At 46.5% G+C, this 144,179-nt stretch overlaps 2 protein-coding genes across 2 annotated transcripts; one reads left to right on the top strand and one right to left on the bottom strand.

Moving 5' to 3' along the window:
- Nucleotides 1-28,282: 28,282 nt before the first annotated feature.
- LOC144733355 (phospholipid phosphatase-related protein type 5-like) lies at nt 28,283-77,889 on the bottom strand. Its single transcript, XM_078615216.1, has 8 exons — nt 77,764-77,889; nt 75,290-75,389; nt 52,822-53,010; nt 45,352-45,484; nt 43,677-44,035; nt 43,138-43,314; nt 37,985-38,119; nt 28,283-31,148 (listed from the first exon to the last, which is right to left on the bottom strand). The coding sequence occupies exons 2-8, from the start codon at nt 75,353-75,355 to the stop codon at nt 31,116-31,118; spliced, it is 1,092 nt and encodes a 363-aa protein (XP_078471342.1). The 5' UTR covers nt 75,356-75,389; nt 77,764-77,889; the 3' UTR covers nt 28,283-31,115.
- A 22,625-nt stretch (nt 77,890-100,514) lies between these two features.
- Nucleotides 100,515-118,365, top strand: LOC144733413 (phospholipid phosphatase-related protein type 4-like). Its single transcript, XM_078615323.1, has 7 exons — nt 100,515-100,604; nt 103,502-103,687; nt 105,104-105,233; nt 110,585-110,783; nt 112,932-112,989; nt 115,263-115,436; nt 116,533-118,365. The coding sequence occupies exons 1-7, from the start codon at nt 100,515-100,517 to the stop codon at nt 118,363-118,365; spliced, it is 2,670 nt and encodes an 889-aa protein (XP_078471449.1).
- Nucleotides 118,366-144,179: the final 25,814 nt, after the last annotated feature.

Raw genomic sequence — 144,179 nt, forward strand, 5'->3', positions numbered from 1 at the left:
CCAGCACACGCCAAGCCCCGCTAGGGCTGGTACTACACCAGCCTACGGCAGGGGCGGTTTCTTCATTAGGGCGATTGGGCGACGCACCACCAATGTCATTCAACCACAGAGTCACGCTAGCCGTCACTGTGCCTCTGGATATAGTCCAATCAGCGTCATGTCACGTTCTGTGGAGTACCGCCTCTTTTTGGGCGATTTCACTCCGGCTGAGAATCGCCCAGAGTGTTCCCATAGACTTACATTCAAAGATGTTTTTTTTCGAACGGGGGGCGCTGCAATGCATTCTCTATGGCTTCCGGGAGGGCATGCACTAACGTGCTTACGTCATCATACGTAAGCACGTTTCAGTCAACAATTTTATTTGTCGCCACCTAGTGGAATCTTTAATAAAAGAAACTTGAGTGGATTGTATTAATAGTGAGTATAGAAACAAACAAGATGTATTGTAAGAGTCACTTTATTTTTCATTAATATTAAAGAAGTGAAGTTGCCTTTACATGCTTAAGCTGTTAATTTATTCTTTGCATGGGTGGACCTTATCCTTATCAATCATCCAGACATTTGCCCCCCCTGAGAGATTTTGCAGGAGCCGCCACTGGCCTACGGGGTGTACGCGATGATGGCGCATCGCGTGCCGTGGCCCTCTCAGGCCGGCATCATACAGTGACATCTCCGGTGTCACATCCCCGATGTCACTACATATGTATACGCTAGATAGCATACGTATATATGTATAGTACCGTACATGTATCAAATCAAGATAGATAACCCATCGACGTTAAATAGCACTGCAACGTTATTTTCTTCCTGCTGTTCAAGCAAGTCTGGTGGCTATATTCGGCACCCGGGTATCATTAGAGTGTTAAAAGAGACATAATGAGTGCATCGAGATTGGTGTAAGACGTGTCGAGGCTTTGATGTTGAAACCTTGCCGACTCAATAGTTTTTCCTCGGCTTGGTGGGGTATCTATTAACGGATCGCCCGTATATAGGTCAGAAATTTGCAGTCATTAATAATCGTGGGGTTAATGCAGTTTATAGGGCATCTGGGCTTTCGATTGTGAACGAGAGTTGAAATTCCACAAAGGGTTTGACTTGGCCCACCACCGGCCCTTTAGGGATTTAAAACAACAAAACATTATATATGTACGTTTCTTTTTACATCTTATTCATTTTCGAGTGTGCTTATTGGAGTCGTGTCAAAAAATGTAATATGTATTGAAATGTAGAACGCAAACGTTGATCATGCCATGTTAGAGAACGGCCCATGGAAGGAGATATCACAGAATTATGTTCCGAGTGTCCTGCTGTAGAAGCGTTCTTTTAAAAAGCTGCAAAATATATATTGTTTATGTCAATCTCAGCATGGAGTGCATTTCAAAAAATGTATTTAATAACGAAGATATACCAACGTGCCTGAAAAATAAACTGTCCAATCGGTGCTTATTATGGCACTAATAGCAAACAGTGACGTCAACAAAGCAGACGTGTACAGAATACTGCAATCCTGGAGAAATGAATGCATATTTCACACTGAAAGAACACGTAGATCATAGTCTTAAAAGAAAGCCAGTGGGTTTCAGCAGATCACATCACCAGATGGGACGATTGGCCGATGGGTGGAAGGCTAAGATGATAAGACACCCCAGAGGAGGACCACGATGGAGATGGGGTGATGTGATCAGCTTGTGTGCGATGTTAACTCCCTCGCCTGGTGTACAAGGGGGTCAAGGGTTCGATCCCAACCCTGACGCCTATATATTTGGAGTTTGCATGTTCTCCCCGTGGTCGCGTGGATTTTTCTGGTTGATCACACCACTGGCAGTTTGAAGGACCTCCACTAACAGGGAGCTTTGGATAGCTCCTCTGAAGGATAGTTTGTCAACTTTGCCACATTGGCCACACAAAACCTGCCGATCAACTGGCGCTATGGCGAACCCATCTGTAATTCTGGGTGTAAAGAGGCGACTGGAATTTAAGAAACTTGTCCTGATGTTTTACCCGCCACACCGAAGAAAACGAATTGAGAGCGACCTCTGCATTGCAAGTCAAGTGCGTGAACCTTTACACCACTGCCACTATTACCGTCAACGTATACGTAGCAAAACAAATATATAATTCTTCCATACGCTATTCAATGCATGTATCATACGTGTAAGTATGGATTTTTATTCATGGATACATAACTACATGCCTAACTATATGCACGTGGATAGCCTGGCACCTACCATGACAATGTTGACTGTCCATCACCGGTTCAGAACTGCCAATGGAGCCCCAATTGCGACCCCGATGCACGGAGACACTTTTTGAACTTGGCAAAAATGCTCATTTTAACCACGATAATAATAGTAATATGTAACACATAATAATAACAATTGCACCGTTACATTTACATAATTGTGGAAAATTAAAAGTGATGGTCAGCCGAGAGGGGGGGGCGGGGTGTCACGTTCACTCCTCTCCGAGCAGGCGTGCTGCCAATCTGAACGGCCCAGGGGGGGGGGGGGGGGGCACAGCAGTTGACTCACCGCACGTTGAAGCCGGCGCACAGAGGTTCAGCTTCCCAGCCACGCCGACTGTTGGATTGCGCCTATTGTCTGTGCCGGACCGAGAACCCACCTTCAGAAATCCATGGCGAGCGATTATGTTGCAGCATCGAGCACATGTACATTTTTGCTGTTGTTCGCAGTACCAAAGTCGCGCAAAAAACATGTTTATTTGTAACCTACCATTCATCACGGGGGGGGGGGGGGTGACACGTGAAGATCGGTGGCCCATTTGTCAACGGTAAACAAATGCTTAATATTCCCAAGAGATAGCTTCCAGTTTGTTACCTCAAGCTTTGGCTTATTTAAATTGGGCAAATAAAACGTCAAGAACGCACCGGTTCACCATGCCCTCTGCAGGCGCCGAGCCAATCGGAAGGTACGTTTCACGGTGTTATTTCTTTGGAGGTGGAGCTCTCAAATGGAGGAGATGCGTCCATGCTACAACGACATCATTCGATTAGGTTTAAGCAGCGCTTAATTCCATCCAGGTCTGTTCCTCTAAGTGACGTAGAAAATATCGGATGCCCTTCCACCAGTATGGCATTAGCGTGCAGTTGCAGGGCTGCACCATTACAATTGAGAGTATCCATTTGTTTTATTGTATGGTTGAATACTGGAAGGAAATACTCCGAGTGAGATTTAACACGCAGGATTTTGCGAACAATATTATCCACAAGAGAGGTTTTTTTGGTTGTTAAATCGCACACATATAAATGCATTGTTAAACGCGCCACCACCCGACACAGCCAATTAGTGAGGTTTGTCATATAAACTAGTACACCCACAACATTTACAATTTTGAGTGAGAGTTCAAGTCTTCCGTCTGGCACACTTGAGCACCGTTATGTCTTGTTATACAGTCTAAAAGTAACATGAGGAAAATAATAGCTGAGATAGGACAAAACCGTTGCAGTATTCACGTGCGGAAGAGTCACGAGCATTAGCCTTCTCACCGGCGAATTTGCGCACCAACATCTGCTTTCTCCTAATTACTGGCTACACAATATTCACTAATATTTAATCGTGAAGTACGTAACTCATTATGTTTTCCCGAGGTGGAATGTGGGTAGTAAAACAGACAATGCTCCGTCTAAAACAATAATAACTATAATAATTAAATGCCATTTTAGAGTCCACCACACTCTGGGCCTTCTGGTTCAAGGCTTTAACTAAATTACAAAGCCACCCTGTATTGTGCCAGATCTCAAAAGCCAAGTAAAGACTGAGTATGGATAGCGCTTGGATAGGCGACTACCGATTGCACATTCAGGCGTTCTAGGCATTGTGGGCACCAAAGGGCAGTGTGGCGAAATAGCTTCCCCCCCCCACCCTCCACCTTAAATAACCCATTACCAGCCTGGTGAAGTATGGTCAAATAACCCTCATGACGCGAAAGTGTGTTGAGGAGTCCTCATCCATCAGTGGTTCGGCAAATGAGTTCTACATACATCCATAATGTTTGAACAGCAAACTCTGGACCAGTTTTGCGTTTGATTATCGCCAGAAGAGACAGGCCTGCGAATTAATAAAATTACACATTTGAACAGTCAAAACTGGTACAGGCGTCGCTTAAATAAACGCACTGCCCCAGAAGCATTGCGTGGAATGTTACACACGTGTGTATGTATTACATGAAATACATAATGTGGTTTCTGCTGTATGGCAGTGGCCATTTCATCATCATGAAATCCTTGAAAGATTTTGTTGCGAAAATTACCGCAGTATTTACCATCCGTCTCCCCCTAGGCTACCAGTCACAAGTCCCTAATATTGACTGAAAGTTACGGTATACCTTTGCGAAAAGAAAGAAAAAAAATCGTTGCCATGTCCATTATTTTTCTATCGACTCTTAAAGTTGCAAATAGCTGATGGTATATATTGAATCAGGGTGGAAGGGGTGGTGCAGTGTGGTTAAAGCCATGCACTTTTAACCCAGTGACTCTACTGGACATCTGTGAAAGAGATTTATAGGTCATCGGATTCCTCCAGTATACATACATATTCACATTCTGAACCTTCGCTGACCAACGTATGGACATTTAGGCGTGCACAACACCCCACATATGATACAGAGAGTGATGATGGGAGGGGGGGGGGGTACTCATCGAGCAGTGGAGTGAGAAATCCCATAGCCAGTGAATTAATATTTACTGTGTTAGTCACGGCGATTTAAATGACTGCAGGGCGCCAGAGTGGCGGGATGTCCACTGTTTCGCCTGGTATACAGGAGGTCGTGGGGTCGATCCCGTCCCTGACGCTTGCATATTTGGCGTTTGCGTGTCTTTCTCCTCGTGGTTGCTTTGATTTTTCTGCGGCTCTTCTGTTGTTTTTCCCCTCCACGTTTAGAAAACGTGCGTTCAGAGTATTTGGCTCCTGTTACCAATGTCCACGTGATAAGCCACTTCCTTGAGCTATCATTGGTGATGGCCTGGTGGCTTCTGAAAAGGAGCATTATAGCTCAGTGAGCCATACCTGGTGAGGGGCCGTCCATAAATGACGTCACGCACCTAGTGGGGGGGGGGGGGGTCAGACATTTGTGACGATGTGTGACGAGGGGGGGTGGGGTTTGAGAAATGTGACATCACATCAAAATGCGCAACTTTAAATAAATATAGACAACACGTTCTACTTAATTAAATAGACTTTTGATAAATGATTTATCCTACAACATCAGAGTGCAGCGGTACATTAAATACGCACTACAATGACAATAGTTTAAAGCGATTTGAAGCATGTTTTATTTTTGGGGGGGGGGGGGGGGGCAGAGCTTTGTGACGTCATATTTGAGGGGGGGTCTGACTTTTTGTGACGCCGTGTGACGGGGGGGTCCAAAATCGTCCAAAATCGCGTGACGTCATTTATGGACGGCCCCTTTAAAAAAGTGTAGTTTTACTTCTCCATCTTGGATTTCTGGCCACCACATCATGGAAGTAAAGGCTAAATACCCTCTAGAGCAGCTCTCCAGAGCTCCTTCCAGTGGGGGGACCTTCTTCCAGCAATGGCGTGAGCAAACAGGGCTCCACTTTTCATTGACTTTTGTAAACAACACACAGCTACATCAATTCCGTACTTGTTTAATAAAAAAACACACCAGATTTTGGCTTTCATCTCAGCTGCTGACTGTTGTCATTAAATCCATTATTATGGTAATCATTGGACGATATAACATGTACGAGTCTAGCCCATCTGCTTCCTCCATGGAAAACCGAAAGTGAGCTTAAGTAATGACAGAAAATTCAATAAAAAAGCATAAATTAATCAGTTTTGTCGACGCCACAAAAACCACCACCTTCTCCGAATATAGAACATTCCCTCCCGCACTGACCAGTCTCCGCTCCGATTGAGCAATAACAAGTAGCGCATGCATTGTTGCCAGCAGGATTACATAACAGGATTACGGGAGATGGCACCGGTCGTAAGGCTTCATTTATCCAGCAGTTCATTAACAATGGCTCATAATGATGATGATTCATGTTAATGATAATCCAAAGTGTGCAAAGTCTTAGGTGAGTACCGTTCAACAAAGTTGTCGATCCTCATGTATTCCTGAATCGGAATCACGGTTCCATTCTTAGCATCGAATAAGACATCGTCGCGGGCATTGTGGCATTGGCGGATCGGTGGAGCCGTGGGGAAGACCGCGGCTGCACAGGAACGCGTGGCCACTGCGCCCGGCACGATTCTAACGAGATGAACGGTAGAACACAGAGAGAAAAAAAAGGTGGGGTTGCACAGGTGGAAAGGACTTTGGGAAAATGTCGTGGTGACCGTGCCTGTGGGTCCAGGGCTCCGTGCCATTGCGTTGAAAAATCTATCGCTGGAAGCAGACAACCGTGTGGTAGAGTACGGCACCGCATAGTGGCGCCGTTAAGCCGACCGTCCCATCTGCTCGGGGATTATTAGAGGCTCCGCTCTTTGCGGGGGGTTGTTTACTGTGCGATAGCGTGGCGGGGAGAAAAAGAAAACAATCTCGCCAATATGCTGTCTCCAAATTAGCTTGAAAAAGGTGTGGGGGCGGTTGGGGTGGGGGGGTTGGGGGGCGGGGGCCACCCCTTGAAATTAACAGCATGCCACACAGCAGTGGGCATTTGATGGCACACACACACAGTGGTCAGCGTCTCACGCGAACACAGTGTGGCATGCGTCTTATTTGGTGGCTCAAAGCCTGGATGTGGCAATTAATCATTGCTATGGTGGGCACCGCACTTGTCCCCCTACTCGTCATCTCATAATTAGCAAACGGTGGAGCCGAATTCGTTTTCTTTTTAGCCAGTATTGTTGTTTCGTTCATTCTGCATCCTTTCACTTTTATATATATAAGATACCAATGCAGGCAGACGCATAATAATAAATAAAATAAAAATCAATTTGTGAACACAGTACGGGCAAGGTGACGAGCCAGATTCATTCTTAAAATCATTGCAAGATTTTTAAAATAAAAGGTGATAAACCCCCAGCACCGATATTCGCGAGAACCTGACGTCACCTCTGGCGGCGATCAGGGGGATTTGAACCCCAGACAATGACCAACGTTTTATTTACGTCCGTAAAAATATTTCACCATGAAACACTACCTTGAGATGGAACATCTCATTTGCAAGGGTTGTCCACCAGGGTGCCATTTGGCTCGCACACACACAGCAAAAAAACACGTATACGAGCATTTTTTTAAATCTATAGCTATGCTTGGTCATTGCTGCTACACAGCAATCGTGAGCTCCCTAAGGAAGCCTATAGCAAGCCATGTAGGCACTGTGTAGAATGCTTTAATATTGAAACGGCCAAGCGCTCACTCGCTCTTGCTCACTCAATACTCGTGCACCCTCTGCTGGAAATTCCGATGCGAGTGAAGTCAGTGGCACGCTCTTCGTGTTAACCGCACTAACAAGTAAGGGGGGCCCAACTCTCCTATTCGATGGGGAGTCCAGTCGAACTGGGGGTGGGAGGGAGGGCACTAGAACAGTGATGCAATGTTTGTTGAACTTTTTTCGCACCGTACCCGTGCTAATCGGGAGGTGCGGCGGTTCTAAAGGAAATTCGTTTGTCAATCTACATCAGTTGTTTTTAACCTGGGGTGCACGCTGTACCCCCTAGGGGTGCGAGATGCCCTTTCTGGGGGTGCGAGACATGGAAAGATTTTTGTAAGAAAGTAAATAATCGAAAAACAAATGAAGCACGGGAACGTGAGTACAACTACTTTATTTCATCAAACCCAATGTGTTTATTAACATTGTAAAAAAATAAAATTACGATTGAGAACCAAAGGGGTGAAGAACCACAGGTCTAAATTTCGATTTAAAGCTTTCGTGACTGCAGGGATTCATATTCTTGGTTCTTTCGGTAAAGTCACGTGACTGTACCGAAAGAACCAAGAATATGAACCACTGGTCGAGTTGATCTGAAAGTGCACATCCTCCAAGTGGATTCCTAATATCGGAAGGGAGAGCGTTCCAGACGGCCGCAGAAGCGCATTCGAAAGCGCCGGATGCAGTGAAGCCGTCTTTGGGGGGGAGCAAACGGAACATTTGGTGGCACAGGGAGGGACAATTCCCAGTACGACGAATGTGCACAGCCAAAACAATACATCACGGTGCACATTTTGCCGAGGAGGACTTCAGTTTTGGCAGGAAGAGAAACATTTGGCTGGAGAAAAGTAAAACCATTCCTTGGTAATGCATCAACATATTTATTCGTCGGCTGACGTCAGTGGACAGACAAAGGTGACGTCAGTGGATAGACAAGGGTGACGTCAGTAGAAATACAAGGATGACGTCATTGGATAGACAATGGTGAGGTCAGTAGAAATTCAAGGGTGACGTCAGTGGATAGACAAGGGTGACGTCAGTAGAAATGCAAGGGTGACGTCATTGGATAGACAATGGTGACGTCAGTGGATAAACAAGTGTGCCGTCAGTGCATAAACAATGGTGACGTCAGTGGTTAACCAAAGATGACGTCAGTGGGTAGACAATGGTGACGACAGTGGATAGACCGACTATGGTGACGTCAGTGGATACACAATGGTGACGTCAGTGGATAGACAATGGTGACGTCAGTGCATAGACAATGGTGACATCAATGATTAACCACAGTTGACGTCAGTAAGTAGACAATGGTAACGACAGTCGATCGACAATGATGACGTAAGTTGATAGACAAAGGTGACGTCAGTGGATAGTCAAGGGTGACGTCAGTAGATAGACAAGGGTGACGTCAGTGCATAAACAATGGTGCCGTCTATGGATAAACAAGACTGACGTCAGTGCATAAACAATGGTGACGTCAATGGATAGACAATGGTGACGTCAATGGATAGACAATGGTGACGTCAGTGCATAGACAATTGTGACGTCAGTGGTTAACCAAAGATGACGTCAGTGGGTAGACAATGGTGACGACAGTGGATAGACAATGGTGACGTCAGTGGATAAACAATGGTGACGTTAGGGGATAGACAATGGTGACGTCAGTGGATAAACAATGGTGACGTCAGGGGATAGACAATGGTGACGTCAGGGGATAGACAATGGTGACGTCAATGAATAAACAATGGTGACAACAGTGGATAGACAATGGTGACGTCAATGGATAAACAATGGTGACGTCCGGGGATAGACAATGGTGACGTCAATTGATAGACAATGGTGACGTCAATGGATAGACAATGATGACGTTAGTGCATAGACAATGGTGACGTCAGTGATTAACCAAAGTTGACGTCAGTAAGTAGACAATGGTGATGTCAGTGGATAGATAATGGTGACGTCAGTGGATAGACAATGGTGACGTCAGGGGATAGACCATGGGGACGTCAATGGATAGACAATGGTGACGTCGGTGGACAGACAATGGTGACGTCAGTGGATAAACAATGGTGACGTCAGGGGATAGACAATGGTGACATCAATGGATAGACAATGGTGACGTCAGGGGATAGACAATGGTGACGTCAGTGATTAACAAAAGTTGACGTCAGTAAGTAGACAATGGTGACGTTAGTGGATAGACAATGGTGACATCAATGGATAGACAATGGTGACGTCGGTGGATAGACAATGGTGACGTCAGTGGATAGACAATGGCTGATAATACGATGATTGATGAGCAAAGTCACGAATTTGAGCACGGTTTGAAAGTTGAAACAATGCCTCACACACCAGTGTAGCGGAGACCGAGCGGTTTGCCCAGACCAGGGGTCTGCAACCTTTAAGACATAAAGAGCCACTTGGACCCGTTTCCGAAGGAAAAATAAACTGGGAGCCGCAAAACCATTGCAACATTTAAAACAAATATAACACTGCATATATTGTTTCTTTCCTTATTGCTATATACAGGATCGTGCAGTCAGCTGTCAATCTGAATAAAAAAAGGACTTTTTCACTTAACAATGTAAAATATATTTTTGCAAATTAATAGCTAAATTACCTGGTTAATGGGATTTTTGCTCCTGAACCTCAGTGCACAGTGTCTGCACATCAGGGCTGTAAGACGTCACCTTCATTTTCACACAGGCTTGCAAGCTGTCATCTGTGAGGCGTGATCGATGTTTGTTTTTAATATAGTTCATGTTGGAGAAAACCTGCTCACATACATATGTGGAGCCGAAGATCGACAGGACTCCAAATGCATACTTTTTCATGTTTATATAAGTGTTGGGGATGGCATTCCATGTTTCGAATACAAGTTTGTCCTGTTTGGGAAGGTTTTCAATATCACTCCATTTATGATTCTGAGCCAGAATGGCCTTCTGACGGGCAACATCCTCAAGAGTAGCGGTCAAGCATTTGAACTTGGACACCCATATATCTTTGTCGGCTATATCGGCCAGTTCCATCTCAAGATCAGGTTGACTTACACCTGCAAATGCAGTCATATTCAATAGGGATGGATCGATCGCCAGGGGAGTGACAGGGAAGGATAATGTCGTTTTTTCCTCTCTGAACTCACAGAATCGTTTCCCAAACGAACTTTGCATTGTGGTGATTGCAGACTTGAAATATTCCAAATTTATCGTATCATGACTTTGTTTGAACTCTCTCAAAGAGGGAAAGTGAGACAGTGTACCTCTCTGTAAATCTTTGACAAACACTGTCAACTTGCGCTCGAATGCCAAAACCTCCTCCAGCATGTGCAGGGATGTGCCTCCTTTCCCCTGAAGGGTTGTATTTAGCGTGTTTAGATGTGCTGTCATGTCTACCATAAAATGTAATTTTCCAGCCACTCTGGCTGTTCCAGCTCAGCAAAGGTGAGCTCTTTGCTGCCCAGGAAGGTTTTTACTTCTTCCAAACATGTGACAAAGCAACGGCAACGTTATTGCCTGTCACCGGGCGGGCAGTGTGGAGCGGAGCGGCGACCTGTCAGCAGCGGCAACGCCAGAGCAGGTGTCACAGTGCGCCTCCTCCCCTCGCTAGCATCCGCCCCGGAGCCGCGGTCAAGGTTCAAAAGAGCCGCATGCGGCTCCGGAGCCGCAGGTTGCCGACCCCTGGCCCAGACCGTCTTCTGGGAGGCTGTATGGATTTCTTGGCTGTTGGTAAAAAAAAATACCCGTGACGGAACTCACTGCTCAATTAACCCGGAGCCACGGCACGTCCCTGGTTATGGTAAGGTCACAAGGCACAATCTCAGTCAATGATATCATACATCGCCATTGCAGTAATTTAATATATATACCTAAAATGTAACTTTAGTATCATTGCATTGAAAAATTCGGTACTGTATAGAGCTCATGGCCAGACGTCCTCTAGTGATACAAAATAGCCACTAGAGGGCTTGAGCCTTACAGAATGTACGAGGAGTGGTGCAACATATTCGAGACGCTGCCATGGCACCGTCATCATCAGTTTGAATCAGAACAGAATCTGATCCGATTTCTTTTGTAAAAAAAAAAATAACATTTGAATGTTGTATTTGAACGATTACACCGACCACGGGTTGGAAAGTGATCCAATTAAGATAAGTCCAAGCATTGCGTGACTAGATAATGCATTTTAGTAACATTCCATCGATTAATATGGCTTTCTTTACAGTATGATATACAACAAGTGTATTTTACAAACACATTACATACAAGGATAACACATCTTACATTGAAGGATATAAAATACAACTTATAACATACATCGAACCAGCCAGGTCGCTCAGCAGTGGAGCTAGCGACTCACAATCGAAAGGTTGCAGAGTCAGGTCCCGCTTGGGAGTTGACTCAGCACATCATCCCACCAGGGTCGATAAACAAATGAGTAACGGCTTTGCGTGATAGTCCGTGGAATTTACACCTTTGGCGCAAGGCTCTAAAATGAAATGAGCGTCGACTCGATGCTCTTTTGGATCAAAGTATCACCTACTTTGAGATGCAGTTGTAATGTTGATGCTATTTAAATCCAACTCGCACGACTGCAGTTTTTGTACGGCATTGCACAACCTTTAAAATACAATTCCGTTCACCAAAACCACCGTTGAACTTTGCGGAGAAAATCGTGGTGTTTGAGTGGCTGGGAATTGGAGCCAGACCTGAAACAACATGGCCAGATCCCATGAGATCCAAACCCATGCACCTCTCTCGTATAATACCCATCTTCATCATCATAATAAGCTATTTAGTCGTGCGTGGTAACTGGGGACAGCATTTACGACCACGTGTGAAACGAGCCTGTGCATAGGACGGTTACAGCAGGCCCGGAATTCGTGTGGCGGTCAACCGCAAATCCGATATGCGTTTAAGGCAAGTACGAAGGGTGAGGTGTGATGGTCAGACACTTTAGGGAGGGGAGGAGAGGGTTCCAACTCCAGTTTAATACAGAGCTCAAACAAAGGAATCGCCACAACCCAGGATGGCAGTTGTACCGGCACAATTGCCAATTGTGACCCAGTCCCGTGCTCGCCGACACACCGCTCCGCACACAAAAAGACAAAGATCCCCCGTGCAGCCTTAACAGATTCTTGGGGCAAGTGCTGTTAGCGAGTAGCACCTATTAAGGCCAGAACAGCACACAGGGCGTGGGTGGGCAGCAACCACGCCCGGCCACCTTTGTCTCCTCAGGGGCAATGTTTACACGCCACACGCTCATTTGAGGCTGAGTCAAACTAGGGGAGGTCCAGGACCAGTTCAAATAATTGTCACTGGTGTTGACCGTGAGGGGGAATCGAACTCGGGTCTACCGAGTTCATAGCGCACAGCGCAGCGCGCTACCCGCTACACTACCGCTCCCACAGGGGGAATGTGCATCTTTTAATCCGGTAACCGCTCGCCACGCTGTGAACACGGCAGCATGCAGAATGCGTTTATACGTGAAGGTCAAGATCAGGCCCTGGTGGGGTGGGAAGGTCAGATGCTCCACAACATTTCTCAGAAACATGCAGGGACGTATTGTGTGGCGACCAAAAAATAGGGAGCAATGTGATTGCGCGTTGAAATGTAAATGAAAACTTTGATTGGAAAAACCATAGCCCTAGGATTAACTTTATCCCTGCACCTACAAACCAATTATCAGGTCATACTTTATAGCAGTGGTTCTTCTTCTTAACTTGGGGTGCACCCCCTGGGGTGCGAGACGTGGACAGATTTTTTAAATCCTTTATATTAAGTTCACTTGCTTGCTTGCTTAGGACCCTGCAAATCTTTCGGTCGTTTTTTAACCCACTTCCCGTGATCCAATCGAGCTGACATTTTCCACACAGACTCGTTGTGCGTGACAATTAATGTTCGTGAAAATTTTTTTTCCAAAATTTTACACTTTTTAGGACAAAAATATTATATTTAATTACCAATTGCTTAATGCTGCCATGCAATCATCTGACCCATAGGTAGCAGCCATCTCAAGCCAGAGGACGAGAGGACTCTAGCCGCCACGCATATAAAGGATTTATAGTGAAAAACTTTGTTTTTACGGGTTATACTTGTTTAGAAGTTAAATCATCGAAACATAAATTAAGCACAGGCACGTAAGTACAACTACTTTGTTTCATCAAACCTGTACATTTATTAAAATTGTCAAGTTTTTTTACGATTGAGAACCAAATTTCGATTTAAAGCACTTTTTTCAAATTTTCTTGTTGTGGTGTTCACACCCGATGATGATTGCTTGTGTTGCAATCGAAACGTCGTGAAAATTGTATAGTAAAATTTTTATTCTTTTATTATTTCCCTTCTACGTGACTTTACCGAAAGAACCAAGAATATGATTGAGAACCAGCAAAGGTTAAGAGCCACTGCTCTAGAGTGAGTTCAAGATTTGACTCACAGCTGGTTCTTGCCAAAGCGTCCGTTGTCCCAAAGCTGCTGGTTTCATGTTGCGTTCCTCTGCACGTGAACACCTTCCATGGTGCACGATCTCTCTGTTCCTAGTTTAACACGTTTGGCTTTCGCGACCAATATTATCCATAATAAAGTGTTTTTTTATTAGATCGCGTAAATGTGTCGTTAACCCCACTACCACCCGACACAGCCAACGTGCCAATTAGTTACGGCTTCATCACACCGGTCTGTTGGAGAGTGAACCCGCAACGCTTACAATTTGAGACGTTTCGCGGGTAACGACACCAACCAGCTTCTCTGTTCTTAGCCGGGTGTGAGCCCCCCCCCCCCATCCTCTGCTGACTTGCTGCTGGCTCATCGGTCTCATCATTCGGTGTGGAGAGAGAGGGGGGGTGTCACCTATTTCCACCTGTGGGTTTCACTTACCCCCACCTGGCTTCAACAGTCCTGATCGACACCTCCTGACAATAGGTGGCTCTGATCATTGTGTCCGTGGTCGTCTTGCCCTGGACCAGTTCCAGCACCCCTTTGGTCAAACACGTGCATGAGGTTTAGGCCTGTATTGAGGAAGTGTTCATGAACACCCCGTGACAAGGACAATTGTTGACCCCCCCCCTCACCCCCAAAGCGAGCCAGATCCACATGAGATCCGGACAAATATACACACTTCTTTATAACCATATATATGCAGTATATGAATGCATTTCGGATGCCAGGACTGATAATAAATAATTAAGATGTTGTTTTAATACACAGATCTGTTGTAACCCGAGTTTATGAAATTGTCCCTTCCTGTGCCTCCGATTAGGACGGTTGGCTACGTACGGTGCGAACAAAGTTCAACATCCATACAGCCACAGAGACACACAGACCCCTCGGACCCATAGAGACCCCACAGATTAGCACGGTTGGTTACGTACAGTGCAAAAAAAGTTCAACATAGATACAACCACAGAGACCCACAAACACGCAGAGCCATAGATACCCATAGAGACCCACAGACACTCACAGATCAGCACGGCTGAATACGTATGGTGCGAAAGAAGTTCAACATGCATACAAGCACACAGATCCACAGAAACCCACAGACACCCAGACCCAACGTGGTTCACCAATCCTGCGGAACCCCTCCTGTGGTCCAGACAATGGTGATGATGTCAAGTAGGGCAGTCTGCACATAGATGCCACCCTCCCTCAGCATTTCGCTTGGGAAATCGTCTCTGCCCGGCGCGTTTCCTGATCTCAGACTTCGGATCGCCCCTCGCACTACCTCCACACATGGTACCTCAGCCAACCATTCAGAAGGCTTGCTACTTCTGCCAACATTTTAGGAACCACAGCCCTAGCAGGGTCGTCTCCACCTTGCCCCATGATGTTCTCTGGGCTGTGGGAATTGCCCTCAACCCAAGACCTTACAAAAATGCTCTGCAAACCTGCATACCTCTTCCTGGGGGTCGGAGGTCGAATTACCATTCTTTCCCTTAAGGATGGTGATAGGTGAGGCGTTGCAAGTGATTTTTTTGATGGAATTTAATAGTGATTTGTGACTGCGGGCTTCTGAGGCAGATTCCATATCCTCAGCAACCCGTGCCCACCACTCATTCTTGCAGCGCCGCACGGCTCTCTGAATATCCGAGCGAAGGCCGCGGTAAGCCTCCTCATTCTCCGATGTTGGATGTTGTAGACGACGGGAGTGGGCCTTTCCTTTTATTTCAACCAGCCGGAAGACGTCCTCCTTCAGCCAGGGTCTTTGAGGAAGTCTGGACTGCATACTCAATCCAGCTGTTGCAGCTTCATGAGCCACAGTCCTGAACCTCACCCATTTCCCCTCAGCATCAGAAGGAGGGGGGGACGATGCTAACCCCAGCTGCATGGGATAATGAAATTCCTGCTTGCAACTATTCTCAGCTAGCTGAGACCAGGCCAGTGTGAGTTTGAATGGGGTCCTAGATGAACACCCACTTGCGGAGTGGAAGAATGGCAGGCGCATCTTACAGATAACAAGTCGATGGTCAGTGGGCAGATCAGCTCCACGGTAGATCCTGGTGTCAAGAATATGGGCCCGCATCCGCTGGTCCGTAATTATATAGTCCAGCAGCTCTTCTTGCTTGGACCCGCTGTACATCCATGATATTGTGTGGATGCGGTGATGCCAGAACAGCGTGTTCGTAATTGTAAGTTCATGGGCTGCAGAGAAATCTAGCAGTTTTCTTCCGTTATTATTGAGCTGATCTGGCCCATTCCTTCCGATCCCACCAACCTAGGCAGCATACATACAACCACAGTGACCCAGACCCATAGAGACCCACAGAGATCCACAGATTAGCACAATTGGCTATGTACGGTGCATAAAAAGTTCAGCATAAGTACAGAAATTCTGACAGGACAGCAGCCAGCAGATCATCTTACCTGCCACAACGCCCTTTGCATCATTTGGATTTAAATGGTGACATTATATTTGCATGGGGGAAACGCTTGGCCAGATTACCATTCCAAATAAATGCAGTGCAATCCGGTGTGTATATTACAATGCAAAACACTAAAACCGTATAATTGCTGTAGGCAACATGGCAAGTGTTAATATTGTGTTATATTTACCACAATCACATGCCTCATAAAGCAGTCTGTGATTTTGTACGAGGAGTGTACAATTCCGGAGCATTCGTTTCAAATAGCTCAGGCCGTGTTGTAACCTTTACTTGGGAAAATTCTGACCTTTGAAAAAAATACATAAACATAAATAACACTGTGGGGAAATTATGGTTTAACTCAGTGGTTCTTTTTGAACTGGGGTGCTCGCACTCCCTGTGGGTGCGAGATGCTCTTTCTGGGAGTGCGAGACATAGCTAGAATTCTTTAGAAGGTAAATCATCGAAAGCACAAATTGAGCACGGGCACGTAAGTACAAATTCTTTGTTTCATCAAACCCTGTGTGTTTATTAACATTATATATTTTACGATTAAGAACCAAAGGGGTGCAGGCTGCAGTAAAGGTTGAGAACCTCTGGTTTAACTCAATGTCTATTCAACTGGCCAATACGTAACGGTTCAACCACCCTGCCCATGGCCACTTGGTCCATCAGTGGCACATTCACGGCCTTGTTGCCGAGGTGCGAAGTTTGAACGTGGCAGGCCTCCCTGATTAACCCGTCCGGTATATTAACAATAACATGTCGCCGTCTGCTTCACAGTGGGCGTTAAAGAATCCCGTAATGTCATTCAAAATGAGCAGGCCATTGCCTCCTCGTGTCACGGTGCAAATTTGACAAATTTTACAAAATGAAATCACAAATTTACACAATTGGGATTATGCACAGCAACAATCGCTGCCGCTTGCGAAATTAATGAAGGCAACGTTTGATAAAGATGGCAAGTGCCGAGCTTCACACCCTCACGAATAGGGGGGGGGGGGGCACGGTGGCCAAATGTTAACGACCTCACCTGGTATACAGGGGGTAGTGGGTTCGATCCCGACCCTGACGTTTGTTGTATATTTCGAGTTTGCATGTCTCTCCCCTTGGTCACATGGATTTATCTCCGGTCCTTTGGTTTTTCCCTCTACGTTTAGAATCAACATCATGCGTTTCGAGTATCTGGCTCCTGCTATACATTTCCACGTGATAAGCCACTTTGTTGAGTGATCATTTGTGTCCTGGTCACTTCTGAAATAGAGCTATTTTCCTGGTAAAATAAAAAATAGTTTAACACGTAGGCTTTCGCGACCAATATTATTAAAAATAGAGGGGTGGATTTTGGGTTAGCTCGCATAAATATTAATACGTCATTAAACCCGCCCAACACAGACAATTACTAAAGTGTGCCACGTTAATAGAGCATGTCAATTAGTTGCGAGTGCAACACACCGGTGTGTTGGAGAGTAAACCCACAACATTTACAATTCGATGTATGGCGTTCATAAATTTCCACGCGATAGGCCACTTCATTGAGCTATCATTTGTGATGGCCAGGTAGCTTCTGAAAAATAACTTTATAGCTCAGTGGGCCTTATCAAGTAAAATAAAATAAAAATTCAGCTTGTCAGTTTTCTCCCAAGATATTGTAGATTCCTCCCACACGAAGCAAAATACTTGGTTAAGCGTTCAAATAAAGGATCCTCCTGAAATAGTTTCGAGACCCGGCGAAGGTTTACTGGTTATATACAATTGTAAATGTAAAAGGTGCAGCCTTGCAATTTCTTGCTTACGTTACTGCTGGTGGAAGGGCCTCGAGAGACGTTTTTAAGATGTGAGAACTCCTTCCCCCGCACCTCCGATTACCACGGTTGGCTACGTACGGTGCGAAAGAACTTCAACATATTCACACATCATGGGACCTTTTTTTGCCAGTATAAAAATATGGAAAATATTAATATATTTTACCCCTTCTGGCAATAAAACAGTCGTTAAGATGTTCAAAACCAAATAGATACGTTTTGCAAGGAATCAAGTCAGCATTAAGCACACGTACTTGTGGTGAATATGCAAACAAACATGCTGTGATAATGTGAATTGTCCTTGAAACTGATTGGCCTACACACTACACACACTTGACCCCATCATATGAAATCTGCCGATCAACTGTGGTGTAGCCATTTGTACTGCTGGGTGGACAGAAGCGGTGGGGGGTGATTTGAGAAACTTTCCCAATGTTTCAACCGAGAGATCAAATCGGCATCTTCTCAATTGCAAGCCCTGAGTTGCTGACCATTACACCTCTGCGGTGTCTTCGTGAATAGTTAAGGCCACATTTGTTTGGCATGAAAGACCCTGCCGAAAAAGTATTTGAGACTCAGCATGGATTCAATGGTGAAACAAAAGGCCATCATTAAAATAAAATAAATCACTTTTGTTCTTTTACGTCTTACATCACAGAAGTAGAAAAAATCTAATATTCCGACGACAGCAAATTCATTGGGTTCACGTACAAGTGGCCAAACAATCGACGTGATTGAATTAAACAAATGTATGCCTTCACGCAGGTATTGGGCACATCATCACACTCGGTGGCACAATCCAAGATGGCAGACCGAATTTTAATGTGAAGCGTACAATACAGAGTACATACACCGATCACCGCACACACACACACACACAAGTATAGTAGGGTTGTGCGGTAAACAGCTCCCTCTTTGTCCTCAAGTGTTCACACGCGGTTTTGTCTGTTCAGCTGCAGTAATCGGCAGCAGCAGATGCCTCAGAGGAGGGCACAAGTCGCCACCTCGAGCTGATCATGGCTGACGAAATCACTTCTGTTGGCACAGGGGTCTCGGCAAAACCCAAAAAGGACCATTTTTCCCCCTCGAATTCCGTAAAAAAAAGCTCAATATTTCAAGAGCCGCAATGCATGCGGTGAATACGAGACCGGTGGTCCTTACCACAGGTCTTGCCGACCCCCTGTGTTAGCACCAAGTCAAAGAAAGACATTTTACCCCACGTTGGGCGCGAACCTGCCACTTACCCTACAAACCGTTCTCGTGTGGGATTATCAGAGGGGCAGAAATTACAAAAAAAAGTCGTTCACGCGCCGCCCATGTACAAAAAAAAGTCACGACAACATGTTCAGCAACACGTAATGTGGACAAAAAAAGTTTAACTTAGTACTTATACTCAGAAGCAAACAGGGCAAACAATCATATATCATTGGCACTGACACACAGTGGTGGTGCAAGGCATAAACAAACTGAGTGACAGCGTTACAGCTCAAAGCAGGTCATGGGAAAGCCAAACTCATGAACGCGGAACGCAATTTATATATCGCCTCTAATTCAGATGCAGTACTCGAAAACAAACCCAAAAAATGCACGTAACCTAAAACTGTTAATTGATCTCTCATCTCCATCTCATTACACATCTTTGTCTCTTTTGCTTGCATCGCTCTCATCTCACTGCATCTCTATAACTTTTCTGTCATTTCACTAACGAGTGGGGGGGCGACCAATTCATGAGAACGGTTTCATGGGTTAGATCGCGTTAATAACAGGTCCCTGTGGGGTGGGCTGGTAGGAACGAATAACCAAAGAATATAAACATAATGTATTATTACACTTGTTTAGCCAGGAAAGCCTCACTGAGTCTAAAGGTTTTTGTAGGGTCCTGCCAAGTGTTTGCAGTAGGGGGCGATGTTGCTACACATAATCGGACGATACGAAGGGAGAGTTTGAGGCCTAGTTCTAGGCTTTAGGCCTAACTGTAGGCTTTAGGCCGCTGTGAGTTAATTTTTAATAAAAATGTTTTAATTATTAATGTAAAAGCTTTAAATTTAAATGTTCTATTTAAAAACATCAGGGAATGTAACATTGTTAAACATTAACTCCCTTTCACGCACGCGGGGGCACGATACGAAGGGAGAGTTTGAGGCCTAGTTCAAGGCTTTAGGCCTAGCTGTAGGCTTTAGGCCGCTGTGAGTTAATTTTTAAAGTAAATGTTTTAATTAAAAACAATATCAGGGAATGAGTTAATTTTTAAATGTGTCGCTAACCCACCACCACCCGACACAGCCAATTCGTCGGGTTAGTGGTGGTTTAACGGCACATTTATTTTTACGCGATCTAACTGATAAGACCTTCATTATAAATATTGGTCGCGAAAGTCTACGAGGTGTTAAACAGCTCTACAAATGTCTCTTTAGAGACACACCCCCCCCACGTGCCAGCTCCACCACTGCTTAAATTGTGCCCCTCTGTACAAAGATAAAGATCCCCCGTATAGCTTGTAACAGACTGTTGGGGCAAGTGCCGTTAGCGAACACCTATGAAGGCCGGCACGGCACACGAGGGTCTGGATGGCCAACACCACGCCCGGCCGCCTTTGTCTCCCTCGTGGCGATGTTTACTCATTTGAGGCTGAGTCGACCTAAAGGAGGCCCAGGATCGGTTCGGATAATCCTCACTGGTGTTGGCCGTTAGCGGGAATCGAACCCGGGTGGCCGGATTCGTAGTGCAGCGCGCTAGCCACGACACTACCGCCCCTCTGTACAACAACACACACGTGTTCGTCTGAACATTTCACGCGCCTTTTGCGTGACCATTGGCCCATATCCAAAACACCAACACCTTTTAAAAATGTTTGGTCGGGGCGTTTCAACTGAGCCCATCATTCCTGTCCGCGGCTGGTAAATGAGTTGCCACTTTAGGGGAAATTCTAGATTTGAAGCTTTCGTGACTGCAATGATTCATATTGTCAGGTTTTTTCGGTAAAGTCACGTAGGTAAAACATTAAAAGTAATGAAAGTAAAATAAAACAAAACAAAAATAAAAATAAAATTCACGACGTTTCGGAGGCAACACAAGTCTCCGTCATCAGGTGGGACCGTCACAGCCAGATTAGCTGCATCAAGTGAAGCAATGATTCAAAATGTAATCCCTTATAAGCAAGTTGAAGGGGGGGAGGAGAGGGGGGGGGAGTTCATCAGAATGTGGTAGCCAATGAATGGAACGTATCGGGAGGGAGGGGGGTGGGAGGGGGAGGGAGCCAACAAAACATTTGGCGACGGCTTGGACGCGGCTGCTGCGCACGCCAACACAATGGGCAGAAAGGGGGGAGGGGAGGTCTGATACACATGATAGAACAAAGGAACGAAAATGCCCATGTTTATACCAATGCAGGCTGAAAAATGAAGAGAGTACTGTTAAAAATAACTGGGGATGTTAACACTCGGTGAAGTAAATTAAAATAGTGCCTGTCAGATAAGATGGTCCAAAAAGTGTAATTAAGTCTTTTTTGCGTGGTTAATAACATCTTTCCAGTGATTACTGAGTTTGTACCCATCATCACGGTTGAAATTATGTCTGTGTTTGTATATTTGTATGGAGGCTTGACGGATCCTTGGGACATTCTGTCTACAGGAAAGCCACCCACACAGATTCCTACCTGAAACCGGATTCCCACCACCACCCATCTCAAAAGAATTATCTCATCAAAACGCTATACCACAGAGCCCATGGCATTTCTGACCAACACCACCTGACTGATGAATTAAGACATGTACATCGGGCCCTCAGGATGAACGGATACTCTGACCGTACTATCCGCCAAGCTGTCTCTCCCACCACACAGAAACAACCACATGAAACTCCGACCAAAACTATCACGTTACCATACATAGCAGGCGTGACCAAAAAGATCTCCAAAATTCTAAACAAACATAAGATCCAAGTCCGATTCAGCACAGTGCATAAAATCCGTGATCTGATTCCATCTGTGAAGGATGTCGTTCCTGACTTACAGTATCCTGGAGTCTACAAATTGAGTTGCATTTGTGGTGATTGCTACATTGGAGAAACAAAACGTCATGTTGCTGATCGTGTCCGCGAGCACAAGTCAGATCTGAAACACGGCAGAACTGATTCTTCGGCCGTTGCCGATCATTGCTACAACTCGGCGGGCTCTCATGATATTGTCTTTTCCGAGACCAAGGTTCTCTGCAAGCCTCCTGGCTACCATCAAAGGTTTGTACACGAAGCCATACAAATATACAAACACAGACATAATTTCAACCGTGATGATGGGTACAAACTCAGTAATCACTGGAAAGATGTTATTAACCACGCAAAAAAGACTTAATTACACTTTTTGGACCATCTTATCTGACAGGCACTATTTTAATTTACTTCACCGAGTGTTAACATCCCCAGTTATTTTTAACAGTACTCTCTTCATTTTTCAGCCTGCATTGGTATAAACATGGGCATTTTCGTTCCTTTGTTCTATCATGTGTATCAGACCTCCCCTCCCCCCTTTCTGCCCATTGTGTTGGCGTGCGCAGCAGCCGCGTCCAAGCCGTCGCCAAATGTTTTGTTGGCTCCCTCCCCCTCCCACCCCCCTCCCTCCCGATACGTTCCATTCATTGGCTACCACATTCTGATGAACTCCCCCCCCCTCTCCTCCCCCCCTTCAACTTGCTTATAAGGGATTACATTTTGAATCATTGCTTCACTTGATGCAGCTAATCTGGCTGTGACGGTCCCACCTGATGACGGAGACTTGTGTTGCCTCCGAAACGTCGTGAATTTTATTTTTTATTTTTGTTTTGTTTTATTTTACTTTCATTACTTTTAATGTTTTACCTACGTGACTTTACCGAAAAAACCTGACAATACTTTAGGGGAAGTGCACGTTGGGTGGTCTATGAATAGGGTAGCTCCAGCCGTTGGAATGGAGAATTGGACACTCCTGGCTGCAGGGCCACCAAGTGGGATGATCACCACTCAACAAACCATCTGTGCGGACGATACATTGTATATGCGTTTTAATTAATGGCACATTGTGAAAGGTATCGTGGAGGTTTTAATTCCCATAAAAAAATCTAAACTCCAGATGTGTATTGATTGTTGAATTTAGCGTATACGGGGTTGCCCTGTTTCGTTCTGGTAAGTTACCGTAATTCTCCAGATGTCTAAGACGTTGCAGAGAGTAAGACGCCGCCTGAAACCTGTACCCAATGTTAATAACGTCATACAAATTTGGTCACACACCTACAGGATCATAAGACCCCCCCCCCCCGGACCCCACAACCTCCCTCTCCCCCCAACATCTGAATAAAACAGAGGGGGAATGTGCATCTCTTTGATCCCGAGAATCCGGTAACCGCTCGTCACGCTGTGCAGAACACGGCAACATGCAGGATGCGTTTACACGTGAAGGTCAAGATCAGACCCTGTGGTGGGGTGGGAAGGTCAGATGCTCTACAACATTTCTCAGGAACATGCAGTGACGTATCGTGCAGCAGCCACCTAAAAAAAGGACCAATGGTATTGCGCGTTGAAATGTGAATTCAAACTTGACTGGGATTTGTTTTTTTCAAAATCCATGGTCATCAATCAGGGACTGCTGCCACAAACGTGGGGCATTTATATAAGCATTGTTTAACTATGAGGTTTTTTTTTACCCTAGGAAAGAGGCTAGCAATTGGTCCGTAATCTTTAAAGACGTACAAATAAAATAACCATGGGTTCTGGGCTTTATGAGACGTACAATGCTTAACATTTACACCATTTAACGCCAATTTGTTTGAGTGTTCAACAGCAGAGGAGCTGTATATAGGCACACCGTATATAAGCACAGTTCTGATATAAGCAACACGTGGTTAGATCAGTAAACTGATCGGGGGCGAGGAGGGGGGAGGCGGAGGGCAACTTCTGATATCAGCCACAGGTCGCCTTGCTCACAGTCAGTGTGCTCATATCCAGCTGCTGCTGTATTCCATTTTCCAAATATTTACGAGCATACATTCTTCAGTTGGCACAGCACTTTATAAATCTTAAAATATAAAACGACAACCACAGCCGGTTGAAATTAACCAAGTAAAATGCATAAATACTTATGTGTTTATAACACATTCCTGCGGAGGGAGCTGGCAGGAACGTTGGGTTGCTCGGTAAATGGCCAGGGTCAACGGCGGCGTGGTGTATTCCGCAAATATGCCCGACTGTGAGGGCGGGCACAAGCCGGCGTGAGTAGGTTAAACGTTGACTTTTATAAGGGCACCACGGGGTGACCAGCCCCTCCCCACCCAGCCCCACCCCTTCCCACCCAGCCCCTCCCCACCCTCCCCACCCAGCCCCTCCACACCCTCCCCTCCCCACCCAGCCCACCCTCCCCACCCAGCCCCTTCCTCCCCTCCCCACCCAGCCCCTCCCTCCCCACCCAGCCCCTCCCTGCACGACGGACGGACACAATAATCCCCTGTGGGCTGGTGGAACCAGGAGGTTCCTACCAGTAATATACGTTATTGGTTTGTAAGCGGAAAACATATTTTGTCTGCACTGCTAAGGCGAATGCCCCTTGTTGTCACACTTCTGGAAGGCCAATCGGTGGGCAGACAAAACTATTTTCTATTTTCTGAAGTTGAGATACGGAGTTGATCATTATTATTATTATATCGCAGGTTCGCGAGAGACGGCAGCAGAGCAGCTTGGGGAACGGCAAGCGGTAGATTGACCAAGGCTGATATTCCCACAATGCTTTTCCATCTTTGCACGCGTTGAACATTTTTTTTCAAAGGTTCGGGTGATAACTTTCATACAAAGAGTTTGTGTTTTTTTTAATTCCAAAAGTAATGTTAACATCACAGTGATTGTGCATGATAAACAAGCAATAGGTACAAACATTTGTTTTGTGTGGATCAGATACACACGGATAATAGTGAACTTTAAAACAGCTAGGAAAATTACTAATTAAAATAATGTAAAAAAACAAACGGTCCCTAATGTCAAATTTTACATTTACTCGTTGGGTCTTTCGGTAATGTCACGTAGATAGAAAAATAATAATAAAAAATCACGACGTTTCGATCGCAACACAAGCAATCGTCTTCAGGTGAGAGATTGCTTGTGTTGCGATCGAAACGTCGTGATTTTATTATTATTTTTATATCTACGTGACTTTACCGAAATACCCAAAGAGTATGAATTCCTGCAGTCACGAAAGTTTTAAGTCTAAATTTTATATTCTTAAGAATAACTTGAAATGAAAATGAAATAATACATTTAATTTATAATTTTTAGCAGTTCATCCTATTTTTTTATTTTTTTCACAACTCTTTAGAAGATAACCCATCGATAATGAAACCACTAAGTTTAGTACGAAAACAACGTTCACTCGTTATTAAGTAAAATGATTGATAAGCCAACAAAAATGTTCACAGTTACAAATTAGGCATAATATTCACTGACTTGTTTTCTGTATTATGGTAATTCCGGAAATACCAGGGCACAAGAAATATTTTGTAACGACTGTCATATTAACTGCATTTACATCCACTGTAAAGTCTAAACGTCAATCTGAATTTGTAAACCAACTTCCAGAAATGCATTTAAGCAGTTTAGCATAAGGCTTTGTATCAGCATGGACATTAAAAAACTTCTCATATCAAAACACATTTTATCTCAAGGTGAAAACATTTACAATCCATATTTTTTTTTAATTAGGGGGATTCAACTGTGTTGGTTGCAGGAAAACAATTCACAGATTAGGAGGTTGTCACGTTTAATATTGGGCTCGTGTATAATTATTAAGTCACCTTCTATGTCACCAGAAATGAATAATCACACGTTGCTGTAACTCAGACAGCAGGTGCTGGAGGAGTTTAACAAGTAAAACAATTAATGGTTCGCTCAGTCTGTTAAAACGTAAAGGCGCAGTCCTTCACTTGCTTGCCATCTCCATTGCAGGCAGAAGCATCTCCACTCGAGGGCGCTCGAGAGGGTAAATTCGGCCTACTCTTTCACGCTGGCCAAACATCTTCAGAAGCGGAGGCAGTACTGCACACGTTACCCCACCACGCATGATCAACCAATCAACTGAGTCTGGTATACCCATCGATGGTTCTTGGTGAACAGTGGGGGAGGGGGGTGCATTCCCGTTTCCCATTTCGATGACGTACGTTTACGTCATCATCTTTCGCGTACGTCATCGGAATGGACTCGGAGGTAAAAGACCACGCGGGAGAACGTGTGGCACAGTTCTGGCACCAGCTATGGTAGAGTGCGGTCATGTTGCTACAGTTCTCTGCGGCGCTACGCCTTTCTAGACAAATGAATGCTAACCCCTTTCGCGTCCCGAGATTCAGCGGTGAATGGGACAACCCACCCTGTAACTTGCAGATTTCTCGGAACGGGAAAGGGTTAAGATGAAATACGTGCACCATTTTTGCGATGACCTCTAAATTGCATGTCCGATGCGCTGACCATTACATCGCTGTGGCAGCATCGAGTAGAGCTCTGTGATGTACACCGGTTCATTACGGTTGCGCATCGGAGACAAAATCAATTAAGCGGCTTCAAAAGTTACCCATTCTCTTACAACACATTTTCTCATCTCCTTCATCAGCCACGTCGACATTTCTTGGAGAAGGTTGCTGACGGCAGGGCTACACGTACTGTGAACCGACAAACTCTTAGGTTTTTTCGGTAAAGTCACGTAGGTAAAAAAATAATAATAAAATAATAATACATGAAAATAACTCAATTAAATCACGACGTTTCGGAGGCAACACAAGTCTCCGTCTTCAGGTGGGACCGTCACAGCGTGAGTTATTTTCATTTATTATTATTTTATTATTCTTTTTTAGCTACGTGACTGTACCGAAATAACCTAAGAGTATGAATCCTTGCAGTCACGAAAGCTTCAAATCTGTGAACCGACAGTTCAACAGTGCAGACTTAAGAGACCGCGCATTTTATGCTGCGCTAGACATCCATTTATGTCCCAAAGGCAAGGCCTTTCTGAACTTCTTCCCTCAACCACCCACGACGGTGCGTCACATAAAGTTTACCAATTCATCTCATCCAAATATATCTCTAAACCAGCTCAAGCCTCCGGTAAATCACGTGACCCCTGTGTGGCCACACCGACTCTGAACCCTTCCCCCTCTCTCCGTCGCTGGTCCCCTGTGGAAACAGACGCCGCTCCTCATGCAGCCCCCTTCCTCCCAATCCTCATCTTTCCCTGATGCATTTGCGGCCCCGTTTCACTCTTCCCTTTCCATCCTTTTCCTCCCTCGTCGCTCATTCATTCGCTTCTCTCTTTGCATTTTTTTCCCCCAATACATTAACATCCCTCGGCTCGACTCACCTTTCCCGTGGCTTTGCCGTAGGTGAATAGTTTACAATGCAAATGGATGCATGTTCTTGGTTCTTTCGGTAAAGTCACGTAGAAGGGAAATAATCAAATAATAAAAATAAAACAAAATTCTCACGATGTTTCGATTGCAACACAAGCAATCATCATCAGGTGTGAAAACCACAACAAGAAATGTTTTTGAAAAATGGCATTTTTTAAATAATAAAATTTAAAAAAAATTCAAATTTACTTGGTGTGGTTTCCACACCTGATGGTGATTGCTTGTGTTGCAATCGAAACGTGGTGAGAATTTTTGTTTAATTTTTATTATTTTATTATTTCCCTTCTACGTGACTTTACCGAAAGAACCAAGAATATGAATCCCTGCAGTCACGAAAGCTTTAAATCGAAATGCAAATGGAATTTCTAAACATTGCCAGTGCCTGATAATTGGGTGAGCATGTCCTTTATGACACAGAGACCCAATTACAACGTAGACCCCTTTGTTTGTGCAAGTAATGAGCGCACTTGTGATATGTTCCCGATTTTATGAATCCAAAAAAAAATTGGGATTACACGTCTCGTTTTGTACTCATCAGAACATTTGACGTCGCAAGGCATAGGCGTCATTTCTGCCGGAAAGTCCATCGCTACGGAAATTCCTACGACACGCAATGTAATGTTTCAAATTGTTAAACGATTGAAATATACAAGTGTTTGCATCAAAGTATAGTTCCACCAATGTATGTTAAACACTCCATGATGAATGTTTAAAAACATTAGAATTCTCACATTTAATGCATATAAAAAGTTAAGTTATAAATTGAATACATTTAAATTGGGCCTAAAATTTTAATGTCAAAAAAGGAATACAAGACTCATCCCGAGCATGCATGCAGAAGAGACAAAGACCGTGGTTGGTTCAAATAAAAATCGAGATTTACTGTTAGTGTGTCTACCTATTCGTCTCACTTTACACCAGGATGCTCTGACAAACACGCGAATTGCCTCTCTGTCACATGGAACATGTTTACCAATCGCAGCGCACGTGGAGTGTGCAACAACTCAATTTGTGTTTGAATGGGGATACATCAGTCAAACTTGGGAAAACACAGCGGTGGGTTGGTGAGAGTGTAAATAAGAAAATCCGTTTTCCAAGTGTAAACATAAAACATTTCTAAAATGTGCATTTAAATTCAACGTTCTCATGATAACGATTTTCATTTGCTAAACATTACAACATACCTTTTAGTTTATTTTAACCCATGTAAAATCAGGACATTTTCCCCAATAACTGTGTTTCTAATTGTGCGTTAAAATGGCTAAATTGTTTGAAAGTTAATGTTGTGCTAATGCTATAGATGAATTTCCGTATTTAACAAAAAAGATACAAAACAGATCCAGACAAAGTACAAAAAACAGCTACATCGTATGTACAGGGGAGTGGGGGGGGTGTTTGGAATAATCAGTTTTTGTAGACAATTGACTGAAAACACAGGGTAATAATGTCATGTACAGGAATGCTGTGTTTTTATTCGTATGGTGGCGAATTGGCGTTTGATCTTGAATTACTGGCCCGAGCAAATTGGCATAAGCGGTCAGTGTTTAAAAGCAATGAGTAATTCAATGAATTATTAAATATGTACGCAATAGCTTTTTTTGCAAACTTTGTGCGTAATGCAGGTTTCCCTCACTTTTAAGCAGGTTAGATTATCGTGATTTCACGTAGCTAACCAATTTATACTCGAATTCACTCCTACACGCCTATGCCATCGGACCTGGGACAACACTCTTTGTGTGTGTGTGCCGTGCCCGCCACTCGGGAGACAGCCGTCTTGTGCTGTCTCGTTCTGTGTGTGCACTTTTTTTAAATGCATCTACTGCGACCGTACAAAGCACGGGGAAACCTGCACATCAAGTTTGAAACCTCGATGGTGGCCAGTGGTTCATCGTTAAATTTAGAATTCCCCTACCCCCCCCCCCCCGACAGAAAAGAAAATATACCGCTTCAACGATTTCCTCATCGGTTGCGCAAATATCACATTTAATTTGCGAGAAGGTTAAGGTTAATCGCTCGGCGCCAGCACTCCCGCTGCTGATGATAATTCAAGATCAAGTACAAATGTCGTTGGAAATGTGTAAATGGCACAAACTCAAAACAAACCTGGTTGTAAGGATGGCAGTTGCGTTCGTGAGGCTTTAAATGAATGTCATTGAACTAAAACACCAAAAAAAGGGTTTCATTTTACTCTCCGACAGAAATTGTCCTGTAAAATTTGGCATTTTCACGGCACAGTTAACCCTTTCCGGGAGGGCCTTGTGGCACAGTTTGACGCCATCTATCATAGAGTGCAGTCGTGTCGCTACAGTTCTCTGCGTTGAGTACAATGTCTCTCTGAATAAAATGAATCTCGAAGCGCTGAACCGCTTGCGCGCTCCCGGGATCCACCCTGCAACTTGCAGACAGCTCGGAACGGAAAAGGGTTAAGTGTTTTATCCGTGAGAAGATGACACTTAAACTAGGTGAAAAGAAAATACACCTCAATATTCGTACCTCGTGGCAGGATTCCAGAATTTTGTAGTCGGGCTGCTGCACTACATTTGTGTACGGTAAGATACAGAAAGACATAAATGTTCACGATATGATGATTCCCGCGACATCAGTTTCCCCTAACTTTGTGACTGTATTTATTATTGTTATGGGGGTTTTTTTGTGCTTTCCTATACTTACGGTATGATTAAAGATTAACTTGGAAAGTTATTCAATCGCAGGTTCACTCTACACCAACAGGTGATACGTCTTTCTCAGCGGTACACTCTATAACGCTTATATCACACACACGCTGTCAGTTATACAGGAAGGAAATAGTTAATGAGACAGACTTAAAAAAATTGTCACATCCTATAACCGCTATGAAGTAAAATACTCCAAGACGATGTTTCGAAAACACTCATTAAATGGGTAAAATGTATTTATTTGGAACATTAATTATTGTTTGTTATTTCACAAATATTTCGTGAGGAAATAAAATATATAAAGCAACAACAAAAAATGGCCAACTGTAATCACTATGTGATAATATTTTGCACAACAGACGCTATGGTTATCACGATTCCTAGATCGTACGATATATCCTGGTATAGCCATATCGTGTAAACGTTACCTCGGTGGCTAGGGTTGGTGTGGACCACGCAGACTTTGAAACTCCCCGACCCGACAGGATGTCCCCAGGGAATGGCGGGATGGGTTCTTAAAGAACCCATCTGTGTGGACCTTCGAGTGGCATAAACGTCCTCGCACGACATACCTTTCCGCCCACACACAACACCCATTGACAAAGGAACTGAGGAAACATCCCAACGCACGTATCCTCTTTAAAAGCATCGTGAGACACATATTGGCTTTTGTGGATCACAACAACAAAAAAACACAACAAATTGAACCAAAAAGCTAAGACGTGTGTGAACCAACTCATACAAAGAAACACAGCCTGGGAAATCAAGAAAACAAATACTTCCACTGTTGTTAAATACAAATCTTTGACGCTATCATAATCCTTTACAACCAGGTTTGCACCTATGGCGTGTACGGATGCGCGTATGTTTGTGTTTCGTGTCCGCCTGTATGAAACCGTGGAGCAGATTGCTGTGCACGTGTGTCTGTGTGGGCACGTGTGGCAGCAGGGAGCTGCCCTTGGTGCTGATGCCCTGGGCAGGCCACGCGTACAGGCGTCCTGCGGCTTAGCACGCCTACGTCACCTCTGTGATAGAAGTAGCGTGGTTCTGGTGGGAGGTTGGGGAGCAGAAACGCACACACACACACAAGGATGAAAAATCAGGCACATGCATGGGAGTCTGTTCAGATTTCACGAAATCACTCGCCCTCGGAAGTATTATTTTTAGCAGTACAGTCGCTGATGGGTAGCTGTCAGAGCAAAGAGCATTTCCATTTTTGCAAATTGTCCTTTTTTGCTCCGGTTTGTTGTGCAACGCGTTGATCATGTCGTCTGGTTTTATATATGGTGAGGCCCTAGGAGCGACACAACTATAAACTAAAGACTAATTCAAATTGGAACAGCTTTACGAGTTATTGAGAAGACGACAGTTTATGCGTCTATTGGTCTCTTGGTTAATATTTGGGTCCCTGTGAGTACATTGGTATATGTGTGACTCTGTAGGGTTATGTGTGAGTCTGTTGGTATTGCTTGAGTTTACGGGTCTCTGTGTTAGCCTATGGATCTGTGAGTCGTTGGATCTTTATGCGTGAGTTTACGGGTCTCTGTGTTACTCTATGGATCTTCATGTGTGAGGCTATGGGTCTCTGCATTAGTTTATAGGTCTCTGTGTGACTATGCGGGTCTCTGTGTATGTGGATCTCTCTGGGTCTCTCGCCACCTTGAGCGCCACGGTGGTGAGATGTTAATTCCATCGCCTGGTATACAGGAGGTTCATGGGTTCGATCCCGACGCTACTGCCTGTATATTTGGAGTTTGCATGTTCTCCCCGTGTTCACGTGGATTTTCCTCTGGGTCCTCCGGTTTTTTCCTCCACATTCAGAGTCAACATGCGTTTCAAGTATTTGGCTGCTGTACCTTCCGCATGATGATAAGCCACTTCGTTGAGCTATCATTTGTGACAGCCAGTTCGCTTCTGAAAAAGAGCTGCATAGCTCAGTGGGCCTGACCTGCTAAATATATATATAGTAGTTAAATAGTTACTAGAACCTGTGTCCACTGTGAGGGATCTCTGAGGAAACTAGTTGGATTCATTCACAAGCCAGACTAAGATTTATAGCTGCTACTTCATCCACAACCATATGAAAGCAGAAGAATGAGATTCCAGATCGTTCCGGTGGTTGTCATTGGTGAATAAACGGTCTCCAAGTTTGTTACTAATTCTTGGTACCTCAAAACAGAGTTCTGATCTTGTGAGGATTTATATTTGGAATACGCTGACCAGACAGACTCAGAGCAGGTCACTCGTGCTAGCTTTCGAGGCACATCACACAATAATAATATTATTATTACGATATTTAAGATGTCAAAGTGGTTCCTCAGTGAGCATAGGGAGATGATGATTATATTCTGTTTACAGCTCTGAGTCAATTGGGAGGGGAAAAAATCCACGTTCCTATGAGAGGGGTGGGTTGAAGCAACAACACAGAAGGGGCAGCTACCCGCTAACAGAATGGGGAGTGCCGATTAACACATTGTCCTGCGGAGGGAGCTGGTAGGAACGTTGGGTTGCTCGGTCAATGGCCAGGGTGAACGGCGGCGTGGTGTATTCCGCAAATATGCCCGACTGTGAGGGCGGGCACACCCCGGCGTGAGTAGGTTAAACGTTGAGTTTTATAAGGGCACCACGGGGTGACCAGCCCCTCCCCACCCAGCCCCACCCTCCACACCCAGCCTCTCCCCACGCAGCCCCTCCCCACCCAGCCCCACCCCTCCCCACCCAGCCCCACCCCTCCCACCCCCCACCCAGCCCCTCCATTGCACTTTGAAATTGACAACCCAACTTTGATTTCCGGTCACGGCTAACATCAGTGGCACGTGATATCCCGACCAATCCCAGACATCCCCTTCACCAACACGCACTGAGGGGCCGTCCATAAATGACGTCACGCACCTAGGGGGGGGGGGATTGGGGTCAGACATTTGTGACGATGTATGACGAGGGGGGTGGGGGTTGAGAAATGTGACGTCACATCAACTTTAAATAAATATAGAATTGTTATAACAACACTAATTGTTATAACAACACTCCTACAACATCAGAGTGCAGCGCCACATTAAATACGCACTACAATGACAATAGTTTAAAGCGATTTGAAGCATGTTTTATTTTCAAAATAGAAATATGGTTTTGGGGGGTGGGGGAGAGCTTTGTGACGTCATACTTGAGGAGGCTCTGACTTTTTGTGACGCCGTGTGACGAGGGGGGGGGGGGTAAAAAATCGTCCAAAATCGCGTGAAGTCATTTATGGATGGCCCCTGACCAGCAGGGTGAAGTATATCCAAACAACCCCCCATGATTGAAAGATGTGGGGAGGGCTTCATCCAACAGTGGATTAAGGGCTCCACATAACATGACAGATGCAGGTCTGGTATGGATGAATGTTGAACTTCCCCAGTGTAATGGAGTCTCTCATCTCTCGTCAGCTGTTATCATGATGTGTCCTGCCCCATTTCCACTTGATTTCCCTTTGCTTTAGCAGTAAAAGGAACAAGAGTTTTCATTTTATTTTTTACAGCAAAGGGAAATGTATATATTTTTAAGTTGTTTCTTAATTAAAGGCCATGTGTGTGTACGTATGTTGAACTTCTATCCCACTGTACGTAGCCAACCGTGCTGATCGGAGGTGCGGGCGAAGGACAACAAACTAAAAACGCAAAGCAGTTCAAAATAAATTAGTTTTCCATTCAGAATAACAAAAAACAGTTGGCTTTCTACACAACGATACATATTTTATCCATCCTCCAGAGATGAAGGGCTAATGTCTCTCCCTGGCCTGGGATTTAAGTTCGTAACTTTCCATTTGTGAAACACGACACCACTCAGAGTATTGATGTAGCATGAGGTACATCGCTGTATGTACTTTATAGAGATATCCGTTGAGTGAGAAAATATTTTTTCCACAACATCTATTTTTTAATAAACACCATTTCACGAAGACCTCGGGGGCCACTCCAGGGCACGCTGGCGGGACGATGTCGCTCGGCTGGCCTGGGAACGCCTGCGGATTCCCCAGGAAGAGCTATAGTCTATGCATAGTAGTGTATAGTATAGTAGCATATAGTGTAGTGTATAGTGTATAGTAGTGTATAGTGTATTGTATAGTAGTGTATAGTGTAGTGTGTAGTATAGTAGCGTATAGTAGTGTATATTCTAGATTAGAAGTTTTCGGGGATGCAGGGATCCATACTCTTTGGTTCTTTCGGTAAAATCACATAGGTATGAAATATAAAATAAATTAAATCACGACGTTTCGATTGCAACACAAGCAATCATCATCAGGTGTGAAAACTACAGCAAGACATTTTTTAGCTGAAGTGGGGGAGGTGCTGTGGTAAGAGGTTATGGGGGAGGGGCAAGGGAGGGGGGAGTAGGGGGAGGGTAGTGTTGAGTCGATGCTGCTGCTGGACGGGGGAAGTGGGCAGGGCTAGAAACGTGCTAACAAAAGCAAAGTAGTGTATAGTGTAGTGTATAGTAGTGTATAGTGTAGTAGTGTATAGTGTAGTAGTGTAGTGTATAGTCGTGTATAGTGTATTGTATAGCGTAGTCTATAGTAGTGTGTAGTGTATAGCAGTGTGTTTAACACGTAGGCTTTCGCGACCAATATACTTCATAAGGAACGTTTTTGGGTTAGATCGTGTTATTTATAAATGTGTCGTAACCCTCCACCACCCGACACGGCCAAACAGTAAAAAAAAGACAAATAGTTCACTACTTTAGCCCACCGGTGTGTTGAAGAGTGAATCCACAACATTTACAGTTTTTGAGTATGACGTTTTGCTAGTAATTACATCCAGCATCATCAGGCAATTCGCCATTCTCTTCAACACATCGGTGGGCTAAAGTAGTGAACTATTTGTCTTTTGTCAACGTGACACTTTTTTGCTGATTGGTCGTGTCGGGTGGTGGAGGGTTACGACACATTTATAAAAAACGCGATCTAACCCAAAAACGTTAATTATGAAGTATAGTAGTGTGTAGTAATATTGTGCTGGAGGTCTGGACCGCCCTACTCAACAAGCTGCCGCCACGATCCTCACCAGGACAAGCGGACTGAGAAACGAACGGACGAACCGTTTTACATTGGGAATATTATTTCTGCCGGTGCGCCAAATCATTTTTGTAATCACAGACATGAGAGCCGCGTGCATACATGCATTAGATATATTCATGCTATTTCTTACACTTTTTATTTTACTTTGTGGGCAATTGACATTGATCACTCTCCTTTCCAGACTGTAAGTTAAAATGTATTCATGGTTTTTTTGCATGCGGTGCATTCTATTGGCCTTGCATCCTTTGTGCTGGTTGTACTGGGCTGTTGCGCGACCTTACCATTCGCAACCCGACCATGGACAGCTGTTTTTTCATTGTTTTTTGTGCGCGTTTTTTTGGCTGCTGCTGTGACCATGTTTCTACTGCAGAACCAGTTCCCCATCGAAAATGGGCATTTATTTCCCCGTGGCTTTTACCTGCGCCAAAATAAGCCGACAACCTTATACTGAGCACGTGCACGTGGGAGAGTATGTACGAGGACGCGTATGTGTTGAACTTCTTTCGCACCGTACGTATCCAACCATGCTCATCGGAGGTGCGCGGGAAGGACAACAAACTAAACACAAAAAGCAGTAAATTTTGATTTAAAGCTTTCGTGACTGCAGGGATTCATCTTCTTGGTTCTTTCGGTAAAGTCACGTAGAAGGGAAATAATAAAATAATACAAATAAAACATAATAAAATACAATTATCACGACGTTTCGGCCACACCGCAAGCAGCCGTCCTCAGGTGAAGAACAGGTCTGTCGGAAATACAGCGCATTCCACAAGTAGTGACTAATCCCATATCTGCATTTTCCATAAATATGCTAAATTCCTCTGTTGATATGCAAATTCATTTGTCAAGGCGCCCTTCCTCCCCTAACCCAACTTAAATATACGCTGCCAAGCTTGGTGGTGTTCATTCAGACGCTGTCTTTCCGACAGACCTGTTCTTCACCTGAGGGCGGCTGCTTGCATTGTGGCCGAAACGTCGTGAGAATAGTATTTTATTATGTTTTCTTTTTATTATTTTATTATTTCCCTTCTACGTGACTTTACCGAAAGAACCAAGAAGACAAAAAGCAGTTCCAAAGAAATGACCTTTCAAACGTGAGAGTGTGCAGGCAGCACTGTAACAATATCCCTCTGGAGTCTGCGAGTAAGGCGGGATGTCTAACCGGGCAATGTGCTCACTTGAATTAAAATTGTGCTAGCTATGCCAGCTAAATTCGACGTGATGTCACACAATGTCACATCGCATGCAGGGCACACAAACACAAGCGTCCATGTCTGTGCATGTGTGAGTGCGTGAGTGATTTATTAATTCACCAAATCGCACACCTCATCAGTGTAGCGCTCATTAATTGAAGGGTCTTCTCATCAACATCATCGGCCATGATCGAGTCACTGCTGGATGAAGGATGTCACTATATCCCCCTTTGGCCTCGCTATGCAACAATCCACAAAGCTGATACAGACGAACGGGCCACGTACAACGCTTTTAAAAACGTTCTTCGTTGGGCACATTGTTACATTGCTTCTAAAACCACTCCAACCTACGCTTACCAACCCCTTTGTTCCACCATTTTGATAAGGGCCCACCTTCAGTAGGCTAAACAGGGGTATTCTCACTCTGACGGGTGTTCCAAGCATGTCCCTCACACGGTTACGTTGAGTTGCTTCGGGAACTTGCGGTACCTACATTTGCGTCTTTCCCTCAGCCATATCCTCAGGTTAATGTCCATTGGTAACCGGTGACAGCCAGCCAAAGGCATCGTCACGTAATGGCCGACTTCGCCCAAAAAAGGTGATAAAGGTGCGGGCCCTGCAATTTCACGCTCGCTACCACCACTGGCGGAAGGGCCTCCACTACAGGGGGAGCTCTGGAGAGCCCGCTTCAAGATACCTTGAAAAAGGTGAGATTACCCCACACTTTGCCCCACCATATGCGGCCTGTCAATCGACTGCAGTGTACCCATCTACACTGCCCGAGTGGACAGCGGCCTTGGTGGGGGGATTTAAGAAACCTGTGACGTTGTTTCCACTAACACGCTGGGAGAGTGAACCCGAGCCCCCCGGATTGCCATCCCAATGTGCTAACCACACACGGAGGCAGCATCTGACCTTGCATGCGCTGTTATTACATTTCGCTGGAAAGTAACGTTTAATGCCTCGGTCCGGTTGAACGTGAAGATGGTCGCCGCATCACGCGGCGCTTTCAGATGCGCTTCTGTGGCCGTCTGGAACGCTTCTTCCTTCGGATATTAGGAATCCCCTAGAGTTATACACTTTTAAATCATCTCGATTAAACTGCTTGTTATTGTGTTTAGTTTGTTGTCCTTCTCCCCCACCCCCACACCTCCGATTAGCACGGTTGGCTATGTACGGTACGAAAGAAGTTCAACATACACACATACATGAATACTATAACCCTTTCCCGTTCCGAGACGACTGCAAGTTGCAGGATGGGTCCCGTTCAGCATTAATTTTATTCTGAGAGGCATAGCGCCATTGTTTTTAACGACATTGTACTCACCGCAGAGAACCGTCGCGACACGACCAACACAGTCTATGATAGCTGGCGCCAAACTGCCGCACGCCCTCCCACAATGGCCTTGTGGGAGCCTCGGTACCCATAAAGTAATTTTTCTCTTCCGATTCTGTTCCGATGACGTACACGACGGCATACACATTCGTCATCGAAAACGGGATCGTTAGAAAAAGGCCTATGACGTACACGTACATACGTCACCGGAACGAGAAAAGGGTTCAGCCAGCGAGAACAACTCAGCCAGCGGCGGACCCGGTCACGGCTGTCGTGTTGCACGGCGGGTGACGAGAAATACCTGGGTGGTGTTGCGGGTGTCAAGGGGGCTCTCGACACGCGGCAGAGCCAGCAGCGACATGCCGTAGGCCGCCTCGTGCCGGGGCTTTGCCGCCAGTACGGACTGCCGGCGGAAGTTGTGAACGACGCAAAAGCCCTGCCAGCAAACGGAGACATTTATGAAGTCATTCATTCATTCATTTGTTCACGCGTTCGTGAATTGTTCATTCACGGACAGTTCACGGAAATTGTAAACGGTGCAACATCCCTGCTAGGGAACAAAGCCTTCCATTTGTTCATTCGTTAGTTCATTTATTCGTCCAATTGTTTGTTCATGCGGTCATTTAATGGTTCACACGCGGACGGGTGATTGAAGTTGTGAACAATGCAAACTCCCTGCCAGGGAATAAAGCCGAACATTTGTTAGTTAGTGATTTCATTCATTCATTCACTTATTTGTTCATTCGTACATTGAATCGTTCATACATGGGCTGGTGCTTGAAGTTGTGAACAATGTAACAATGGCAACTCCGTTGTTCAGTCGTTCACTCAGTCACATCCTTCCGACAGAATTGGCTTACGATGCAAAACCACGATCAGTATGCAGAGACATTCAATCATTCATCCGTTGGTTAATCCAAGCATCTGTCCTTCCAGTCGTTCGTTAAAATATTTTAATGCATTCGTGGAATGCGATTAATGTGCCACGTGCTACAGCCTCAGGTCTCACAGTGGGACATATGGACCCCACGTCCCCGATTCTGTGGTGCATGCACAATTACGGAAATTCCACAGGCACATTACATAAGCAGAGAAACGCGCGCACTTGCAACCACACGAAGAGGAGGGGCAACATCGTCCTCATCGTCACGACCACGCTCCAGCTTCGATCATTTAATAATTACATTAAACTTTGCTCTTAAGGCATGAAATATGCATGTAAGAGGAGAAACAGTTAACTTTTACACAACGTGGCAAGAATAGTTGCCGGTTCAACGAATAGAGTTGACATGCACGGTGCATTTATTCACTTAATTCCGTTGAAACGAACACTGCCGTGCAGTGCTGATTCTCAGACACTTCACAAGTATTTATTTAATGCCGAGTCAACCTAGGAGAGGCTAAATACAATGGCTCATTGGAATTCATGGCTGGAATTGAACTCAAGCCAACGAGAATAGTAGCTGTTGTTTCTGTTGTTGTTGTTACTGTTGTTATTATCAGTATGTAACTTCCTACTCCTGGGCAAAGGACTCTCCAAATGTACTTTCGTTTCCCCCCCGTAGCTGTCCACTCGTGACCTCCGAACTCTGCGATGTCTCGCCCCAGTCTCCCACTGTTTCGCTTCCCTTCTGCCGGTTTAATGTCGGTCTCTCATCAGCTGTCATCACGATGTGTCCTGCCCCATTTCTACTCGATTTCCCTTTGCTTTAAACAACAGCAAAGGGACAAGAGTTGTCATGTTATTCTTTAACAGCAAAAGGAAAAGTATACCTTTTTAAGTTATTTTTTTCATTAACTACCATGTGTGTGTATGTTGAACTTCTTTCGCACACTACGTAGCCAACCGTGCCATTCGGAGGTGCGGGGGAAGGACAACGCACAAAACACAAAAGAGTAATTCTCAAGAAACGAGTTTTTTGTGTAATCCATTCCTTGGATCACGCACGCACACAATTGTTACCAAACACTATGACTACTACTTCTCACTATATAAGCGTGTATGTGGCATGCAGACAGTAGTGGGGCACACTGCACGATGAACCGGGCTCGCCTAAATGTCGATTGCCAGCCACACGGCGAATATGGAAACTCTTCTCCTGCCCTCCACCCCATCGCCAGCCTCCCTCTCCCTACCACTCCCCCGGCCTTTCCTTCACCAACTCACAATGACCATCACCGTGAAGTACAACAAACCCCACCCCCCCCCCCATAATGGACAAAGCATGAACTATGTTTATGTTTATTTTACCAGGTAAGGCCCACTGAGCTATATAGATTATTTTTTAGAAACGGCTTGGCTATCACAAACGACAGCTCAACGAAGTAGCTGATTGCATGGACATTAATAGCAGGCAAAAATATGCCCATTGATCCTAAATGTATATTTTTTAAAAAGCAGAGGACCCGGAGAAAAATCCGCACGACTACGGGGAGAACACGCAAGCTCCAAATATACAGCAGGTGTTAAAGTCGGCATCGAACCCACGACCTCCTGCATATCAGGTAGTTAACATCTCGCCACCGCAGATGTTAAGCTTTCATCTAGCCTATATCTAGCAGTGGATCGAACAAGGCCTATTCTTTTTTTTAACACCTACCCACCATACAGATGATCCAAAACATCCACAGCACCTTTCTGCCTGCAGTGGAATTTGCAGGACTGACAGCTGCGACACACGTCTTCATTATAAAACGGCCAGATGACATTTCCACGCCGGCTCCAACTAGACGCGTCCATTTTAACTCCACATTGTTTTTCACGTTTTCCACCATTTGCATTTGAGCAACGTCTTTTAACTTCATATTTAAGTTTTCCTCACATTTTCCCTAAATTTTTTATGACGTCTACTGTGCCCCGGACGACTCATGCAATAAAAAACGTGAAAAATCGTAAAAACCGAAGACAGCTTTTGAAGTCGCCCCCCAACCACCCCCTTTCGCTCTGCTTATTGCTCACCGACCGAGACAAAATTGGTCCGGGCCGCACGCGTGGCATTCAACTTTGCTCAGAGGTAAAAACAATGCCCCCCGTCTGTGCTAATAGCGATTCCCTTGCACGTCAAGAACAGCCCCCCCAAGCGACGTTTCCCCAACGAGGGGGGGGGGGGGGGGCGGCGTGCGGCCATTTTACCCCGGCCGCGTTTAAAAAAGATCAGCGGCCAAAATCGTCATCGTCATCATCATCGTCGTTTGGAAATAGATTTGACCCCTACTAGGCAAGACGCATTCGACGTTTCAGTTCGGTTTGCACGTGCCTGGCTCTAATGGCGATAAATAATATTCTAACAGGACCCTGCGGGGTGGGCTGGTAGGAATAATACTTAGTACCGGTACAGGGATATCGACCGGGTATAGAGGAGTTAAAGAAAAAATGTAACTGTATTCTAGTGTAACGTTAATTAAAAGTGTTTGTTTTGACAAGAAACGCTGTGAGATTTAAAGACCCCCCCAACACCACCCTCAACACCACCCCTCCCACCACCCCCCACCACCCCCCCACCACCACCCCACCACCCCCCACCACCACCTTCTGCACTAGGCCTCGCGAAGCCTGCCGCACTAGGCCTCGCGAAGCCTGCCGCACTAGGCCTCGCGAAGCCTGCCGCACTAGGCCTCGCGCCGTGCTTTTCGTGCACAAATAAGGCGATTAAATGTATCTCGTCTCTGTGTTAAAAAAACGTGCTGCGTTTCAGTAAAGTAATTTTTTTTTAAATAAACGTGCTGCGTTTCATCTCTGTGTTAATAAGCCTGCCGCACTAGGCCTCGCGAAGCCTGCCGCACTAGGCCTCGCGCCGTGCTTTTCGTGCACAAATAAGGCGATTAAATGTATCTCGTCTCTGTGTTAATAAATGTTTCTTGTCTCTGTGTTAAAAAAACATGCTGCGTTTCAGTAAAGTATTTTTTTTTTAAATAAACGTGCTGCGTTTCATCTCTGTGTTAATAAGCCTGCCGCAATAGGCCTCATGAAGCCTGCCGCACTAGGCCTCGCCCCGTGCTTTTCGTGCACAAATAAGGCGATTAAATGTATCTCGTCTCTGTGTTAATAAATGTTTCTTGTCTCTGTGTTAAAAAAACGTGCTGCGTTTCAGTAAAGTATTTTTTTAAATAAACGTGCTGCGTTTCAGTGAAGTAATTTTGAAGCGAAGTTTAAAGTTTTGCCGTGATGCGCCGGAAGCGACGGCCATCTTGTTTAATTCACAGATCGCAGGGGGAGCGGGCGGCCATCTTGTCGGACAGGGTCATGCCAAGTGTTTGCAGTAGGGGGCGATGTTGATACACGGACGGACGGACGGACGCGGACGGACGGACGCGGACAGACGGACGGACGCGGACAGACGGACGGACGGACGCGGACGGACGGACACATTCATCTATTGGTGGTCTGGTCCACTTCGTTCCTACCAGTATAAGGGTATCACCTACAGCCTTTGGTTAATCCACTGCTGAGCACTGGCCGTTACCCACAGCATATCCATCGTTGGCTGTGTTGAGTCACCCCACCCCCGCCCCCCCGGGAGTTTCCGTATGCCCGCTCATGTAAACCGGGCTACTCTACCGATTTCTTGCATCATTAAAATTTAAAGAAAACATCGTTGGGGTGCCATGTCAAGAATTTTTTCGTACATTCATCCTTTCCCATTCCGATGACGTACGTGCGCGTGATTAGTTTTTTCTCCTGATTCCGTTCCAATGACATGCTATAATAAAATAGCTTTATCGGTATGTCTTCATACCTGAAGACGTACCAAGGCTCCCCCTGAAGGCTATGCGGGAGGGCGTGTGGCACAGTTTGGCACCAGCTATCATAGAGTGCGGTCATGTTGCTACAGTTCTCTGATGTGAGTACAATGTCTTTAAAAACAACGTTGCTATGCCTCTCTCAATAATATTAATGCTGAACCACTTGCCCATTTCGAGATTTCAGCAGTGAACGGGACACCCGCCCTGCGACTTGCAGATGTCTCAGAATGAGGAAAGGGTTGCTTTCCATGGTCGTGGCCAAAAATTGGCAGTGCGTTCCTCTAACTTGACGGTAGTTTGCAAGGAATAAAATCCATGCAAGATGACGAGAAACTCGATCGCTTTGCATTCTTTAATGTATATTGTGCCATTGGTATTGCTATAGTGCTTTGACTTTGCTCTCTGAGCCTAAGGCACATCCACTAAATCCTGAGCTGCCTGCAAATTGCAAGTTTTCGAAAAATGTAAACTATTATTATAAAAATAATAATAAAAAACCTATGATAGCTCTGTGGCCTTACCTGGTGGGTAAAAATAAACTCAATTTCAATCGACTGCTGGACGTGTGTGTGTTGCTCTTCTGCACAGTACATAGCCAACTGTGATAATCATAGTTGCTCGAGGGGGAGGAAGAAGGGGTGAGAGAAAAGGGGAGGGGGTGGGGGAGGAGGGAGGGGAGGGATGGGGGAGGGGGGAAGGGGGGATCGTTACCAGGAAGAAGGCGATTCCAAGCCCCACGGTGAACCCGGCCAGGACGTCTCCCCAGTGGTTGCGGAACTCGGTGACGCGGTTGACCCCGGCGACGCAGGCCAGGCACAGCACGGCCAGGCACAGCACGGGCTTAGCGAGCCGCGTGCTCCTCGCCCGCACCGTGCTCGTCACGTACATCTGCACGCGGCACGTCGCCGGGCCGGCATCGGCAGCCACCGTGCGAGCATCATCACCGTCGCCTTCATTGTCGTCATCATCACCGTCGTCGCCAGCGACAATGGCATCGTGGCACAGCTGGTGCACATTCGCCTGCTTGTCTTCAAGGTTTGCGGTTCGACCCGGACAGGCCGCCCCGGTTATCGCCGCGGTAACCGTAAATAGTACACGCCAGTCCGCTTCACGACAGATGTCGTTAAGTGGATTCAAACCCAGGCCCCTTCTAGCTGCACGGGAACAAGGCGTTACCATCGCGCCACCCTGCCACCCTATTTGTTTGTGGGAGGGCATGGGCGGGGACGGAGGGAGCGTGCGGCACTCACCGTCACGTAGAGGGCGGCGTACATGGCCAGCGCCGCGTCCTTGGACGGGAACGATCGTCGCGCTTGCTGCACCAGCGGCCCGTCGCCCGTGCACGCTCCGTCCTCGGCGCCCGCCACGAAGCGCGCCGTCGCGACTCCGACTCCGCCGTTACCGCCGCCAACCGCCACCACCGCCGCCATGGCAACCGCACCGCCGCCGGCACCGGCGCCACCGCCACCGGCAACTGCGCCGGCGCCGCAGCCCAGCGCGGTGTAGTTGGGCCGGCAGACGCTGAGGAAGTGCGGCACGGGGCTCCCCGTCACCACCTGGCCCACGTTGACGAAGATGTCCGTGGCGAAGTAGCCAAACGCGAACACGCCTGGGTGTGTGGGGGAGCGGGGGGGTGGGGGTGGGGGCAGGGGGGTGAGCGGGGGCTTGCCGGGGTGTGGACTGCTGTGCTACCACCAAATACCAGGTAAGGCCCACTGACCTATGTGTTTTATTTCAAAAGTGACCTTAGCCATGACAAACAATAACTCAACGAAGTGGCTTGTCAACACGTGTAAATGTACAGGAGCCAAATACTCTAAATGCACACGCAAACTCCAAACATACAACAGGCGTCAGGGTCAGGGTCCAAACCACGACCTCTTGCATACCAGGCGTGGAAGTTAACATCTCCTTACCACGATGTCGTCTTTGGCATTACCCAAGTTGACCCTCCTTAGCGGTGTACACCACTGTTATGGTACCCCCCCCCCCCCCATGAACACAAGACCTGTAATGGGCCCCCCTATCCGAAAAGAGCCGGGCCTGGAGGTGAGCAGGGGAAACTGCAGTGGGGTGAGTTGGGGAGCGTGGGTGGGGAGGGGTGTGTGAAGGGTTGCCACCTCACTATACTACGTGTGAATGCGTCATCTTGAGTGGGTGTATTATTGCACAACTGACAATAACCTCGACCTGACAACAAAAGGACGATCCCGGAAAAACCAGGACAGGTGGCAACCTTAGATGGGTGGTTGGGTGGCAGAGTAGGCAGGTGGTGAGCCCGGCAGATTTGCGTGGCATTGGGTGGGTGGATGGGTGTAGCGGTTAGCGCGCTGCGCTATGAACCCGGCGACCCGAGTTCGATTCCCGCTCACGGCCAACACCAGTGACGATTATCTGAACCGGTCCTGGGCCTCCCCGAGGTCGACTCAGCCTCAAATGAGTACCTGGTGCGGTGTGTAAACATCACCACTAGGGAGACAAAGGCGGTCGGGCGTCGTGCTGGCCACCCACCCCCTCGTGTACCGTTGTGGCCTTTAGAGGTGCTCGCTAACAGCATTTGCCCCTACAGTCTGTTAAGGCTATATGGGGGATCTTTGTCTTTTGATAGATAGATAAGTAGGTAGATATTGTGGTGGGTGGGTGATTTGGTTAGATAGGTGGATATGTATTGAGGTGAGTGTAAAGGTGGATTTTATATCTGGGTCAACTAAGTATGTGGTTGAACTAGGTTTTGCAGGAAATATGGTTGGGTATCTATTTAGGTATCTAGGGCGGTAGGCAGGTATCCGTGGCAGGATGCTGGGAAAATCTCAATTCAGCAGCCGTGACAAGCACAGCTCTCGGCACAGTCGGTGCAAGCTCCCGCTTTGGAACCGGCATCGGCGGATCGATGGGTGCACGGTCGCGCTGCATCGCGCGTCCCACCGGTGAATCGCACGAGACGGCGCAGCAGCGGGTTAATGTAGCAGCAGTCTCCAGTCAGGATGGTCCTCTCCCGCGTGCTGTGGTCTTTGTTCACGTAATCCACAAAGTGGTTTGTCACCTCGCCCACCAGGATCTGCGCGCACGCACCAGAAAAAAGACAAAGATCCCCCGTGTAGCCTTAATAGACTGCAGGGGCAAGTGCTGTTAGCGAGCACCTATGAAGGCCGGAACGGGGATGGGGTGGCCAGCACCACGCCCGACCGCCCTTATCTCCCCAGTGGCGATGTTTACACACCGCACCAGTTTCTAATTTCAGGCTGAGTCGACCTAGGGGAGGCCCAGGACCGGTTCAGATAATCGTCGCTGGTGTTGGCCGTGAGCGTGAATCGAACCCGGGTCGCCAGGTTCATAGCGGAGCGCGCTAACCGCTACACTACCGCACACACACACGCGCACACACACCGACACACTACTGCACACGCACACGCGCACATGATGGCAAGTTACAATTGCAACGCCGGTGTTCCACGGCGCTGTGAAGGCGAGGGTTGGTGGATCGCACGAACGTCGCGAAACTCCCTTCCCAAGGGGCATCGAGGAGGTGCTGGAGCCTGGCTCGCCAGGATAATGTGGTACAGCGAAAATGTGGACCCCGTTTGGGATAGAAGGTTTCCCCCTCGCACACGTTGGGTTTTCTCGAGGTGCCTTTATTTTCCCCGCCACGTGTCAACGCTCATTAATTAGCCCAAGAACACCTTAACATAGAAAGAGGACCGCAGAGCTTGGACAATGGTTGTCACCGGCTCACCACGCGGCTTTCCGCTCGTCTGCGGTTCATCCTCGTGCCCCGTAGTCGTTCTCTCTCTTCGATAGTGAACAAATGCTCTGCGACGCGTGACAACTTGATATTATTATTATCATCTCCGTAAAAAAATGTATTTTACGAACAATGTTTGCACTGCAGAGCTTGGGCGATCGCTAGCGCCAGCTCACCGTGTGGCTGCCTTCCTGCTTATCTGTGTTTCCTCGCACCTCCCGAGTCCTTCTCTGCCTTCGAGAGCCAGCGAATAGTGTGCGGTGCGATTGTTGACATTTTTATTTCATGATTTGAACACAGAATTACACGTACTTCACTGCGATGGTTGATGCAGTTTCGTACACAGGGGTACGCGGAACCAGTTCAATTATCGCTCACCGTTGATATTAGTCGCAGCAGGAAATTTTACTCGGATCGCCGGCTTAGTAACGCAATACGCCAACTAAACTAAACTATAAACTAAACTATTTGTATTTTACCAGGTAAGGCCTAATGAGCAATGTAGCTCTTTTTCAGAAGAAACCCGGCTATCATAAATGATAGCTCAAGAAAGTGGCTTATCATCGTGAAAATGTATAGCAGGCAAATACTCTAAATGCATGTTGATCCTAAATGTATTGAGAGAAACCAGAGGAGCCGGAGAAAAATCCACGTGACTACGGGGAGAGATACATGCAAACTCCAAGTAAGCAGGCGTCAGGGTCGGAATTGAACCCACGACCTTCTGTCTGTCCTCACAACACACACGAGCGCTCACATGCACGCTCGTGTTCACAGTGGGGGAAAGAAAACTACCACAAAATGAATGCCCAAATAACCGCAGTTGAAGCTGAATCCGGATACGACTCATTCAATTGCAGAAAGCACTTAAGCTCTGAAAAATGAATGAATGTCATTGCCTCCTGTGGGGGATATGACTGCAAAGTGGAATGGCCTGAACTCTTGAGTTTAAGAAGAAGGAGAGGCTCTACTCTTTGGTTCTTTCGGTAAAGTCACATATAAAGATAAAATAATAAATTAAATACTAGCATACGACGTTTCGATTGCAACACAAGCAATCATCATCAGGTATAAATTAAATAGAAACACAAATCTAGTATACTTAGAAATGTAATGTAATACAACAGAGAGTCGGATAACATAACAGGCAACACCCTACCTCGTTGATTACGTTCTTCCTGAGAATGCTAAATTTGAGAGAGAGATAAAACACAGAACCAGAGACATATAGACAGACATATAAGCAGACAGATATCACAGAGATACATAGAGAGAGACAAACACAGGCACACAGAGAAACCACGCCTCTGTGTCGAGGCCTTAAATAGAGAGAGGGGGCGAGGGCGGAGAGAGAGGGAGGGGTTAGAGAAATTAGCATGTCAATGACCTAGCAAAAGAAGGACAGGGATGGGGTGGTGGGGGAGTGGGCTCGCTGCCCCCCTGATTGGGGGCCCGCGAGCGGCGGTCGGGTATGAAGCAGCAGCAGCAGTCACAGATTTAAAGTCCACGCACAAGTTCCACGTCAGGGGTTTGTGCTCAGGGGTAAGCAAGACACCGCTTCACGGGCACAGACAAACATAAAAAAAAAACTGGGGAGAGGAGCACAACGATCCGTTGTATACAAACTAATTGTTCTGCGCTCTGGGTAAAAGCAGATATTTAAACCACAAATTTGTCCTGCATCTCCGCGTATAAAATACACAAATATATTAGTCCATGGGCCTATTAGGCTTACGAACCAATATTGTTCGGCAGCATTTATCTAAGCAAGCAAGGAAGCTCCACCTTTTGGGTCTCATCAGCAAAGTCACACTTGTTAGACAAAATGTTTATGCGTTGCCAGATGATATTGGCAAGAGCAACCCATCTAAACAAATCTGCTGATTCTTAGAATGTAACATCTTGAAGCCAGAAGTCCCGTGAACTAAACTGACAACCTCAAGATGGGAAAAGCCCCTTTTTCTGGCAACATGAGAAATTCGTTCATGAGGCTATCCACATATACAAACACAGAGACAATTTCAACCGAGAAGATGGATTCTGGCTTAGCAATCATTGGAATGATTTGTTAAACAATTTCGGGTCTTAATTAATTGTATTCACGCTTATGGTGACTTTCAAACCGCATTCCATTCTCTTCTTCTCCCCCTTCCTCTTTTCCGAACATAGATGGACTCGTCCATCTGACCAACTGCCAAATCGCTGTCCGTGGTGCTGACATTAAGAAAAAAACGCCACTTTTTTCAAATGTTCTTGCTGTGGATTTCACACCTGATGATGATTGGTTGTGTTGCAGTCGAAACGTCGTGAGAATTTTATTGTGGAATATTTTTATTATTTTATTATTTCCCTTCTACGTGACTTTACCGAAAGAACCAAGAATATGAATCCCTGCAGTCACGAAAGCTTTAAATCAAAAACATAACAGGTGTTAAGATGTTATAACACCAAACTGAAACCTTCAACAAGGAATCATGTCTGCATTAACCACAATACTTGTGGTCAGAATGTAAACAAAAAATATACTCTGATAATATATGCATTGTCTTTGAAACTGATTGGTCCACACCACAGACAGCTTTCTTTCGAGCCTAGTCTCAAACGGTGTTAGACCAGAGGACGCCAAAAGGCGATCTGTTTTGTTGCCAGAAAAAAGGGGAAAACCTATTCTCATATTTTGGTACTGGCAAAGGAGGTCCCATCATGTAACCTCAAGATGCTTTAATGTTCCGTGTTATTACCTGGGGCTCCGAGAGACGTGCTGATAATCCTGCGATTCTTATGGTTAGTCGCACGTGCCTGAGGCTCAGAGAGCTGGACCATCAAGCACCACAGCCTCGGGTGACCAGTGACGTGAAATTAAATGTGAAATAAAATAAAATAATTATATACGTTAAGATTGCTTTTTTTCAAGAGACGAATCATCAAGGAAGAATTCCAGGATTCAGCGCTACCGTATTTCACTTCTGTGCGCAATACTGCATAAATCAGATCCGCTGATATAGATCATCAGCTTGCTATTCCTGCTGCGTTGATGGCGGCCACAGCGATGCCATCTCATCCAAAACAGAGAAACGGACGAAATCTTGTCCGCTTCATGTATCCGTCTCTCCACGTACAAAAATAGCAAAACATGTATTTGTTCAATCTTGACTTAAACCTTGCGTGACTGCAGGAATTCATATTCTTTGGGTCTTTCGGTAAAGTCACGTAGATAGGTTCCAATAATTGGAAATAATTGGAACCTATCTACGTGACTTTACCGAGAAACCCAAAGAATATGTATCTGTTACACAACCCATAGGCCCCCATCTGCCCTCTGGGAGTGCATAATTTCAGCAGCGTTGAGTCAGTTACAAGCAAAAACCTGGACCGGTTTTGACACACGGTGTCATCAGCAGAGTAAAGTTTTGCTTGAATCAATGCTGGCGAACTGCCAGATGTTACAGGCAAGGACCTCTCCTTATGGTATAAGTCCCCAGTTCAACGCAAGAAGGGCTTGGGTTTCGTGTGGCTATTCCCAACTCAAGTACCTTTTGAGTCGTGTTTGTATATTCTCCCTCTGTTATACATAGGTCTCCTCTGGTTCTCGTAGACAATGCTCATCATTATTTTTGTTGTTGTGTACCATCTCACCCCCTGGGAACTTTCCATTGTTTTCCTACCGAAAAGGGGAGTGGATGCCTCCTGAAAAAATAGCATCTGGAACCTCTACACCCAAAAAAGTATTTTCTTGCTGTGCCATGTGATTAATTTATAATTTTTCTACTATAAAGACCTGCATAGAATTCCTCCACTCACGAGATGGTTCTGTTTCACGATTTCATGCGTGGTATAGCGCCATCTTGATCTCTAAGCTACCGCTCGTATATAATTTATTCGAGAAAGATTGTCCGCAAATAGTGGTCAATTTAGAGGCCAAACAATCATGAAAGCAGGCTGCGTTCAAAAAGACAGAAGCTACATCGTTGACCAAAATAAATGCGCGCTTTGAATAACATTTATTTTAATGATGAATGAATATCAAATATCATTACAAAGCATTTTGAAGACTACGGAATTGCATTATATTGAGTGCAAACTGATTCAGTCGCCCAAGCTCTCACGAAGAACTAATACAAAAAAGGAAAAAAATACCAAAAGTGTTCATGAAAGAGGGAACAGGTCACTGAGACTGCATAACGGAACTAAATACAAATCAGATGAGGAGAGAATACTCGAGGCCTGGATTATTTGTAATAGTAGTGTGACATTTTCGTGGCATCATTGGTGGCCGGGCTGAGACTGGTTTCACCATGGGCGTCTGCAATCTGGTTTCACACCCAGGATCTCAGCAGCGCTGGCTCAGATCTGACCTCTGCGCCACTCGGCCATCCCACTGCAGTTAGGTTTTAAATATTTTATAAGTGGCAACATCGCCTAACGCAAACAAACGACCACCAGCCAACAGCCCAAATGTATAGCTGCCGGGCTCTCTATCATTAGATTATAAGTTGAAATCTCGGTCAAGGTCAGCTCATAGGATCATCCGTTGAGGGTTCTATGAAATAACACCACGTAGTGGGAGTATACCATTTGTTGGGAAGCCAACAAATGTTGCATTGATGAATTGGTTCTTGCTGCATGGAATGTTGAACATCCACCACCGCACATGGCGAGCAACAACCGATGCTCATTTGAGCACAGTGATACTTACTTTAACTTGAGCGAAACAGAAACGCTGAACAGCAGGTGACTGTCAATAATTACGCATCTCAGATAGTGAATTGTGTCGGGATGCTGCCGTGGTGTAAGCGGTTCGCGGACTGGACTAGCGGTCCAGAGGTCGCCGGTTCGATTCCATCCGTGGTTGAAACAACGGGGGACAAGATTCTGACAAGTCGCCTGATGAAGCCGGTTGTAATCACCAGCGAAACGTCGTACTCGAATTGCAAATGTTGTGGGTTTACTCTCCGACACGCTGGTGTGCTTAAGAAGTAACTAATTGGCACGTTTTTGCTTACGTGACAAACATTACTAATTGGCCGTGTCGGCTGGTGGTGGTGGGTTAACGACACATTTATATTTAAGGGATCTAACCTAACAAAAAAACAGATGTTACGGGAAAGATTATTAACCCCCCCCCCTTTCCTCCCCACTCACTGCCTCTGACCATCGGGCACTATCAACGAGTAGATCGGCAGATGACATGTGGTGGGATAAAGTGTGAGTTACTTCCAAGATGCCTGGGCCATTGTAGAAATTGAGGCCAAATTACCATCGAGAGCAAGGTCCTCTCGGGCTCCCCCTCGTGGAGGCTCTTCCGCCAGCAGTGGCGTGAGGGAGCAATTGCAGCGCTGCGCCTTTACCTTCGTCACTTTTTAATACGTAATATAAAGAACTATCTGGTTGCGATTATATTAAACGTACAACTGCCCACCTTACCTTACTGCGTTGCTCTATTCGAATTTAAATTAGCAGTGTGACAATGGAGGTCACTTTATTTATTTAACAAATTCATCAACTTCCACGGCCAGAGTAATTCAAGACTAATTCCCCATTAAACCCAAATTAATGTTCATCCCATTACATGGCACACTCGGCAAACAGCAACGATCGACGAAAATTAGCCCAACATCTCAATGCGGAAGGTCCCCTTTAAAGAACGTCCCGAGTTTCTCCGACTTAAATGCATTAAATGTACACAGCAGTTGCTTAGTACAACAACATTAACACTGCACGAGATAAGGGACAGTTGAGAGCCACAGAGAGATATACAAAGGCGAAGATCCTCCATATAGCCTCCACTGGCCAAGTGCTCTTAGAACCTTTGAAGGCCGACACGGCGCGCAAGATTGTGTGCGGCGTCGTACGATCACCACCCCCGGCCGCCTTTGTCTCCCCAACACTCGCGTTGATACACAGAGCAGCGGGTACTTAGGTGAGGCCCAACACTGGTTCAATAGTCGCCACTGATGTTAGCCGTGACCGGTAATCGAACCCCGGCTGCCGGGTCCGTTAACGTAGCAGCGTTAACCACCGCACTACCCATCCTCCACAGCTTGATGAGGTTATGGGGGAGTGGGAATCTCAGTCTTTGTATCGCTCAAATTGCATTACATTGTGATAGTGAGGAAGCAAGCACCCAGCTGTGAGAAGGAATGTTAACTGCGGAGAGAGACAAAAATCTGTCATGGATCCTTGACAGACCATTGGGGTAAGTGCTGTTGGTGAGCTGTAATAAGGGGCGGAACAGCGCACAAGGCGATGCACAGAGACAAATATCTTCCGTTAGAGCCTTAGCAGACTGTTGATGCAAGCGCTGGCAGAGAGTTGCCTCTGAAGGCAGGTACGGCACACAAGGGCTGGTTTGGCCAACATGATTAAACGCCGCATGAGGCACTCATTTAAGGCTGAGTCGACCTAGGAGAGGTCCAGGACCGGTTCAGATAATCGTCACCGGTGTTGGCCGTGAGCGGGAATGGAATCCGGGTCGTCGGCTTCGTAGCGCAGCGCGCTAACCCGCTACACTACCGCTCCCCACCAAAACACAAAGACACACACAGAGACACACACACAGAGACACACACACAGAGACACACACACAAAGACACACACACAGAAACACACACACATAGAGACAGAGAGAGATGGAGCACAAGCGCTTCACCTACCAGCAGCACAGGCAGGCCGGCAGTCAGCGAGTAGATGAGTACGGGCGGGATCTTGCTGCGCTCCTCGGGGCCCGGGTAGGGCTTGCTGAGCTCGGGCGCGAAGCAGAAGAAGCCTTGCACGTGCACGGTGAAGGTGTCCGTGAACTCAAAGTAGTACGCCAGCATCACCACCCCGGCCATGATGACGAGCTGGAAATAGAGCATCGCCAGGCCGTGACCGCGCGACCAAGGGCAGCACCACGACGGCGACGAGAAACGGCGGCGTGAGACAGACATCGACTGCCTCCCGGCAGCCGATCCTCAGCCCCCCTCTCTCTGTGCGCACCGCCCCCTCCCCCCCCGCACCACCACCACCACAGCCGCTGCCTCTGCCGCCCTCTCACGCCGACCGTTCTCTCCCCCCTGGAACCTCACGATGAGATGGCCTCGTGGCCGCCAGCGAGCCTGTTCCACCGTGGTAATGCGAGGAGCGAAATGCAGAGACAGGAGGGGGGGGGGAGTGGATGAGCTGGGCACACGGCTGAAGCATTGCGCCACACATCCAACCTCGTTACTCTCACTTCCATGCATGCGAGCGCCCGGATTTTTTTTTTCGCTCCCCAAATGGCCTGGATTTATGCGAAATTAAATAAATATTTTATTCACTTACACGGGGTTTATGCTCCGAGCTAAACAGCTGACTTTTCTGGGAAAGAATTGGCTCGAAGCAAAGGCCACTGTCACTTTTGTATGGTTTAAAAAATATATAATGATAATGTTCACATTTCGGATTCTTTTATAACATTTTTGGGTCGACTCGCGCAGCCGCACACGCCCACTCTGGTGAGTGCGCTGATCCATCAACCCTGGCGAAAAAAAATATGAGTTGACAGGGAACGATAAATAAGAAACAATACCAGCGTGAATGAAATTCGGAAGAAAAAAATACATTTGGAGGATGCAGGTTAGATCGCTTTGGCTCGGGATTGAAAGCCAGTGAACTGGTAGTTTACGAAGTGGGAACGCTGCATAACAACATCCCTTCACCCACTGAATGGCAACCATCCAATGTTTATCTGCCAATTCCAGAAAATGGCATTGCGAGCCACTCAATTGGAATTGCCTCCGGACCTAAAGGAGTGAACGTGAACTTTACTTTAGTTTGTCAATTAAACTAACATCATTTACGGCCGAATAATCAGCGGCTAAAAAATGTTTTAGCTTCATGTACACGTACCAACATCTACAGCCCTGTGTCAATCCACTGCTGGATGAGGGCCTCTCCATTCAGTGAGGTGCTTGTAGCGGTCAAATTGACCGTGCTTCACCACGCTGGTCACTGCTGGTCGGTTACAGTGCGGAGCACGTGAAAGTGCGGATGCGCTGCGCGGAAATTTCATTTGCTGCGCTGCCACCAGTCACCCTGGCACACTGTAATACGTGCGTCTATCCAGGCTCAAAGCCTGCTTAGCTTCAAAATCATGGCGGTGGCTATGCACGTTGCCCGTAATCCAGCACTGCAAGAGGCGAGGTCTGCTAGATCGTAGGTGTGGAGGTGCTATACCCTGGCTTGCTAGGAGAATACAGTACAGAAAAACAATGTGGACTCCACCTGGTCAGTCTGTATGGGATGTTTCAGTTTTCAGTTTAATTTATTTGGTATAGTCCTGTGAGCCAATCGGCTCTTAAATCGGGTGCAACCGCAACAAACAAAAACATGAACAATAAACATCTAAAAGTGACTACGCGCAAACAGAAAAATCCAGGAAAAAACAGCAAAGTCTTCCAGAAAAAGCACCGCATTTCAACGCTGTGTGCAAAAATCCCAGTGGGACGCAAGTCAAACAATAACTAACCATAAGACAATTTAGATTAAAAATTAAAGTTATCAGTCTAACTCTGTACAACAAAAAAACAAATGTGACTAAACCAAAACGTTTTCGAAATCACCAAAATAAAGCTATACAAGCAATGTAACAGTTACACCATTGGAACCTCATTTGCCAGTAAAAAATATGATAATTGGTTTTTTACCCTTTTATCTGGCAACAAAACTGACACCTTTTTTTTGTTGCCAGATAAAAGGGTAAAAAAACCAATGATCAATGTAACAGTGATCATAGCATCTGTGTTTCCCTCTCGCACGCGTGGATTTTATCCGGGTGCTGCGGGTTGCTCCCACGTGTAGTCACTCATTGATTGGCCGATAAACGCCCGAACATATATCGAGGACAGCAGAGCTTGGGGCAACTGTTGGCACCGGCTCACCGCGTGGCTTTCCGCTCGTCTGTGGTTCCTCCTCACGCTTCGGAGTCGAATACTGATGCGGTGCGTCACAAGTTGAAATGATCATCTCAGTAAAAGAATGAATGTTATTTTTTTCACGAACAATATTTGCACGCAAAACAAGCAAATATAAAATACCAATGTTTTTACGTTTGTTTCTCTCGCGCTTCTCTAGACTGCTTTTTCAGGAGGGTTCTGCGCTGGAACGATTCACGCAACATTGAACGCGAGTGTTTGAAGAACTCAGACAAAATTCATAACGAGTGTGTTACACTCAAAACTCTGCACAGATGGATTCAAGAAGCCACCGTTATACTGCCATATGGTGGCCACCTCACAGACCCTGGAATTCCCAGGCATTCTCCCAGGCAAGTGCCCAACCAGTACTAACCTTTCTTAATGTGCGACATCTAACGAGATAGGGCGTATTAAGATACAAGGCTCCTCCTGCATGTATAAGTTGGCTCCTTCGCAAATAACACCGTGGCCTTTTGAGGAAGAATAGATAATAGGCGACGTTTCGGGGCAATGGCCATCCTTCATGGTTCCTCACGTGTTATTGCAAGGAGCCATTGCCCAAAACGTACTGTTGGCGACGTTGCAGGCCATGTACCCTTCTTCAATGCGCACGAATAATCGTGAAGAAGAGCCATTAAATGAAACATCACCTTTTATATATTTTTACCTTTTAAGGCCACAGTGTTGTCGACGAACGTGTTCAATGAGTGTGTGTTGTTATTTGTGCTTGTACACCACTGCCAATGGCGGTATCACCAACTGACTGTTCTTTGGTGCATGCTTTATGAAAGCCAGGAGATTTAAAACGACCCATTGAGACGTCAAACAACACTGCCTCTTAAATTTCGATTTAAAGCTTTCGTGACTGCAGGGATTCATCTTCTTGGTTCTTACGGTAAAGTCACGTAGAAGGGAAGTGATAAAATAATAAAAAAGAAAACATAATAAAATCTAATATTTGATTTTATTATGTTTTATTTTTATTATTCTACGTGACTTTACCGAAAGAACCAAGAAGAAAAAACACTGCCTCTTTTCAAGGGCGACCTGGGTTAAATGCGGGATCGTTGGCTCGTAAAATGTTTCGCATGCAAGCCTGTACCGCTAAACGCACAGCAAATGTGGTCTCACTGGAACCAGAGTGACTGTCACAATCTTACAAAAAAATTGGTCGATTGATTCAGAAGAAATGAAAACGTTTGTTGTATGAAAAGCCCTTGATGTTTAATAAAATCACGAATTGAAGTCAATCCATTGATTAAAACACTTGTATTCATTAACTGCTTGATTTTTATTATAGCGCCCTTTGGATGATGAGGGATAAGCATCTTGCTGATGTGTTTTCAGAGTAATCTTTACTCGTTGAAAATGAAAAAATCGAAATCAATGAAATACACCCACATTTTCAGCTCATCCCTTGAGACTCCACAATTCCCCTCTCACGCCATCAGTGCCAGGAGGGCCCTCACCACTAGAGGACGCTCTGGAGAACCCACCTCTGCGGAGTGTTTTGGCCTACTCTTCCATTTTGGCCAGACGTCTCTTGGAAGAAGTGCGAGTACCTACACTCTACCCCACCACACGTGACCTACCGATCGACTGACTGTGCTTGTGTAGTGTAATAGCACCGGCTGGTGGACAGCGGCGGCAACTGCGGTGGGCAGACAGTACACACGCCGGTGAGGGTGTGTTGGCAGAGTGGAACACTCGGGCAAGGGTCACGGACGACCCCATCTTGAGGCCCCTTGAATCTGCTAGCGGGTTCGAGAAGGGAGGCGCGGTCAGGGGGCGGAGCCAGGCCGCGCTGGGAGCATAAAAGGAGCCGAGAGCGGGGAGCTCGAGGCTGCCGGTTCTGGGAGTGGACTCGTCTCGTCGTCGCTGTCGTCTCGTCGCCATCGTCACTGCCGTCTCCGCTAGATATTGCGCTACGAAAGATAGCAGTTGGCTGTCTAAGTCAGCGCCGTCAGTGTTAGACGGCCGGTGTTGTGCACAGGCTAGGCTGAGCTACTGTGGAGAGTGTGTGGACAAGACCATGGAAGTTGTGGTTAATAAAAAAGGTGCCCCCTATAAACTCTGAATCGTTGACACTACACTTGTACCCATTTATACTGCTAGGTGGACAGAGGCGGAGGAAAAGCGATTTTAGAAACTCACACTGTTGTTTCTAACACTAAACTACTTTTATTTTACCAGGCAAGGCCCACTGAACTACACAGCTCTTTTTCAGAAGCAAGCTGGCTATTACATATGATAGCTCAACAAAGTGCCTATCGTCACGTGGACATTTACAGCAGTAGTCAAATACTCGCTAAACGCATGATGTTGATTCTAAATATGGAGGGAAAACCCGGAGGACCCGGAGAAAATCCACGCGAACACGGGGAGAGAGACATGCAAACTCCAAAAATACAACAGGTATCATGGTTGAATCCACGCCCTCCTGTATACCAGGCGAGGTAGTTAACATCTCACTGCCGTTTCAACTGCAGCGCCAGGAGATCGATTCAAACTGGCGACCTCTGGATCGCAAGTGCTCTGTGGCCTAACCCATCACACCACCGTAGCAGCGTCCAAAATATTGAACGTAGAGAAAAAGGTCGCAGTGTAGCCACCATGGCGTGAAAAACAGCATCCTGAAAGCCACAGCGAACAGACAGATGGAGCCGGGTGTTTCATTCGGCATAGCGGTGACATAGCACGCGCACGCACGCAGACGCGCGTGCACGCACGCACGAAAAAAGATTGCTTCTAAAATCTCCCGTTAATCCCTGAATTAGAGCACAATATTCCTAGGCTTTGCTTACATTTCCGGATGAGAGTGTGCGAGCGAGGATGCTGGTGTGAGCCGTGCGGAAAAAGTTGATCATTGTGGACTGGAAGAAGTGGCACGGGGATTCTATCGCCGTTCAGGCCGCGTGGAAGACTTCGCGACTCGGACAGCTGCTCAAGGACACGAGTGTGGGCACCATCCACACCACCCCCCACATCCCCGCCACTTTGCCAGCCTGACATTTGCCAAGGCTCACGATTCGCACATTTCAAAGAGACGTGTAATTTGTTGTGAACATGCAGCACATTACGGATGGTGCCACTGTGCTGTAACGGTTGGCACACAACATTTACATTCCAGAGGTGACCAGATCGGATTTTAAACCCTCAACGCCACAGCAATTTGATGATGATGGTGGGAGGAGCCCTGGGCTGTTGTAATGTTTTGTGGCCCCTCTTTGTACTATTAATTTCCTTTCCTAAGCTGTTCTAGCAGGATGCTGTCTTGGGTTCGAAGCTGGCTAAACAAATGAACTTGGTGCAGCGGTTCAACCCAGAGGTCACCCATTCCATCTCTCCCGGTGCGGCAGTTGTAACGATGGTGCTAGTTTCTTACATTCCCCCCCACACCACCCACCGCCTCTGTCCACTCAGCAGCATCAACGGGTTCACCATGGTCAGTCGATCGGCAGTTCGCACGTGGTGGAGCAAAGCGTGGGTGCTCCCAACCTCTTCCAAGACAGCGTGGAAGCAAAGCTCTCAGGAGCTCCACCGGGCAGAGACTCGTATTGCAACCTTTTGCAGGATATGCTTCGATTATGCAATAAAAACACACGGAGATGTGTGGGTCACGACTGTCGATGTACACGTGCAAATGTCGCGCGCGCGTGTCTATGTTAAACTTCTTTTGCACCGAACGTGGCCAACCGTGCGAATCAGCTCTACATCAATCCACCGCTATGGAGGATGTCTGACCGGAATTTCACCACACTGGTCAGTGAAGGTTGGCGAACGCGGGCAGGACAGATGTGCAATACAACAGCACGAAATGTTTTCTTTTCATGGCGCTGTCCTCAGCCACTGCTGACTTCCTGTAAAATGGAACTAATTTTCCCTATGCTGGAGGGAGCCGATGGACTGAGTAGGCTCCCAACTGGGGTTTTAATTTGTCCCCCTCCATTTGCGCGTTCAAGTTCTAAACCATGTCCCCTACTGTATACAAAAGTGTGGCCAAAGCGCAGCCCTGTAATTACCAGCTCAAGTCACTGCTGGCAGAAGGGCCTGCATTAGAGGGAGCACTCAAGAGGCACTATAAGAGGGCATTTTGGCTTAACCGCTCATTTTTTCGCAATGCCAAAAAATCATTAATGTCATGTATCTTCAGGTCACCAATTCCCAGACAAAGAGATCGGATAATTCCATAAAGCTCAATCTCTAGTGGTCGCTGTACGTCCTCAATACACAACGAGGGATTATGATGGAGAAAGGGTGATAAAACGATGCTTCTATCAAACTATTAAACAAAACAAAAAAAATTACCAGATAAAGTTCACTGAGCTGTATAAGTCTTTTGCAGAAGCGACCTGGCCATAAATGATAACTCAACGAAGTGGCTTATGTGGAAATTTGTAGCAGCCAAATTCTCTAAATGCATGCTTCTAAATGTGGAGGAAAGAACTGAACACCCCGGATAAAAAATCCACGCAACCACGGGAGAAAGAGACACGCAAACTCAAAATACACAACAGACGTCAGAGTCGGATCGAACTCACGACCCCCTGCATGCCAGGCGAGGTAGTTAACATCTCGTCACCGTGGCACCCCCATCTCATCTGCACTTCCCTCCACATCCGTACTGGGGCCCCACATGCAAATATGCCCTCTAAAATACTAACAAATAATTGGGTTAAAGCCATTATCATTATAGCTCGCTAGAAGAGAAAAAAAACTCTGCTTCGGTGCCCAATATAATGTGGCTCAGGATGTGCCGAAATAAGTTCCAAAGCCCAATCTAATGATGGGTTTTATTTCGTGCAGTCATAGTCGACTGGTCTGCGACCATCGACTTGCTTCCCCTTGAGAACTCGGTTTAATCTAGGATGGCTGAAACTCGGGCTCAGAGACTAGATTTCCCAGCAGCGCTGGCTCCCTATCCCGACCCGAGCGCCACTTGGCCATCTCCAATACAAACAGCTCTTTAACGTACAAAATCTACAGGCAGATATTTGGCCTGGCCGACCGTGAGAGCATCAATCGACACAACGGAGCATGGGGAGGTAAATGTAAAAAGAACGATGGCTCGTCTGCATTTCCCTTCCCCACATCTTTGTTTGCCGGAGCCGCACGTCCACATCTGCTCCCTCAAAAAAACGAAACGAAAAATTGGGTTAAATGCATTTTTTAGCTCACCGGAAAAGGATTCTGCTTCGATGGCCAATAAAGTGTGGCTCGGGCCGAGCCCGAAGCGGTGAAGAGGCTGCAAGTCTCATCGCGTTACGCTGGTAGCCCGCAACGTGGCACTCCGAATAACGCCACGCTCGCTCAGGCGCGGCACAATTACCACGTGAAGGGCACTGGGACACGAGCCGTGGAATGCTGCTGCTGCTGCATGCAAAACATACTCGGGTCTTCTTCTGCCACGATGATAAAAATAAAATGTCTATACTCTCTGGTTCTTTCGGTAAAGTCACGTAAATAGACAAAAGTAATCAAAGAAAACACGACGTTTCGGTCGCAACACAAGCGTCCGTCTTCAGGTGTGAAGAAGGTGTCAAGACGGACGCTTGTGTTGCGACCGAAACGTTGTGTTTTCTTTTATTATTTTTTCTACCTACGTGACTTTACCGAAAGAACCAGAGAGTATGAATTCCTGCAGTCACGAAAGCTTCAAATCAATATAATGTCTGTCTCCCTCCCCCTCCAACTAAAATACTCTCGTCGGTCACATTGTATTTCCCCCTTGCACAAAACCACGGACGTTGTCACGGTCGGTGCAACGGTCAGCCAGCCAGCACGCTCGACTCGATCTCCCGGCACGGCAGTTGGCACAACGGTGCCGGTTTCCTTAAACCCCCAGAGCCTGCATCCACGCAGGAGTGCGAACGGGTTACGCCGCAGCTTCGTCGATCTGCAGGTCGCGTGCGGTGGAGTCAAGGGTGGGCGATCCCACCTCTTCCGGCGTGGAAAAGGATACCCATTATTCCCTGCGGCGGTGATCTGTCGAATTCCCCATCGTGGAGAACGTCCTGCCAACAGTGATAGGAGAAAGCAGGTGCAGGGCTGCACCTTTACCGTCTACTGCATGAACTTAGATACTTTGGTTCTTTCGGTAAAGTCGTGTAGATAGAAAAATAATAATCAAATGAATAAAAATATAAATAATATTATTCGAACTGCTTTTTGTGTTCAGCTTGTTGTCCTTCATCCGCACCTCTGATGAGCGCGGTTGGCGATGTGCCGTGCGAAAGAAGCTGAACAAACATACACAATATAGATTGATGTCAATTCACGTCCACAAATATTTCATGTTGCCTTTGAGAGCGCCGATGCCACATTCCTGCCAACAGCCATGAGCCTGATTGAGTTGAGCGCAGCATAAACTATAAACTATTCATTCACTGCCTCGAGTCTGAGAGGGAAGCCCTTAAGAGCCTTGTCAAGTTCCAAGCAGATCCAAGCATCGCGTGCATTGGCTGACAGCTGTTGACACTCAGAATTGGAAAGCTTTTTATTTAAATGACATCTATTACAAGCGGACGATATGTAGTTTAATCGAGGCACTTTTTATTTAGCAATATATAAACAGTTTGAATATGTAAATATTGGGTACGGTTATCTAACAGGTTAATAAAAGGGTTTTGGGGCGGTGGTGCAGCAGTTAGCATGCGATGTCGTGAACCTGGCGGCAACCTGAGTTCAAATTCCCGGCTACAGAGAACATCAGTGGTGAGTCAGGTCTGGTCCTGGGCTATCCCTTGAACAGCCCCGTATTGGTCAGCGTGGTGAAGTATGGTCAAATGACCCCCCGTCCACCCCCCCCCATAACAGCACAGCAAAGAGGAGGCATTTTCCAGCAGTGGACTGATACAAGGGCGGTAACTCGGATTTTACGCCACTGCTCGACCTAAACTTGGGCTGAACAAATGAAACCTTAGTCCCTCAAGCGGATGCAAATTGACACAATACGGAAAAAAAAGGTTCAATTTAATTCACAGAATGCATTGCGTTTGTCGAACACACATTGCTGCCGTAAGCGATTTTGGCCATGAATTGTGGTTAAAGTATTTCCCGCACCTCCGATTAGCACGGTTGGCTACGTACGGTGCGAAAGAAGTTCAGCATATATACATACATCATGTGCTATGGTGCGGCAGTCGCACATTCGACTTGAAATCCAGAGGGGGCCAGTTCACATCCATCCCCTGGCTACGGCAGTTGAAACAATAGGAGGGGCGAATTTCTTAAATCGCCACCGCTCCAACCCCCCCTCCCCCTGAACCCACTACCTCTGGGCCATGCGGTACAATCAATAAGTAGATCAGCAGGTCGCGTGCGATGGGGTGACGTGTGGGTTACTTCCAAGATGCCTGAGGCCAGTGTGGAAATCGAGGTCAAATTTTGCCTCTGGAGGAAGTTTCGCTGGAGCTCCCCCCGAGTGGAGGCTCTTCTGCCAGCAGCGGCGTGAGCGAGCCCATTGCAGGGCCGCGCCTTTAACCCTTCCACCCAGCAGCATAAAAGAAGCCACTGCGCTGAGTGGATGCCACGAAGTGAAGGAAGTGACCGTCGTGTTAGCGACATCTTCCCCAGTCACGTGGTGCTTTCTGATCGTCCGATGTTTCTAATCAAGGCTCAATCTGGGTGGGATTTTTTTGTTGTAGTTTGTATAAAAAATAAAAATCAGGAACACATACCAACTTGAAATGTAAGATTGTAGTATATTGGTGTGGTATGAAATAAATTAAAGACATGTATAGCGCTTGTAATTCATTGCTTATAAAGGGGGGCCCTTTATCTAGAGGATTACTAGCTTAGTGATGAAAATCCCACTGAGGTAAATGTATTCATTTATATATATTCTACAAACCTCAAGTTGACATTCGCCTACAAATCACCAACTTTTTCATTTTCATTAATAATGCGTGTAAAATGTCATGCGAGTCACTAATTGCTTTTCAATCTCCGTGACCAGTGCATCTGACCCGCTTCGGCACGTGGCTTAGAAACGTGTTCAACAGGAGGCGCACAATGGAGATGGAGCAACGGGATCAGCTCGTGTGCAGGTGCATGGTGGATTATTACATCACAGGATCGTGAGAGGTTTGGTAACAACTTCGGGAGGCTTTCATTCAGCAGTCAATTGACCACGACTGATGGTGATGATGTAGATGGTAAGGATGCATTCATTTTATGAATTAATCTCTGCCGAAACTCAGGGCCTTACAACAAGCCCGGCCGCCTTTGTCTCCCCAGTGGTGATGTTTACACACCAAACGAGGTACTCATTTGAGGCTGAGTCGACCTAGGGGATGCCCAGGACCGCTTCAAATAATCGTCACCGGTGTTGGCCGTGAGCGGGAATCGAACTCGGGTCGCCGGGTTCGTAGAACAGCGTAGCGCTAACCGCTACACTGCCGCCCCCTACACTCCCTCACCCGCACAGGCACACACTCACCCGCCCACTCACTCACTCACCCGCCCACTCACCCACTCACTCACCACACCGCAGGTCACAACACTTCTATGACTTCTGATTTTTTTTTCTCCTCGCACCGCTCCAATTTGAAATTCCCTCCCATCGTCCCCTTTTTTTAAAAGTCCATGCAACAACCTTCTTCAGTTTGAATGGAGCCGCTGCTTGTTGCAGGCCGCTTAAAGAGTTGTGTACGTACGTAGAACTTCTTTCGCACCGTGCGTAGCCGACCGTGCTAGCCGGAGGTGTGGATGACAACAACAACCAACAACAACCAACAACAAAATCCAAGTCACACCACATAGGCACCTGGGCACGGTGCCACGCAAGCACTCAGCCACTGATCCAGGCGGGCTGTGGCTGAGTGGTTGCGCTGCTCCGAGGCATCCCACCACGAGCGTTGCATTGACGTCAATGGCTTGCGAGCCTTTGGCTTCGCGTCAAGTGGAAACAAACAAACAACTTTATGGCGAACAATATCGGGTCGCGAGAGCCGACGCTTGAAACTGAAATACTGGACACGTGAAAAAGAGCTTTTAGCTCATCGGATTCCTCCAGTATACACATTCCGATTATTATTCTGTTTGCATTGCCACGTGTATGTCCTTTAGAGGAGAGCCTGCACCAGCAAGCACACGGCAATCTACCAGCCCGTGGGATTTAGACAATTAATCTAGAAAACCACAGGCTGGGGGAGAATTCCAAATAATCATATTCTCTCCCGGCTTTGTATAAGCAGATCATGAGGGGGCTTTAACAGTGTATAATGCCGGACCGAGACACCGTCTAGCTAAAACCATCGTTGATATTCGGAAATGTGTTGTGTTCTATGTATAGATTTGTGACGACCAGAGAAAGCGTGCGAATTGCTCGAGTCGTGTGTTCGTGGGGGAAGTGCCCACACACTCTCTTCAGTGGCAGCCCCCGTGCTGTTTGAGAGGCTCCTGCCCCCCACTCTCCGCCGCCCCCTTCAGAATTCTGATCGTCAAGTCGTCTGATTATACAGAGTGGCCGGAGTGGAAGAGGGCAGCCTAACGACGACCCAACACCGATCATCAATCATCAATCTCCCGATCTCCGGAAGAACAACAACAACAACACACACACTACCACCATCACCACCATCACCACCATCACCACTACCAACATCGATCTCCCGGTCGCCAGAGCGACAACACACACAAAGACAAAGATCCCCCGTATAGCCTTAACAGACTGTAGAAGAAAGTGCTGTTAGCGAGCACCTATGAAGGCAGAACGGCACACGAGGTGGGTGGCCAGCACCACGCCCGGTTTGTAGCGCAGCGCGCTAACCACTACACTACTGCTCCCCACACGCACACACCACTACCAACATCGACCATCAATATCCCAGTCTCTAGAGCAACAACAACACCAGCTACGCCAAAGGCCCTGTTCAGGGTCAAACGACGACGTGCCAGATAGGCCCTGAGACAAGGCTCATTCAGTTGAACATTGAGGGACTCTACGGCGATACAGTGACGCGCCTGCCCTGGGCTTGACCTCCTGAATGTTCAATTGTATTCGTTGCTCTGCATCTACATCAGCAGCCATGCGACAACAAGAAGAAGGCACATTGGCTCATTTCATTCATTGGAACACTTACATCTAAATGTGTTATTTAGCAATTTTTAAAATATTATTTATTTATTAATATTTAACTAATCATGTTTATTCTTCCTGTATGGGTCACCTCAAATCTGTGGTTTGCAAAACTCGACCAAGAACCCTGAAAGAATTGAGGAAAAACACCATTGATGAATGTTTAAAGTTCACACCTGTAATGTTGAAATAAAAAAAGTCCTAAATTAATTTCAAAACATAATTCAAGCATCATGGATTCATGTGAATGGAAGGCAGTTTGGAAATGTGTTCAAATAAGTTAAACAACCCAATATATAATTTGTTCAAATAAAGTTACTCGATGTGTCTTGACTTTTTGGGCCACCCTGTATGCAAACTGTCTGCAATAGTTGGAGGGCCCTGGACACAATACAAACGTCAGTGCAGTTAAGCAGCGACGCGAGACACAGCTAATTGAACTCATTCTGTTTAGAGAGCTACGTTTATTTAAAGTTCGTTCGGCATTAACCGCCGTGCCTAGTCTCAACAGACTGAATGTCTAGAAGGTCTGTCAACGTGTAAAGTGACGAATTACTTCATTTGACGTGGCAACTTTACTTCAAGTGGCAACTTTACTTAAGTGTGGCTTGGGGGGGTGGGGTAGGTACGACACAACGATGTGACCCAAAAGCCAGCAACGAATCGTATTTTTATTTTATTTTCTTGCATCCTGGGTTTGTAGTCCAAATTTCCAACGTACACGGGCTGCTTTTCAATCGTCGACTAAGAGACCACAAGCCTCCGCACGCGCCTCACCAGGTCATGCAACCCAAGTCACCATGAATGGGGCCTCCATCCATCTCACATCCCAGAGATAAGCTGGAGTTGAGCATGGATGGGAAGACTGCTTGGGATTACCGGGCATTGTAGGCTTGGGCTGTGAGGTTGGCAGTCGAGCAGTGGATACTTTGATCGTTACGCCCTCATATGTGTGGACTTTTCCATCTCTCCTCCTGTCTCTTGCAATCTCGCATAATTGTGCGTGTCTTTGGTGACCCGACTGAGACCATTTAGTCACGGGTGACTGGTTTAACCATGGGTGGCAGCCCAGATTAAAACCCAGGACGTCAATGATTCCAGCTGCGACGATTCAGACACACTATGATTAAAATATATTTGCATGGATGTCAGGTGGGGTAGTTTGAGACATACTTTCTACAATGCCTGATCGTTTATGCAAAAACATTTGGAACGCTGTATTACTTATGAAAAGGTGCGTACATGGGGAGTGGTAGTGTAGCGGTTAACACGCTGCATTACGAACCTGGCGACCCGAGTTTGATTCCCGCTCACGGCCAGCACCAGTGACGATTATTTAAACCGGTCCTGGGCTTCGCCGAGGTAGACTCAGCCTCAAATGAGTACCGAGTGTGGTGTGTAAAACATCGCCACCAGGGAGACAAAGGTGGCTAGGCGTGGTGCTGGCCACCCACCCCTTCGTGTACCGTGTCGGTCTTCATAGGTGCTCGCTAACAGCACTTGCCCCAACACTCTGCTAAGGCTATACGGGGGAATCTTTGTCTTTTGATATACATACTGTATTTAAAGAAAAATAAAGGTCAAAATACAGTCCTGGAATTGCATTCGGAAGTCGTTGCAGGCAGAGTGGCCTCCACCAGAGAGAGACAGTCGTTTTTCAGGGCATTGGGAATATTTTTACACGCTGGCCAGATTTGTCTTGGAAGATGTTTGAGTACCCCAAATTTACCCACCAGATGGGACATGCTGTTCAATGAAGTGTGGTGTACCCAATTATACTGCTGGGTGGACAGAGATGATGGGATTAAACAAACTTACACCACTGTTTAAAAATGCTGATACGATAACATGATAATATATTAATTTTTCAGTACTGGTGCCAGCAGTATTGTGCTATGAAGGGACACATTTATTACAAAAAAAATCACGAGCAATTTACTATCCTGCTGTAAATGCCAGGATTGTTTAAGTGGGTGAAAGAAAATGTCTCCAATTCTTATTTAATTTCGATGTAATGTGATGATCAATCAATGACACTACACTACAGGGTTTCCATCAACGTGTCATACATTATCAGATAATTATAATTAGACAGCACACACACTTGGTAGCATGAAGCTTTCATCAAGCTCGTTTCATCCCACTGGTAGAAGTGGGGATGGCCAACAGTCACGAATAATAGCGGAGTGGCAACCAAGGAACTAAACTAAAACTAAACTTGTTTTTTAATTTTACCAGGTAAGCCCCATTGAGCTATTGAGCTCTCTCTTTAACAAGCGACCTGGCCACAAATTATCGCTCAACACAGTGGCCTTATCACGTGGAAATCATAGCAGCCAAATACTCTAAATACATATTGAACTAAATGTGGAGGAAAAAACAGGAGGACCCAGAGAAGAAATACACGTGACCACGGTGAGAGAGAGACATGGAAAACTCTAAATATATAGGCATCAGAGTCGGGTTTAAACCCACGACCTCCTGCATACCAGGTGAGGGAGTTAGCATTTCATCACCGTGGCATCCCAGAAACGCGCCCAAGTGGACGTCTATCGAAAAGATGGAGCTATTAAATCTTCGTGTGTACAATTCATAGGCTAATCGTGAGAGGTGGAAGTATGTATATATGTACATTGCGCTTCTTTCGCATCGTACGTAGCCAACCGTGCTAATCTGAGATGTGGGGGAAGGAGTGGCTTGTCGGTCGATAAAACGAGTACAGCACCACCTTGTGCGCCTGTGGAAACTGCCCCCACTACCCAGAAGTTAGAGTACAGTATAAGGTCGCACGCATTAAGCACAAAGTGCTTGCCACAAACGAACCACAACACCTTGTTGATCTCGTCAAGAAACAGACACCATCACGCAAACTAGGGTCATCCTCACAGCGGCCGTCTGGAACTCTCTTCCTTCCGAAATTAGGAAGCCACTGGAACTATGCACTTTTAGATCTAGATTGAAAACTAATTTCTTTACAACTGCTTTTTGCCTTTAGTTTGTTTTCCTTTCCCCCACAGCTCCGACGAGCACGGTTGGCTACGTATGCTGTGAAACAAGTTCAACATACATACACATGTGGAGTTCCCAGCACTGACTCGGGGCCATCGAGAGGATGAGAGAGGGCCAATTGCTCACTGCAGCCAAGAGGCCAATGGGCAAATTTGAAAGTATCAACTTTGAGCATTGCAACGTTGAACAGCACCGGGGCCTTTGAATTGCCACCCTGCATGCGGCCAGCAGAGAGCGCCAATCACAAAGTGCTGAGCACACTGACAACGAATCAGCACCGCGGCCAGCGACCACACAATCTGCTTCCAAAGCGAGCATATGCGCTGCAATTACAGCTGACGGTTATTTTTTTTATTTTTGTATCAGTTCCCTTAAGGGTCAGCTCAAAGAGTCTCGGCGTTATATACAATCAGCCAAAAATGCAGTGTATGCTTTGCAATTAGAAAACAAAAAATCAAGGCAAGCTGTTTATATGTTTAGTTGCTATATATGTAATGTATATTTATAGACACAGTATCTCCATAAATACATGTTCTATTTTTAAATAATTATCATAAGATTGTTATTAGAACTGCGTGCTTCAGCGTTAGGGTTATGTGAAAGGCAACGTCTTATTCCGCAAATCAGAGGCCGAGCTTGGGTTGATCTTCGACAGCAGACGACGACGACGGAAGGAGTGGTGGTAACAGACAGAGCCGAGATGTTCACCAGCCTCTCAAACCTCGACACAACGCGTCACGCCAATGCCATGGCGGGACACGTGGCAGTTTAGGGAGGTGAACCCCATACGATAAAATCTTGATCACACCAAGAGTGTGCGTGTGTGTTTGTGCAGTGTTATCGAACCGGGCCCTGCGGTTGGCGAGATGTTAACGCCCTCGCCTGGTATGCAGGAGGTCTGTGGTTCATTCCCGACCCTGACGCCTGCCGTATATTTAGAGTTTGCACATCTCCCCGTGGTCGAGTGGATTTTTTTTCTCCTGGGTCCTCCGGTTATTTTCCCAACACATTTAGAAACGTGCATTTAGAGTATTTGGCTGCTATACATTTCCACATGATAAGCCACGTTGTTGAGCTGCCATTTGTGATAGACAGGTCGCTTCTGCAAAAGTGCTACATGGTAGCTCAGTGGTCCTGACCTGGTAAAATAAAAAGTGTAGGTGAAAACATAGAACTAGCTCAAGCTGCTGTCGAATTTCCATTCTTTAATTATTGATGACACCCACAGGGTCAGGATAGGTCAAAATTGCCCTGACATATGACCAATTCTACGGTAAGTGAATTACAGTGTGGAGCACAGAACTTGATCACCACAAAATGTAACATAACCATCATGTGTGGGTTCAGTGTTGAATGTTCTTACACAGCAACACATAAAATAACCAATTGTATTGCCATGTATAATAGGCATGCGTTGATATTGTGCTTCTGTTACCTTTGAACCCCCATGATACATCTGCCCTAATTAGAACATAACATGTAAAATAAGACACTCCAATTGAAAAAAAATCAGACTCTTCTTGAATATAGAACACATCAGTTCATCATTGCGATGAGGCTGATAAATCAGCTTCAAGTAACACTGCTATTGCTTTACAAAGCTGCAGTATTTTTTATTTAAAGCTTTCGTGACTGCAGGGATTCATATTCTTGGTTCTTTCCGTAAAGTCACGTAGAAGGGAACAATAAAAGAATAAAATGTAAAACAATAAAATTCCCACGACGTTTCGATTGCAACAAAAACAATCATCATCAGATGTGTTGCAATCGAAACATCGTGAGAATTTTATTGTTTAATATTTTTTTTCTTTTATTGTTTCCCTTCTACGTGACTTTATCGAAAGAACCAAGAACAAGGCTACAAAAGGCATTCTTTGATATCTTTATTCCTGCCAGAAGAATGGAGAATTTCCACTCCTGGATCAGGACCATTGTCAACTTGAGAAAATAAACAATTCCACATACGCCATGAGAGATGTAGCCTTGGATTCATATTTTCAAAAATATTTTAAAAATTCAAAGGCTAATACAAATGCACTGTAGCCTAATAAAGTACTATTATGACTATTTATGTAATGAAATTACACGGACGATAACGGTGGTGTGACTGACACGGTCCAGGTTTAATTCAGTGCAGTGACTCTACCACGCCTAAGTCATGGGGTTCAAGCTCTAGGTCATCACTCTTCATATGAAGGCCCCCACATGCAGCGAACGAGATGGTCCAAGCCTCGTCACTGGTGACTGCACAGCAATAAAATGGTCCCATACTGTCAATTAATTCACACCTGAGATCTGAAGCTTAGAGAGAATGCAAAAAGACTCAGACAAAGAGCCCCCGTATAGCCATAACAGACTGTTGGGGCAAGTGCTGTTAGCGAGCACCTGTGAAGGTCGGCACGGCACACGAGGGGGGGTGTGGGTGGCCAACACCACGCCCGGCCGCCTTTGTCTCCCCAGTGGCGATGTTTACACACCTTGCCAGGTCCTCATTTGAGGAGGCTGCGTCAACCCAGAACCGGTTCAGATAATTGTCACCGGTGTTGACCATGAGCAGGAATCGAACTCTGGTCGTTGGGTTCGCAGAGCAGCGCGCTAAACACTGCACCGCGACTCACCATGGTCACACAGGGCACACACAGCCACCGGAGTATTGGACGCATCGCCAAACTTTTTGCCTTAGAACACAGGAGGAGGGGGGGGAAGGATGCGTCGAACAATCCGGAGAATTTGGGCTGTGAGGTTGGCACGCTGAGTTCGTGGCCATCGTTCAGACAGTAAAAAAGGGTCCTTCTGCTCGTCTAAAACACAGAAGTGAGAGTCAAAAAAAGGGACACTTTGAAAAACAAAAAGCGCAAGTGTTTCACTTCACGAGAATGCACAGACTCTCCCAGGTAACAACACATTTATCTTATCGTTGCGACACTTGCAGCGGCTTCCCAATTCGTCGCGTGATGCATGCTTCCCTGAGAGAAGACTGGCACGTCAAATGAAGTGCCAATGCTGTACCGCTCACTCAGATGCTGCCACAAGTGGTGTAATGTTTAGCAGCAGCACTTGGGCTTGAAATCCAACAGTCGCCATTCCATTCTTCCAGACACCAGCAGATACAAATTAATGTGCCGACCACAGGAATTGCTTGTCCCTACATAGCACGATACTGCTGGCACCAATACTGATATATTATTATCATACAATCGCGTGATGTTTTTTAAACAATGGTGTAAGTTTCATAAATCCCCCAGCCTCTGTCCGCCCAGCAGTATAATTGGGTCACAGTTACTTTATCAGCAAGTCACGTACGGTGGGGTAAAGTTTCGTGTGTTTCGTTTGCTGTCCTTCCCCCCCACCTCCGATTAGCGCGGTTGGCTACATACGGTGCGAAAGAAGTCCAACACGTAAAGTGTGGGTCCGCATGCTTCTTAGAAAAACGTATTGCCAGAGTGGAAGAGTAGGCCAAAGCACCCTCTGGGGGAACCTCTCTAGAGCTCCGTCTCACGGAGGCCCTACCACCAGCAATCACGTGAGTGGGACATTGCAGGTCTACACCTCTATACATTTGTTTTACCTTTTACTATCAGCCGAGGCAGATATCGCACTGAGAACGAATGCTCCATGTGTATGGGCCAGGGGATCGTAAGATTTACAGCATGCTGACACCACACAGCCAATCGATGGAAATGAGTTCTGTGCGCGTAAATTTCTTCCTCGAGTCAAATTTTAATTCTGAGCCGCCAGGATATTCGAGCCAATATTTTTGATAGCGGGATCTTATCATAAACAGCCTCCTGTGCCCCCCCCTTCCTTAAATGATCTTCTTCCAACCCTTACCCTCTGTGACAAAACTCCGGAGACATTTTTTTAAAACACAATAAAAATTACAGACGGCACGTTTTGGAGTTCATGAGCAACAGTTTCAACACAATGCAATGGAAAGAACACAGCTGCCCTTTCTTTCAATCTAGATTTGAGGTTTTTGTGACTGCAGGGATCCATACTCTTTGGTTCTTTGGTTAAAGTCACGTAGATATAAAATAAAATAAATACAAAATGTATACCTACGTGACTTTACCGAAAGAACCAAAGAAAATGTCCTTTCTTTCGTTTGAAATTTTACTTTAAATGCGCTGGAATGCGTAAGTGTCATTAAAGTGCAAGCCCTTGACAGAAGTACTGGAGTAATATGTTGAGGAAATGAATGGAACGAGCAGGCACGCCGACTGTTAAATGCGAGGCATGTGCGTCATTATTTAATTTTCGCAATTTTTTATTTGCTTGAGGCAGCATCATGACTAACAATATGTTTAAGCGCTTCAATTGCGAAATACAACCGAGTCCACCGCTTAAAGCAATTAACTTATTAGGACGTCGAAATAATTGCAGTTTGCAGTGACAACAACGACGATGACAAACAACAACGGGGTTTTACAATCATGAGTCTGGAATTAACCTTGTAGCTAGGGTTGAGAAAGCCCTTCATCATCTCAAGTTACTGAACTGAGCACCCACTTTACCACTCACACCACTCGCTATGAAGCCACCAGTGAATGTGGCACCGATAAAATGGCACCTGCCATCGGAAAATGTGAAACTTCCACCACTGGCTCAAAATCACCAGCTAGTTTGATCTGTTGCCCAACACATTTATTTGAGGACGGTGAAACTTCTGACATTCGAGTTGGCGTGACACGCGTATACCGATGCACATTGCCTCCCAACTGCAATCATAACAACAAATTGCAGCCCTTTATCAATCTCCTGCATGCGATGTCAGTTATCAAGGTTGTTTGTCCATACTTCAACAAGCTGGCCAGTGTGGGTGGACCCAGGAGCAGTTCAGATATCACTTGCCGCTGATGCTCACCGTGGCTAGAAATTGTACTTGGTGTGCTGACCACTGTGCCACCACTCCCCCTTGCACGTGTATACAATGGAGGTCAACAGCCAGGACTGACCGAGGCAAATGCGGTGTCAGGCAATGTGTGAATCATATTTTGGGAGACAGTGTTGTCCGTTCTGTGCTTTGCCATTAAAATCCTACACAACGTTTGCATTGTTAAAAAAAATTAAAACGAACTATTATTTTACCACTGAGCTATATAGCTCTTCATAAAAAGCGACCTGGCCACAAACAATGGCTCAACAAAGTGGCTTCATCATCACGTGGAAATGTACAGCAGCCAAATAGTCTAAACGCGTGATGTTGATTCGAAATGTGGGGGGAAAAACCGGAGGACCTGGTGAAAACACCACGCGACCACGTGGAGATAGAACACTCCAAATATACAGGCGTCAGGGTCGGGATCGGGATGGAACCCACGACCTCCTGTATACCAAGCGAGGTAGTTAACATCTTGCCACCACAGCGCCCTAATTGTTTTTATTAGATTGACTAGTAAAATGTCACCTGTATATTATATCCCACACCACATTTACAACTGGATTTAGCATCCAGGAAATCCTCAACGAGTGAAGAGACTGTTTAAGGATGCTGCTTGCAATTGGATGTTTGGCCAATTCAAGTAAATGTCTCTCTTCCATGTGGCGAGGAAGCTTGATTTCCCAGATAAATCCTACACGGATGAGGGGGATAACACTCAAGCAGCCTAAACAGATGGGTTAAAAAAAAAACTTTGTTATGGTGCCATCACAACGTCCTCGCCACTACGACACACCAGCGAGTGGCGTTGGGATCCAAAAATATTCCAAAGGTGCTCCACTTTTCTCGTCAAGTGGGGCGATCACGTGAGGGGGGTAGGTGGGTACATGGGGCGGTCACGTGGGGAGGTCACGTGAGCGGGTGACGTGCGGGGTTCACGGTGGTTGTGCTGTTGTTTGGTTTTTAATGGATAAAACTGCATGAGTGCCCTGCGTACGCAAGGAATCCGGGCCACTTTGCACTTTTGCAATTTGTTTTTCCAGTTTAAAGTAAAGTTTAGTTAAAAAAGTAAAAATGAACAGCCGGGGAGTCGGCACGTGGCCTGCGAGCTGCGGTTCGGCCATCCCCCGGTCTATGCCTTCACTTGGAGGTCATTCTCCACGTCTGGCAGTCTTGTCTGGTGGACATCCATAGGAGTTCCACAGAGAAAACAACCGCTTCCCCGTGTGGCTTAGCACCAACAGCACCAAGGAGGCAGTTCGGAAGTCAAATCTAAAGGTGGAGCCCTGAAATTCCTTGCTCACGCCACTGCTGCTGGTGGAAGGATCTCTAATAGAAATAATTCTAGAAAGCCCTCTAGAACAGTGGTCCCCAACCTTTTGGCACCATGGACCGGTTTCGTGGAAGACATTTTTTTCATGGACCGGGGGGGGGGGTTCATCATTGGGTCTTTCCCCCTTTTCAAAGAACTCTCCAGCGACGTTTGTTTTTTACTCATTGTGGCTAGGGGTTAGATTGTGGGCTTACCAAAACTTTGACCGAGACAAGTGCGCAGTTCGGGAAAGAGGCGCGGACAAAAGTGGTAAATAAAATAATGGGCGGGCCACGCGCGGACTCACCGCTCACCTCCTGCTGTGCGGCCCGGGCCACGGACCGGTACCTAACAGGCCGCAGACCAGTACCAGTACCGGTCCGCGGCCCGGGGGTTGGGGACTCCTGCTCTAGAGGGTGTTTGGCCTACTCTTCCACGCAGCTGGGTGGATAGAGGTGGGGCGGTCGGGGTAGATTTAAGAAACTTTCACCATTGTTTCAACTGCCGCACGGAAAGATCAAACCAAGGTTGAATCGAACTGTCGATCTTCGTATTGCAAGTCCAGTAAGTTCAGTGTGCTAGCAATAACACCGTGGAAATTAAAACGTGTGTAACGCTATCCCTGCAGTGCTGGTGTCCCGTTCAACGCTGAATCTCGGATCGCGCAAGCGGCTCGGCTTTCATTTTCTTCAGAGAGGTGGCGCGCCGTTGATTTTAAAGACATCGCACTCACCATGGAGAGCCATAGCCACACGACTGCCACTCTCTATGTCGTGCTACAAGTCATCGGAATGGATTTGGAAGAAAACCCGATGACGTACGGCATTGGAATGGGAAAGGGATAAAAGGGAAAGGGGTAAAAGGGGAAGGGGTGAAAGAGACACGGGTAAATCAAGCAAGGCACCTCCACGAAGATAAAGCACGGGATGATGGAGTTGCTCCGTTGAACATCTGGCGCGTCTTTCGGCATGATGTCAGCAAGTCGTACCGCTCACCCGCCAATCCTTAACAACAACAAACACCACAGTTGATTACCTTCCCTCTGGTGTCTTTAATGTGGTACTGACTTCCATATATATAATAGATCAGTATATAAATAGGATTTGAAAATTGCAGCTGAATTATTTATATGTCGTAACTGCCACAGCAGTACTGCGAGTCAGAGGCTGTAACTTTTAACAACACTAAACATTTTAAAACTAAATATGAATAATTTAATTGAGCAACTTTTGACAATCCACTGCTGAACGAAGGTCTCTACTACACCCTGATGGTCGTGGGCATTGTTTTTACCATACTTCACCAAGCTGGTCAGTGAGAGTTGGTGAAGATGGTTGGCTACGGGATTTGTCCAGGACCATTTTGCAGTTTACTTATCACTCGCCACTCATGTTAGCCGTGACTGAGCCTCAGGCTCTGATTGCCAAATTCATAGCGCTGACCAATCACTGCACCACCCCTCCAGCCCTACAGGTTAATGCATGCAGTATGTAACACGTTAGCTTATTCTGTAAATTAATGAACAACGGACAAAACATTTTGACTTATTATGAAGGCCCACATTTTCTTGTATTCATAATTTATATGCATGCATTATGGTAAAGTACAACTTTTAAGAACGGTTTCTTGCCCTTAACAAGATTCAACTTTTTAAAGCAGACACGATTAAGAGTTTGTAGTGTTTAAACAAACGTGCTGTAATTAAATAGACGAATAATAAGGTAACTCATTTGTGTACATTTAAGCAATGATGGTAAGAAGCTAAGGCAGATTTAATTTGAATTAACTGCTTGCTCCTTGCCTGCTGCAATTTTAGTTGCCCAGTCAATCATATGACACGGTTGTTCACGTACAATATTGTGTGTGCGTGTTGGTGCCATTGTGAACTTTGTTCACTATATAAAGCTAAACATAGAGACACACACACAGAGAAACCTGGTCGAGTTTTAAAAGACTAATGGGGAAGTTATGTTCAAAATAATGACAGCAAATGACATGCTGAGTCTCAAGACTCATTTTCAGGATGGTTCTACTCCATTGGGATGTTTGGCCCATTTATGCCCCCAAAAATAATATGGAGTTTTGGCTTCGCGTGTGCGAGGGAGCGACACTTAGCACCGCCACCTCCTGGTCAAATCCCCGTATCCCCACACCGACAACTCCTGGCAAGCCCTACTGGAGGTGACGGTGGTGGTGGTGATGATCGCTAATCCAAACACTCACCAGTTTCGACCACCCCTCCTGCTTAGCTTGCAAGACCCGCTAATTATGGTAATTCGACTGTACATAAGGACTTGTTTGCGAGCACCTATTCACATGAATCATCTTTTGCGAGGCAGCCTAATCGTTGAACGCACATTAGGCTTTCACGACCAATGTTATTCATAATCAAGGGGGGGGGGAGTTGGGTGAGATCGCGTAAATATAAATGTGTCGTGAACCCACCACCACCCGACGCATCCAATCAGTAAGGTTCGTCACGTAGACAAAACGTGCCAATTAGTGACTTCATCATACACCGACAGTGTGTGTTGAGGTTAAGTAACTAGCCTCACAGCATTTGCACGATTAAAATGCTGCCTTTGCAAATCGCGGAGAGCAACTGCAATTGTCAAAGGCAGTAAGTAGCACTTTGTGTGTGACTGCACATCGAGGCACGCGCGCACGCACACGGATTGTCCGTCGGCGATGTTGTGCCAAGGAGCGCGCCTTCCGCCTGCCGCTTCATCAAATTCATATCGCGTAGAGCGATCGCGTGAGAAGAGATCAACGTTTGGTTTCACTGAAATAACAAAACAAAAAAACAAAACCCCGACCGATTCAACAGAGGAGACGGGCGTGCGGACGCACTCGTTGGCGAACATTCGCACCGATAATAAACGCATGCATGGTGAGATTGCTGATAGTTATAACGGGGCTTTAAATGAATTAAAGGCTGCATCGGCGAGCACAAACGACGAGGGAGTGTGTGTGGGGGGGTGTGGGGGTTTAGGTACCGCTCATCATAGCACGGCAGAACGAGTGGCAATCCCGACAACGGCTGGCGTGCCCTTTCATTCATTATTAACACTGCACAATAATCCGGAGCGAAGCCAAAAAAAATCAACTCGGAAACGTGGGCACGAACGTGCCCCGTTGGATTGCGCGCACGTGTCTACAGCAAAGAGCGTCAGACGAGCAGCAGCAGCACCGAGATGAGGCCCAACGTGGCACGCAACACACGAATTCGGTCGTCGTCAGCGGCGGGCACTAGCGGAACAATGCAACCTGCTAGATGACAGCAAACGCAACACCACAGGCGCGTGCGCACTCATTCATCTACCCCCGCCGCTTGCATTCATTCCGACCACTCGTAGTAGCAGCAGCAGCAGCAAATACCGTGGGGTTTTTGGGTCCTCGGCGGAGTGATGTGATGTCGCCGGTTGGTATCCAGTCCCGTCCCAGCCTCCCACCAGAAAGACTGCGTCTGCTGTGATGGAGGCACGTTTACCCGGCCATTTTCTATACGAGGGCTGTAGCTGGGTGGCTTTTTTTTCTGGATAGCTCCCCTTTCCAATTGCCAGCCACGTCTCCTCCTCCCCCTCTCCTCCTCCTCCTGCTCCCTCCCTCTCTCCTCTCTCTCTCTCTCCACTGCCCCTTCCCCCCTCCTCCCCTCTGTCCGCTGTCGCCGCGTGTCCCTGATTTAGCGTTTACAGGCGTCCGTGGAGCCGCCCGTGCCTCGGGTGGTGCGGGCTGAATGTACAACACCCCTCCACCCACCCACCCCAACCACCTCCTCCCCGAGCGAGAAAGGAGAAGCGAAAACAACAAAATATCTAAATAGTAATTATAGATATGTGTGTGTAGAGAGAGAGAGGACACGGATGCAGAGGGATAGGGGCGGGGGGTGGTGGTTCTTTCTTCGGGTGTGCCTGATGCTCTCTGCACGCGCGAGGCGCTAGACTTCGTGCTTTGGAGACCAAGGATTCACACACAATACGAATGGTTTAGGCGCTTTCATCACATCGCGAGCTGGTGCGTGTGAGGAGGAGTGGAATACCCCCCCCCCCCCCCATTGTGCTAGAAGCCCCCCAGCCGGCAGCGCGTTTGCTGCTTGCAATGCAGAATTGGGTCCGCGGTTCGATTCCCGCAAGCCGGCCTGGTTACACTGTGTAACAATTGTATTTATTTTTTGTTCCTGGGTAGTAAGTGTTATTTCCTTATTGCTTATGCCTCAAAAGTACATAAAATGGTTATTATTCCCCACAAACTTCGCTTTTGTAACCAGGACAGTGATTTACCTATTTTCTGGAACATTCCAGATATATTCAGTGCTGAGTAAACTTGGAGTAACTTCTAAAATATTCTAGAACTTTACAGTAATATAAATAGTAGTATAAATACAGGGGCCTTAAGCCCACCAGTTCAGTTTATTTCCAGCTGCCTTAGTGGATACATATTTGCATTTTTCTGAGATGGCATCAAGAGGCTGCAAGCATCCGGCAGACGCATTTTGCTATATCTACGGCCAATTTATCAAGGCAAGAGCGAAAAAGTACTCTGTGGAAGCATCTGCTAAGATGTGTGAGGCCTACAATGCATATTTCGGCATGCGAGCAATGCAAAAAAAACTTTGGAAGGTATGATGGACAATTGTTGCTCGGAATTTTATGTTATAAAATGTGTTAAAATTAGTAAAATTGTAAAAGTATTTAATTTTAAAATGTTTAACAAATTTAAATGTTATTGAAAACATATATCATATATCAAAAATGTTGCGAGAATCTCTTGCACATTAGTCATGGGTGAAATAAATGTATTTTTGTAGGATGGTACAGAGAAGAAAAGAGAGCCATAAAGTTCACTGTCCCAAGAATTTAGAAGAAACTCACTGACCACTCAAGCAACTGCTACTTCTGCATGGTGGACCCTTCCAAACGTCGGACTGGCAAGAATGAACCTGCTATCACATATCCGGACCTTCCTTCATCGATTTCCCCGCTGCCATACTGCCATGAGCTCCCCGTACCCACTCCTCCGGAGAGAGAGCAGCCGTCTTTATAAGAGAGCAGCAAGTCAGAGAGCGAGGAAGACGTTGTAGATCCAGATGACAATTTCAGAGGTGGAGCTGAGAGAAACCCATACTACCCCAACCAAAAATACCTCAACTACTTGATCAGAGATCTTGGTTTCACCAAGTCCAATGCCGAGCTTTTGACGTCTAGGCTCAAGCAGTAGAACTTGTTGGATAAAAGTGTGCAAGTCGCAGATCAGAGGAAGCATCACCAACCTTTTTGCAGCTTCTTCACCCGTCAAGATGAACTCTGCTTCTGCCACAATGTGACCGGTCTGTTCATGGCAATCGGAATCGCCGGTAACCAGAATGAGTGGCGCCTCTTCATTGACAGCTCATCCAGGAGCCTCAAAGCCGTTCTGCTCCATAATAGTAACAAGTACCCATCTCTTCCCCTGGCTCACTCGGTGCCCCACAAAGAGGATTACAACAGCATCAAGACCTTGCTGGACGCCTTTAAGTATGATGAGTATGGCTGGGAGGTCATCGGAGACTTCAAAATGGCGGCATTCCTGATGGGTCTCAAAGGCGGTTTTACCAAGTTTACCTGCTATCTTTGCCTTTGGGACAGCAGGGACACCAAGGCGCACTACCACAGGCGGGACTGGCCACAGCGGACCAAGTTCTATGTGGGGAGGAACAACGTCAAGTGGGAGCCACTGGTGGACCCCCGGAAGGTGCTGATGCCACCACTGCACATCAAATTGGGCCTTATGAAACAATTCGTCAGAACTGTAGATAAGGAGTCGGCAGCCTTCAAGTACCATCAATACTTCTTCCCTAATCTGTCTGAGGCAAAGGTCAAAGCCGGTGTCTTTGCCGGACCACAGATAAAGAAGATCCTGGAGTGCAATGAATTCCACAAGAAGCTCACTAGTAAGGACAAAGCGGCTTGGAACAGCTTTGTCGCAGTGGTTTGTGGCTTCCTGGGCATTCACAAGGTCAAAACTACGTGGAGCTGGTTGAGACTGGTGAAGAACTACGGCACAATGGGCTGTAGGATGTCCCTCAAAGTCCATATCCTTGATGCTCATCTTGATAAATTCAAGGAGAACATGGGAGCGTACTCGAAGGAGCAAGGCGAGCGCTTCCACCAGGATATACTGGACTTTGAGTGCCGCTACCAAGGACAGTATAACGAGAACATGATGGGAGACTACATTTGGGGGCTGATTCGTGAAAGTGATATACAGTATAATCGTAAATCTCGAAAAACTACTCACTTCTAAATCTTTAGTAGTAATTTTTGTATTACTTTAGTATAAATACATGTTAATTTTGATTAACATTTTGTTTTTCTGACTTTTTTGTGAATGAAAAGACGAGGTCGCACGTTTTCTCATTGAAAATAGGCAAATTTGAAAATATCACTGTACTGGTCACAAAAGCAAAGTTTGTGGGGAATAATAGCTATTTTCTCTACGTTTTAGGCATAAGCAATTATGAAATAACACTTATAATACCCAGGAACAAAAATTGTGTTACATAGTGTTATTACTGTGTATTGATTAACCGTTAAATTCGAAAACCAAAACCATACCCCCATCCCCACCACCATTGTGGCATGGCCTTGCAATAGCGCGTTTGCGCTTGGAATGCAGAATTAGGTTCGCGGTTCGAATCCCGCAAGCTGCCCTGGTTATTACTGCCGTGTGTATTGATTAACCGTTAAATTCGACAAACCAACCATACCCCCATCCCCACCACCATTGTGGTATGGCTTAGCGATAGCACATTTGTCGTTTCTTCTTGTTGTTGTTGCAGAGGTCCGCGGTTCGAATCCAACAAGCCGCCCTGGTTATTACTGCCGAATGTATTAACCGTTACATTCGAAAACCAAAGTGCTGTGTACCCAGTTGAGATAACCATGACACTGCGGCAACACTCCCCAAATATGGTCCAGCCAGCGGTAGTGCATTTGCCACTTATTGCCGAATGTATTTTGTTTGCGGTTTGACTCCATAATGCTGCCCTGGTGATTATTGCCGGATGTGTTAACCATTAAATTGGAAAAGTCAAGTATACTCCCACACCCCTCCCCCACACCAGTAATCCAGCGTTAAGTCGTTAGCTGATTGTTGCGGTGATTTGCGGTTCAATTCCCATAGGCCACCCTTGTTATTACCGTAAAAAAATACGCACCACCTGTTTTTTTTTACAGTGGACGTCGATTCCCCTGACGTCATTCGAAATGAGACAGGCCATTGAGCGCAGGCAATACGGGGTCCAACATTTTTGCCAATTGAAAAAAATATATTCCACCGCAGATACTCCACTTTCGCATTACACAGAACAGCATCACAGCACTGCGAATTTACCGCAGACTGTGTCTGTGAATCACGGCGCTCTCGTGGTATCCTCGGCCTACAATAACAATGGCGCGAATACCAACCGTACTACGTTCTAATTATCATGCAAATTATAATCCGCCCCCCACTGCATCTCCATGCCGTGCGTGGCTTTTGTTTGACCCACTGACGGTCCAACGGCTCTCATTGTCTCGTCCCAACCCCGCGCCCGTAAACTTCCCATGCCACACAAATTGCGAAATCCGATTATGTTTCTAGTAGATTATATGCGTGTCCGTTATTTTACGTAAATATATCTCACTGTACTGTGATCTTCCCGTATTTTGGTGACGATTATCTGAACCGATCCTGGGCCTCCCCTAGGTCGACACAGCTTCAAAATGAGTACCTGGTGCGGTCTGTAAACATCGCCACTGAGGAGACAAAGGCGGTCCGGCGTGGTGATGGCCACCCACCCCCTCGTGTACCGTCGCGGCCCTCATACGTGATCGCTAACAGCACTTGCCCCAATAGTTTATTAAAGGCTAGACGAGGGATCTTTGTCTTTGATACTCTTCAAATGAAGGGCCTCCACTAGAGGGAGCTTCACAAGAAGGTGTATATTGGCCGACTCTTTGAGGAAGCGGTAACCAGACATCCAAGATGTGGGAATAGGCTACCGACACTTGGGGAGTGGGAAACCCACACTCTGTGCCCCACCACACACGTGACCATTTATACTGTTGGGGGGGGGGGTCAGAGGTCAGGTGGTTTTCAGAAACTTGCATCAGGAGACAGATTCGAACCGTTCCACTACGCCAGCTCTCCCCGAGTACGACTGAATTTCACGTAGCCTTTTGTCCGGGTCCATTTAATTCGGCTTCACTTGGAATGGATGGCACGTAACGTGACCACCTTCAGAGCGTAACGGGTATACTGGGCGTGGTGTGCCGACTGCGTAAATATATCTCTTTTTTGTTATGCAGGGTTTACCGATCCGACCAGATTCTGTTGAAATAAAGTCCTGGGTGTCCGTAAGGAGCGTACCATAGGCTGTGTTGATCGAGATTCAAGAGGACGTCTACTCAGGAGATGGAATGATGCAAAAATGTTGTGTGAAGTTTGCCGGGTGAGGTTGTCGCATTGCGAGATAATGAGAGGCGTTAGCAGCCTGGGGGAAGCCCTCATCCAGCAGTGGATTGACCATCACTTATGATGATGATGATGGTGTTGCAAATCTTCACTTGTACAATACAGTACAGCGAAGCGAGCTGGCAGTAAGAATCGTGGAGGAGAGGTGATGTATAGTGCACAATACGAACTCGTTATAATTCCTCTTATCTCCGCTGGTTTTATAGACTATCCCATCTGTTATTAATCCCCTTATGAGATCAGGGTTTTAGGTTCAACTCGGTGGAGAGACACATGCTTGCGGCTACAATGAGAGACAGAAAGGATAATCGAAGATTAGGGGACATATCGCAGCTTAATGACAATTAATACTGTTCCCGAAAGTGGACTTGGGCAGGATATGTGGCTCGATGGCATGGCTGTGGGCCCATGGTCAAGAATAATAACGGAGTGGTAGCCAAGGAACCGAACGCATCCGATGGGACATCGACAGTGGAGATGGAGCGATAAATCAGCTCGTGTATTATAGCAGCTGCTGCGCGGAGTAGTACATTGCAGGATGGTGAAAGATGACACTAGATTCATCCAGCAGTGTATTTCACCATGGCTGATGATGTTTTGTTTGGGGTTTATTCTGATATCCAAGAGGCACATCTCATCGGAATGAGAACCAGGAGTAGATAAAACATTGCTTCCCGTCATATGAATGTGGAATTTCCACTGGTTTCTCAATATCACCAACGGAGTTGGACCGAGCCCCTTTGATAATTTGGCGTGGTACTTTGATTCCATCTAACAAAAGCCAGGCTCTGGGCTGGGTACAGCCCTTAATCCACTGCTGGATGAATACCTCCCCGCATCTTTTGGTCATACCTTTTTATTTCACGAGACTTCACTATGCTGGTCAGATTAAATTGGTGAATGTGATATGTTGCTTGCCTCTGATGTTAGCCTTAGCCAGGAATCAAATTCAGGTGGCTGGGTTCACAAGCCACTGCGCCACCACTCCACTCCACATAGGAGGCATTAAGAAGATTCCCACCTAAAGGAGATGGAGCTATGAAAACGATCCGTGTGCAGGTCGGTAGATTATGTCGTAGGACTGACGTTAGATGGCTGCGTGGAACATCGAGCCGGCACTTCATCCAACAGTAGATTGGCTATGGCTCATGATAATGATGAACATACACTAAATGCACCGGTAAAAATTAATATTAAAAAAATAACTGAACTTTGTCTCCACACGCGACGGAAGGCCAAAGTTAATCGGCGCTGACTCAAATTGACGAACGAATTTTTCCTTCCCTCTGAAAATGCCCTGCAGTGAGTGCTTTTGCGCACGATTGCATTTCATGAATATCGCGGACTCGACGTGACTTAAGAGGCTTTTTAAAATATAGGCCAGCTGATAATATAAGCGAACCCCATGAGGCACAACGTATAGTACAATTCAATCAGTGCGCTTTCTATAGAGCTTCTAAATACAACTGTATATTGTCGAGATGCTGTACAAACAACAGTGCAGTGGTACATGCGCATCACGTAGTCAGTAAATTTTGTTCCAGAGATATAACAGAGAAGACGGATAGAATGCTGGCCAGTGGCGCAGTAACGACATCATCAGCTCAGGAGGTGCGAAAATCGGTCAGGTGGGGCGACAGTATTTGTTTTGCGCAATTTTGCGAAAGCCAAACACGTTTCTCCTCTAATTACATCAAAATAAAAGCGTGGAATGTAAATGAAAGCATTATCTTCAAAATAAAAAAAAATAAACCGCGTTAAAAAAAATAAACCGCGTTTAATTAAAAATTAAATAAACCGCGTTTAATATTTTTTGGTTATTTGACACGGTTGTCCAAAACAAATCGCATGGTGGTTGTCAAGGGGGCCCCAAATCGTAGCACTGGCCACCGTGGGGAGAGGAGCAAGGCACCACCTGCCTGCCCCCACGCTCGTTACGCTACCGGTGCTGGTAGTGACTAGGAACGTGCTCTGTAATCCAACACTGTGGGTTTGGTGGATGGCACAGCTGCTGTGCAACTCCCTGTGGACGTACAGGTGCCATACCCTGGCTCGTCTGGAAACGGCGATACACCAACTTGTTGAAGTCAACTGTTCCATCTGAATATGGTAGCGTTTGCCCCTAGCCTGGTTTCCTCCCACATGTAAAACACTCATGAATTGGACGATTATCCTTTCATATATAGAGAGGACCACAGAGCTTGGGGGCCGTTCATAAATGACGTCACTCGATTTTGGACGATTTTTAACTCCCCCCCCCCCCTCGTCACACGGCGTCACAAAAAGTCAAAAATGACGTCACAAAGCTCTGCCCCCCCCAAATAAAACATACTTCAAATCGCTTTAAACTATTGTCATTGTAGTGCGTATTTAATGTGGCGCTGCACTCTGATGTTGTAGGAGAAAACATTTATTAAAAAGTATATTTAATTAAGTAGAACGTGTTGTCTATATTTATTTAAAGTTTCGCATTTTGATGTGACGTCACATTTCTCAAACCCCCTCCCCCCCTCGTCACACATCGTCACAAATGTCTGACCCCCCCCCCCCCCCATGTGCGTGACGTCATTTATGGACGGCCCCTTGGGACATTTTTTGCTAGCACCGGCTCACTGCCTGACTGCTGCCTTCCCACTGATATGTCCTGTGTGTTGAACTTCTTTCGCACCGTACGTAGGCGCGGGGGGAAGGACAACAAACTAAGCAAGAAAAGCATGCGTTATCAATCTAGATCAGTGGCTTCGTAACATCGAAAGGAAGAGCGTTCCAGACGGCCGCAGGAGTGCTTCTTGCAAGAGCACAGCGAGGATTATATCGGAGTTCGCGTGATGCTTTGCGCTCCCTGACGAGATCAGTTAAGGTACTGTGGTACATTCGTTCGACTGACGATGCCTTTTCATTTGAGTCGGAGTCTCTCTCGTTGAGAGTGAGCGAATGCGGTGCAGCGCCGCGTTACAAGTCGACATTATTGACAGAGGACAAGAAGGAGTTTTCGAGACTGAATTTTCCAGGTAAGGTCTCACATACACGAATCTAAAGCTATACACATTTCCAAATCATTTAGCACACATATTATTTAATTATTTCGGTAAAGTCACGTAGGTGAAAAAAAAATCATTTCTTATTTTATTTTAATTATTTATTTTATTTATCTTATTTTTAATATATTTTTTTTATTTTCACCTACGTGACTTTACCGAAAGAACCAAAGAGTAAGGATCCTTGCAGTCACGAAAACGTCAAATCTAGAAACATTCAGCAATTATTTTTTTAAATACTTATTTCGTCGTAGATGTATGCCTGTACACGTGTATAGTAGTATACTCGGTGCAGTCGCAAACTGCTGTGGTCGAAGTGGTGGGCAGGAGAGGGCAGTGGAGTAAAAAAAATTGTACTGTACAGTACTTTCTATGCTCCCACAGCGATGTTCCCCGCCTTCACCACCGACACGCATTGACCAGCGTAGAGAAGGATGGTAAACAAAAATAATAATAATTATGACGCCCTGTCATCCAGCAGCGGTGAGACAACTCTGTCACCAGTGTCTGCACGAGAACAAAAGACACATCAAGTGCAGTGTGATTGTGCACTTCATTTGGCCATCGTGTAGCGTCTGTGCGACGAACATTGTTACTCTCCATAATGCAGGGTGTTTACTGGTCCGTCGTGCAGGGAGGGGCTGGGTGGGGAGGGAGGGGCTGGGTGGGGAGGGTGGGGCTGGGTGGGGAGGGGAGGATGGGGAGGGTGGGGAGGGGCTGGGTGGGGAGGGTGGAGCTGGGTGGGGGGTGGGGGGGGGTGGGGAGGGGCTGGTCACCCCGTGGTGCCCTTATAAAGCTCAACGTTTAACCTACTCACGCCGGCTTGTGCCCGCCCTCACAGTCGGCCATATTTGCGGAATACACCACGCCGCCGTTGACCCTGGCCATTGACCGAGCAACCCAACGTTCCTATCAGCTCCCTCCGCAGGAATGTGTTTACTGGATTAGATCGTGTAAATATATAAATGTGTCGTTAAAACCCGCCACCACCCGACACAGCCAACGAGTAAGGGTTGTTACGTAAACAGAACGTGGCCAAATCGTCACTAGTACAGCACATAGGTGGTCGCCTGATGAAGATAGTTGTAATTACTGGCGAAACGTCGTACTCAGGTTGTAAATGTTGTGGCTTGGCTCTCCAACACACCGGTGTGCTGTACTAGTACACTACACTATACACTACATTATACACTACACTACTATACACGACACTATACACTACATTATACACTACACTACTATACACTACACTATACACTACATTATACACTACACTTTACACTACTATACACTACACTACTATACACTACACTATACACTACACTACACAGTGCTGTACCAGTGACGAATTGGCTTTTCCTGTTTAACGTGACAACCCTTACTAGTTGGCTGTGTCGGGTGGTGGCGGGTTTTAACGACACTTTAATATATTTACGCGATCTAACCCAGTAAAAAAAAACCTCTTATGGATGATATTGGTCGCGAAAGTCAACGTGTCGAACATTACTACTCTCATTATGCAGAACGAGTGGGAACGTGCTGCCCTGCACGGTGTGGACGCGGAGCTCGCTTGCACGGCATCTCAGATGTAGCTCCTCGATGTCCGCTTCCGCGGGCCGATGGCTTCACAATGCAACCTCGCTCTGCGAGAGATGCGAACGGATGTCTCTTCTCGTGGCACAATGGGGATAACAGCGACGGCTCGGAAATATGTTTTATTCGTTTGTTTAAATACTTTTGCATGGGCAAATTTATTGAAACGACCGAACGTCGCACGCCAGGTCACCATTGTAACAATTGCTGCGGTTGGGCGTGAGAAGAGGAGGAGAGGGAAGAGGGAGGGGTGAGGATTTTCAAAGGTTGGAGAATTCCAAGTCGAGCATTGAATGGGGGTGGTGGTGGTGGTGTTGGGGGTGGAGGAATAAATCGAAGGCAAGGCAATGGCGCGCCCTTGGTGTGATTACGACCGCCGTTCAGTTCTCTACCCATCGCCAAAGTCGTCGCCGTTCTCGTCGTCGAATTCGTCATAATTCCCGACGCACGTCAATCTTGACGGATCGCTTGACAGCTTGCGGAAGAAGCCGAGCGTTCGACTCCATCGTTTGTATTCCCCAAGACAGACAGAGAGAGAGAGACACATTTTTTTACGTTCATATTCGTATACACGCGAGCTTCGGAATAAGACGCAACACCCAGGCCACGATATATTTTACGATTTTTTTTTTAAACATATATTAATATACTTGTCTTTCACGCACCGTCATCGCCATAGTGTGTATCGAATTCAGTTGTATTAGATAGCAAACACTGAAGTGTATTAATACACCGGCGTAAAACGGTGTGGACAAATAGATATTCTACTCCGGCATACATACCCACTGCAGTATATATATTGGATATATATATAAACAGTATATATAGACTGTATATAAACTGCAGTACATTTGTATAGTATATGTATACTGTAGCACTGTAGCGGGCCAGACGACGCGAAATCCAGCGGCAGCATCTTCTCTATCTCCTCTCGTAAGTAGGTCACTCGTGTGATGTGTGAGTGTGACACACACACACTAACATGTAGTGTGAGTGTGACAGACACACACTAACATGTAGTGTGAGTGTGACAGACACACACTAACATGTAGTGTGAGTGTGACAGACACACTAACATGTAGTGTGAGTGTGACAGACACACACTAACATGTAGTGTGAGTGTGACAGACACACTAACATGTAGTGTGAGTGTGAGACACACACTAACATGTAGTGTGAGAGTGACACACACACACTAACATGTAGTGTGAGTGTGACAGACACACACTAACATGTAGTGTGAGTGTGACAGACACACTAACATGTAGTGTGAGTGTGACAGACACACTAACATGTAGTGTGAGTGTGACAGACACACACTAACATGTCGTGTGAGTGTGACACACACACTCACTATAATGTAATGTGAGTGTGACACACAGTCGTGTCGTGTGAGACACACACACTAACATGTGAGTGTAGTGTGAGACACACACACAGTCGTGTCGTGTGAGTGTGAGACACACTCACAGTGGTGTAGTGTGAGTGTAAGACACACATAGACACAGTCGTGTAGAGTGAGTGAGACACACACACACAGTCGTGTCGTGTGAGTGTGAGACACACGCACAGTGGTGTAATGTGAGTGTAAGACACACACAGACACAGTCGTGTAGAGTGAGTGTGACACACACACAGTCGTGTAGAGTGAGTGTGACACACACACTAACATGTGAGTATGAGACACACTCACACTCACTAACATGTAATGCGTGTGTGAGACACACACACAGTCGTGTAATGTGAGTGTAAGACACACACACACAATCGTGTAATGTGAGTGTAGCGAGTGAGTGCGTGACACACACAGAGTCCTAATTTGCCTGAATAACGTGAATGTGTCGAAGGTTTAGACGGCGGTCACATCTCATCGTCGACTGCTATGCAAATGCATTGAAGGTAATGTCACCAAAGCAATGGGATGTTACGATGTTCGTGATGATGATGGTATTCGTGGTGGTGGTGATGATCCATTGAGCATTCTGCTGTACGGGTTTGCCACGGGTACGCATCGGTTGACAATTCGAAGATCATGTAAGGCTGTGGATGCCGCATTTCTTACATATATATGTATAAATACGTACTATAGTGAATTAATGAAAATATCCGTCAACCACGCGTTGATATTCGCACGCGCCGCTTTGAACATTACCCGTAACAATATACACGCGTTGCCAACGGAATGAATACGTTACTGATGTTCATGTCGATTGTGTCTTAATGCATAACCATCGCCGTGTCATGTGTGTATATACTAACAATCCTTTATCAAAACACTGCTAGATGAAGGCCTCTTACCTACGTCGTGCCTGTTATGGGGAGGGGGGCTTGTTGACCATATTTGACCACGTTGGTCTGTACGGGTTTAAGGTGATAGAGGGGGTTGGGGTGGGTTACCTTTTCAGTTCAAATATCACTCGTGGGTCCCAGGAATCGAACTCAGGTGGCCGAGCTCAGAGCACCGTGTGCTGACTTCAACGTGCGGGTCACCCCGCTGTGGCGATTATTGGGCTTCCTTTAAGTCAACTCAGCCTTAAATGTGTACCCGGTGCGGTGTGTAAATATCAGCAGCATTGGAGGGGGGGAGACAAAAACGTCCTGGGGTGGTGCTATCCACACAACCCCATCGAGAGCCTTGCCGGCCTTCATAGGGGCTCACTAAAAGCAGCTGTCCCAACAGCCTGTTAAAAGGCTACACGGGGAATCTGTGTAATTTGTTTGTATATGCGTGAGATAAAGAGGAAATTAATGCATCCGCTGGTGTGAAATTGGTAAATGACAAAGTGCTTTCTGAGCCACTGGGTAGACTTAAAATAGTGTGTCTTTGTTTTTCCACAGTATGTAGACTATGTTAGCAGCTGAAAAGTGGAACTTTAAATGAAATCTATCAGGAAGCCTGTGACAAGCAAATGAAATAGGAGGGAACACTTTTTATCGTATTATCGTAATATCAAAGAGCATGCACAATATGAAGCTGTCAAAATGTGGGCCAATATTTTACATAAACGTGACAAGGTACATACCACTACAATCGCAAAATCATCGTTCCGGTATGAGCAGTACCTTGATGGCCATTGCATATTGCAAGTGGGATGTAATTTGCGTCGTGTTATGCTTGACAGCCTATTGCCAATCCACTGCTGGATGAAGAAAGCCATGGTGTTTGATGGCCATCACTTCGCCATGCTGGGCAATGCGGCTTAGTGTAGGGAAATGGGGGGGGGGCAGGATTGGCTGAGATGTCACTCGCAACTGATGTTAACCGTGGTCAGGAGTCGAACTCAGCAAACTCCATGTGTATGTATGTTGAAAGCCTTTGTTATGCAGTCTATTCTTAGTCTCAAGCCTCACCTTACCATATTAATAATAAGTATGCGGCCCTTGCCCCACCACCTTCTCCAACCATTATATAAACGCAGTGGTAACTCCTGCAATCTCTCATTTACTTGATATAGCTGTCGTGGCTGTGACGGTACCACCTGAAGACGGAGGCTCGTGTTGCCTCCGAAACGTCGTGATTTATATTTTTTTATTTTTTATTTTATTTTACTTTTTAATGTTTTTACCTACGTGACTTTACCGAAAAAACCCTAAGAATATGTTGAAAGTCTTTCGTACCGTGCGTAGCCAACCGTGCTAATCGGAGGAGGTGCGGGGGAAGGACAACAAACTAAACGCAAAAAAAGCAGTTCTAAAGAATGAGTTTACAATCCGTATGGGTTCAAAGTGCAGCGCGCTAACCACCGGACCACCATTCCACGACCCATAATCTGATTGAAAATGTCTAATGTTATTGTCACAATGCCAGTAATGCCCTCCAGAACAGTGCTACACTGAATATATCACGCTAGGCGGTGGAACGGTGATACGGCTGTTAGCACGTGCTGCGTTATGAACCTGGCGACCCGAGTTCGATTCCCAGCCACGGCTCGCATCAATGGTGACTGGCATCTCAATTGATTTTGATCTCTTCCCCGCACACTTCGCCAAACTCACACTGACCAGTGTGGTGAAGTATGGAACAAAATCCCCCATGACCGGAGGAAAACCTTCTTATCATTGGTGGATTTTAAATTAATGGAATATCAAATATTTTAAGTAGTATAGCATATAACCTAAATTTCGATTTAAAGCTTTCGTGACTGCAGGGATTCATCTTCTTGGTTCTTTCGGTAATGTCACGTAGAAGGAAAATAATAAAAAATAAAACATAATAAAATAATTCTCACGACGTTTCGGCCACATGAAGACGGCTGCTTGCGTTGTGGCCGAAACGTTGTGAGAATTATTTTATTATGTTTTATTTTTATTATTTTATTATTTTCCTTCTACGTGACTTTACCGAAAGAACCAAGAAGAAGCATATAACCTGTTATAGGTGTAGAATGATTGAACAGGTTTTTGAAATCAGGCCAATGAGCATGTTTTCTGCATCACCCATGTTCATGATGGTAGCTGTGTTGTCCTGACATTTCCTGAAAGATAACACAATTCTGAACAAGTAGCATCGCCCATGCATTCACACGGTATATATGACTAGATTGAACTGCAATCCAAATGGATGCCTTGCTACTCATTTCCCATTTACACTTGCTGGCCCACTTTCAATCAAATCAACAATAACAATATTGACATATCACCAACAATAAGATTATTGTCCATATCAACAACAATAATGACATATCAACCTCAACAACAATAAGATTATTATCCATATCAACATCAACAAAAATATTGACATATCAACAATAATATTCACATATCAACTTCAACAACAAGATTATTGTTTATATCAACAACATCAACAACAATATTGACATCAACATCAATCGGATTGTTGTTCATATCAACAACGACCATATTGACATATTAACCTCAACAACAAGACTGTTGTCCATATCAACAACATCAGCAACAATATTGACATATCAACAACAATAATGCCCCTGACTGAACCCACACCCCCCTTCTGGGGAAGTCTCTGAAAAAGCATTGATTTGAAATCAATTTAAACTCCCAGTCATTAAGAGGTTGATTAATTTCACCCGATCACGTGGTCGTCTGTTGCTATCGCCGAACACTATTCCAACAACATGTTTTAGTGAAAAATAAATACGTTCAACAGCTGTCTGGGCAAGCGGCGCAATTATTACCCAAACTCACTAGGCGTGGGGCAGTATGGGGGGGGGGGACTTTGTCCAGCAATGAATTGACATAGAGGGCTATAATCCAATATTACAATAGCTATTCCGCACACATCTTGGGTGCTTGACAATTAATCAATGACATGAAGGTCATAGTCTTGCACATAAAGGCAGACATCGTTCAGACTTAATAAAAGTGCGTGGGCCTTGGGCACTTATACGTGGCTGAAAGTGATGATGATGAGTATGGCTCGTGCGTGGGTTCACTGTCACATCACATGGTCGTGAGAGATCGTAGGATGTGATGATCGGGGGGTGGGGGGGGCAGCCCTTAATCCAGCAGTGAATTGATCATGGTTGATAATGATGATGAAAGTAGATTTCAGAGTGACACATGGCGTTGCAAGCGCTTCGGATTGTTTTTCTTTCTTCTTCGTTTTTGGCTCCAACACTGCAGCTGGCTATTAATTCCGGAATTGATTCAGCGCCAGCGTGTGGCGGGGATGGCCGTTCTGGCTGGCTGGGGAATGCTCCGTGTTTGTCTCTGAGCCCATGCGCAGTCTGCATGACAATGAGGGTGGCGTTCCGGCATTGGGGGGGGTGGGTGGGAGGTGAGGAGAAGGAGTTGGGGGGGAGGGTTGCAGTGCGTGGGAGAGAGAGGAGAGAGAGAGAAGAGGCCCTCTCGGGCAAGGGCTGACGTCACCCGCGTACAAAGCAACCCGCAGCCCATGTTTTTGGACGCGCACGTTAACCACGTGGACAGGGCAACCCGCCTTCAGAGACCGACATTTCACTTGAACGCGTAGGCTTTCGCGACCAATATCATCCATAATACGTTGTTGTTTTTTTTGGCTTCGATTGCGTGAATATATAAATGTGTCGTTAAAACGAATGTGTCGTTAAAACCGCCGCCAACAGACAACATCCAATTCGTAAGGTTTGTCACGTAAACAGAACGTGCCAATTCGTGTACTAGTACAGCACACCGGTGTGTTGGAAAGCAAATCCACAACATTTACGTTTCTCCAGTAATTACAACTCGCATCATCAGGATAGCCAAAGCGGTGTGCGTCCGTGCGCATGCGCGTGCGTGTGTGTGCACGTGCTCAAAATTCACAAGGTCCACGTAATAAAATCATGACATGGGTAAATTGTTAGCTCAGCCCGTCATTCATTCGCGGTCAATAAAATCAGAATCGTTATTATTAGCGGCAGGCTGCAGGAGCAGCAGTTGTGATCGATCCACTGCTGGATGAAGGACTCTGCACATCGCCGATCCCACTAATGCGATGATCTTGCCTCCCTCGTCTCCTTCCATGCCCCTCTCATCCTCTCTCTCTGTCCCTCCTCCAACGACCCAATCCCGTTTTCGGTTCGTCTCCCTCCTTGCTCCCCTCCACTGGAATCAACTTCCCCTGTACATGAGGCAGCTCTGGCCACAGACTCAACACTGCCCCATAGACTCAACACTGCACCATAGACGCAACACTGTCCATAGTCTCAACACTGCACAATAGACTCAACACTGCCCCATAGACCCAACACTGCACCATAGACTCAACACTACCCATACACTCAGCACTCCCATAGACTCAACACTGCCCATAGTCTTAACACTGCCGATAGACTCAACACTGCGCCATAGACTCAACACTGCACCATAGACTCAACACTGCCCATAGACTCAACACTCCCATAGACTCAACACTGCCCATAGTCTTAACACTGCCCATAGACTCAACACTGCGCCATAGACTCAACACTGCCCATAGACTCAACACTGCCCATAGACTCAACATTGCCCATAGACTCAACACTGTACTATAGACTTAGCACTGCACTATAGATTCAATACTGCACCTATAGACTCAACACTGACTGCCCTTATACATTGAACATTTCTTTAGCAGCGTACGTAGCCAACCGTGCCAATCGGTGGTGCAGCTAAAACCGGAGGAAAAAGAAAAAACACATACAAATACAAGCATTACTTTATCTTCATGGGATGTCCACAGTCATCGTGCTATTGATAGGGCTGGTCCCTGCCATGGGGATGTGCAATTTCTACAACGAGATCAGGAACACAAATCGAGGGTGGGAAAGTATCTCAAACACTCTTTTGAGCAAATAAAAAAAAGCACTCGTGACTGTTTTGACACCCAGAGACGCTATCCATACAGCAGACCCCCTAGAGGCCTAGACAGTTCAATTTTCCACGAGTCTTGTCAACAAAGTGTGCCTGCTGTAGTGGCACTACTTGTCCAATTTACTCGTGAATGGGGAAGATTGGAAGGACATGAACAAGTGCCCTGGCCTTGTCACTCCCAGGTGGATAAGTCACTGGGGACACAGACACACACATGCGCGCAAGCCGAGCGGGCCTTTTCGCGCCTGCGGCGTGCAGCTACCGCTTGATGCAGGGGGCACGATGTCCGACGTCTCGATTTCGAAGATGCTGCCAAGCACGTGGTCTAGAACATCGAACATCACGTCCCCTGTGACACGTGGTACAACCCGGACAAGTTATCAGCCACATCGGAATATTAATTTCCTGCATGATTTTTTTATTCTCATTTTATTATACTTAGACACATTACAACCTTTTCCCAATTAACGGCTGGATGAAGACCTCCCCACAGTTTTGTTGGTTATGGGATTTTTTTTGTTTGTTGATCATACTTCACCACACTGGCCAGTGCAGGTTGGTGATCGCCACTCGTGTTTAGCCATGGCCAGGAATTTAACTCAGGGCGTTAGGTTCATTGCGTAATGTGCTCACAACTGCACACAACTTCACCCCTTTCCTGTATCTATATAAACTGTAGAGCATCTTACATTACTCACCAATAAAGCGTACACGAGACACGAATTAGAAGCACTGATTGAAAAAATAAATATTTTAAATGTAGTTAAAATGGTTTGCTTTCCACTTAAGCGGAGCTAATGCAAAATTATATTAATGAACTGAAGTAAATTTGGATTTCTAAGTAATTGGGAAAAGTTACATCTACAAATAAGTGTAGGTCAAAACCCACTTTCACTCTTGTCTAGAAATGGGCCGTTACTCAAAGCGTTATTAATTTTAATCAAAAGGCGGTGTTTGCTGATGATGATAATGATGACGAAACATTTTCATGATATGCTTAAAAAAAACATCAACCAACCACTATACCATCAGCCAGCAGCATCGATCCCATCCGTTGGAAACAATTAGAAATGTAATTTCTAAATAAATATACTGTATCTTCATCAAGAACATTCAATCTAAATAAAAAACAGTTACAGTAATCTCGTACTCGAATGAAACGAGCATTGCGGTGGTGTCGATCTCTTGTTTACAGCTCCGAGCCAGGAGTGGAAAATCCACATTTCTATGTCAGGGCTGAGTCTATCCATAGGAAAACTACTGGTTGACTTCCGCACAAAGTGGTCATATTTTATCGACCCCACAGGGATGATGAGCTGAGTCATCAACCGCACCCCCAACCAGCGTTTGAACTCTGATTGGCGAGTCCCCGCTCGCCCCCCGACCACTGAGCAACGTGGCTGGCAATACAAATTGCCCATTGGACCTTTAAATGCCATCCAAAATAATGACAGGTAGGATGAGTGTGCACGCAGCCCACCCAAGAAGTGCGATATTTCACAATGTCGTCAAGGCGCCGCTATGGAGTAACACTGACCACGCTAATCACGAACGAGGTGGGGTGTCCATTGCCGAGCTAATTTCCACGCTGCGCCAACACCTCTTTGTGAAGGCAATTACCGAGCCTGGCTGTGTGTGTCACGTGACCAAAATATGGCACGGATGGGCACAGCGGTGTGGCGTCTCATGATTAAATTGAGAGTTAGGGACCCGGCAAGGGTTCAACCCAACCCATCATCTCTCTGGAGTTGTTTAGACAGACAACAATCACTCGGTAGAAATTAAACATGGGCTGCCCCGTGTGGAAGTGAACTGGTCCTTGCCGTGGGAATATGGAATGTTTACCCACTGGTTCAGCACCAACAGTAGCCAAAAACTCATTGTAGCATTAGGACGATATGTCCCATGTGCACACACTTGGATGCAAGATGCTGAGCTTGCAAAGGTATAGGTATAGCCCTGCAATTGCTTACTCACACCACTGCTGGTAAAAGAGGGCCCCTGCTATGGGGAGCAGTAGAGAGCCTCTCTAGTGGGTAGTTTGGTCAACTCTTCCATGCTGGCCAGACGCCTTAGAAGAGGTAGGAGCACACACACATGCATGAAACTTGCACCATTGTTTCACTGCCATGCCATCAGAACTAATTAAGGTTATGGCTAACCCTAACTGAAACCGGCGACCTCATACGTCCAGTGTGCTAACCATTACACAATGACATCACCAGTACTTTAAGTGCTTACAATTAATTACATTCTTAAGCAATGTTAAGTATGTAAAGAAAAACCACAGATTAAAAAAAAAATCCCATTGGTGCCTGTGGGGAGTTATGCATCACCACTCACACACCCACGAAAGCATTCAGGATAAAGGCAGAGAGAGCATACATTTTATTGGGCCTGAGACAAAATGTCCCGAGTGTCAATTGTGATGGCATGACGGGGATTAGCGGCCCCATCGTCTCCGCGAGCGAGACAGCAACGCGCAATTGCAGCGTGGGCATTTCCATGTTCGCTGTTGTAAATTATCCACGCGAGAAATGCACGCACCCCACGCGTTGCCTTCGACACATCACGACGCTCGCGGGCGGCAAACCTGCGCCGCACTCGCATGCCTCGTGACGCCGTTCAATGTCGCCCTTCGAATGCGCGCACAGAAGCACCGTCCATCGATGCCGGCCCCACACGCGCGTTACCCTACTGAGACTTGCCTTCGGTGCCCTTGCACAGTAAACACGCGACGTTGTTGTTGATGTTGCCGATATTGGGCCAACGTCGGCCCAATGGGTTCCAGGCACGTGCCAACGTCGGCTCATCGATGATTCAACGTTGGGTGAACGTTGAGCCAACGTTGTTACACCGTTGACTCAAGGTAAGGGTGAACGTTGAGCCAACGCTGGCTCATCGTTGACTCAACGTTGCATGAACGTTGAGCCAACGTTGGCTCAACATTTACTCAACGTTGCGTGAACGTTGTGCCAACGTTGACTCTACGCTGGCATGTTTACTGGCTAGAGGCACAAACTGAACATCTGTAAAAACTGCTGGACATCTGTGAAAAAGAGCTTCAGAGCTCATCGGATTCCTCCAGTAGCAAATAGGGACTCTGAATGGAGAGGACTCACTAACGACCCACTTTGGACCACTGGCTGAATCTGATGAGAGTGGTTATCCACTCCCGAGCATAGTGGGGCCGTTGCAGAGATCACCAATGGTCTATAGCATGGAGTCTGCAACTGAAAATGATAGCAACAGCCTTTTATATCGAATTTGGTAAATCAAAAAAACCCCAACATATTTTAAGAATGAACAACGTCGCGAGGCGGTCCTTGAAGAGCCGCGCGTGGCTCACGAGAGTTGTTGACGACCCCTGGTCGAAAGGGACATCCAATATTTTGTTTCTGATCGAACATTTTGTTTCTCTTTGCCCCCCCCCCCCTCCAGAACCCACCACTCACCCCCATGTAAAAGCAAACACTGCTGGCAGACGCTGCATGTAACGATGAGCAGAATTCGCAGGATTTAGCAGAACTTCGTGATGCATTCTGCATGAGCTGGTGAACTGCTCACGACGTTTAATTGCGTGGGAGAACCTTTTAAAAAAAAAAATGTATTCCATCAAGGGAAGCTGCCACGAGCACAGGACGTGGGACGGATTGAGCGCTTGGTTACACTTTACTCTGGGGGGTGGGGGGGGGAGCTGTCGTGGTGTAAACGGTGAGCAGTGCACTGGACTTGCGATCCAGAGGTCCGCACCGGCACAACTCCATCTCCCGCAAGTTTCTTAAAATCCCCGCGCGTCTGCAGACCTGTCCGTATTGAACGGGCACGCCGCAGTGAGTCGATCAGCAGGTTGCGGCATTGTGGTGGGGTGAAGCGTTGACACACTCCCACCTCTTCCCAGACCTTCTGGCCAGTGTGGAAGAGGAGATCACAAACCACAGTGGTGGGGTTGCCTAGAGCTCCCTCTTAGTGGCGGCCCTTCCACAAGCAGTGACGTGAGCAAGGGCATTGCAGGGCCGCACCCTCTATTGTGTGGACCCCGATTTTCGAAATATGGATTTACGCTGCCGTTGTGGGCAATTTTTATCCCAGGCTATTGTGCTGATGTACACACTCTGTCAAAACAGGCACGGCACCGCGTTCACAATGATCTTCCATTGCAGCCATACAGATGGCTCCGGCAAAATTCTGTTAGCGAGCACATTATGAAGGGTGGCCCGGCACACAAGGGAGTGGGTGGCCAGCACCACTCCCGGCCGCCTTTGTCTTCCCAGTGGCGATGTTTTGCTCAACGCACCAGGCGCTCGTTTAAGGTTGACTCAACCTAGGGGAGGCCCAGAGGACCGATTCAGATAATCGTCACTGTTGTTGATCCTGAGTGGGAATGGAACTCGGGTCACCGGGTTCGTAGCGCAGCGCGCTAACCGCTACACCCCATGCAAGCACGCGCTCATATACACGTTAGTCCCCACCTGACTTGACATGACAGCTCCATTTCATTAGTTGCCTTCCCCCTCCTGTGCTTTTCAAATGATCCTGCTAATGCGCTGTGTTCCGTACAGAAGAAGGAACAAGCGAATCCTCCGAGGTGTGTGCCAAGTCACCGCTTACTAAGTGCGCAGAGCGGACAGACCGTGTGGGCGCAATCGCCCTTTTGCGAGCGGGGCAACCTGCGTGGGTTGGAGGGTTCATTTTGTGAAACCAACGAGGGCGTGGGTGAAAACATCTGCGCTTGCGTCTATTTCTGTCAACGGTCGAGCGTTGACGATCACTGCGACCACCGGTCATCCGAGGCGAAAGCGTGACCCTTGACGAGAGATATGTCCACAACCGGTTTTGTGTACCCCCTCCCCCCCACATTCACCAGCCGGCAGTGGCAAGCATGGTGAAGTATGGTCAAATAAACCCCAATGACCTAGACAACATGGGGAGACCTTCATTCTGCAGTTACTATTTATTCTACCAGGTAGGGCACACTGAGCTATAGCTCTTTTTCAGAAGCGACCTGGCCACAAATGGTAGCTCAACCAAGTGGCTTATCGTGTGGAATATGTATAGCAACCAAATACATTTTAACGCTTGTTGATTCTAAATTTGGAAGGGAAAAATCCGGAGACACGGAGAAAAAAATCGACGCAACCACAGGAAGAGAGAGAGACATGCAAACTCCCAATGTACAGCAGGCATCGGGGTCGGGATCGAACCTATGACCTCCTGTATACCAGGCCAAGTAGTTAACATCAGGGACTGTAAATCATTAAATGTTTCCTTTACATATAGAATGTTTACATATACAAAGATCCCCCATGAAGCCTTAACAGACTGTTGGGGCAAGTGCTGTTACCGAGCACCTATGAATACCGACACGGCACACAAGGGGGTGGGTGGCCAACACCACACCCGACCACCTTTGTCTCCCCAGTGGTGATGTTTACACACCACACAAGGTACTCATTTGAGGCTGAGTCGACCTAGGGGAGACCCTTGACCGATTAAGATAATTGTCACCAGTGTTGGCCATGAGCGGGAATCGAACTCGGGTCACCAGGTTCGTAGTGCAGAGCTCCCCACACGCGTATACAATACTCCAACACGCACACACCATAACACAAATCCATGTTCGCACGCGCGTGTCTCTGTGTTGTGGTGAATGGCAGGAGCTGCCGCGGTTTGCCGACGTATCTCGAGAGGGCCCATCCTGGTATGACATTCAACATGTCTCGTGTCATATCAACCAAAGACAAGCCGCGGCACAGACAGTCCAAGGATAGCGTCACTTTGCTGCCATGTTTCTACTTCGTGGAGGTCAGTGAAAGTGTCACCACGAGCATTCGTTCGCAACGCTCGGCTACTGGCAATGCCGACGAACGGCACGTGAACGCGCCACGAGGAGGCCGCGTGGCTCGGAGCGGTGAGAGCCTGGGTTCGAATCTGGGTTTCAGACACCTAATTGAAACTGGGTTGTCTCAGGCTGGCCACAAATAACTGCACGTGCACAATAACAACGACGACACATCATCACCATGTTCAATTAATGTGTGCACTTAATATGGCTATGTACCAGCGTGGATAGTTAAATATGCATTGGTTTGATTGTCGCACGAGAATTAATGCCAGAGTAGAGTGTGACTGAATGCGTACACTCTGCTGATTTAAAAAAAAAAAGGCGATGCGAATTTTTCTGTTTGAAGTCTGAAGAATATTTCTGCAGCCGTCTTCCAAAAACACGAGGTGCACTGCTCTCTGAGATTTCCGCGTGGATTAATTTGTGGGGGAAAAAGATGGATGCACAATCGCACGCTCGACACGAATGCATCCGCAGCACGCACGCACGCACACACGCTCGCAACCGCCGTGCCAATTTCTCAACAGCACATCTCCCGGTGCGGCAGTTGAAACAATGGGGCAAGTTTCTTAAATGAAACTAATTTTAAAAATTCTGCCTACCAGTTTGCTCGAAGTAAAATCAATGCTCACATTTTGTCCACGTGACAGCTTCATTCGTTTGGCTGTGTCCAGCGGTGGAGTGTAAAACGAACTTACGTTGTGCTCACGTGACCTAACCCCCCCCCCCTACCAAAGTAGTATGCTAATTATCAATCATAATATTGGTCGTGAAAGCCTTAGTATTAAATAGCAAAGGCTGCATCCGTTATATTTTATTAATATTATAAAGAAAAATTTACTACGTCCGTTAAAAAACCACACCGGCAGAGTGAGTTGGTGAGTCAGACAACCCTTCTCATATCAAAGTGCCGCAGCCATGCCTCTGAGATTTCAGCGCCAATCCAGGCCTCCCACGTGGGATGAAGATAAGTTCCAAGCCAGATGATTTCCACAGTCTCAGCCCAGTCTATATTTGATGTACTATTTGTTTTTTTGCCATGGTAGAGCCCACTGAGCTACGACAGCTCTTCTTTCAGAAGTAACATGGCTATCACAAATTATGGCTTGTCGAAGTTGGCTTATCGTGTGGAAATTTATAGCAGCCATATGATCTGAACGTATGTTCATTCTAAATGTGGAGGGAAAAACCGAAGTACCCGGAGAAAAATCCACGCGACCACGAGGAGAGAGAGAGACACGCAAACTCCAAATATACAGGCGTCAGGGTCGGGATCGAACCCACGACCTCCTGCATACCGAGCCGAAATACTGCACAAAATACTATGTTTTATTTAACTTCGCCCCAAGTCTTGAGCCTCACATTTGTACACTGCACCAAGCAGATGACGGATGCCCATTCAGAAGTGAATGTCCCCATCCCCTAGGGTGCTTCTTGTGCATGCGGGAAAATCCGGCAATGGAACATTTTTTTTGCCTTCAGTTGGATTATGAATCTGTCGTTCCACACCTTGAAGCAAAATCTTGCGGTAAAAATAATATGAATGACGTGTCATTTTGAAGGTAATTAACTAGGTGCACTTTTGGGAAATATCGTTTATCCATTGAATAAACTAACGCAGTGGCTCTTAACCTTTACTGCAGGCTTGCACCCATTTGTTTTTCAATAATCGTTAACAAATGATTCATGTTAATAAACACAGGGGTTTGATGAAACAAAGTAGTTGTACTTACGTGCCCATGCTTAATTTGTGTTTTCGATTACTTACCTTAAAAAACATCTGGCCATGTCTCGCACCCACAGAAAGGATATCTCGTACCCCCAGGTGGTGCGTGCACCGCAGGTTATGCACCACTGAACTAACGATTTGACAAATGCACCACCACTGTCTCAGCACGGATGAAAAAGTCAGTTCGTCCGAGTACGTCCAGCATCTCGGTATGTCTGCCATTTTCTTCCGTATCCAGAAAGGTTGGAAAAATAGTTTCTGGCTGAATTAGCAGTTCCCAAATTTGTTGACACACCATGTCCAAGTAAAAGAGCCGCTCTATGCCAAGAGTAATGAGGAACGTTGTTTTTAAAGTTTCTGAATGCAGCAGCGCTGCCACTGTGGGTGTGAGTGGGAGGGTCCCAGACACCCTCAGTCTGTTTTGATGCGGCTAAGAGACACCCTCAACAATCCGCACACTAATCCTGGTTGTTTTCGTTTTTTGAATCCGCGTGTCGCCGTCGTCAACAGGGCAAACGGAAACGCCAATTGTTGCCAATGGCGGAACCTCTCAATACACAGCAGCGCACACGCAGTGCGCTCAGCACCGAATCAGTCGTCACTACTGTCGTTACGTAGAGTTAGCTCAACTATAGTGTGATAGAACTCCTCTTCTCTGTGATTATGTTGGAGGGTGAACCTCACAGATCCTATCTGTAACTTAACCAATTCCTCGACGTAAGCAAACAAATGCGTCTACTCTTGTCTCTTACAACTTTAATCAGAGTGCTGTTAATTGCTGACAACTGGACATTGTGGGCCTCTGGTGCCCTCTGTGCTCAGCAGACACGATATCAAACAAAAAGTAAAAGCCATCAGGGAACTACTCCCTAAAATTACACCCCCCCACACCCCCAACAAACTTTCCGACATCAGAATCTTTATGTCGACTGGAAGAATCCGATGAGCTACGAAGCTCTTTGTCACAGATGTCTCAGTCATGGCTGCTGCCCCCCCCCCCCGCCCACCCGCCGCTCCCCGTGCTCTGTAACGTACCCCCCAAAACACAAACTCACCTCCGCTCACCCCCCTCCTCCTCTCTCCATGCACTGGCGTTGACCGCCTGGGGGCTTGGCGGTGAAAACGCAGCTGCCGCTGGTGGTGTCTGCGGCCGTGTCGCTCTACTTCCTGGAGCTCACCGACGTGTTCCAGCCGGTGCAGGCCGGGTTCCGCTGCCGCGACCGGTCGCTGAGCATGCCTTACCTGGACCCCTCAGACGAGCTGCTGCCTTTCCTCATGCTCCTCAGCTTGGCCTTCGCAGGACCTGCGCTGTCGGTACCCATCCACCTGTAGATTCATCTATCTGTCTGTTTGGTTTTTTTTCTTGGTGAAGCAATGAGAATAGGTTTGAGCCTTTCTGGCGATAGAACAGGAGGCGTTAAGATGTTGAAACGCCAAGGTCTGCAACAAGTCTGCATTAACCACACATACTTATGCCAAAACATGCAAACAAACGTCCACTGATAATATACGCATCGTCTTCTAAATTGATTGGCCTACACCGCAGACAACCTTCTTTATGGCCTTGTCTGAGACCAGAGAACGCCAAAAGGCGAGCATGTATCTATTTGGTGTTTAAACATCGCAATATGTGTTTATTGCCAGAAAGGGTCAATGCTATTCTGATTTTTCATCATTCCTGATACTGGCTAAAGATCCCTAATATATATTTTTTTCTATCAGGTAAGGCCCACTGAGCTATATAGCTCTTTTTCAGAAGTGACCGGGCTATCACAAAACTATAGCTCAAGGAAGTGGTTTATCTTCGTGTAAAAATGTATAGCAGCCAAATACTCGAAGCGCACGTTGATTCTAAATGTGGAGGGGAAAAACCGGAAGACCCGGGGAAAAATCCACACTCCCACGGAGAGAGTGAACATTCAAACCCCCAATATACAGGTGTTAGGGTTGGACTGGAACCCACGACCTCCCTGTATACCAGGCGAGGTAGTTAACATTTCGTCATTGGGGTGCCCCAAACCGGGAGCCTCCGTGGTGGAGTGGTGCGCGCGCTGGACCTGCAGTGACGCTGCTACCGGGTGCCACTGTGCCAACAGCTGCCGCGAGCACGAAGTGGTTCATCTTCGTGTGAAAACGTGTAACAGCCAAATACTCTATAAACGCGTGATGTCGATTCTGAATGTTGAAGGGGAAAACCGGAGGACCCGGGGAAAAATCCGCACGACCACGGTGAGAGAGAGAGAGACATGCAAACTCCAAATGTACAGCAGGCGACACCACGGGCTTGCCGCCGCTTTTCTGCAGAGGTGTGCGGTTCGCGGACCGGCGGCCGCCCTGGTTAATACCGCGCGGCAGATTTAAAATCATGAAATACGCTGCCGTCTGCTTTGCGGCGGACGTCGGAGATCCCGTTGGTGCCATTCGCAAAAATGGGAAGGCCGCCTGTGATGGCTTGACCTTTTGCTTTTAGCTAATTTGGGAAATTACCCACAAGTCGCTGAAATTGCTAAAAATTACAACATCGAGCCCGGCTACTGGCAGCCTCTGCCTGTGCGTGAAACATAGTGCTTTCGCGATAGCCTTTGCGCTGTGAGAATTGGACCACAACCAAATGTACAAATGATTTATTACCGCACCCAGGGGGCCCACAGCACCTCATTGTTCTAAATCCGTCTCTGCGTCTAAGGCAACACCCCCCCCCGCCCCCCCACGGGTCTCCGCTCTGTGCAGATCCTGCTCATGGAAGGCCTCCTGTACTGCGTGCTGATTAAGCGCGGCAGTGAGCACTTGCTGGAGCCAAACATCAACGCCGGTGGCTGCAACTTCAACTCTTTCCTACGTCGATCCGTGCGCTTCATCGGTGAGACTATAGACTATATCTATTGACTAACTGTAACTTACCCAACCGGTAATACGTACTGTATGTTTTCACATTTACAAATTATATGATTACATTAACCACCCTCTGAACTTCTCGATAAGCACACAGTGATGACATCATCTTGCCTCTTACAATTATTAAAAACGAGGGGGTGGGTGACAGCACCACGCCCAGCCGCCTTTGTCTCCCCAGTGGCGATGTTCACACACCACAGCAGTTACTCGTTTGAGGCTGAGTCGACCTAGGGGAGGCCCAGGAGCGGTTGAAATAATTGTCACCAGTGGTGGCCGTGAGCGGGAATCGAACTCGGGTCGGCGGGTTCGTAGCGCGGCACGCTAACCACTACACTACAATGCGTTACGCTTCCACATGCGTGGGTCACATGACAGATGTGACGTCACAGCTCACTTGCCGTGCAAAAAATATATGCATTATTGAGCTCCCCCCCACCAAAAATACGCAAAAGTGTATTTTAATATTTTTTGCATGGTGTACAGTCTGGAAAGTACCCACATGGCAAATTTCAAGTTTGTTGCATGTTGGGAAGTACGCTAAACATTTTGAACAGACACACATAATCACAACTTTACCTTTTATATTTATTTAAATTATGGAAAATCGCCGGATGAAGCTGGTTGTACTCACAAGCGAAACGTCGTACTCAAATTGTAAATGTTGTGAGTTTACTCTCTAACACATCGGTGTGCTGGTACTAATTGGCACGTTTTCTTTACATTACAAAACTTACTAATTGGCTGTGTCGGGTGGTATAGGGTGTAACGACACATTTATATTTATGCAATCTCACCCGAAAACCTTTATTACGAGTAAAGCACACGGTCATCAAAGTCACGCCTGAGCCTCAAGTCTTCTTCTTATGTACGGCATTTGAAATGCAATCGACGATCAAGTTTATTGTTGTGTTTTGACCTTGGAAAGCCACATTCTGTGACACCTGAGTTTGCCAGATGGATTCAATTTAACAGCACCTCCCAAAAGAGCGTGTGTCGAGCAACGACCGATGATGTGAGTAATGTGGGAGAACCTCGTAGACTCATATAGAGAAACCTACAGACTTGCACAGAGAACCCATAGAACTACCACGGATAAGCAAATAAAAGCGAAAAATCCAAATTTCACATGATGGGTTTTTGTTTTTTGCGCTGTCACCCGCGACTTTGGCTGATATCCTCAATTCACTGCCCATTTCAGAATCAGAAACTTTATTTATATCAGCTATGAAGCTCTTTTTTACTGATATCCAGCAGCACAATCCCCCCCACCCCCCTGGAGGATCTCAGAGGTGCCGCATCAGCGCCATGATCCCTGTGCCACCCACGTGCCACTTGGACTCTTCCATTGTGTCAAGGATTCAGACTCCGGTACAAGGTTCCCATCGTTTGGCCACGCTGCTTCAATTGAATCACACGTGCAAGTGCTTGCAGTCGCCCAAATCTGCTGCTGCTTCTACCAAGTTATCCACATTTCACATTCCTCCGATCTCGAGGATCGGTGGTCTTGACCACTTGGAGAGCCGTTCTTGGGTGGCGACTGCGCACGCCAGGGTTGTCACAGACAGCTGCGGGGGTTATGCAATGTGGCGGTGAGTAGTGGAGCAAAATCCATCATTGTACTGTGATTCTGTGCTCCTTGTACAAATAACATTCTGTATCAAATAACATAATAAAATAACATGAAACTAAACTGAAAGCTAAACTAAACAATTTTTTAATTAACAAGGTTAAGGCCCACTCAGCTACATAGCTCTTTTTTTTCAGAAGAAACCTGGCCACAAATGATAGCTCAATGAAGTGGCTTATCACGTGGAAATTTATACCAGCCAAAAATACTCGCGTGATGTTGATTTGACATGTGGAGGGCAAAACTGGAGGAGCCGGAGAAAAATCCATGCAACCACGCGGAGAGAGACACGCAAACTCCTAATATACAGCATGCGTCACGGTCGGGATCAAACCCACGACCTCCTGCATACATGTGTAATGCGGGCGTAAACGACCTTCCGGATGTGACGTCACAGGGGGGAGGAGTTACGTCACGTGGGAGAGGGGTTCGGGTCTTTAAGGGGAGAAACCGGAAGAGGAAGGGAGGTTGTTGGAGACTGGACTAGGGTGAGGCCACGCAGGGCGAAGGCTGGGAGGAGTGGCGAGATCGCCACACACACTCGGAGAGAGGATTGGCACCGTTGGCCAGCGGTGACCAACCCAGGGGGCAGCGGCGAGGCTGCAGCGAGAGCAGCCAGCGAGGCTGCACGAAGAGGCAGCAGTGGGACTGCTCGGAGAGGGAGAGCAGTGGTGGAGCTGCAGCGAGGGCAGCCGGAGAGGCTGCGCGAGGAGGTCAGCAGCGAGGCTGCTAGCGGCGACGGGAGCGACAGCAGCGTCGGCGCCGAGCCAAGGGTCTCAGAGGGAAAGAGCCGTGTGGGAAAAGTAGACGAACCCGAATAAAGGACACCAAGCCAGATACCGTGGTCGAGTCTTGTATTACACATGGTGAGGTAATTGGCATCCCGTCACTGGAGTGGTTCATGCCCTGAACCTGCAACCGAGAGTTTGCCAGTTCCATTCCCCTGTCCGGGGCGGCAGTGAAACCAATTTGCCAGTTCCTTAACACCCCCCAGCCTTGACTTAAAGCTTTCGTGGCTGCAGGAATTCATATTCTGTTGAGTCTTTCGGTAAAGTCACGTAGATAGGTTCAAAGAAACTAAAAATAAAAACTACGACGCTTCGATAGCAACACAAGCGGTCGTTTGTGTTGCGATCGAAACGTCGTAGTTTATTTAGTTATTTTCTTTGAACCTATCTACGTGACTTAACCGATAGATCCAAAGAATACCCCCCAGCCTCTTGTCCACCAGGGCGGTATAATTGGCACGCGGTGGGGTAAAGTGTGGGTATGCCTACCACTCGGAACATATCTGGCCAACGTTGAAGAGTAGATCAAAATACCCGCAAGAGTTTGCTCGCGTGGAAGACATTTCGAGCAATTGCAGTGCTGCACCTTTGCCTTATTTTGTACGTAATATAATTCATTTGAACAAGAATATATTCTCACAAATTGACATGAGAATTCAAGTGAATCAAATTAACTTCATGACTGGTTTTATGGTCTCCCTTAACATTCAGCGAACCACGACCGTGTTTATTCCAAGAATGTAAACGTCCACTCTGCATTTATGCGGTAAATGTAATTTATATTATGTTGTGGAGTAGACTAAAACATTCATGGAGTTAAATCAATGGCTGTAAAATTAGAGACACTTAATAATGTATCATGCATACATAATACAGCAATGCCCTTCATACAAAATACATATGGGATACATACATACATAGATACTCACATGCCAACGTACGTGTCAGCATGTGGTTCTGCACACGCCATTAAAAATAAATACGCACACAGCTCCCCGGGTTTGCATTTGGCTTGTGAGCGCATGTCGTTCGGCAAAATGCCAAACGCGTTGCTCCCAGGCACGCGGGGCGAAACGTCGGACATCGCTCCGAACAACGTGCGGCAACCGCGAGAATCCCTACGCGGCAGTAAAATACACACGCACATCGACATTTCTAGGAAGCGCGCTGAAAATGTGCTGAGATTTTTACGCGCGGAGTAAAGGCGTCGGAGCGGGGAAACAAACACGCATCAAAAAGTTTTCGGGCACAACGAAAATTCGATATCGGGCCCATCTGCCTCGACGCCGTGACATCGATTTTCTATTTTCTCCGAGGGCGGTATCCTGCCAACGCTTCCCCCCCCCCCCACCGGCGAATCGAGAAAGGGCCCCCAGATAATCGCTCCCCGCGGACACGCAGCGGCACGACGCCGCCTGCCTGCTGAGCTGTAGCAGATGACGCCGGGGGAAGAATGAATTATCATGCAGCGGTGGAACCACTACTTACACGCTTCTTCATACAAACACATACGGGATCCATGGGTGGAACCGCATCGCTCACCGATGTGTGCGTTTCACGGGTTCCCCACAGCCGTTTGTTTGGCATCCCATTTAAAATGTAATCATCTTTCGTGCAGTTTGCCAAACATCCAGATAAAGGATCACAGAGCTGGTGAAACTGTTGGTGATCGGCATGGCGGCCTTTGCACACATCTGTGATTTTGCTCGCGCACCGAATCATTCTGAGGGTGAACGAGAACTGCCCTGGTATACGTATGATGATGTTTGACGCTTCGCTCTTAAGTGGTGATGAAGGACGCTTAAGTGATGAAGGATGCGTGTGTTGCGCCCGAAACGTCGTAATTTAATTTAGTTGTTTCACTTTTTTATTTTAATTTAATTTTATTATTATTTTCACCTACGTGACTTTACCGAAAGAACCAAAGAGTATGGATCCTTGCAGTCACGAAAACTTCAAATCTAGAAATGGTGCGAGCTTCTTCAGCAACTGCCGTGTTTATTCGAAGAATGAAAAAGTTCGCTGTGGAGTCCACGTGTCAGCATAAGTTGGGTAGTAGATTGACATATAACATAGAGTCGCTCTTGCGGATGTGAATTGTTGTAGCAGTGATTCCGGGACTAGTCAGTGCGCAAGAGTCAACTCTGATAACTCAGCTGGCTGACCGCATGCACTAGTATCTGCCCGGAGTTGATAACAACTAAAGTCAATAATAAAGAAGTTGCACGTGGTGTGTGTGAATGATCATGCTTACAAGTATTATGCACGTTGATGATCAAGACGATGATGATAATGACAGTGATGTTAATAATGATGACGATGATGTCGATGATTGATAATGATCATGATGATAATATTGTCAATTATGATGATGACGACGACGATGTCGATCATCATGATGACAATGATGCTAATTATGACAACAACGATCATGACGATGACGACTATGATGTCGATCATGATGATCATGATGACAATGATGACAATCATGATAATGATTGTGATGATGAGGATGACGATGTCAATCATGATGATGACGATGTCAATCATGATGCCAATAACGATGATGTTCATCATGACGACGGTGACGTTGATCATGATGATCATGATGAAAATTATGACAATGATGAAAATGATTGTAATGACGATGTCGATCATGATGATGATAATTATGACAATAACGATGATGTTGATCATGACGACGATGATGTCGACCATGATGATCGTGATGATGATGATGATTGTGATGATGAGGACGACGATGTCGATCATGATGATGGCGATGACGATGTCGATCATGATGATGACGACGACCATAAATGTTACGACGACGATGAAGACGTCGAACGCGGCGACGACCACCACCACGATTGCAATAACAGCGGTGGCCACCCCCGGCAGGCATGCACGCGTTCGGCCTATGTGTCACGGCGCTCATGACGGACGTGGTGCAGCTCGCCACAGGCTACCAGGCGCCGTACTTCCTCACCGTGTGCCGGCCCAACTACACGTTGCTGGCAGCCGGCGGCTGCGAGGAGGGCGACTTTGTGACGCGTGACGTCTGCACGGGCACCGACCGCCGCTCTATCTCCCACGCCAGGTGCGCCCGAAGCTATGCGGCGGCCGTTCCTCTCGCTCGTCTCGATCTGTAGTTTGTGTGCTTGGGTTACTCCTGACGCGTTTGTTATCTGGGCTTGACCACCTGAACGTGAACTTGTAGTTGCTGCTCTGCATCTACATCAGCCGTACGATTTGGGGTGAGGGGGGGAATATGTATGTATGTTGAACGTCTTTTGCACCGTACGTAGCCAACCACACTGATCAGCGGTGCAAAAAAAAAAAACGGGAAAATGAGGGTTGCGAGATAAAGGAGGAGATGGGAAAGACAGCAAATTCAGTTGCAGAAGCAACTTGCAACGGTTGGATGCACCTGGGAGAATCTGATGCAGAGTTGTTGAGTAAATATCATGGACAGGGCTACGTGGAAGGCAGGCCATGATCACTGATGTCTTTGAGGAAGGACACGGCTCATGTTTCTGGCAATGGCGCTTCTTGGTTGCACATTGTCATAGTACATTATTGCTGAATCAGAATCAGAATATTTATCCTGGAGAAATGTGATGAGCTTTGAAGTTTTTTTTTTTAGATGTCCATTCGTGACGTTGCTGACAATGTGCTGTAAAGAAGGGCCGTTGCCCTTCTTTACAGCACATATCATTGGTCTTTTAATTAATGCCACAGTGCTTTTTGACAAATGTGTTCAGTGGTTTTTTTTCGTATTTATTTTTTGGTCGGGTGTGGCCCACGTGACAGTGGTTTTACCCGGAAATTAATTTCACTAACCCTCCACAACCCAACAAGACTATCGCGTTTACAAACGCATCATTATTATTTATACGTGACAACTCATCAATCAAATTCCGACCAATTAAGCGTTAACACAAGGTGGAATTAGACATTTTCACGAGTGAATTTAACATTTCGCTCAAACTGCTGTGAGCTTCATCAGGTCATGAACTCGAAATTCGAGTTCGCAAATCCTCTTCTTAACGGCTTGCATTTGTGTCGTGGCAATTGGCTGCAGTTGATAGGCTGGCCATTGGAGAGTTATAAACATGCATTTAGATAATTTAGATAATTTTGCCCTCTATACATTGCCACACGATAATCCACCTCATTGAGATATCATTCGTGGCCAGGTTACTTCTGAAATCGATCAGTGTGTTCTTGTGTTCTTCTTCTGTTTGTTGTTGGGACATTCGAACCCCGTGCCCCTACTGACATATGTGAAAAGCTCATCGGATTCCTCCAGTATAAATAAACATTCTGATTCTTAATGATGCTGCCCTGGCATTTTGGGTAGCACACTGGTCACCGTTCCACCACAGCAGCAATGGGACTAACTGCGAGTTTCTGTGCAATCTGGAGAGAGCCCTAATGTTTAACTTGACGCTTAGGCTTGAAAAACACATTATTTTTTTCTCGAGCTCACATAATTAAGAACACTCTGCCCTCTATCAAGAGTGCAACTGTGGGAGTGGGAAGCGGTGATGCATGCCATGTTAAGGCATACACAGGCACAAATGGGAATTGCCTCTAATGAATATATTTTATGACATTTGACGTTTCTCTCGGATTAAATTCGCTTTTTGTATGTAAAGTTTGGTGGATGCTGCCGTGCTGTAATGTTCCGCATGCTAAACTTGTCATCTGGAGGTCGCCGATTCAATCCATCAATTCAGTCTCCTGGCGTGGCAGTTGAAACGATTGGGCAAGATTCCTGAATCCAGTGGTGTACAGTAAATGTGTGCAGCAGCAGCATCAGTCCATGGGTGGATCGCGTGTGGTGGGGTTAAAGTGTGGGTTATCCCACCTCCTCCACTAGCACATCTGGTCAGCGTGGCAAAGTAGGCCAAATATCCTCTGTCAGGGGAGGGGGCTCTCCAGAGCTCCCTTTAGCTGGAGGCCCTTCCGCCGTGCAGTGTCGTGAGCCAGCGAGCAAACGCAGGGCCGCACCTTTTGTTACAGACGCACTTTTGTGACGCCCCGAGTTACAATGTGACGAGCAGTCAATCGGCCACCAGTGTCTGCGCAGAGCCAACGGCCGGTGTGCCCAGGCAAAGCTGCAGGTTGGTGGCTACATAGAGCCAACGGCTGGTGGCTACATAGAGCCATCGGCCGGTGGCGGGCTGGTTTTTTGCGGTGGACAAGTAGCCACCACCATGTGTTGTCGCCGTTGTCGTTGCAGGCGTTCCTTTCCGTGCCAGCACGCCAGTGTGGGCGCCTTCGCTGCCGTCTACATCTCCGTGAGTGAACTGTTGATGCAGCGCCTTTGACGTTCTTCGCGGGAGGTAGAAAAAAAACCGGGACGCATCGTGATAGAAGGAGGAGGACAACTCTCATCATCATCATCGCAGCAGTGGCAGCTTTTTGCGAACCGTCGAACAAAGACGTTCACTGCATCACATGCTTTCAGATGCTACATACATTACACATGACACTATACACTACACTATGCACAACACTATACACTACTCTACACTACACTATGCATTACACTTTTGGCTGGCCATCGAACAAAGACGTTATCCGCATCGCCGCGTTCTCGGATGCGCTTCTGCGGCCGTCTGGAATGCTCTTCCTTCCGATATTTAGCAAGCCACTGGAGCTATGCACTTTCAAATCATCTAGATTGAAAACTCATTTCTTTAGAACTGCATTTTGTGTTTCGTTTGTTGTCCTTCCCCAAGCACCTCCGATTAGCACTGTTGGCTTCGCGCGAAAGAAGTTCAACATATGTAATACATAATTCATGCATACAACTCGCAAATCGGCGAGAGGGGATAACTACTCGTAAATGTGTCGTCTTGAACGGTTAATTATTCTTACGCAACTGTCAAAAAACGAGACTATTAATGTCGCCCCCGCAGAAGAGTTACAGTGTTCCCAGGACAGTGGCCACTTTTGCAACAAGATAATCCCGGGGACACCCAGGATGTTCGGCAACCCGATTCGGGACTTACGTGAGCTTCAATGTTATCTATTAGTCATCTCTGTTTAACCCTCGAGATGCATGAGTCACTTTTTTTTCAAGAAGGGATCTTGACGAAGTGACAGTGATGCATTAGCCTTATTTCACAGGGACAAAATAATTGAGAATTCAGCCGGCAGAACCAATTAATAATCCGCATGACAGCAATAAGTGATCTTAGACAATATTTAAACATAGAATTAATTATGTAAAAGTCCAGTAAGTTAAAAGGGATTTACGGAATGGTTATAAAACATTCTGTCGTTTGAAGGCTTCCCCAAGATGCTGCCCCCTTTCATGGTTCTGCGATGTAACGTTCCACCGAGGACGTGCGCAGGAGATGATTTCATCGCTCCATCTCCTTGCCGGGCGAGATAACATCATTATAAAATGTAATGGCACCGAAGGAAGCAGCCGATTGGGAAACTAATAAGCACATTTTTATTCTTGGGAGTCACCATTTTATTTTTCACTTTTGTTATTTTAAAGACCTGACCTGATTCAATCAGCCCCATATTGGTGTTCCATTGGTTTCATTTGGAGTTTGCGTGTCTCTCTTCCCGTGGTCACGTGGATTTTACTCCGGTCCCTCTGGTTTTTCCCTCCACATTTAGAAACGCGCGTTTCGAGTATTTGGCCCCATGAATAGCCACTTCGTTGAACTATCATTTATTGCCAGGTCGATTCTGAAAAAAGAGCTATACAGTTCAGTGGGCCTTACCTGGTAAAATAAAACATTGTTTAGTTTTACCGCTGAATGGCGCTGAGCAAGAGGAAGTTCTGTGACTCACCACAGGCCTGACGGAGGCAGTCTAGCACAAGAGCCGTATAATATTAATCACATATTAGCAAATTTAGTATTTGCCCCATTCTTATCGCAAGGCCATCACGAAGGCACTACGTTTACACAGACAAGCGTATTGTGCCGGTTGGGGGTGATGTTTGCGATACGGTTTGATCAAATCAAGTAATTTGCGGGTAACTTTTCACATTTTGAACACTTTGACGATGACGCACACGTGGCGTTCGTTTTCATTAAACTGCGCCATGGGATCTTGAGCATCTTGAGCATTCCACTGCGAAGTGGACGGCGCATATTTATGGTCAACACACCCGTGGTATTAACCCCGGTTGGCTGTCGGGCTCAAAGCACTGAACATTTTATCAAAAAGCAGTAGGTATAGTTAAGTAATAAAAAGCACGCACACGACCGCTCGCCATGCCACCGAGCTGGGAGAGTGCAGGGAAGACAGCCGTTTGGTTGCGCCAGGTGAAAAGACTGACACCTGAGGGGGGGCATATTTGTGATAATAAAAAAAAGTAAAAATTTCGATGACTTCCATATTTCATGCCAGAAATAATTTCGTACGACTCACGATGTTCTTGTGAATGCGGGCAGCAAACGAGCGCCAAGGACATTGCCCCACTGTTGCGGATAGCAAGCCGGTGAGCGAGAACATGGCACTGTGATGGAACAAACCGACCGGCGCTCTTGAAAAGTCACGACCATCATCGAGCAACTCCCCCCTGTGTCACCATCGCCGCCAGATGTACCTGAACACGGTGCTGACCGACAGCACCAAGCTGCTCAAGGCGGTGCTGGTGCTGGCCTTCATGCTGTGCGCCAGCATCTCGGGCCTGGCGCAGACGGTGCAGTACAGGAGCCACCCTGCCGACATCTACACTGGATTCCTCCTGGGGGCAGCCGTCGCCCTGTACCTGGTGAGTGGCGGACGCGCTGGGGAACTGGTGGCAATGGTGCCACTATCAGTGAAGGTTGGTTGTTTGCCCGATGAATTGAATCGTATTTTTGTGGCTCGGGTGAAGGGCCAATTCGGATATCATTCGCCACTAATGTTTGCCGTGGCTGGGAATCGAAATCGGGTCACGGGGTTCACGCATCGTTATATGTATATTTGTTGAACTTCTTTCGCACCGGAAATAGTCAACGATGCTATTCAGAGGGTGCGAGGGAAGGACAACAAACCATACACGAAAAAACTGCTTTTAAAAAAGGAGTTTTCACAAGCGTATCGCTATGAATCTGTGACCCGAATTCATAACGATCGCCCCCCACAAAATATTATATGTAGTAACGGGTATTTAATGAGGAACAATCCATGAGATTCACATCTCATGGATTCCCAAGGAAAGACATAAGCAATACATCATCAGTTTCACGTGATCGGTCACAAATCAGCAGACGTAATCATTTAACAATGCACACAGAAGCAAATAATAATCATCCGAGACTGGAAATCCCGAGGCAGAGTTTTGACCCTTGTCAACTTCGTTTCACAAGCTGCCACCTACCCACAAATACACATCCTCCACTAGGACATCTGAGCCGAGCCTGCACGAGCCAGGCTAGGGGGCCCCGGCATATCTCAGACGGCGCAGTGCCAAAAGAGATTATAAAATATTCTTTATTTTTTCTGACCACATAAGGCCCACTGGGCTATATTTCAGACGCGACCTGGCCATCACAAATAATAGCTCAAATAAGGGGCTTATCGTTGTGTGGAAATTTATAGCAGCCAAATACTCTTGAACATGCACACTCCCAATATACAGCAGGTGCCAGGGTCGAAATCGAAGCCACGACCTCCCTGTTTACCAGGCGAGGTAGTTAACATCTCGCCACTGCGGTGCCCCAAACCAAGAGCTCCGTGGTGCAGTGGTGCGCACGCTGGACCTGTAACCCAGAGGTCGCCGGTCGAGTCGCCGCAGCGATGCTGCTACCGGGCGCCACTGCGCCAACAGCTGCCGCGAGCATGCCGGGTCGTTCCCCCACCCAACCGTTTCCCGGCATTCGCAGGGCCGCTTCGTGGTGGACAACTTCAAGCCGAAGAACTCGGGCGGCCAAGCGGCGGGCCGAGGTGACGGCGGCGCGGCATCCAAGCCCTTCCTCGACCTGGGCCACGAGCCGATGGCGCGCGCCGGCGAGGGCATCCCCGGCGCGCGGCGCGAGCGTGAGCTCGACCTTCCTCGCCAGCAGCCGGAGGGGGCGCTCACGCGGGGCATCGTGGGAGGTGGGGGAGGGGACCCCGGCTGCGGCGGCGCCGGCGCGGGCGTTTGCGGCGGCGCCGGCGGCAGCCTACAGGAGCAGGGCGGCGGCTGCGTCTCGAGCGGCTCCGTGGGCGGCGCGTCGGCGCCGTCGCACTTCAAGCGCGCCAGCCTCGACATCCAGACCATTAACCCCAACGCGCTGCCGGGCGGCGCCGAGCTGCTCACCTTCGCCAGCAACACCCTCCCGCGGGCGGGCGCCGGGCCGGCCCCGGAGGACTTCTCCGGCACCGTCGGCCACAACGGCGGCCACCACCACCACCAGCAGCACCACCAGCACCACCTGCCCGCGATCGTGTCGGTCGGCGGGGGAGTCGGCGGCTCCGGCGGCACCAGTGGCGGCTCGGCGACCGTGTACGCGACGTCGGATGCGGCGAACGCATCGCTCGACTCGATGCGCTCGCGGCAGCTGCTGGCGCAGTGGCGCTCGGCGCAGCGCCACGCGTCGCTGCAGAGTGCCGACTCGACGAGCCGCCAGTCGCTGCAACGGCAGCTGAGCGCGGACCGGCGCTCCAACGGCGAGCTGGGCTCCGGCGTCTGCATCAACGTGGGCGACCAGCGCTACCCGATCTCCACGCCAGTGTACGCCGGCAACGCGGGAGCCGGCGTGCAGCAGCAGCAGCCGCAGCACCAGCAGCAGCTGCAGCAGCAGCAGCTGCAGCAACAGCAGCTGCAGCAACAGCCGCAAGCGTGCAACGGAGGAAGCGCGGCCAACGGCAACGCCGGCGGGAACGGCTACACTCAGCAAGATCAAGGCAACAGCGCCGGCATTGCTGCCGGTGCTGCGCGCGTGGTGGTGCAATCCCGCCCGGGTTCCAGTCAGCTGGTGCACATCCCGGAGGAGATGGCGCACGACGGCCCGATTGCTCCGCCCCCGCCAGCACCCTCCTCCGTGACGGCGTCGCCCAAGGCGGGCGGTGGCGCCCGGGTTCGTGTCAACGTCTCCGACACGTACGGCAGCCTGCGCCAGCACGGCACCGGCGCGGCGAGGTCGTTCCAGCGGCAGCGCAGCGTGGCCGCGACGCCCACCACCACCGACGCGTCGTCCTCCTCGTCCGGCAGCGAAGTGTCGAGCGGCCGCGGGCGCAGCCCCACCGACGCCGGGCGCGGGCACCCGGTCATCCGCATCTCGCCGGGGACGGCGCCGGGCGCCGCGGCGGCCGGCGACGGCGGCGGGGCGCCGTGGAAGTGGAGCGCGCAGGCGAGCGCCGAGCTGCGGCAGAGCTTTGAGATGAACGACCTGGGCGGCCGGAGGGGGGAGCGCGGGCGCAGGGCCGGCGGCGACAGGGAGCAGCCGCCTATCATCGCGCCGCTGCAGCGCGCCGCCACCATCTCCACCGTGAACCTGAACAGCGCGGCGGGAGGCCAGTGCGACGTGTCCGACGCGTGGGCCGCCGCGGTGGCCGGGAGCGCGAGCCGCGACTCCACGCTGCGCCGCAAGGCCAGCGTGCCCGCCTCCGTGGTGCTGGGCCAGGGCCGCTGCGTGACGCCCGACGGGCTCACACCCCACGAGCTGTTCACGAGCCGGCGCCACCACACGGTGCACGTGAGCAGCCTCATGGGCTCCACGCAGGCCGACGTGTGAGCTCGACGGGGGCCCGGCGCCGTGAGCGGCGACGTGCCAGCAGGGCCATGGGGGGGGAGGGGCGGCGGTGGGCAGCGGGGGGTTAATTGCACCGCATGGGTTCTGCGGCTCTCTGATCCACGTGCCGATAGGTTGAGAATCTTGAAAAGCTCCAAGATCGTTGGAGCGGATCGCTTACAACGATGCCCCCCAGAAACGTCGCACAACTGAAGAACACACTGGAGAGGTGTTAAATGTATTCTACAGCCACCAATTGCCACGAAGTGTTATAGGGCCTGTGATAAGTGTGTGTGTGTGTGTGTGTTAGGTTTCTCCCTGCTCACATTTGCACTGGGGTGGTGCTTGTCTCTCCGTTCATATCACTGCACAAGTGGTGCAAGTTTCACGTTCCCCTGGCAGAAGTCAATCTCTCCATGGCAGCCCTGAGGCCAACAGCAGAAATGCCACGTTCATATGGCTGGATGGGCATTTCTCCCCAAAACATCTCATGTGGCTTGAGTCAAACTACACGGTGACTCATTTCAGCTGGGTCTGTCTATATCGGTGACCCGGAAAGTATTTCCAAATCCAGCACACCACATCGAGAATACCGCTCAATATCAATGGTCACATCGGTCCACCACCAACCCGGAATGTGTTCGGTGTACAATTGAAAAAGCCTTGACACTGCAAGGGGGGATTTCAGCCTAACCTGCCGCACGTCGCAATTATAACCCGCGATCCGTTGGTTAACTAAGCAGCGCACAATCGTGAGCTATTCAACTCCTCATTTTCCAGCATCACACATTTAGTTTAACGCGACCAATATTATCCGTAATAATGTGTTTCGAAGATTTCTCCACAACTCTGGCAGTTGCCAAATGAGGCTGGTTGTTATTAAACATCGTAATCGAATTGTTAACGTTGTGGGTTTACTCTCCAACACACCGGTGTGTTGTCCTAGTAACGAATTTGCATGTTTTGTCAACGCGACAAACCTTACTAATTTCCTGTGTCGGGTGGTGGCAGGTTTTAACGACACATTTGTATTTAATGCGATCTAACCCAAAAAAAAAGTAACCCGTAAAAACAAAGTTATTCACTCTAAATCCTTTATATGCGTGGCGGCTAGAGTCCTCTCGTCCTCTGGCTTGAGATTGCTGCCACCTATGGGTCAGATGATTGTCTGCCAGCATTAAGCAATTGGTAATTAAATATTTTTAAAAAAAATCCCTAAAGAGTGTCAAATTTTGGAAAAAAAATGCACGAAAATTAATTGTCACGCACAACGAGTCTGTGTGGAAAATGTCAGCTCGATTGGATCACGGGAAGTGGGTTAAAAAACGACCGAAAGATTTGCACGGTCGTAAGCAAGCAAGCACGCAAGCAAGCAAGCGAACTTAATATAAAGGATTTAAAAACAACTCTGTTATGGATCACACAATTCACTGTCACCCAGCCTGTGTCAAATCTCACGGTTCATTCCAGAAGTCATCGACGATACCGCCGACGTCGTCGTCATCATCACCATCGTCATCAGCCATGATCTGAAATTTCCACCAGTTGCTCAATGGTGGCTGACGGAGTTGTACACAGCCCCATTGCTCATTCGACGTTGATCTCCGTTAACAGAACGGGAAAGATCTGGGCCATCGTCAGCAGCAGGCATGACCTATCCACTGCTGGATGAAGGTCACCCCACATCTCTTGCCATCAACTAATGGTCCCGTGATGCCAGAATCCATGAATAGCTTCTGCGCAGATCTCAGTGCTCCATCTCCACGTTGGTCGCCCTCTTGGGCATTTCCCCTCCTTTCTTGAGATACTTTCATTGAAGACTATCACCACAGGCAGCGCTTGGACCTCCAGTGTATTCGTGTTTTGGAGCGCGCCCGCATTAAATCTGTTTATGATTACGAAGCGTCAACAACATTCATCTCTTTGTCAATTCACTGGTAGATGAAGACTTTTCCATTGATGACCATACCTCACCACATTGGGCAGTAAGGGGTTGAAGAAAGGGTGGGGGACGGGGGGGGCGGGCGAGGTGGGGAAAGGTTGAAGCCAAGTCTGGTTTCGATGATTGAGCCCTAAATATGACTGACTGTCGTGCCATCAATGTGAAGTTTCTCAGCAACGCCAAGAAGGACACACACGGACACACGCGCGCACTCACACGCACGCGGTTATGGAAACCGCAGACGCTAGCATTTTCAAAGCTCCCTCACTGCGTGAGACTGGCTGGCAGCAGCCAGTCCCTTAGCCTGTGACGGTGTTTGCCACCACGCCCGAAACAAGCATCGAGTTTGAGTGGCCAACAGGCGTAACTGACTCACGCAGGCGAAGCCGCTTATCGTTCTGCTGCTGCTGCATCGCCGACGTAAAGTCGCCGTGGCCCACGGACCTGGCCGAAAATTGCGTCGGTTCTGCTCGTTTTACCGCAGCGTGGTCTTGCGGGTTCCTTATCCAAAGCTTTCGCTGCTGCTGCTACTGCTGCTGCGGGCGTTTTGAACTCACGAGACCCCTGTAATTGGGGAGTGGGTTTACTCGTGAAGGTGTCTGCAGTAGTGCGTGGCAAAAGCCAAAATTGCTCTCTTGTCATTGTGCTCTTGAATTTATTTTAAAAAATCTAATTCATGACTGGCCTCTGTCCGATGAAATTGACGGCAGGCGCTTAACCCTTGCCCATTCTTGTGACGTACATGTACGTCATCAAAACGGAATCGGAAGGAAAACTAAAGTAAAATAACTATCGGTACCAAGGTTCCCACAAGGCCATGCAGGAGGGCGTGTGGCAAAATCAGGCGCCAGCTAACATAGAGTGCAGTCGTGTTCTTTGCGGTGAGTACCAATGTCTTTAAAAGACAACGGCGCTACGCCTCTCTAAATAAAATGAACGCTAACCGCTTGCGCGTTCTGAGGTTCAGCGGTGAACAGGACAACCCACCCTGCAACTTGCAGATGCCTCGGAATGGGAAAGGGTTAAGATTTTTCTTCTTTGTAGGCTGCAAGAGTGCGAGGTTAATGTAATTCCAGAAGCGCTCGAACTTTTCTGCAGTGTGCGCCGCATCCTAGTAATTTAGTGCCCATAATTTTGCTAAACTTTTTCAGCCGCGTGAATGGAAAAAAAATCCGTACCCACTGCTGTAATTTTTATTCCATGAGCACTTGGGGAAAAAAATCGATATCTGTTTAAAAAAAAAAGTGCTATTCAGCATATGACAGCACGTGTCTTGGAAGCCATTTAAACTGTGTATTCATAATCAGAAATCCGATGAGCTATGAAGCTCTTTTCACAGATGTTTTGTCTTAACATTGGCTGAAAGAATGAGCTGCCCGAGGAGTCTAAGCAATGAATCACTCTGTGAGGTTTATTTAAGAGTGATAGAGCTACAGGAGAAACCGGATGCATAGGTTTGCTGTAGTTTTGATGTGCATTTCCCAGTATCTTACACATCGTATTGCATTTTATTCATGAAGTTTGTAAATTTGCATTGTATTCATGAAGTTTGTAAATTCACGATAACCTGTTCGACATTTAGGATCGAGATAAATGTCACTTAAAATGATCTTATTCCACTCCAGTTTCCGTTGCTATTTGCAAGTTTAAAGTGACAATCCAGTAAGTTGATTAACAAGGCCCTTTCTTTCCTCAAAGTGCTTTGGCAAATCTTTTTTCCCCTCCAATTTTATCCCGACCATGCCATCGGCATTGCGTCATGAGACACAGTAGCCGTTCGCATCTCTCGCAGAGCAGTGGCGACCCTTCCTATTCAGAGAACGGCGATCCACGGAAGCGGATATCACGGAGCTACCACTGAAATCCCTTCAAGCTACCACTGGGGCCAGCACCTTCCCACCCGCTCTGCGCTCGGGAGTAATGCTCGTCGCAGCGACGGTCGACCCAATATTTTTATTCTCAGGGCAGTAATTCAGCCAATTTATGTGCGGACACAAAATTTGATGCGATGGTCGCTTTTGTGCAGTCATTTGTGACCAATGACCGGTCAGTGTTATGGAAGAACATTGCAGATATTGTAAAGTGTTACTGCTCTGTTGATTCCACTCCATTATAAGTGCTTGCCTCTTGCATGACATTAATGCTCGCTCTTCTTATGGTAGCTGTTGAAAACTCAAACCATTGGTCTGTACAAAGCGGTGGTTGGACTTCGTACAGAGTGTTGAAGGGACACCAAGTTGCAAAGGCATGGCATTTTGGATCATTTATTTATTCCTGCATGGGTGATCAAATCAAACCTGTCATTTCACACGTAGTATGCAGCTGTCATCGCCCGAAGACTAATGTCGCTTCATGAGGATGCGTTTTTTTTTGTTGTACCTATGCTGTAAAATGTATCGCTCTTAATTCCGTAGCACGCATTATGATATTAGGATAATGGTCCAATCAATGAAACATGACAATTGTACGAATTTCATTAATATTCAAATACCAAACCGCATTTTAAGTCACACGTTTTATACCCGGCTGTATATTTCGAAGAACATTTTTTTGTATGGCCTGCACCCAATATACAATGCAGAATCCCACCATTGATTGATTTTTTGTATTACTAAAGCCTCTAGGATGTACATATAGAAGCACATTGTAAATCTGGCGGTTCCGTCCGCTGGCTCGCATTCAATTACTCTGTTTGATACGCTCACCCTTTAAATGTCACGGTGATGAATCAGAGCGACATAGTTATACTCCACTAAAAATAGTGGTCACTTAGCCGAGTTCTGATAAAGGAATCGCTTACATGTACATAACTTATAGCAACGTATTTTGCATGTGTAATGCGTATGTGCGTGTTCAATTATCGAGTGGTGACTTGCGCCGAGTAGTTATGAAACATGCTAAAAAAGTGTCGATAGCAATGTACTGAGGTTTTGTTTTTAATTAATTGGTGTCATTTAAACAGACAAAAAAAAATCACTGCAAAGCTTGCCTGCGTTTAGCACCGAACGGGCCAGATTACGCTCTTCGCTGCCATACTGCGTGAACATTGATGCCCGTCGCGACGGGCTTGCTGTTGGATTTTTGTTCGTGCGCGAGTGCCATCGGAAGTGCCGCCCGTTTCTTGTGGCCCACATACGCCGGACGGCGAGCGGTCAGTCCTGTGACATTTACGCAGGCGGTGTCCTCTGTTTCAGATAAGTTAAATAATGATGACCAGGATGACGTTGACACTGCTGATGAAAATGATAATGTTGACAGTAATGATGAAAATAACGATGGTTATGATGACTGGTCACGATGACAATAACGACGACGACGGTGATGATGATGATGACGATGACGATTTTACACATTTAACTGAGCACCAGTGGACTTACGAAGGCACCTTCTCTGTCCATTGACTGACATTAGCTGTGGACAATTTCACATTCATTTGAGGTGCTTCAACAACAGTCTCTTGGTGCCTAACAATTGCTGTGATGATGCAGTTTCAATTTATAACCGATTGACATTGAAGGCTAAGATGATTATGATTAAGGACATGTCATAACGCTGTTGGGGTGTTTTTTTTGTATTGAAGAAAAAAGATAAGGACCGTATAAGCGAGTGTTTTCGTTGTCATTGCAGTTAAGGATTGCAAAAGTGCATTGTACATTAATTTTGAATTAGGCACAGATTCATAACGTGTGTACTGTATGTTGAACTTATTTCTCACCGTACGTAGCCAACAGTGCGTCTTTTGAATTGTCACGTTAAGATTTACATCCGAGGCCGGTTTAGCATTGCACAGGTGCTTGCTCTTTATAGTTCCTACAGAGTTATCGAGACGTTTTGTATAAAGTATGAGATGTATAACGGACGTAGCGGAGCGATGATTAGGTGCTGTGGAATCTGCTTGTGGTGCTTAACTGTGTAGTTTACTCCGAATAAGAATTACAGTTTACATTTTATCACAATTATTTCTGCTTTAACTCCTAAACAGCTGTGACTGTGTATTGGAAATGTTTTACCCCTTATTCTGAGGGTATTTAACGGACACTAATTACAAATAACCTCATTCTATACAAAAAAAAATAACAGATACACGGTTGTGCTTTACCGCATATTTGTTCGGCATGATGTCCGGAACAAGAGGTGTTGTTTCTATGAACCACATAGTAAACCACCACATTCTGAGCTCCTTTCAACAGAGGATGAGGAATGGCAAAACTACGCGAACACTCTCCTGAAGCCATCTCATTGTGGCCAGCAGCATAGTCACATAGCTGCTGAACACAGTGCCCATACGCAGTGATAGAATAGAATATTTTTTGTTTTAGCATAACTGTTAACCGATAGATGTTATATCTCGGAGCCATGCTTTATCGAATAAAAGGGGCATCATAGCGAATGCTGAAGAGCTTTGGGCGACGTCCACAGATGGATGCCTCGTTGGGGCAAAACTACACGTCTGCAAGCGCTTCACATGATCACCGAGTGAGTGAGCGAAATGACACGCACATCGGGTGGTGCTGGCCCCAGTCAAACGGGGCACATCAGGGGCGGACCCCTCTTGATTCATACTATTTCAAGTGAGAAAACACACGGGATACTGGACAGACAAATGATGTCGAGGTAAGAATAAATGTAAAGATGCTGTGAGATTAGAAAATAGCGCTGCAGGCAAGTTAGAACGGAAGGAATAATGGCAGTCCTGTAATTGGCTCGTTTACGTGAAGCAGCGTGTTAGGTTTATCCCAAAAAAATTCAGCTGATATTTGGTTCACTCCCGAAAACAATTATGAAACCGCTGCCCCACGAGCTGTTTCGGGTCTCCAAACAGCTCTTGCTTGATTTTCTCTCGCCTAGCACCTGGGCCTCGAGCCTGAGCCCCGAGCCCTACCAAAGCAGCCATTGGTTGCCGAACGTATTCTTCTGGCTGTGGATTCAATGTGTACCAAGTGGCTTGTGCCACACGGCTCCACTTGTTGCCATTTTAGCTGTACAAAAATCACAGGGTCATCACACACCAGTAGACATTCCCTATCTCTTCCGGCACGTGCGCCCCGATGTATACAAGTTCAGTTTTATACGAGGCTTCAGTGTCAGGATGACTTGATGGGCGTTGCATTGCAATATGCCTCTAAATAGCCACCTCCGTAAACACCTGTCTGGGATTGTTGTGACATTTAACAGTCCAATTTCCTTTTTATATGCATACGTAATTGTTACAAATTTAATTGTCATAATTGCAGTTGTTTGTCAATTCACTGCTGGATGAAGGCATCCCCACAAGGTCATGGGGTTTGCTTCACTATATTTCACCACGCTAGTCAGGGTGGCTTTGGTGAAAGGGTGGAAGAGGACCCAGAGTTTGTCCAGTAATCGTTTGCAACTCTGACGATCACCATAATCGGGAAATCAAACTCAGGTCGCCGGGTTCATAGCGCGTTCCGCTATCCGCTGCACCAGAGCCCCCCACATCTTAATGAGTGTTTTTGTTATGGAGATGGTAAAAGCATTCTTCACAATTGGAAATGCGTTTTGGTCACGAGGATCATATTGGACGCACATTTGTACTGCATAATAATTGTTTTCACATTCTTGAGACCGACCTTATTCTCAAAAAATTTAGTTTCATACCGGATACGATAAGACATTTAATTTCTTTGCATTTCGGCCAAGTCGTAATCATCAATCGACCCGACATTCTGATAATAATTTTTCCCATTAGCTGTTGTCCTATTGCATACCCTACTTATCAGAGCTCGACAATGTGTGAAGTAAAACAACCGAACAGCAGAGAGAGTTCAACATCTAACATCACCACGAGCCTTCAAGGCAACGGCTGATGACCAGGACAATCGGGTTTCAATGCACGAGGGACACCAGTGTTAGAAGCAGAGCTCAATTTATCATTGAATATTTTCAAAGGCCCCCATAATCCCTTGGGCAACCCCCCTCCCCTCCCCGCCTCCCTCTCGAATGGCGGTGTTGTAATAGTTCCCAGAGTTCAGCCCTGGACAGCTCCAACTGAAGTTAAGGCCTGGGTACCACTCATCTGCATTGGTGATCCTGGACCAGAATTGAAGATTCAATGTTTCCGTGGCAAGGACCAGTGTTATACACAGGGTAGCCACTGTTGAATTACTAAAGAGTGACCGTTAATGTCAGCAATCCCAGAGAGAACATCGTGGTGCATTCACTAGACAGGTAATTACCTACAGAAGAAACCTGGGGGAAAGGGGGATGGGGCAAGGAAATATTTTCTAGAGCTAAGCCCTCAACAGATCCGGCTATCATTTAGCAATGGTTAGGAGTATCCATTGGAAGCACCATGCCAGGTACTCCAGTGGGTTAATTGCGCACAGCGTAATGAGTGCATTTTATTGAAACTCATCGTTCGAGGCACCATGTTAATGGTTTAGTAGTTGTGGGGGACGGTGTTGAGATAACGCTATGTAACACAATTTTTGTTCCTGGGTAGTAAGTGTTATTTCGTAATTGCGTATGCCTGAAAAGAATAGAAAATGGCTATTATTTATAAACTTTGCTTTTGTAACCAGGACAGGGATATTTTTAAAATTACCTATTTTTAATGAGAAAACAGGCGAATTTGTGTATTTTTGTTCACGTAAAGTCAGAAAAATAGAACATATAAATCAAAATTAACATGTATTTATACTAAAGTAATACAAAAATTACTACTAAAGATTTAGAAGTGAGTAGTTTTTCGGGATTTACGATTATACTGTTAATTACTTTCACGAATCAGCCCCCAAATGTAGTCTCCCATCATGTTCTCGTTATACTGTCCTTGGTAGCGGCATTCAAAGTCCAGTATATCCTGGTGGAAGCGCTCGCCTTGCTGATTCGAGTACGATCCCATGTTCTCCTTGAATTTATCAAGATGAGCATCAAGGATATTGACTTTGAGGGACATCCTACAGCCCATTGTGCCGTAATTCTAGATTTGAAGCTTTCGTGACTGCAAGGAATCATCTTCTTATGTTTTTTCGGTAAAGTCACGTAACTTTACCGAAAAAACCTAAGAACATTGTGCCGTAGTTCTTCACCAGTTTCAACCAGCTCCACATAGTTTTCGACCTTGTGATTGCCCAGGAAGTCACGAACCACTGCGACAAAGCTGTTTCAAGCCGCGTTCTCCTTACTAGTGAGCTTGGGGAATTAATTACACTCCAGGATCTTCTTTATCTGTGGGCCGACGAAGACACCGGCTTTGACCTTTGCCTCAGACAGCTTTGGGAAGAAGTCTTGAAGGTACTTGAAGGCTGCCGAATCCGTATCTACAGCTTTGACAAATTGTTTCACAAGGCCCAATTTGACGTGCAGTGGTGGCATCAGCACCTTCCGTGGGTCCACCAGTGGCTCCCATTTGACGTTGTTCCTCCCCAGAGAACTCGGTCTGCTGTGGCCAGTCCCGCCTGTGTTAGTGCGCCTTGGTGTCCCTATTATAAAGATAGCAGGTAAACTTAGTAACCCGCCTTGGAGACCCATCAGGAATGCCACCATTTTGAAGTCTCCGATGGCCTCCCAGCCGTACTCATCATACTACAAGGCGTCCAGCAAGCTCTTGATGCTGTTGTAATCCTCTTTGAGGTGCACCGAGTGAGCCAGTGGAAGAGACGGGTACTTGTTACCATTATGGAGCAGCACAGCTTTGAGGCTCCTGGATGAGCTGTCAATGAAGAGGTGCCACTCATTTTGGTTACAGGCTATTCCGATTGCCTCAAACAGACCGGTCACATTGTGGCAGAAGCAGAGCCCATCTTGACGGGTGAAGAAGCTACAAAAAGGTTGGTGACGCTTCCTCTGATCTGCGACTTGCACACTTTCATCCAACAAGTTCCACTGCTTGAGCCTAGACGTCAAAAGCATGGCATTGGACTTGGTGAGACCAAGATCTATGATCAAGTCGTTGAGGTCTTTTTGGTTGGGGTATTATGGGTTTCTCTCCTCAGCTCCACCTCAGAAATTGTCATCTGGATCTACAACGTCTTCTTCGCTCTCTGACTTGCTGCTCTCTTCTAAAGACGGCTGCTTTCTCTCCGGAGAAGTGGGTACGGGGAGCTCATGGCAGTGTGGCACCGGGGCAATGAATTAAGGAAGGTCTGGATACGTGATAGCAGATGCGATCTTGTCAGACCGACGTTTGGAAGGGTCCACCATGCAGAAGTAGCAGTTGCTTGAGTGGTCAGTGGGTTCCCGTCAAATTCTTGGGATAGCGAACTTCATGGCTCTCTTTTCCCCTCTGTACCATCCTACAAAAATACATTTATTTCACCCATGACTAATATGTAAGAGATTCTCGCAACATTTTTCAGAAATGATATCTTTTTTCAATAATGAAAATTGTAAAAAAAAAAACAAGTTACAAACTTTGACAATTTAAATATTTATCTTGATCCCCGACAGACATGCCGAAATATGCCTTGTAGGCCTCACACATCTTAGCAGATGCTTCCACAGAGTACTTTTCACTCTTGTCTTGATAAATTGGCCGCAGACATAGAAAAATTCGTCTGCCGGATGCTTGCAGCCTCTGGATGCCATCTCAGAAAAATGCAGATATGTGTCCACTTAGGCAGCTGGAACTAAACTGAACTGGTGGGCTTAAGGTCCCTCTATTTATACTACTATTTATATTACTGGAAAGTTTTAGAATGTTATAGAAGTTACTCCAAGTTTGCTCAGCACTGAATCGATCTAGGATGTTCTGGAAAATAGGTAAATTTAAAATATCATCCTGGTTACAAAAGCATAGTTTGTGGGGAATAATCGCCATTTTCTGTACTTTTGAGGCATAAGCAATTTGGAAAAAACACTTACTACCCAGGAACAAAAAAGATTTGTTACACAGTGTGTTGTGTCCGTGACTGACGATAACATAATGATTCATTAACAGGGTGACAACACACAGTGCATTAATATAACACGTGTGTATGCCAACGGTAATTGATTACGAACGTAATACTTGGGTGTTCAATTCTTCAAACGTTAAACTGCTTGGTGAAAAGTTGTGGAAACGCAGTCCGGTAAACGGGATGCAGAGATGGTACAAACAAAACGTACATGTAAAACAACGGCACAAGCTGACAACGTTGAACAATAATACCCCGATTTACGTCTGCCCCGTTTTACGACTGCTTCGTAACTTTATAATTAACACCGCTACTACCTGATTTGCGTCGCCTCAACCCCACACTCATGTCGCTGACGATGTCGTCGTCCGCTCATTTCTCGTGATCCGTCGCCTCTCAGCCTTCGCCTCCACCTGTCCTCGCTTCGATATTCTTCCTCGTACCTTTCAGGAACGCATCCCCCACGTAAACCAGGGTATTACTGTAGCACGTTTGATTTAAATAGGTTTTTTTGTATTAAGACTTGCGACTTTCAAGGTTTATTTCAATTACACCGTTAGTGTATATATTTATTGCCATTAATTAGTGTATTCCTAAGGTAAATCTCTAGTTGGATTCTCTGTGTGTTATTTATAATTAATACTTGTTTTGATTAACATAATGTTAAATCACGGTTTGTTATTATTTTTTCTTCGTCTCTTTAAATACTTTCCCCTCAAGTCGCTAATCAAGTTTGAACTGTGAAATCCATGCTACAGGTCAACTTTACATCTTGACAAAATGGTCAAAACATATCACCGTGGCGATTTACCCCATGGTTGGTGATGAAGACATTGGCACATTTTCACCAAAAATTTCAGAAACGAACCAACATCCATCATCTCTGGATTATGAGAAGCGGGGGTTTCCCCTCCCCCCCCTGTATTTTTTTACGAAAAATGTAGGAGGGTCTTCCAATCTGGCAGGTGTACATTTGGGTGCCACTCAAAGTGAAGTTTAAATTTTCTAGGATCACACATTCCTCTCAATTTGTTGTTTTTCGTGTAAAAGTCAACAGCAGAGAATGCCGTTTTACTCTGTTCATATTTACAGCTTGCTTGTGATCCCCCCCGCATCGTCTTTTCTACACATCCATGTATCAACTATGACTCTGTGTTGCGTTGACTGGAATGCATTTTTCAACTGCGTTGAGCACCCAATAAATATTGAACAATTGTCTTTAAACCGGCAGTGGCTTCGGTTTAACAGGCAAAGGACTGGTATACAGGAGGTCGTGGGTTCGACCCTGACGTCTGTATATTTGGAGTTTGCGTGTTGTCCCCGTGGTCGCGTGGATGTTTCTCCCAGTCTTTTTTTTTGTCCGGGTCCCGCCGGTTTTCCCTCCACATTGAGAAACACGCGTTTAGAGTATTTGGCTACTCTACATTTCCACGTGATGATCCACTTCGTTGAGCTATCATTTGTGGCCAAGTCGCTCCTGAAAAAGAGCCATATAGCTCAGTGGACCTTACCTGGTAGTTTGTGTGACCATATTTGTATGACTTTATGGCATATGGTTGGGGTGCATCTACATTTACCAGAGCATCTTATAATCCGGAGAATATGGCAGCACGTGTCAACATGTGAATTCTGCTCTTGTGCATTAACGCTTGTATTAATGAACACCTTAACTTTTCATGTCTATCAGGAGAATGGTTAGGGATGAGAAGTCAGGGAAAAGTGTTTTTTTTTTAAAAGATAAATTTAAAAGGCGTGACAATCTAATCATCTTTTGTTTGGAAATGTGAACCTCTCCAGCCGTGAAATATTGAGGGGGAAATGGTAATTTTCAGATGGCTATTGGAAACAACGTTAAAAAGTTAACCAACAAACAGTTGAGTTTATAATGGTGCTAAAATGTGTGAACATTAGGAATTAGCTTGGCATCACTGCTCAACTTTTAACTGTCTGTCCTTGTTTTTTATTGAGATGCTTTTATCTATTCATGCGTTTTAAACAATAAACTAATTGCATTTCATGGGAAAGGGATCAAATTTGTCATCATTGATATATTAAAAAATCTGAAATAATTTTATAAATGTGGTGAGAATAATAAATCCTACACATGGGTATAAGCAGTAAACATTTATTCTCCAACCTCATTTAAACAATCTGAATTAATATTGTGTGCAGTGTTTGCTCACTCCATATGAGAGAAAATGTTCCAGAAGCGCCACAGGCAAATGATAAAGCATCCAGAGTCGTCACCAACGATTGAATGCCCAAGCTCTGTCATCCTACATTGGTATGTTCGGCCAACTGCATTAACCTTTTTTTTGTCCCCGATATGGAGATTTCTAAGCATTGTTGACTAAATATAAAATCTCAGCAATTGCAAAGAATTTATTCCGTGAGATACAATAAGCAATATTAAATATATTATAACCGTATAAGTACATAATATATGAACGATAGTATGGGCATAAGGGAGTGCATTTTTTTAATTACCCTGAAGCCATTTTAAAGCAACTTTAAAGAGACGATAATACATTATTGAATATATGAAAATAGGTCATTACATGTCCAGTATATGTGCAACTTATTTGCAAAACAAACCCCGTATAAAGTATCTGGAATATTTGGAACAACACTTTTCATGTAGTCTACATAGATGAAATAGCTATATAGTAACGTCATGCTTTGTTTTTTTAGCCACAGTCATGTAAACGTTGTAAAACAACAAGTGCTTTGGTATTTGTCATTAAACAGAAATAAAGTGCGGATTATCGAGGTGTTATACCACATTATATGTGTACTCTGTTGTGGTAAGGTCCAAAAAAACATAAGGTTATTAGGCACGTGTTAAGATGCGCATATTTTCTACAATTAACGGCTTGTTAGGGTTTTACTTACGTTCAAAGTGATTGTCAAAAACTGTTGTTGACAGTGATTCTGAGAACAGTGTTATTGTTATTATTGTTGTTGCAGTACGGTGCTCTGTCGAAATTAAACGTTTGTACAACGTTTATACAAAGTAAAATATCGAAAAAATGTGATGGTAAAAGACGTAGCCAAAAAAAAACCTAAATACAAGGTATTGCCTAAAAACCTTATTCATTTTTTGTACGACCTACTTTTTTTAAACCTTTAAAACTAATGCCGCTGTTATTATCTTGGTACTATCATGCTACTGGTGTTCATGCTCAGTTCCCGTCGTGCCATACAATTCCTAGCGTTGACTGTTGCTGTTTTGGTGATTGGTGTCGAGAAGAAACATTATCGTAAAGTTGTGAATTCCATAGATTCTAACAAACAAAAACAATGCTGATTTGTACGACTTTCAAACATGTTATTTCACACTTCATGGATGCGTTGGCTGTGAGTGCTTGTGGTGAGTGTGTGCGCTTGTGTCGTGTGGTGGTCGTGCTGGTGCAGAGATTCGCGCACTGCACTACAAATCCGGTTGGCCGGGTTCGATGACCAGCCATGGCTGACATCAGTAGCAATTAAATGCACTGGTCTTGAGTCTGCCCTAGGTCATATCAGCCTGAAATGAGTGCCTGGTGCAGTGTGTAAACATTATCACTTGGGCAACAGGGGCGGTAGGGTGTTGCTGACTACACCACCCCCTTTGATAGGTGCTCAAAAGATTCCAGTGTGTCTATATCACTATTGCCTCGCTTGGTATACAGGCGGTTGTGGGGTCGATCCCAACCCTGACGCCTATATTTTTGGAGTCTTTTCTCACCGTGGTCACGTGGATTTTTCTCCGGGTCCTCCAGTTTTTCCCTCCACATTTAGAAGCAACGTATGTTTAGAGCATTCAGCTGCTATGCATTTCCACATGATACGCCACTTTGTTGAGCTATCATTTGTGGCGAGGTCGCTTCTGAAAAAGACCTATATGTGGACCTTACCCGGTAAAATTAAAAAAAAACATACTTTCGTTTTATATACACCTCTGAATAATACAATGTTATATTTACAGTTATGTATACATCATGTACTCCTAAATCATTTGCACTCTGCAGAGCTGAAATTTGACTGAATTAAGTAAGAATAAGATGGAGCTGTGGTGCAATGGTTGGCGCACGTCATTGTGAACCTGGGTGCCTGAGTTCAGTTCCCTGCGACAGCCAACATCGGTGGGGAGTGATATCTGAACCGGTGTTGAGACCCAACCAACACTGAGCAGCGTGGTGAAATATGGTCAAAAGCTCCCCTCGAACAACGCACCATTTTTTACAGCTGTGGATTGACAAAGGGTAGAACATCATTCACATTATTATGAATAATACTCAGATGTTGTTCAAACGTTTATTAAAAGGAAATGAAGAAAGCGCCAAATCTGACACGCTTCTAGAGCCGTTTACAACATTTCACAGACTTTAGCACCGTGACATCTGTGCCAAAATTGGAGCCCAAATAATCGCGTTTCATCTTACTCGGTGACGCTGCATTGCCAGTGGTTGCACAACCACAATGAATGAAATAAAATAAAAACTCAACACGTCCATAACACCATGACCTTAAAATGAAAAATATATAGTTGGTGACGATTCGGAAAATGGACCTTCCTCAAAGCACATAAGTCAACATTTATTTATTCATCTAATAAAAATTATGAATTTTCGATTAAGGGCAATTGCCAGCAACGTCACCTACTACGGTATATATGTTCACTTTTATTGCGGCAGTGTTATTGATGGATATGTTGCATTCTTTTTTTTATTGTATCTTGGATGACCACCACAGGGCATGGTCACAGATCCCTCAAGATTGCTGGCTTATTCATCCGATTAGTAAATTAATACTCGATTTACCAACTTTAGGCCAGAGGGTATGTCACAGAGATAAACAGAAGAATAGCACTGGTAAAAGATATATTTCAGAAAATAGCATCCATACAGAAACATTTCATATGTAATAATGATGAGATTTAAAAGTGCAGTGATACATGCACCAGTCTGTTTTCCTGTATGGATGTGAAAGCTGGAAAATAACGAAGCTCCTATAGAGCAAACTGGAAGCAAACAAGAATAACTTATGTTAGCCGACTCTCTGTGTTATATTGCATTATATTTCTAAGTTTACTAGGTTTTTTTTCTCATTCATTCGTACCTGATGATGATTGTTTGTGTTGCAATCGAAACGTCGTATTCTATTATTTAATTTATTTTCTTTCTACGTGACTTTACCGAAAGAACCAAAAAGTAATTTCTGCAGTTATGAAAGCTTCAAATCAAGTTTAAGAAGAATGTTAACAATTTCATGGACAGACAAGATGAGTGACGTAAATATATTACGGACAGCTGGTATAAAAAGACGATACGAATAATATCATTAATCAGAGATAGGCAAGTTCGATTTTTAAGACGTGTAGTGGGTTCACTGAGAGACACACACTAACTCAGGAGGCAACACGTTTATTCTGTAGACCACAACGGGATGACGACATAAACCGGGTCAGGACAGTCGGCACACTGCCTGACCCACTATGCCGAGCACGAAGACCAAAGACCCAAGATGTAGCACGGAGGACTCCATTCCAGCAGACAGCCCCGACCCAGCCTCGGGACCTCCCTTTTATGCTCCCCAACGTGGCCTGGCTCCACCCTCGGCCACGCCCCCTTCTGGAACCTACCAGAAGGTTCTGGGCCATACCTCACGTGTCCCTTCTGTCACCTTTGGCCCACATCCTTACCCTGGCCTATCATGTGCCCTTGCCAGCCAACCGGGCTGCTACATCCTCAGATACCCCCTCTCTGCCAGCCACCAGCACTACGCCCCCTAGGGACCCATTCTATGACATTGCATGCCCTACTGGCAGAGAGGGCTACTACACTCCCAGTTCCCCTCTCTATCAGTAACTGGCACTTGGCACCGTAGTGACCCATTCTATGTCACAACATCACCCCCCCCCCCCCCCACTTATAAAACTCAGCCGTCCCGGCTGACCTCCATACCTCAAATAACAGGACGATCTACCTCCAACAACACATTCCAATAATAACGATAAATACAATATCAACCATCAACAAGAACAATACGAACACTTACAGAAGAAGATTTGAATATTTGTTTTTTTAATTCTGCGAACATACAATAACCAACCCAACCCCCAGACAATGTACACCACCCAACACCCATCAGCGTGTCACAACCCACGAGCACAGGAAGGATCCAGTTCAACCGGTAACACAATCCGGCTCGTGTATGCGACCCCCAACAGACGGCATTGGGATAAATAGAACGCTGGAGATGGTTTATTAAAAATAGACGGATTTCGAACGGGTCCTCGTCGCCGGACCCCCAGGTGGGGCAGAAGCGGTTCCCCCGGGGGTCCCGGGGACGACTTGAAGATGACCTAATGGGCGCAGCCCCTCCTGGGAAGAAGGAAAAGCAGGAGGAGTGGATGCTGGCCATTCCGCTCTCCTCAGCTGGCTTTCGGTCAGATCAACCGGTGGTTTCGCAGGTGTTACGTGCTGGGATCCTGTGGGAAGAAGAACACAAATCCGCTGAGGCACAACCTCCACAGTCGAACGTCCCAGCTCGTCGGACGCATCAGACACCCGGCCCTCAGGTAGTGGAGATGAGAGGATCCGGCAAGGTGGAAAATATGGTTTCAGCCGCGACGGGTGTACGTACCAACGCCTGCGACCAAACTGGATACGTATACACTGGGGTCTCCTAACCTCAATAACTTCAACCGGGCCCTGCCATGGTCTATATAATTTAGGGGACATGCCCACTGGCACTTGGGGGCAGTGCAGCCAAGCCTTATCCCCCGGTTTCCATTTGGTTCCAGATTCCTGGAGCCCTACCAACTTTTCATTAGCCACGTTCTCATTACATGTGTAGTGAAATAAAATAGTGACCCATGTTATGTCACTACACGTGTAATGAGACTCTACACAATGTTTTGACTGGGAACATCATTGGTACAACAAGCAGCCAGGGAATACATCAAATGAAGCATAAGCAATTTGAACAATTGGAAGCAACTGGGAGTATATCATGTAAGTTGTTTCAGTCAATATCATGGACAAAGCTAAATGGAAGGAAGGCCATGATCGCCAACGTCTTTAAGAACGGACGTGGCTTATAGAGGCTTGCACCCTGCACCTCACACACTGCCAATGGCCTACCCATCCACTTCACAATAACATTCTAAACGCATTTGTCAATTAACACTATTAACACTGTGGCCTTCAAAGTAAAATATTTCATTGGTGACATTTCAGGCAAATGACCTCCTGCATGGCATTGTTTTAAAGGATGTGTTATTGATATATGTGTTGAGGTTACTTTTGTCATTTGTGCCAAAGCAGCAACATCACCAAATAATGTGTTGAACGATGTTTCCATGCCTGTGAACCTAATTTAACAGACATAGAGCTGTCTATCCTCACACTGATTTGGTCTAGGTGACCTATTCTTTAAATTGGATGCAATTTTATCATCCCAATCACAGATCATTACACAACGAGGGAGACAAATCACACATAGGCATGGATCTGTAACAATTCCCAGCGTGCTTTTGTCCTCAAAAGTATTTAATTTGCGATGATGATGTTACCTCCTGAACCGCATACAGTTATTGCTCACACATACGGGGTGTTATGAAAAAGCATGTGACATCATCACCTTGGCTGAAAAGCGTTGCTTATTTAGAGCTAGGTTGTTATTTTTCGCGTCAAATTTGGTCAGTTTTCTCTCAGGTAAATGCTTAATATCGACATAACTTTTATCTAGAATTTCATGTTTTATTCGATCATCTTCACGATAGATACTGTTGACCCCCCAGCGCCCCCCGTACACAGACAGACACAAAACCAGAGAAACCCCTCTCTGTATAGAGTTTACAATTTAAGGCAACAGGCTGGCTAGAAACCATTGATACAACTATTGACTGGAAAACAAAATCTGTAAATGTCCAGATAGTACTTTTGACAGATTTCATTTCTACACACAATGTTCAATGGCCAGCACATGAGTTTATATACAATGTAAAATGTTGAACTGATGGACCCCATGATTTAAATGGATGGCTCCTGCCCACAACATCTGGCAACATAGTAGTGTTCGTTGAACAGGTTTGACTCGGCTGATGAAACCCAGCAGGTCAAAACCAGTTCAGAGATGTCCTGCTGGGTAAAATGTTATGAGAGTTTAGCATAAAGGCTTCTTAAGCTAACGAGTGCAAATTATAAAAAAAAAATTATGTAGACATGGACTTTCGTCTGTGTATTTAATACTCACAATGCTCAGCAAGGTTGGCTACATAAGATGTGAAAGAAGTTCAACATACATACATAGCAGCAGCAACACATACACAGAGTAATTGTCACAAATTAATCACAATTTCTTGCTGATCTCGTCAAGGAGCATAAACCATCACGCGAACTCCGATCCTCCTCGCAGAGGCTTATGGCTCACCATTGAACAAAGACCATCACTGCATATTAGCCACTTGGAGCTAATCACTTTAACTCTGGATTGAAAACTCATTTCACTTAGAACTGCTTTTTGTGTTTAGTTTGGTATCCTTCCCCCGCACATCCGATTAGCACGGTTGGCTAGGTACGGTGCAAAAGAAGTTCAACATACATAGCAGCAGCGGCAGCACATAATCAGTTGTCGGCCATCTCGCTCAGCCCAACTGCACCGCGATGAAATGGGAGATTCCATAAGGGAGAGGGGTGGCTGAATCGTCGCCATTTCTTTCACAGAACCCGCTAGACTGAGATATATAACTAACTACAACCTAACAATGTTTTACTTTACCAGGCAAGGCCCACTGACCTATATAGACATTTTTTTAGAAGCGTCCTGGCCACAAATGACGACGAAGTGGAATATTGCAAGGAAGTGTACAGCAGCCAAATAATCTTATCGCACGCATTCTAAATGTTGAAGGGTAAAATATTCTCATTGTTCATTATTCTTGATACTGGAAAAAGGTCGCAAATATATATTTTCTTGTCTTTTATTTTACCAGGTAAGACCCACTGAGCTATAAAGCTATTTTTCAGAAGCAACCGGGCCACAAATGACAGCTCAACAAAGTGGCTTATCACGTTGAAATGTATAGCAGTCAAATACTCCATAAGCGTGTGATGTTGATTTTAAATATAAAAGGGGAAAACTAGAGGACCCGGAGAAAAATTCACGTGACCACGGGGAGAGAGACACGCAAAACCGAAATAAACAGGCATCGTCAGGGTCGGGACCGAACCCAGGACCTCCTGTATACCAGGCGAGGTAGTTAACATCTTGCGACAATGGTGGGCTACAATGCTGAGAGACGCGGTGTCTAAAATCCAAGGTAACTGCCCCGTTCGTTATGACCCTATCAGCTCACAATCGCGTTGAGAAATGAAACGCACACGGGGGGGATTCGTTCGCCAAAGGAGATGGAGCGATGGAATCAGTAATTGTGCAGGTGCTGGGGGGGAATATTTGCATCGCAGAATCGCCAGATGTGGCGTCGGGTTGCAAAAGCGCTCAACATCCAGTCGTGAATTGGTGGCTTACAATGATGACGATGATGCATGTACGTATGGCAAATAACGATTTCATCATGTATGTAAAGATGGCATAATATACGCATCGACGTAGTGGAATTGTGACAAAAGATACACGCTTACTCGGGACAAAAAAAACACGCATCAGCCAGCCAGCGAATTGTGCACGCACAAGCGGCGGCCGTGTCACCAAGTCCACATTAGGGGATGAATTTCAATAAGGGTTGCCATGCCAACAGGAGCCCTCTGCTTCTCATTACAAGGTCCAAAGGAAACCCACGGAAGTTCGCCGTTTCTCTCGCAAGCAAGTTAAAACAACGAGAAAAATATTTTGATTTAAAGCTTTCGTGACTGCAGGGATTCGTATTCTTGGTTCTTTCGGTAAAGTCACGTAGAAGGGAAATAATAAAATAAATAAATATGAAACAATAAAATTCTCACGACGTTTCGACTGCAACACAAGCAATCGTCATCAATAATTTTTTCAAATTTTCTTGCTGTGGATTTCACACCTGATGATGATTGCTTGTGTTGCAGTCGAAACGTCGTGATAATTGTATTGTTTTATATTTTTATTATTTTATTGTTTCCCTTCTACGTGACTTTACCGAAAGAACCAAGAATAAGAAAAAATATTTTAAAACATTTAAGGTGAAGAGTGGAGGAGAGGACTGCTGATCATTGCACGGTGCGCTAACGAGAGAACGATGTTTGTATTTCCGTAAACTATTTATTTTTTGCGGAACCAAGAAACATTATTCGATTTGGTGCTCGTCCTCAGATTTCTATCTCCCCTTGACGGGGCTTGCCCTACATTCGAATGCAAATCCATTTACCGCAAATAAAAACGCCGGCTCCAAATCATTTAACAGACGGGGGGGGGGAGATCGACACCGCAGCCGTTTAACGACACATTTTTAATCTTGACCATCCCCCCAGCACCCCCTTGAAGCGTCCAATTAAAAGTGGAATATCTCTCGCTTGAATAACCCCAAAAGATCATCGTTGTTGTCTGTACAAGGCAGAGAAACGTGGCAATTCATAAAGGCCCCGATGGGTCTCACGGTTGGGCCATGCCGGTTGCTAGGCAACTGCCAGCACCCTATTGCCCGATAGGAATACAAAATGGATTTTTTTTTATAGCTTTGTCTAAAAAAAAAAGACAACTCAAATTGCCAACGTCTCCCATTCGCCCCTTTGAACATATCAAATGATTGTATTATTAAATGCATTCCTTTTTGTTTTTGCATAATTTAGGGAATCAAACAAAGCTGTCTTTCTTCAGCCATATAATCGCATACAGTGTGTTCAATTCACAGCTGCACGGCGTATGTAGCATGCAATTCATGACAATTTTAATTATAGGCATTGTGAATCCACAGCAAGGAGGCTTGGTCATTGGGGTTGTTTGACCATACTTCACCGTGCTGGTCAATACGGGTTGGCGAGAGGAAATCATCGGGTTGCCATGGCAACAGGATCCCCCCTCCACCTCCTCCCCCCCCCTCAACCCCCCCAATCCACCTCCCCTCCACCCCGTAATGTGTGTGTGTGTGTGCAGTAGTGTGTGTGTGCAGTAGTGTGTGTGCAGTAATGTGTGTGCAGTAATGTGTGTGTGTGTGCTTCAATGTTTTGCTTTCACAATGAAATTAAATTGATCCATTGAAGATCAATGTAATCTTGCCAGAATAATACTGACGTACTTCGATGCTCATATCGCAACGCCGGTTGGCTACGTGTGGCGCGAAAGAAGTTCAACATACAGTACACGTGGGTCCCAGCAATGCACCGCTGCGTTTATTTATGATAATCCCCATCGTGTTGTAGTCAAACAATTCAGCATGGTGCGAACACAGACATTACGCGGGCTGCCCAAAGCGTGATCATCCATACTCAATGAACGACAATTGCACATGTTTATAAAACTACACAAAGAGTCAGACATATAAGAATTGGTTTTACCCCTTCTGGCAATAAAACAGTTTGTGTCAAGATGTTAAAACACCAAACAGAAACCTTTTGCAAGGAATCGTGTCTGCATTAATCACATAGGCTTGTGACAAACATGCAAACAAAAAACATGCTCTGGTAGTATATGATGGTGCATTGTCTTTGAAACTGATTGGTCCACACCAGAGACAGCTTTCTTTTGAGCCTCGTGTCAAACGGTGTTAGACCAGAGGACGCTAAAAGGCGAACAGCACAAAGACAATGCCACTCTCAGGGCATTAAGAGCTCGGGGTGAGCAGCTACATTATGGAACCTGCCTTGTGTGGTTAATGCAGAATATGTGGTTAACCACATATGGTTATCCACATATACTGTATATACTATTAAAGTATCTGTGGTTAAAATATATACTTATCATTCATTGCAAAATGTTTCTGTTTGGCGTTTTAACATCTGAACACAACTGTTTAATTGCCAGCAAGGGTAAACCCTAGACCAGGCCTCCTAAAACTGTAGATTCGCTATAAATAGCGCCACATATCTACAAACTAAGCCTGGCTGCGTCTACAAACTAGTGAGTGCGCGGAGTGCGCAGTTGCGTAATCCGCGGCAAGACGTACCGCATCGTTATACCGAGCATTGCAGCTGCAGCAACATGGGAGGGAAGAAAGTGGCGACGCCGTTCCAATCCTCACACACCCTTCAGTATGGGATGGAGCTCATCACGACGGAGGCCAATGGCGCGCAGTCCTGTCGTTGCTTGTTCTGTGTTCACCAAGGCCGTGATGTGGTCGAGGTGACGGGCGACTCGGGCCGCAAACGCAAGAACCGCACCAACATCAAGTACTTCACGAAGCCGTTCCTGCCGCATCAGTACCGCCACCATCTTGAAGGGCAGCACAAGGAATCGTGGATGCTCTACCAGACGCTGTCGCCCGATGAGAAGAAGAGCTACTTCAACGGCATGGCCAAGCGCACCAACACGCTCCACAACTACATGGACCTGTCGACCGCGTCGATCGACTACTTGATCCAGAACAGCATCATTGAGACAATTATCGGGGACTTGTTCTTTCGCGATGACGACGAGGACAGCGGCGACGACAACGACGACGAGGACGCGGCCGCAGCCATCGCCAAGAAGGCCGCCAAGAAGGCCAAGGAGAAGGTCAACGCGATGAAGCTGTTCGTCAAGAAAGTGAACATCGAGACGGGGACGTATACATACACGGCAACAATCAAGAACGAGATGCGCTTCGAGCTCGCCATGGACCACGTCGGTGTCGGCATGTCGTTCCGTCAAACGGCTGCTGCCATCGATCATGCCAGGATCCGCACCAACACGCCAAAGCTGCAGGGCATGAACGACCTTATCGTCGCACAGTCAGTCCGTGTTCTGGTGGCCGTCGGGCTGCAGATGATCGCCAGGATAATCGACGATCCATCGGTGTGGGCCTTCTCTCTGGCTGGCGACGGCAGTACTCACCGCGGCCAGTCGTTCTTCGACCTGCGCACCCGCGTTTGTTACCGCGGCTTCCTCGTCAATCTGCACCTGGTCGCGATCCCTATGTTCGAGCGTCACACTGCTCAGAACATCTTCCGCATGCTCGTCAAGTTCCTCGACGCGCTGTACCCCAACTGGCGCGCCAAGCTGATCGGCTTTTCATCGGACGGCGAGAATACGATGACTGGGCGTCATGGGGGGCTGGTGACGCTCATTGTGAAGGAGGCCGAGAACGATGTCATTCGAATCTGGTGTCCGCCTCATCAGATCGATATTGTGGTCAAGAAATCCGCTGAGTGCGTCTTCGATGGCAGCTGGGTGAAGATCGTGTACGACTTTTTGGTGTACCTCCGCGCCCAAAACAACCTGATCATCAAGATGAAGGTCAAGTGCCCCAGGAAGGCTAACCGATGGGCCAATCTCGGGAACGTGCTCAAGTTCTACAAGCAGTACCACCGAGCATTGATCGAGTACACTACTGAGAACAACCCCGCAAAGCTGCCCACCGCTGATTGGTGGGTTCTTACCTACGCACTCGCGCCCGCCATCGACGCCATCAACGTCACTATCGTCCAGCTCCAGAGCCAGTCGCTGCTCATCGCGCAGCAGGAGGAGCATATTCAGTCGCTTATCGGGTCGCTCACCGTTTTGTTCAGTGTTGAGATTGTTGATGGCGTCAACAATCATGATGAGGCGTACGTGTCGTATCATGATCAGTCGATGCGCATCGCGTCTGCCGCGATCATTGCCCACATTGAGGACCAGGGATCATATGCGCTGGAGAGCTACGAGGGTCTCAATAAGGTCGACAAGACAAGGATCGTCAAGGAGATCTCGATATATGCGATGACGCTGATCGCGGGTCTCAACGACGTCAAAGCAGAGCGTAACGACGTCAAAGCAGAGCATAACGACCAGGATGCGGCGCCCGTGATGCCCGCTCAGCTCGTGAAGATGCGTCCTGGTGTGTTCGTGAAGGACGTGCTGGTCAAGCTCTACAAGGAGGACACGATCATTCACGACGCCATCAACAAGCACACCAACACGACGACATTCAACAACGCGTGGGATGTGCTGCCGAGTGGTTTCGACAACCTCCGCGCTTTCAGCGGCGGGTTGGCATCGGTGCTCGCCAACACGACGGCGGTCGAGTCGGACTTCTCGATACTCAAGTGGGAACTCGACGAGTTCCGCAGTTCTATGATGCATCTGTCCCTTGAGGGTATCTTCCAGACAAAGCAGCGTCGCCTCCTGGTGTCGTTGCTTCGTTAGCGAGCGTACATCAATGAAACAATGGGGCTCTATAGATGATCTACATTTATTCTACAAACTAATCCTGGCGGTGTCTACAAACTAAGCTAGTCTGTATAGTTTGTAGATATGCACAGTTTTAGGAGGCCTGCCCTAGACTGAAATTGTGATACTGGCAAAGGAGGTCCCACGATACAAACTCAGACACTGGGTTAAACAAGTCTCATTCCATAGTAATAGGTTTTTACCTTTTAAACTGGTACAAAAACTGACACCTTTATACAAGGCATCATGTTTGCAATAGCCACAACACAAGCAGTCAAAATGCAAACAAAAAGAAACAACTCTGATAATGATAATGATATGCACTGTACTTGAAGTTGATTGGTCCACACCCTTTTGGCGTCATCTGGTCCAACACCAATGGAGACTAGGCTCTAAGAAAAGCTGTCTCGGGTGTGGACCAATCAACTTCAAGGACAGTGCATACATTATCAGAGTTGTTTCTTTTGTTTGCATTTTGACTGCTTGTGTTGTGGTTATTGCAAACATGATGCCTTGTATAAAGGTGTCAGTTTTTGTACCAGTTTAAAGGGTAAAAACCTATTACTATATTTTGCCACTGGTAAAGGAGGTCTCATAAAGTCTCATTCGTCTGAACCTCCAGGGAGTCTGCCACGGCGATTGGCAAGCACGTCGCATTGGGATTTTAGAGAGACCTCTAGTGTTTGGCCACTTTGCTGTCTGTAATAATATAACAATGATTATATTCTTGGTTCTTTCGGTAAAGTCACGTAGTTAGA

Source organism: Lampetra planeri, chromosome 46 (genome assembly GCF_965212315.1).
Source record: "Lampetra planeri chromosome 46, kcLamPlan1.2.h2, whole genome shotgun sequence".
NCBI classification, from domain to species: domain Eukaryota; kingdom Metazoa; phylum Chordata; class Hyperoartia; order Petromyzontiformes; family Petromyzontidae; genus Lampetra; species Lampetra planeri.

Excerpts from the sequence above, each read along its gene's own strand:
- LOC144733355 (XM_078615216.1), bottom strand. The coding sequence starts at position 75,355 with ATGCCGAAAGACGCGCCAGATGTTCAACGGAGCAACTCCATCATCCCG. Across the intron at positions 53,011-75,289 it reads CGTGCTTTATCTTCGTGGAG|CTCGTCATCATGGCCGGGGT; the intron begins GTGCCTTGCTTG and ends CTCTATTTCCAG. Across the intron at positions 43,315-43,676 it reads ACGCCGCCCTCTACGTGACG|ATGTACGTGACGAGCACGGT; the intron begins GTGAGTGCCGCA and ends TGCCGCGTGCAG.
- LOC144733413 (XM_078615323.1), top strand. The coding sequence starts at position 100,515 with ATGTCTCGTGTCATATCAACCAAAGACAAGCCGCGGCACAGACAGTCC. Across the intron at positions 105,234-110,584 it reads TCGATCCGTGCGCTTCATCG|GCATGCACGCGTTCGGCCTA; the intron begins GTGAGACTATAG and ends CACCCCCGGCAG. Across the intron at positions 115,437-116,532 it reads CAGCCGTCGCCCTGTACCTG|GGCCGCTTCGTGGTGGACAA; the intron begins GTGAGTGGCGGA and ends CGGCATTCGCAG.